The following is a 144,179-nucleotide window of genomic DNA, read 5'->3' on the forward strand; positions in this document are numbered from 1 at the left end:
AGCAATAACAGCCCATAAGCCAACGCTGTCATCTGCAATCGAGATAAACTCTCCTAACTACGCCGTGGATATATACCAATCTTCGATCAGAACAGAGTTAGGATGGCCTGAAGTTGCTCCTGAGGCGCCACCGAAACCACCAGAGCCCAAAAAGTCTGATTATGTCACGGACTTGTCCTCATACGAAGGACTTAATCTACGATGTAAAGATGTGTTAGATAACATAAGATCATCTCCGTCTGATACTTTTTCGTTTATCAGCCGCGTTAATATGAATTGGAATTTCCAACTTTGGGAGGGGAATTTATGGATGCCATATGCTAAACTTACGGAGTGCCTCGATGAAATTCTTCAAGATCATAAAGATCACCGGGAATATCTAGGACAAGGTTTCCAAGAACATCTTTTTGATGTGACAAATTCACGCGACGAAATTATCAAACAAATAAAAATATTCAGTCAACTCGCAATCGATATGAGGGATCTAAACGATCGTGCAACTCTGGCAATATATAATACTCCGATTGAGCGACGACAGTTTTCAGCTGCATACGGAATAAAAGAAGATGATATACGGAAATATAAATTTATCGGGTATAACTCAGATGAACTCAAAAAATCAGTCAGTGATATCATTGATCAGTTCTTCGATGACATACTTGCGCAGTGGAGAAAAACACTACCACCGGCAAATATCCTCCGGCACCACAATGACCCAACGGGGCAAGGACGACATGTGTCTCCGGAAATGGTAAATATATCCTCGGTGGTCGCGATTAACCTCGTTTGTGATGTCTTTGATGGAAGCTACAACACAGACACAACAGTATCAAATCAGGCACAACAGGGGTATGTTTTATGCTCATTCACTCCGCAAGTTTCATCTTGGTCTTTAATCACGCAAGAACCGGTTAATCCGGTTTATCTGTGGTGTCATAATCCGTTATTGTCAAGAAAAAATTTCAAACTGAAGATCAATTAGGCCACTTATTGGATTTGAGGGTTGAAACGGTAAATATTAATTTACTTGTGCGATCGTAAATATCTCATCGTAAAACTGTTGACAGATTCAAGAAAACAGTAAAAAAAAAAAATAATTCTCCTGACAGTCAAGGTGGATATTTTTTTACTGACTGGCTGTCGCTTAGAATTATAAGAATTTATTTTTTACTGAAAATCTGTCAACGCTGTTAATTCAGAAAGTATTTGGGTAGTCAAAATCATACAAATCGTCGAATTTCTCAATTCGGAAAGTATTTAGCAAGTAAAAATCGTGCAAATCGTCGGATTTTCTAATTGTGATAGGGCATTTACTAGTCAAAATCGTACAAGTCGTCTGATTTCTAAATTCGGAAGGGTATTTAGGTAATCAAAATCGTGTAAATCGACTGAAATTCACAAGCAAGTATAATAATTTTATTTTTGTTCACGGGCAACAGGAAAAATATTTTATTTATATATATTTTGTGCACAGAGTGCAAAGCACTCCACTGATCGTCGGATTTGCTAATTCTAATAGGGTATTTAGGTAGTCAAAATCATGGAAATCGTCCGATTTGCTAATTCTGATAGGGTATTTACTAGCAAAAATCGTGTGCCTCGACTGATTTCACAAGCAAGTATAATAATTTTATTTTTTGTGCACGGGCAACAGAAAAATATTTTATTTATATATATTTTGTGCACATCGATCGAATTGATAATTCTGATAAGGTATTTACTAGTAAATATCATGGAAATCGGCCGATTTATTAATTCTGATAGTGTATTTACTAGTAAAAATCGTACACATCGACTGATTTCACAAGCAAGAATAATAATTTTATTTTTGTGCACGAGCAACAGTAAAAATATTTTATTTATATATATTTTGTGCACATCGACTGATTTGCTAATTTTGATAGGGTATTTACTAGTCAAAATCGTGCACATGGACTGATTTGCTAATTTTGATAGGGTATTTACTAGTCAAAATCGTGCACATCGACTGATTTGCTAATTTTGACAGGGTATTTACTAGTTAAAATCGTGTAAATCCAACAATTTTCAGTGAAAAACAAAAATAATAATAATATTGAAATCAGTTCTTTTACTTTCGATTTCATTTCCACGTACTAGATAAAATCAACTTTCGTTTTCGATCGCTTCACTGTCTGATATAGTTTTCCTTAATTGTCTCACACGAGAATTAATTATCTTTATTGATTCATATTCAAGAAATAATTACGACCTAATTTTTTCAATTGCACGAGACAACGAAACAAATTCATTTATTCGCGTTTCTTCTACTGTGGCTAGTGATTGACATATAGCCGTCTGAATTTTCTTTATGAATCTATATTGGGATGGCAGAATATACCACCCTTCATGTTTAGCCTCTTGCAGTGTTTCAAAGTCAGAAATGATTTTTTCAGGATTTAGTTCATCGGATATATTTATCTCATCATGTTCTAATTTTTTAATAGCAACAATTACATCATTGATATTTTCGTAATTCATTATACCAAATATTTTATATTTAAAAGAAAAATATTTCAGACCAAAAATAAACAGTAGCTATCATGAACGGTTTCCCTGCACTGGCGTGTGGGTCTTTCATGAGATCCTTGTTTGAGACTTTGTCTTTGTTTGAGGTTTTTTGTCTTTGTTTGAGACCTTTCTTCTCCCTTGTTTCAGGTCGAAAAAGAAGTAGTATGTTAACAGAATTTTCTGACCAAAAAAATTAGTGAATACTACATCTTAGCTTTCTCTTAATGATATTTGAAAATAATTTGTTGGTCATATTTCTTTGAGAATGCGGATTTGTATATATTTTCTGCGACTTTTCTTACTGAGGCTGTGCAGATATTAAAATATTTGCCAGCCGAATTCATTGATTTAAATATTATTTCTTCGCTGGTCTCTAAATTTATGGATTTAACCGCTCTCTTCCCATTGCTCTTAAACCGACCAGTCCCTCCTCGTGCAGCATTCTAACTGTGTGACAGCTTGTATATTTTGAAGAGAATTGTTATTATGGTTTCCGTCAATATCATCGATCACAAGACCGTCTTTGATCTCGCAAAAAAAAAAAAAAAACATTCGAATACAAAACGATCACAGTAATAATTTTTCTTCCCAGCGGTAAACGCTAGATAGCCATGATTATTAGCAACACCAACTGGTTCTTTCAAACTACAATTTCTAATCGCTCCATCACGAGACGCTTCATAACTTTTAATGATGGGACGTCTGACAAATTCTTGATTCATTTATACAATAATGTATTTGTCTAATTTATAATTTGTCTGAAAACTTATTTAAATAATCCTCTTCACATGCTATAACTCTGCCCCTGACTGAGTCTGGGTTTTTCTTATCATAATAACGTTTTAACTCTCTATACCGTTTACCATCGCAACTTGCACATAACTGTCTTGCCCCGGCCTAAGCTTCCATTACGAACACATTGTGAATGTTGTCCGCGGAATTCGTTTACGCAGGATTTGCCCCATGGAGTTACAGATCCTACCATAAGCCACTTACATTGATTTCTTGTTTGAGACATTGTATATATAATATTTTTATTTAAATGTTTGTCTTAATTATATATGGATGAGTTTGAGAGATTATCCAAAATCAAGCCCTGGAAAGCTTCTAGATTCGATCTGACAGACTAACCCCTGACTCGCGGAGGCGAGCCCTGACTGATTGATATTATCAGGGATGCCAAAAAAGAATTTCGTGATGATGGAGCATCTCACGTGTGGTCTACATTCAAAATTGTACGCGACGACTCTGTCATTGATGCTACAATGAACGATGCACGAGCGAAAGCGATTATCGATTAACCCAATCAGAAATATCTTTTCAGAATAAAGTTTATTGTGCAAGCAGATTCCGATACGTGGATTATCCGTGACAAACGTGATCCTGTCCTTGCTAAAGTAAAGATTTCAAACCAGGAATGTTAACTGGGATTGACAGACCATATTACGCTCGATCGTATCCTGTGACTGCGGTTTGTTTATGGAATTTATCAACTAAATGATAGACCTAACATTAATGATCTTGCCCCAATGAGATTTTCAAAGCTGAATTGTGTAGCCGAGCGAGTAATGGAATATTTTACAAATGCGAAGCGTGGAAATGGTTTAAATGATCTGCGAAGTGGGCTGAATCGGTTAAGGATACAGGAGCGTCACTAAACGATCTCGCTGAGTTATCAAGCAAATTAAAATTTCCAATAGTACTAAAAACATTAACGGGAGAGGTCTTATATGAATCAACCTGTAAGTCAAAGGGAGCACCAATTGAAATTATCGACCATAATGCTCATGCTTGGACCAGTGCAGTAACAATATTTCCACGAGATCGTGTTGTGAGATATTACTCGTCAGAGAACTCTGGGGGTGGAATGTTCAATGCTATCAACCGGATAAGTAAAAACGATCCCGTGTCAGTGTGGTTGTTTAAAAGTTCCGAAGATGGCGAGCATGATCAATTTGTAAGACCCAACGGCGATTTATATCGTAAAGAATCTCTACACGAAGAAATGAGAAAACTCGCACAAGATATTCAGAAAATACTGAGCAATTATTAACTAATTGTTTTATAGTTCCGTCAGTTGCTGACCACGCTGCGAGAGAGAGAAATTCATGGAGACCAACACGCGCTGAGTTTCTCGAAGATGTTCAATTAAGTTGTATTGAATATGGACATGGCGGTTTGTGGAATACCGAATATAACCACAAGGATGTCATTTCCGTGGACATGGTAGCATGTTATCCTGGGAGTTTTCTCGGGATGGGCGAGTGTAACGAATACTTTAAAAGATTTGGTCATCCTTGCCATGAGATGGTAAGAGTATCAATTAATGGTCCATTACCCGATTTTGATCTGACAGGATTTGCTCGTGTAGTATCGTTTGAATTCGCTGAAAATCTTCATCCGTGCTGTTATATTTGGTTTGGTAGACACTTCTCGGAGAAACGTTGTGCACCAATAGTGTTATTACGATATATGCTTGACAATCGCATAATAATATCGTTGACGGTCAGTGAAGCAATTATATCATATCGGCCGCAGACTTCGGTTTGGTTATCAACACCGGAGCGTATCAACGTAGATGAGGTCATCGAAGAATATTCGCGGGAATGTCCAAATACTCCTGTTGATGTCGTTGTTTATGATGCTCCTAATATTCTTTAGATTAAACTCAGCAACAGTGAAAGAAAAACAGCAAAGGATCTCGGTAGAAGAATAATCGGTAAATTTACTCAGGGTGGTGCATATGATCATAAACGGCATCACGCAAGATTGATTATGGATCCCACCGAATATAAATTTGTGGTCGCTGATGCAGCAGAGAAAGATATATTTTGTGATCGACAAGATGTTTGTTTATCGGACGAGAAAAAGTTACGCACAATTGTTAGTTACATTGATGGAGAATCGCCTCAGTACACACATCTAAGATCTTCAATGCTTGCTTACGTTTCTATAAATTTGCTATTGATGATAAATAGATTTCCTGACACTGCAGTTAGAGTTGCTACGGATTCATTTTATATCGATAAAAGATATTCAGAATTATTGGCTCGTTTTACAAACACTGATGAATTATGGGGTTCGTGGAGAATAAAACAAGAAATGTTACATTGTTATTGTGAATCCGCTGATGTTGCGGTTAAAGATAGTTATTGCAAATCAGAATTATCAGAATTGTCGTTGGCGCCGTCTGTGTATGATCCAGTATCCAGACACAAAACCGTTTATTTGAACCGGCCGGGTGGTACTGGTAAGACAACTCGAGTGATCGAATTATTTCGACAGAATTCAGATATGACTGTGCTAACACCAAACACACAGACTCGCCAGGGAGATTTTTCAGCTTTTTCAAATACAGCGGTGGTGTGTGGACTCCTGACCAAATGTGAGATAAATATATTCCAAAAATCATCATTTGGGATGAAGTGTGTACAGTGTCGTTGGAATTATTAAAAACATTTCTCGATTGGCTATTAACAAAACATACTGCAGTGGTTATGTGCGGCGATCACGGTCAGCCACCTCCGTTTGTTGGACCATCTCCGCACGATTGGTTGAAGAATTTTGTTGATTATTATTCGGAGATAACTGATGATCACAGATCACTCGATTCATAATTAAAGGAGTTTAAAAAATTAATCAGACTACAACCGAACAAAACTCAATGTGAAATAGCGCGTAAAATAACCGTAAAATAGCGCGTAAAATAGTTTCAGAAACTTCCATGAATGACTTTTGGAAAACGTGGAAACCAAACGAGCTGTAATTGTGTAATGTTGTGGCACTACTCGGGTAATAATCCAAGACAATTTACCGTATATAGAAAAGATAACAGTCGCGGTCATACACGAGAAAATGTGATGTTGACCTGTCTTGAATGTAATCGACGTCGGGGTGCTAGTTAAGTGATCTGGGCGGTAATTGTGTGTCTTCGGGAATTACTTGTAATTGTTCACGTGTAAATCCACGTTGAGGAACAGCTGAATCCAGTCTGTAGATTGCGGGTCCACCCGAGGATCTTGTTATACTAGATATTTTGTGTCGTGACGCTCCAGATAGGATCAGTCGCTCTCTTTTTTTCCACCTTCAAGTTCACCGGGTTCATATAAATATCTTACAGTGTCACTGCCCAGCACTGGTTGTGTTGAAAAATCACGTCGTTGTACGGGTATATTCTTTTTGGTAATTGCGTTAATAGGTTTCATGTTGGTTGTTCGAGTAATTTCATTATTTAATGCAGTTATCACGCTTGGTAATCTTGCAACCCATTCACGAGATCTCTTGTCCTGAATGAATTCCTTCGCGTATTGATAGCCAAATAACTGCTCAGCAAGTGTTCAATTAAATCGTTCAACAATTGCCTGATCACGGTGAATTTCAGTATGCCCTCGTCTGATGGTGACGTTATGTTGTTTCATAAGCGATGATACTGCACCTTGAAATTCTTTGCCAGGATCAACCTGTAACAGCTGTGGCCATCGTAGAGGTCCTCATTGATAAATTCATTTAAACGCATCGGCTACTTCAGTTGCTGTCTTTGCTGACAACGGTTCTGCTTCTTTATATCTACTTGCAACGTCAACGACAGTTAGCACATACTTGTATGTTATTTGACGTCTTTGGATTTTAACGGTATCATGTGGTAGAAATAATATATCAGCTTGATGAACTTCATTAGGAACACTAACATCAAAATGTGCAAAGTGAATTTGCTTAGGTGGTGGTGGATAATTTTGCCATGTTGCCTGTTTGGATAACCACTTTTTAGCAGTAACACGCGTAACTTTTGCTGCTTCAGCGAGTTTACTCATCGCTGCGGTACCTTCCAGTATCCTCTTGGGGAATAATAAATCGATTCCATTTATAAATTACCAGCAACTAGCGCTAATTTACCTTTCATTGCGGATTTTATTAACCAACTAGCTAACCTCTCCTTGAAAGATTTATCAGTGATGGAATTTAGTGCATGAATTAATTTCACATCAGCGAGATGTCGCTGCTGCAGATCCTTACTTTTATAAGCTACATCATGAGTATGACACGCTTTATCAATAGCGTTTATTGATTCCTCGCCTGGTTTTGGTTGGTCTTGGTTGTCAAGTCTGATATCAAGTCGAGTTCCAGGCCCGCAGTAATTATATCCTGGAAGATGTTTTTCTCCTGGGTATTTAGCCCACGGAGCCCCTGGTAACTTTGTTAATTTTGCTGCAATATCGCCTCCTCAGTTTATTTTTAAAACCCGACTGCACTGACTTGCCAGCGGGAATAAATTTAAATTTCTTTTTACAGTATCGTCCACACTTACCCGTAACGGCTGATCTTTTATTTTTTGTTGAATGGTTGTTAGATCACCTGTTTGGGTACGCGCCCAGCATTTCACACAATATAAATCCATATTCTTTATATATATATATATATATATATATATATATATATATATATATATATATATATATATATATATATATATATATATATATATATATATATATATATATATATCATGAATGTAATTGATTTTTCTGCAACACGAAAACAAGAACCGACATCACTACGGTTACCGCTTATTTCAGAAGCGCCTTTACTGTAGTCATGCACATCGATGAGGCTGAGTGGCTGGTCGCTGACGGCAAAAGTCGCACATCGGAAGCACATGCGCGAGGATCTGGATGGTACTTTGTAGGGTGTGTAGAGCTCAATCTCGGTGAGTCGCAGTACGTCCCGTGTTGAGGACTGATTTATATTTCATCGCCATAGGGTATTCCGCCGTAATCCGTTGCCAATGTGAAAAAAACATCTATTACTGCAGTTTGGAGAGTCGGTTTGTATCCAGCAGACAACGTTGACCGGCCAGGAAAGTACCGCCTGCACAAGGGAGAGCTAAATTTCGAGAGGATCGACTTTCCAGTCAAAATGAGCAGCGTTAGTATGTTCAGGCACTGATACTTGGAAATTCGCAGTTAGCTTTTTTGTCTGGGAAAATGGCCTTTACCTGATACACCTCAAAGAGAAAGTAATGCTGCACACAGGTGGCACGATTTAACCAAATATACACAAATACTACCCAAATACACTCATATACTTCCAAAATACTGTCCAAATACACTTCAGTACTGTAAAGATACAAGCATGTGATACAACGACAACCAAAGAGTTCTTTGTTTTTGTTGTTGTTTTTATAAAAACAATTATTGCAAAATTATGTTCTGGCTTAAAATGAAATACGTTAAATTACAAAAGCAAATAGAAATTCTTTGTACGAAACATAACGAACATACCATTTCCAATTACCATTTGCTCATGAATTATCTGCCGAGTCCGAAACGACTTATATGTCACTAATTTGCATAGTTAATTGCAGATATCATTATTCTAGACGACTGTTTTAGTATAGCTTGTTTAGCATTTGCTACACATTTTTATACCCGTGACTTGGGATGTGGACCCTGCTTTTTATGTCCAATAATTTTGACTTTAATACCTATCAGTTTTACATGCGTGAAATTACCTTTAATTTCCCAACGCATATTATTGAGCTATTAATACATGAATCCACGATTTAAGATGTGCAAGTGTAAAGAGATGACATTTTAATAAATTGATGCAGAATACCAAAACTCTTTTAATATTTACACATATAAATAAAAGGAAAAAACACAAGAGATTAAAATCTCTTAAATGTTGTTGTTGTTGTCATTTTTTGGGGTGTGTGTGTCTTTTTCTGGGGAGAATTTGCTGATGCTTCATTGCTTCATGTAGACACATATCTTCTGATAGCTAATACGTAATTAAGAGCACCTGGGATAATGTCAATACGTATTATGTAAGATTGCGACTATAGACCCGATTCTGGACACAAGAACCTGCCTCTATGTTGCTTAACAGTTACGCAACGACCCGTTCACGGTTAAATTCGAAGGGAATTCTACCACCGGGCTGTCCTGGTAGGGACTCATGTTTATTTTGCAATCAGTCTATGATATCACGGCCAGATTGGAAGCAATATTGGATTTTGGGGGATCGGAAACCCAAAAGTAACAAGAAATTTATAAAGTACCCCATGAGACCAGACCGTCCAGTCGGAAACTGAGATTTTAAAATCTAGGGCGGATTCTAACTATGCAATTTGTTTGGACTATAGCCATTTTCGCGTCAGTACATGTGCTAACGTCGCCAGATGTGGATCGTAGAGAAGTTGGGAGGCATTAGACTGTACTCCGACTTGTGCGCTTGGTATAAGGCTGAAAGGAATTCTATTGAAATTCTAAGTTTTGATTTGCGGACTAAGGCTTATTGAGGTAACATTTCTTTGCCCGAATGTGTTTCACACTTATAACTAGGTATCGTATTATTGATACAGTATTATGTACAGGTCCGACAAGGGGAGGGGCAACCAGGGGATATATCCTCGGGGTTCGGGTTCGTAAGGGGGCCTGGGCCGAACAACACTTTTTAATTTTATAAATGAAAATGTTTGTTTGAACAAGAACTAGGAGAGGCTTGGGTGTTTCTTATCCCAAGGCCAGTGATCGCTCTCTACGGCCCTGATTATGTGCATTTTATTTATTAGAACTGGAATCTTCCGTGTATAGCTGAATTATCAACATATCGTAACGTAGAGCTTAGCGAACTATTAACATGCAAGATTGTTGGATTATGTAATTTACTATGTTGCATTGTAATGCATGAATGTGTGTGTGATTTGGAATTTTAGCGTAGCTTTAATAATGTTTCATATCGCTACGATGTCTGCAGTGTGGCAGTTTATAGTGATGTCTAGCACTGGGACATCATGCCGCAGACATGTAGCATGATGTCCCACCCAGTCACATTATCCAAACACCAGGCCGACCAGTTCTAACTCTAACCTCTTAATGCTGAGCGCCAAGCGAGGCAGCTGTTAGTACCATTTTTGTAAGTCTTCGGTATGACTCGGCCGGAATCGAACTCACGACCTCGCGCATCCAAGGCAGAGGCTCTAACCACTAGGCCACCGGAGCGGTCTAATGCATGACTGAATTTATTAGTGACATGTGTTAGAACTTGTACTTTCTTTATTAGTATATGAATATAAAGATTGTGAATTAAGTAGAGTTAGTCTTTGTTTGGATTGTGCAAATATAATTATGTATTTGTATATTTTTACGTCTTTTATAATTCGTAGCGCAGGAAATGCATACGATTGTTGTTGATGATGATAGTGTACTATATGGAAGAGTTAACAATTAAGAAGAGGCAGGTATTTTTATATTTGTGTCTTTTATAATTAAAGGGGAGGAAATGCGTATGATTGTTGTTGATGATGATAGTTTACTATATGGAAGAGTTAACAATTACGGATGTGCATGCATGCATTAAAAGTCGTTGATACTATTGTTAATGTTATAGCACAATTATTATAGAACAAAGCATTTATGGAATATTTAGACGTGAGTGTTGATGAGTTGACCTGACAATTTATTCGCCATTATTTTGATGAAAGGTCTGTGAGCGTGTGGTTAATTCTCCTGAGATTAGAGCAAGGAGACAAGATTATACGTCCCTTCCAATTCCAAAGGAAGATTTCTGGGTGGGTGTGAGAGGCGACACCCGGTAATCGAAGAGAGGGAAACCACGTTGAGAGCAAGTGGCAGGTCTATTGTGACATCAGCACTTTGCGTGAAGGTTCAGTGACGGAAAGAAACGTGCAAGGGAGTATCGGAATTGTCGGAAGGACAAACCGGAAGTGCCAGGAGAGCACGTAGTCGGGGTGCTGGAAATACCAAAAGAGAAACAAGTGACGGACAGATGAGTAACAAACACAACACTGAAGGGAAACTCTCATTTAAGACCTAAAATTCATATGATGAAATAGTAATCACAACTGTTATTTAAATTGTATGCGATTGCATAAAATGGAACAGAACAAATTGCCGAACAAAATCAGCAGCGGAAAATACAACTTGAATTGATGCAAATAAAGAAATAATTATCAGGTCCATGGTAATATAGACTAAAATTGTGTCATAGAATAGAGCAATCTGAGTATATTTGGGTATATTTAAATACATTTTGGAGTATTTGGATAGTATTTGTGTGTATTTAATTATACTTAGATGTAGTCTGGGAGGTCTTGGGAAGTATTTGGTCAGTATTTGGGTATGTTTGGCAGTACTTAGTGTATTTGGGTAGTATTGTGTATATTTGAGTAAATCGTGCCCCTGGCTACACACTAGACCTGATGATGCTTGCTGGGGGCAAAAGTGTCATTGCCTTTGGAGAAAGAACACACACACACACACAACCAAACATATAAACAAAACAATTGCAACGGGGGAAAAAGCACTTCTACCGCCGATTTCTCCAAGTTTTCAGCCGAGGCGATCTTTTACGAAGCTCCAGTGCATGTCCTTGCTGGAAGCCAGGCAAGAAGATCCAATATAGTATTCGCTTACCATTGCGTTTGTTTGTACCAGCCTACCGATTTTAAAAAGAAAAGCATACATAATATAAAAAGTTCAGAAAACGTATTCATTTTATTCGTCAATTAATAAAAGTTTACAGTGGCGTACAAAGGGTAAATGGCGCCCGGGACGACGATGCTGACTCCACCAACAATTTTCCTGCAGTTCAATTTTTATTAGCTATTTAAGCGTCCCAAGACCTCTGGCGCCAGGTGCAACCGACCCTCCCCCGCCCCATTAGTACGCTACAATGCTTTCCTGACTGTCAGCAGGGGATCCCTGTCATCTTGTGAGCGTTTCCAGCACAAAGGAAGTTTTTTTTTTATTACTAAAACGGAGCCATATTTACGTGGACCAGACTATTTTACTTTTCAAAAAAAAATCGATAAGCACTGAATAATTCTTAATCTTTTCGTAAATTTGGGAGTTTGCTTCCACTGAACACTTGTAACAGTTAAATTTTTCAAAATTCTGTTCAATTCCTTTTAGAAATATTAAAACTAGCCAGTGCAGATAATGAATGCAGGTGACAGTTTTTCATGAAAATGGACCATTCTAGAAACAGGAAAAGGACAGCCGGTCTGGTTGTTTCAAACGCAGCGTCCGGTTGTTTTGAAACGCGGAATAAGATAACAATCTTAGGAACCAAGTTGGCGACAATCATGTTAGAAAGGATAAGCTGTTGAATGAAATGACTGCGTTTTGTCCCTTTTTTCATCATTGGCGCTTCTTGCTTTTTTAAAGGGTACAAACAAGCGGAATGGTAAGCGAATACTGTAGTCTTACAGAACCATTTTCGCCAAATGTTTAGATTGCATTTTATTTATTTGGGGGTGGGGGGAGAGGGAGAGAGAGAGAGAGAGAGAGAAAAGATATATGGCAGTGCTGACCTGTAATCAACAGTGAAGTGGAAAGGACCGGCAGCAAACAGGTTATGCTGACATGCTGCCAATTTGCTTTTAATCATTCACTCGATTATATGATGAAATTTGTTTCTTGGTTTGCATAAATTTTAAATTCTATTTCTAAGAGAAAGTTTATTATTCAAATATCATGTTCAGTTTCATTTTTTTATGTAATTGATTAAATTGTTATATTTTACATATGGGGACTTGTGTTGTTCAGTTCTATATCTTTGCTTCGATCTCCGTTATTCCATCCATTAATTTTTATTTTATTACTTGTTTGATCTGGGCAATAACATCAGGGTCAAACATCTAGATAAGAATAACCAAAAGCACCATAACAGGTGGGGGATGATATCACTCCTGCCCTCACACCCTACTACTAAAATAAACACTAAAAGACAAAGATATTGTCCTCAGTGTATTTCATGAATTTGAACATTGCCAATTCTATAAACGGTTTAATAGGTAGGGCTTTCTTTGGGCAATGAACCTTAGACCAAGCGAGGTCTTTTAGTAAAAGTTTAAATATGAAAGCTTCAGATTAGGGGATTCTATGTCTAGCATGAAATATAACAGTTTTACACTGGACATGTAATTTCTGATGGAATCAGATGACCGAAAGCTCAAAAGAAACAGCATAAAAGAACACAACTTTTAAAACAACACAAGAGTTCAAGCTTATTCTCAATGAAGTTGAGAAATACATGTCCAAAATAATTAAATATGGACTGCATAACACAAAGCATACAATTTTGCTGGCCAAAAGAAGAAAACAAAATAGTGTACTGAAAAGTCGAAGGTCACAAGATTATGAAAAGTTCCATTGGACATTCAAAACAAGTGGTGTTTTGACCATCAAAGCAACAAATGAACAAAGCCGTTGAAACAACAGCTTTCTATCTCGAGGCATAACCCCTAAAATTTTTGATCTAACAGGTCGACTTTGACATATACATGCCAAAACCAACCAACCATGACCAATGCTGCCAGTCAAAGTTGCCATAGGTACAAAGGCATCGATAAGAAAGCAGCCAGTGCACATTTTAGCTGATGAACATACTAAGGACTCTCTTAAATTGTTATTCTAATTATATACTGTCCCAACAATATTAATATTTGTTAACACATGTACTGTTCTTAATTCATGTGAACAGGCTGCTCTATAATAAGTAATGGTACTTAAGCATTAACATATTTATTTAATTTTTTGTCAATAGCCCATGCACCCACACTTAAGTTATTAAGGTGCACTGGCCATCCTCAGGACAGGATCAGCTTTGCAGGCTAAAATCATATTAGGAAATCAATTTGTACCATTAGCAATTTAATAATAAAAAAATAACAAGCTTCTACCCATACTTTATCAGTCTTGGCAGTATTTAAAAAGAATTGGTTAAGACTTTTAATTTATAATACTAAATAATAACCACATTTTATATGAACACACATACAGTTAGAAGTATTTATTATAATTAACGTTCTTGAACAAAGACTAATAACAGGATGTGATGTGAAATGGAAAACAAGCAAATAAAATCAATTTATCAATTGTGTTTCTGTTCAAAAACATGAACACTATAAACAGAATTACAATACATTAATTAACAAGTAGAAGAGTCATCTAAAGACAACATATCCATCCCCACCATCAAACTCAACCAGTGCCGGCTTACATAAAGACTCTTGGTCCACAACTCAATTTTTATGCTACTTATGCTAGTACCCTTATGTCCAGCACTCTCGATGTATGTAGTACTTATCTTATACTTTGTTCCCGTGGTAACAGGAAAAATACTAAATGCAGAAAATTCAAAGTATCAAAAGGCACCTCTATGTAACTTGGCTGAGGCCTCCAAAACATATTTTTCAAACTTATATTGATTTTACAGGGCCTTAAAAAATACAGGATTTTAAAAGTAAATTACAATAAAAAATGGGGATAATGATGTGCTAAACTAAATACAAACATTTTTAAGTACAGAGGCAAACAAATTAGCCATCATTTACATATAATGCATGGTAATCAGAATTTAAACATAACTTCCATTAACAAACAACCTTATTCTTTGCTGCATCGATGCAACCAATATTTATCCTTTTTCTGAACAAAAGCGTTTTGTGAAAAACAGCATGTGCTTTTCCACAAAGATATCAGGATGGTATAGGGAGTTTGAATAAATTATAGGGTTGGCTGGGAAACCCCAACTTTGGTCTTATTTTCCATCATATTTTTTGATGATGAAATGTATGTGTACCTCATCTAGTTCTCCAATAACAAGCCCAGACTTTGCAATAAGTGAGTCCCAAACTAGGACCAGTAATTCTATGTTGATAACCAAATGTTCATTCTCATAGTTTACATCATTAACATTTGGTGAATTTTAAAATTAAAGTCTTGTTGTTTCATTAGCCCTACCCAACTTTTCAACAAATGTGCCAGGCAAGCTTCCTTTGGCATTTCTTAGAGAGAAAAAATACAGCATAATTTATGGCAGTGATTTCATTTGTTATCATGCAGCTATCAAATTCAATAAGCAAGAGTTTTGAAAGACTAAAGTCTTTCAAGTAGCTCTAAAATATTGTTCAATTAAATACAACATGGACTAATGGAGAATAGTTTCTATCGGCAAATTGTAATATTTGCAAACTGCCCTGCCTTTATAATAGACATGAGCTTGGGTAACAACTTTGCAGTGGTTGTCTCATATCATCAACAAAACATTGACTTAAATAGAGTCCAGTGAATAAACTAATATTCTGGCTGATATAGATTTTCAGCAATCCATGACCATTTCTTATTTTCACCTGCTGAGTATTAAAACCATCTCTGATATTCTTGAGAAACTACAACATACCAATTCTGGTCACACAACTAATTTTGTATGTTTGAGCTGACATGTTCACAATATACACGTAAGTGCAGTACAAGATTTGTTATCAAGGTTTTTCCCCTTGAACCAGATATTAGCAATAAAAATTATTAAACTTCATCGCAGATTATATCAAGATATAACCACATGGTAAATTTTATTAAATCTTCAAAAGTATTATTTTCGGTTGGTGGGTGGCAAACAAAATTATTTAAATTTACAAGATATGCTTGAGAAAACCCAAGTAAAAACTGCTGACTGTAAAATCATGTCAGAGAGCTATCAATCATTGGAATACAACTATATACAGAGACAGGTTAAAATTCTCTTGTATCATTTGTATATGTATAAGGTCACGGTGTTCATAAGCTCAGAGAAGTATGTCTGCTTTTAAAAACTCCTTTACAAAAGTGTGCATATGCTGGTGGTCAGATCCCCACCATTTCATACAGAATTTCTTGAATATTGCAAGAAGTGTTTTAATGATGGCTTTATTCCCATGCTTGGAGGTCAGATGAGTATCATTTCCACCAGAACTAGCTATATATAACATAGGACTAACCTGACAGAATAAAAAGTCTTTCAGTGAAAGATCCATTTCAATACAATCATCTGTTTAGGTAAGGTAGCAATAACATAAACAATATTTTCAAGATGGCAGTCATTGTGGCAATATTGACTATTACACTGACGCCATTTTCATTTAGGGCCAACTAGACATTATATGAATTCATCAAGTGAAACCTCATGTCAATATGACCATCTGTTCAGAGGATGAGTAGTGATAAAAAAATTCAAGATGGCTACCATGGCAGCTACATTGGATGTCAAAGGATAAGTCCAACAGGCACCATTTTCATTTATGACCAACAAGATGTCATAAGAAGTCTTTTAGTGAAAACTCCATATTGATATCACTATCTGTTCAGGAGAAGTTATAATAAGGTTTTCAAGGATGACCATATTGGCTCTCTTAACACATGTTGCATGTGCACAAATTTCACAGGACCGCCAATGCAAAACACATGAGATTATAAGAGTCTTTCAGTGTCAATACAACTATCTGTTCACCAGAAGTAGTGATAACAAGATTGTCAAGCTGAATGTCATGGTGGTTATATTGGATGTCAAAAAGGAACACCATTTTCTTTTCAAATCAACTAGACACCATAAAAAGTCTTTTAGGTGGCGCTATACAGTTTCGCATTTTGCATAGGGTTAGGAATTTAAAGAAAAAGAATGTCCCCGGCTTTCCTCACTGGTTATACTGGCTATTTAAAAGAGACCTTGTATATCTTAGGTATAATGCAAAGAACCTTTAATTCCCTTTATTTTGGTGTATGATTGATGGGTGTACTATGGGTTATAGAGTGTACAGCTTGGCCTTACTTCAAATGTGCACCTTTCAAAAAAGTGCTAGCTCTACTTGGTCATTTTCACTTCCTGAACTTCAGAGGTCAATTGTATAAAAAAGAGCTGATAACTTTTTTTACATTTTATATATTTGGTAATTCATTCATTGCACTTTCAGAAGCTGGTTTTGTCTAGTCTGGCAAAATTCATTTTCCCTATTTTAATAGCTGCTATGTATAGTGTACTTTAGACTAATTCAGACTGATTTTTTAACACAAGGGAGCAGTCATTTTAGTTAGCAGTGTGCTTAAATCATGTAAAATTTCCAAAAGTACAATATCCAAAAGAAATATCATCCATATTACATTAATGTAGCATAGAGGTATGCAAACATTCTCTCCACTGTGCATGTTTTAAATGCGAACTACTTCACCTTACATACGTCACTCAAAAGTACATATTATCTGGTGAGTGCCACCTTACTGAAATCCCCACATTAATATGAACTCAGAAGATGTAGTGCTAATAAAGTTATCAAGATGGATCCTTGAGATGCATTTAGGACTGATGACATCCTAAGAAGTCTTTTAGTGAAAACCCATCCAGTCAAGAGGAGCAACAATTACAAAATTTTCAAGATGGTCAATGGCCATCTTGGATTTTAGTTCATTAGGACCAACTAAACATCCTATGATGTCTTTGACTGAAAACCACATGTCAATACAACAATCCACTCAACAGCATTACAAATAACAAAATTGAAGAAATGACCAGTGGATGTTAGATCAGTACAATTTTCATTTAGGACCAACTAGCCATCATAATAATAAGTCTTTTAGGGAAAACCCCATGTACATATGACCATCATTCAGAAATAGTAGTAATAAAAAAAAACTTGACATCTTAAGTTACGGAAAAACCCATGCAATTACAACCATCCATTCTGGAGATGTAGCGAAAATATCTTTAAGATGGATTCCATGGTGCCCATACCAAATTTTACAGAATCACCATTTTATATAGGATCATCTACGCATAAGAAGTCTTTCAGTAAATTCACCATGTAAATATGAACATACAATTAGGGAAGCAGTATTAAGATTTTCAACATGGCTGCCAATGTGGCCATACTGGATTTCTGAGAGGCCCTAATGCCATTTAGAATCAAACAGACATCATAAGAAGTCTTTTAGTGAAATACCATGTCAATGCAACCATCTGTTCAGGGTTAGTCACTAACAAAAATTTTCAAGATGGCTGTAATAATGGCCTCATTGATGAAATAGGGGCCCCATTTGCATTTAAAACCAACTAGACCTTGGGATGAACGTAAAGTTTCATGACAATTGTTATAGCAGTTTAGGTGAAGTAGCGATACAAATTTTGGTAATGGATTAAAGATGAAGGATACACACCAGACAAATACTAGACAAAGAACAAATGGTCATAGGATACACTCTTCTGGTCTATGACTGTTAAAACTAAAAATGATTTACAAAACTTTGTTCCAAATAAGCATGATTCCAAAAAAATATGTAATGGCAAGTAGAATTTTGTTCACTGCCAGAGATTAACTGGGAAACTATGCAATATAATTACAGTAGAGCTAACCCCAACTCTGCAAATGAACTGACTCTGCACTCGGGCAATATATTATAGTTTCCATATTATCATTCAAATATTACTAAAATGTCTATATGATAGTTACATCTATAATATATGAATATTATTTCCAACAGTATCTGCTTTGGAGATGTTTTAATTGTAACTTTCCTATTACAAATGTATACCTATTATGACTACCAAATAATAGGGCATTTGCTATTGCCTTTTGTTTTGTTAATTTACTGATCTTGAGGCTTTTCAAACCCAATTTGCCAGCGATTCAGCAATTAGTAAATGCCTTTTTCTTTTTTTTCTTTTTATTATTTAGGCATAATATTATATGAAAAATGAAATATGGAAAGTTAGAACATGTAGACCACATTCAAGATTTTAAAAATCAGCATTTCTATTCTGTCACATACAGGCTAACACAAATGTATGCATACTCTTCACGAAAATCGTTTTTTGTATGGTAAAAATGAAATAGCATCTCTCTTATGTTACATTGCATTAACTATTTTTAAGTTAACATGCCAATATCCAAATCTGTCTACTTGTAACATAATAATGATACATCAAAATATGACAAATGACATCATGTATGGCAACGGTGTAGTGACGGAGAACTCTGGATTATTTCAAAGTCTTGTCACTACACTATTCTATGATTTTGTCCACTAAAAACAGTGATTTTTCATCTTGTAACAACAAGTCTTTCAGCAGAGCTCATTTTAAATTAAATTCATAAAACTCATTAAATAATTTCAATTTCAATACAGAGCTGTATTAGCTTGTTTCTTAAATTTCATTTGAAATAAACACTCCTCTGAAATTCTGTAATTATGGGATATGTGCATTTCATTCTGTTCATTCTAATACACTCAGCCCCTCACAAATGTAACAGATCACCATCTGATGTTTCACTAACTGTACACTTATGACATCCAATTATACAGATCTAGTTATCTAAATGAAGTTGATGCTACCATCCAAGGCATAGAGAGGTGCATTTCCGATATGAAGTCATGGATAGTATGCAACAAGCTGCAGATAAATGAATAAAACTGAAGCCACACAAAGACTTTCTCATTCCTATCGTTAATCTCAAACAGTATCAGCAACACAACATTAAATTCATACTATCAGTAAGAAACCTTGGTCACAGTACTCTCATTACATCAACATGTCATAAACATATGCAATACTGCGTACATGGAGCTGAGATGCATCAATTCCATTCATAATTTTCTTTCTGTTGATTCCACTAAAACACTTGTGCATTCCTATACATTTTTTAGATTTGACTAGTGTAATTCAGGGGTCAAGCTAGACTTGAATTTAGGGAGAATTGACTTCTCATTTGGGACAGAACAGGGAGAAGTGAGAGCTGAACAATGAGAAGTGGGAGCAAGGCGAGACATGCAATATCTATATACATGTGTGTGTTGTTTTCATTCTCTTATTTGACTTATGCCCTATACTACCCAGTACGTATATTTGCATTTAACATTACTTTTAAGCACACAAAAATTTCAAGTAGAAAATTTTCTGAGTTCTATCTATATTATAAAGACATTTGGTGCATGTTTAAAAACTATCATACACATATTCAGTGTATTTTGGCAATGTGACTTAAAAAGGGAACTACAGAAGCTATACACTGTAATGAATTTTAACTGAGTACCGTATATACTCGAGTATAAGCCTGTTCGTGTATAAGCCGACCCCCACAAACTGAACAGGTATAAACACTAAAAAGTGCATGACCCGTGTATAAGCCGACCTACAGCTCTGAGACATCTCAAGATGCACAAGATAAGTTCTAAATGCATTTATTTAGGCCAAGTTATATTTTTTTTAAAATTGCATGTATACTTATCTAGGTTAGCCTGCATAATTATTATGGTATAAACTTGTTTGAAAAGTAATTTATTTAACTTTCTGTTTTCTTATTGTTTCTGCCTAATTTAGATTTGTGTATAATTTGATCAAACGATGACAAGAATTTAGCATTCGTGTGTTGCTGTAACACTACCTCTCATTTTTGACTCAATTATTGTTTGTTTAAGCATTATTGCATTGGAAATTATATATCAGTGCACTGGTAATTACGTTTTTACTTTGCCTTGAAATTGTAAATACCTAACTCATTAAAATGTAATCCCAGTATGACAACACAACGAACAAAAACAATGCGGTTTGATGCTAATACTGTAAAAGCTAAGTTGTAGTTTGCTTTTACGTAAGCGACCATACACCATACCTGTTAACTTTCATGCTGGAGGAAAAAAAACCTCGAGATTTTTGAGGTCGCTCCACACCTACCTTCTGATTACATAATATCTTCCAATTTTTGCTGAGAACTCCTGATTATTACATTATGTCTTTGATTTTCATTTCTTCTAAACAAGAAAAGTCCCACATGTTCTGTTGTATCACCTGTGAATTATTGTTGTGACAAAATAATTACTTTTCTATAAAAAAAATAGCTTCTTCACTAAATAGAATGTTAAGTTTAAACACTATTCACTTGAATTATTTTCTTTTACCTGTACAATAATAAAAAAATAAAAAAAATAAACCAGAACAAAAAAGTAAACCACAACAATAAAATCGTCCACAATTAATTTCAGTCCCAAGAATGATCACTACAAATGCTGTAACGTCATATCCTTTAGCGCCTTTCCCACGAAAGAAAATTAAACAAGTGAACACCTGGCATTTTTATACCGTATATACCAATGATAAAATTTACCATTGTTAAAATTATAAAAGAAGGAATGAAAATACATACCATGCAGCAAATGTGTCTTCAAAAAACGAATTCAGAATGCATGTTTTATAATAATCATTACTAAATGCTTTACGAGTTTACAATAAGGGAATATGGTTGGATATACAAAGACGGGAAAATAGTTGCCACATGTACGGTACCATGAGGCTGGCTATTTTGGTATGCCTTTGCCTATGTTTTACAAAACTACGGTAATCATGCTAATATTAAGGAAAAGAAGGCAACTACACATCAATCTACTTGTATAGTTACTGGTCAAAATTCCCTGTTATCACAAGCCAGTTTCAGGGTTTTAATGATTAACTGGCCTGAATTTCTGACACAAAACTTAAGAAATTTGCCAACTATCAACACAGGAGATGCCGAATCATCAAGCTTTCCATTGTGTGGAAAGTTATGATGTTTGTTCAGCTAAAACACAAAACTAAAATTGTTTGATGATGATCTTAGTTGAACTATATGAGAATTTTAGCCTTTATTATTACCACTCTTCGTGAACATGTAAATTATGATGGTTACGTGCCTTGTACAATTAATAGCAATTAGTAAATGCCTCATTTTGTAGGATCGCTTATATCATTGAAAATGAGTAACTCGTGAGCGCGTGATTCAATGTAAATGAAACAGCTATTAAGGACTAGCTAAAACGTTAGCTGGAAGATTGAAATTTGGTCGAAACAATGAATAAATCAAAATCTGCTTTAAATATGTTTGAGAATAAGTAAGGATTTAAGTGACACTATGCACGCTTTGCACTGTGTAAGTACTGTTCATTATAGTTCAGCATGGTCTCCCTGGTAAACTCAACCAGCCCACGAATTATGAAGTCTGTATTTACCTTTAATTAACTTCATGTTGGAGAAATCAGAAAATATGCACATGCAAAAAATAACAAAATCAATCATAGTACTATGTTACAGTTTAATAATTGTCGGGTCACCGAAAGTTAATGTTTTTTTACATGCCATGTCTTAGGACACGGACAAAATTATTGCTTCGTGTCCCAAGATTTACAGCCATTAAAGTAGTCAACAAAAAGACCTAGAAACTGTAAAGTTTATACATCAGCCTGCAGATAAGCCTACACCCGCTTCTTCCAGGCCTTTCTTTTTTCCTAAATTATTCGGCTTACATGCGAGTAATTACAGTAACTAGATTACAGTATTGTAATTGCAAGTTAGTACAAATGCTAATGAACTACCTTTAATCAAGAATTTGTTATTTTTACTTTCTGAAGGTTCATTATAAAATAACATTTGAAAAGATTTCTAAACTTGTTTGAAACAACCCATGTACCATGTACATGCCAGCAAATGCACACATCTTTCAGATCATACTGTTCATCCTATTTTCTTTGTTGCCAATAAACTTTACCATAACTGTTCATAGACAACACACTGAACAATTAAAAGTCAGTATATGAATGAACTAAACCCTTTTTTTCCAACCAAATCGACAGTCAACATGCAAATGCATCTTATTTTTATGACTTACATAATTACATTTTAAAGCTAAATCTTTAATAACGTAAAATTTAAATTCTGCTTTCTATAAATTGTATATTTCCTGACTACATCTGCCCAATGGTTTACAAAAAGAGACAATCTAACAGAACGGTACTTCCCAGAACAATCATGTCCACCATTATTTCCCCATGACATGTTCACTTACGGTTCCAAACTCATTTTTACCAAGAAAATAACGTACATGCCTCAGTTAAAATATTCATGTTACTGATTCTATTCTTAAAACTGAAATTGATAGTTACATAAGTTTATATTTTGAAACATAAGTTTGTATGTTTGGGCAGTTGCTAATGATTAATGGTCATTAAGCTATCAAAACACATGCCTGTGAATGTACGAGAGTTTGTTTGTTGGCGTAACTGATATGAAAACCAACTAGTTGATGGCTTGAAGCATACATTTTGCCTTAAGGTATATATAACATAACACTGGAACTAACCTGGCTATGGCGAGGGAGCATCTCATAAGGATGATCATTAAATGTTCCTCTAAATAATCACAGGGCAAGGTTGTTTTTGCTTTCTAAACAGAAGAAGGCAAAGTTTACATGTGAAGGCAACTGAGTCGACCACTTCAACTGGTAGTGAGACCCCAGTAATTTGTTTCTATCTGGTTCATCTAATTTTCTACTGCAGAAACTTCAGAAAGTTTCAAACACATCTGCTCATGTCATTTTAGATTTCCAAGAACTAAGCACTCCTCCACCTGCCTTGTACCTTCCACTAGCTACCTGTTCCCTCCAGTATCAAGCAAAAAATCTGTTCTCTCTGTTACATTTTGTTGACTGTCTCCAGTCCAAAACACCAATCTGATGCATCATATCTAAAGACTTGTGCTCCTCTTCAGACACTCATATTCTCAGTATTTCAACAATCAAATATAAGTCCTATGGAACAAACTGCCTCTTGAACTTGGACACAATGACAGTGAGATCATTAAAGAGTGCTCGAAAATTTACATAATTAGACTGCAAAAACTGACTTAAGACTGAATGTTTCCATACCCTTAATTATTTTCAGCATTGCTTTTGTTTGTAATTGCAGTGTTTGTTTTTCTGATCTTTTATATATATATATATATATATATATATATATATATATATATATATATATATATAATACTGTAAAGAGCTTACTGCTATTAAGATTAATCACTGATCACTGCACTAAATCATCATTAGCATAACTATTAGTATTATTACTATTATTGTTATTATTATCCAGAACATTATCTTGCTCTGCATCCAGATGCCATCATTTGACAGAATAAAACAATCCATTTCAAGTTTGAGTTAGTTTACCTCTACCATGTGTATACAGAACCTGAAGTGAGCAGTGAACTGAGTTCACTAAACAAATTATGATAACAAGAAGTAAAAACAGTGGGCTTGCATGTTGTAACCATGTTTAATGAAATGCTGGAAGCTTTACAGCCTTTCAGAAAGGTGAGGTAGTGGTTCACTGAGTGAACTGTCTTTGTTTTATGATGAGTCAATCCAAGTTTGAACAGAATCAATTAAGGGCTTCAGGAAATAGAAGCTTTGAAAAACTAGAACCGAAATAGTAAAACGATTCTTCTATTTTTTAAACTTTACCCTGCAATCAATAAGCAATAGAATTCATTGCAGAATGAACTGCCTGTCTTTCATTACAGATCATCTGAAGCATGTTATAATTCCTCATGAGCTGTGTGAGCATGCTCTGTCATTCCACAGTATCTGTCAAATTCACAACGATCAACATGATTAGACACCCTCTCTCTCACTTCATCATACCAACATGTATCCTGTTGACATCCTGGGAATTTTTTAACCTTCTCATTGACATACAATTTCAGAGCAAATCTATTATCTCCACCAGCATCACTGTTGCTATGGCAATCATAAAGAATTAATACAATATTTGCTGAAAATGGTAAAATGTGGCTGGCCTTGAACAACCTATTTCTCTGTTGTTCAAAGTTTTTTGCAAGAAGTGGAACCGTGTCATTAAACAGGCCCAAGGCAGCATATACTGGAGCCAAGGTTTCAACGTGTCCAAAGAAGAAACTTCCAACTGATGGATCTCTGTAAAGAATGAAAAGTTTATGGTTCATTAATAATAAGTATGGTTCTTTAAAAATATAGTCTTCAGGTTATCAGCAAAGAGCAAACATTTTCCTAAAATTAAATGGCAAAACAAAAAATAAATACATAAGCATTGCAAGACAAAAACAAAAAGAACATGTCAGCATAAGTGTATAATTAACTTGTACATTCTAAACCTCTCTTATTATAAAAGTGGCAGCACTTTATAATTACCTTTCCTCCTGCTTCTGGTTTTTAATAGCATTATCAAAGTGAGAAAATAACTTCTTCACCATTGGGCAAGCCATTTTTGGTATAACAGAATGTCCATACGCCTTCTTCCAGTATTGCTGTAGATAAAAAATAAACAAAATAAAACCAAAATCAAACATTGTAACTAAATTTTCTATTAAATTTAAAAGAAAAGAAAGATTTGAACCACCTCATTATAAACTTCACAAACTTTGCAATAACATAGTTAATTTGTGTTTAGTTTGTAAAACATATAGATTCTCATGTATAGCCCCCAAAACAGTCCAAGTCCAAAACAGCAGGACAACCAACATATAATTTCATTTGCACAAGTCCGGTAGTTTCTAAGTAATTTTTGCTAAGGGTTTTTCCAATCAAATCTTCACTCAGAAAGAAAAAATACACATAAATATTTCCATGGCGCAGGGGGTGGCTTTTGTCTGGATATTTTGCAATTGGTGGTACCTCCTGACTCCCACCAAAAAAAGTGGCACCACCCATGCTCTTTTCAGGTAGAGTTAGATAGAAATTAACCCAAACAATTTGAGAATGATAATGTTCAAGAATAAATTCTTAAAATGGCATCAAAATCTTACAATGTCATGTACAGGCTGACACACAAATTTGATACACAATGAGTGGCTTCTTAGTAACTGCAATAAAATAGTTTAAGTTCAAACTGCAAAAGTCTGATAAAAAAATGTTGGAAAAAAGCTATCAGAATCTAATCAGGTCAGGTACATTTGCACACAAGGTGGCCTGCTATATTTAATTTGCAATATCAAGATGTTTTAAGGTAATTCTTGACTAAAAAGGTCTAGCCAGAATACAGAAGATGTCAAAAGCTTCTCTCTCTCTCTCTCTCTCTCTCTCTCTCTCTCTCTATATATATATATATATATATATATATATATATATATATATATATATAAAAATATACTTATATATCTTAAATGACAGTAAAATCTAATCAGGTCAGATACATATTATATGTATTTGAACATGTAGCAGTCTAACTAAATTTGATCTGCTTACATCGCATAGGGTTATTTTTTGTTTAAAGAATGTTTTCACTGAAAAAGTCTGTGTCCAAAAATAAGGTGGAAACAAAAACTTCCATTATTTACTGAAATGCATTTAACTGGCATGAAAGTCTAATCAGGTCATCTATATATGCATTCATGTAGGTATACATAAAAAAGCGTGTTTCTGATGGTTTCTATAGTCATGCTAATAGGAATGTGTGAAGGACATACAGCCACAGGGACATATCAGATGACCACAACAGCAAAACAGCTACTGCAGAGAAAGCCAAAAAATATGAAAAATAATGGAATTAAACATGTTGCTTCTAGTATTTCTTTATGAAGGGTCTGCACCTTCTTCATGATGTTTACTTACTTTCAGTACTGGGCAGTGTTTCTGTGATCAGCAAAGAAAAAATATACCTCAAATACAATGCTTATTTTTTGTTTGTTATCAACAAAAATACTGCAGGAAGCAAAGAACAAGTGAACATTATATAGAAAATGTTTATATGTGGCACCTGTGCTGACTCTTAATGGACAAGAAAAACAATTTTGTTTTTGAATTTACTTTATCCTAGAAGCTGATAACCATCTGCACAATTAAATCTTAACAGGTTTTACTGTAAAAAACGTTGTGTTGTTTTTATCTTATATATTTAATTTTAAGATTCGGACCCTTATGCAATATTTTATTTATGAAAATTCATTCAAACTGTAGCAGCCATGTAATCTAATTTAGGTGCAGGTGATGACTATTTGTACTAGTGAATAACAGAAACCTTTAGATCATAATGGTATTCCATGATTTCCTTTTCTTCATCTGTCAAGATATGACACCAGTCTTCCTTGTTGGAGATGATAATTTCAAATGGACACAAAAAGTACAATAATTTGAGGTCTCCTGTAAAAGCAAGAAAACAACAGATAAATGGTTTGTCACAATGACAGAACAAATTCTTTTAAAGAAGCCTGTATATCACTGACAAACATCATGAAATGTTTATTCTTCTGTTTGAATGCCTCAGTGATAAAACAGACAAGAGATGAAACAGGCATAAATTAATTTAAATATTAAATGAAGTACATTTTTTCTATGCTAAAAAGGTGAAAATATTCAGAATAGTTATAAAATGTGATTGCTTATACTGGTAGGTCAAATAGAGATAAAATCTTCAGCAAGTAAATTGTTAGTGCTTTTTGTAGAAGATATGTAGACAAAATTAAGTCCCACCAAATTTTAGCACTAAAATCAATAAAGAGTTAAACTGTCAAAAATGACCTTACCCATCTTGATTTGGTTGCTTTGATGTGTGATACTGTTTCAAAATGAGCTGACCATACACAGAAGTGTGTAGATGGAATGACCAAGTGAACACGTTTTTGGGTACCACATGCTGACTCAGCTTAGAATCAAAAACAGAAAGAGGGCAATTGTTGTCTTTTATAATATCTTGTGGAGAAAACGTGTAATATATTGAGGGATTAAACTGTCCAACCAGAAGGTACATGTATCATTCTAAACCATGTTAGTATAACTGTTCATGATCATTTTTCTTCCAAAGATATTACAAAATAATCAATTCATCATGAAGCCAACAAAATGCAAAGAAAAGAATTTAGCCTTGGATCTATAGGTCAAGATGATATTTGGAAACAAGAGTCCATCAATTAGATTGGCACCCAACTGGCTGAACAAGAGCATATAAATGAGACCATCACCATACTGGCTAAATAAGAGTCCATAAATAAGATTGGCACCCACTTGGCTGAACAAGGGTCCATCAATGAGACTGACACCGTATTGGTCAAACAAGAGTCCATAAATGAGACTGACACCGTATTGGTTAAACAAGAGTCCATCAATGAGATCGGCATCCTACTGGCAGAAGAGAATTCACAGATATTTACTAAAGGTCAACTTCTTCTCTCCATTTAATCCTTTCAACTTCTGAGTATTGAACCCATCTTGGATATTTGAACTCAAACAATCCAATCTGACTGTCTGTCTGTCTGTATGTGTGTATGTATAGTGGCAATATGGTTCCAACTAATGGCAAAGTTAGAAAAATGTAAAATGAATCACACCTTACATTTAGGAAGATAAACCCTTCCAAATAAATATAAACATGAAATACAGGCAAGATAAAATAAAATGTAAAGATGTTATAATTTGGTAAAATGTCTATACAATAAAAGATAAAGGTAACACATGTAAAACCCTAAAAAATATGGTTATACAATTTTTTATATCAGCACATACAATCTTCCACTTGGAAATGGGTAACTGGATAGCAGTTTTGGTTGCTTTATCTACCCCTTCATTACCATTTACACAAAGGACAAACAATACATGAAAGGTTCCAATCTTTGCATTAAAAAGTATGAGACTAGACTCAAGAGGTCCAAGTACCTGTTTAGTTATTAAAGATGTGGGTCTGACCAAAATGTGGAATTCAAAGAGAAATTAAGAGTAATGGAGATGGGTGCTCTATGGTCTTTAACGGTAGATACTGAGCAATCCTTTTCCTCCATGAGAAAAAGAATTTCCAACTGCAGTTCAAGAGGGCAGATAGGATCAATGTATTTCCATTTCCATGAATTACAGTAAATTCTCTACTGTGTGTCAGTCCTTGGAAGTCAGATGCATTCTAGCCTAAGCTACACATTTGGCTACCTTGCTGAAATACAGATCTTTGTAAACAGATCATCTGGTATGAGCCAGACATGTGCAAGAGAGACCCTCTGTGCTGCAACAGCAGATCCCAAGTCAGTGATAATTCCCAGGGATCAACCAACTGGTCAAACAGATCATACAGGAGATATGAAGATGAATGATGACTTGGAGGTCATGTGTCTGTGAAAAACTTGAGGGGTTATTATGAAAGTAGGCAAGGTACAAGTGTACAGGAGAGGCCATCTCAGACTGAAGGCATCCAGTGCCACTTGCTGGAACTAGTGAGACATAATGAGGATGCTTGTTGTTCAATCTTATTGTGAACAAGTCTACCACTGACTTTTTCAACGGATGAAAAAGTGTTCTCTGCTACTGACAGGTGCAGAGACCATGCTGTGAGGACTGCTCATCCCTATTTAGGCAGGCTATCTGCCAGAACATTTCTTTTGTTTGGAATATGGCACACTCTGCGACTGATCACCGTGGAGACTGTCCAACAGAGTAGATTCCACACTTCCAAGCAGAGAGAAGGGGCACGAGTGCCTTTTTTACATCTGGGGTACACTATGACTATTGCATTTTCTACAGCAACCATGACACAGTGATGTCTTTTGCAGTTGGCACAGCTTTTAAGTGCTACAAAAAAGCCTGTACATTTAGACTGTTGATATGAAAATAAAGTTCTTCCATGGACTACAGGCACTGCAGGACTAGCTCTGCACACCAGCCTGTGAGCATCCCAGCATAAATCAGAGGCATTGGTGTAAAGGAGGGACATTTTCTACTAACTCCGATGGTGATGATGAAATATAGATCTAATTGGGATCCGAACTGAGATGCAGTCCTTGCAAAAACTCCATTTTTCTAGAAGCTTGAACCAGAAAGGCAGCATATGAAGTCTTTCTAGGTAAACTAAGTCTGCTTCAGCTTTCAGAGTTCCAAAAAGAGTGCAGTAGAGGCAAGCCGACAACAGGACTTCTAAATGAGTCATGCTATAAAGGAAAGCATTTGTGAGATTCTGTTGGAGGAATGTGGGCTGTCACTTTATTGGTGAGAAAATTCATCCACAAGTAATTGAAATTTTTGTGGACGGATTAGATCTGACTTCACCTGGATGGGGATTGGACCTAGATGAGTCACTGTCTCCAAACTCTGAGAGATTCCTCAGAAGAACACATCTGTGAACCTCATGGATCAATCAATCACTGAGCCAAGGTGGGTATGTGAGAAAGCTTTCCAGTAGCTTCCCGTGTGTCAGTAGGTATGTAAGAAAGCTTTCCAGTAGCTTCCTGCATGTCAGTGGTTCTTACTGGGATTTTCCCAGGTTCTTCCTCCACCAGCTATACCATGCATAATCTATAGCCTACCATGTGATGAAAAATGGCATTAAGCCCCCCCCCCCCCAACAAAACAACCAAAAAATCAGTCGCTGAAGTACTGCAGGGTTTGAATTCAAATAGACCTTAAATGAGCCACTATTACACGGTCACACAGTTGAAGCAAAGCCAAAATAAAATGCGTGAAATTAAAAAATTTCCTTTCCCTGATAAAGCCATGTGAATCTTGAAGATAGGCATCCTTTAGTTCTTTGGAGATCACCCAGTCATTCAACCTGATGGCACTCCTAACTGAAGCAGATATATCCACCTAGAAATGCTATTTCCATAAGATATTTGTTCACTGTGGAAAGACTGATAACAAGATGAAACTCTCGCTCTTTTTGAAACAATGAAGATCTGCAAATAAAATGCTATCACTCTCTAGTGAGTTTCTCCTTAGATGGGTGTACATCTGCAGAGATACCAGCCAGGACTGATAGATCCACACTGAGGTCCTTGAAAGAGGTGAAGTGCCCCAGAAGCAAAACTGGTTACCGTCTTTTATTGCGGAAAGGACCCATGCATCTTCCATGATATCCAACCAAGCCTTTGAAAAAATGTTCAGTCTAGCATCTACTGGAAAACTGAAATGAGGGTCTTGGCAAGACAGGGTGCAACTCTCTATGGATGAATCGCCTCCCTCATTAGGAAAGAATGAAGGGTTGTAGACTTCACCACCCAGTCCCTCCAGTCACCTCATCATGGTGACTGGTGGCAGACATTCAGGGACTGTCATTTGACACACTATATGATGACTAGCACAAGGTGCCCAGTGCTTGTTGCCTGGTGACCAATCACCTGTTAATGACCAGCCAGACAATGTAGACCTTACCGACAAGTCTCTGTTTGGGGAACTATGCTCTGATGAATTACAACCTCCCAATTTAATAAGTGATCAAGAAGAACACATCTTCCCTTGTATCAGAAAGTCAGGATTCACTTCAGGGTGCTCCCAACTTCACTCCATCAGGAAGTGCCACGGAACCCACCTAGAAGGGGAATGCCATCTTCCTTCCATGTGTTAGTGATCTCACCCTTGCATCAGTAGGCAAATTCCATACCCTGGGAAGAGCCACTAATCCCTCATGGGAATGGAGGAGGGGTCACCCAGTGCTGAAGAAGTATGTCCCTATAGATATGATACACTTTCCACTAAGTCCCATACCTCAACTGGCCAAAGGCATAAAGAAAAACTGTTCATATGTACACATGCAGTGCACACTAGGCAAGTTTGGGGTAGCACCAGTATCCTTATATGCATGCATTTACCCATACCTTTAGGCATAATAAACTGAAAGGAATTACAACTAATACACAATGATCCAGAACAAGAATTAGGTAGTTAATACTTCTTCTAACAGTGGCTACTAAAAGAAGGATGAAAATAAAGCAGTACTGCTTTGCTAGCCAGGTACTCAACCATTAAATTCAATTAAAAGGGATACAGATACATGAAAATTATGCTACGAGAAGGGAGAAAATATAAAGTACAACACAAAAAAGTTTACAATTCACAACAGAAAAGAGAAAAGAAGACTGAGATGATGTAGTGCCCAAGAGATGTGAGAACTACACAGAGTCCAAGTCAAAGAAGGAATATAATCTGGCTGCTCTAAAAAGAGACTTTACGGTACCATGGTATGAAAGCCCTGAGAGTCAGTCAGTACGCTTCCCTGGTCTGGGGACAATACTGTGTCACCTCCATCCTGGATTGATTATATTGAGAAGTTTCACTCTGATCACAACATTCAGGCATAAAAAATTATAATATAATGTAATAACATTAAAGACCAGAAAAGCACATATACATGAAAGTGCACTTAAAAGTTCCTCAAGTCATTGCTGTCCATCACAACAGTTTCAAGTCATGGAATTGTTGAATTCCATGAAGAATGAAAATGTCTCTAGATTTTTTTCTTCTTTTTCATCCTCAGACAGTTCAGGCTCTTCTGTTGCGTTATGTTTAACACAATAAAGTGAATGCAGAGTCGTAGCACAATTTAACTTTCACTTCCTAGTAAAGGCAAGAATGCTAACTCAGTTATGTATGAAATTAATGGAAGTAATTGATTACATGGAGCAGTGAAGTGTACAATTAGCAGTAAAGGATTCATAAGGAACATTAAATTATCATATATATTTGCCAACAAACATTTGCATTACACTGTGTAAAGTGCCATAAACTGCATTTTATAAGCCCAACCAGTGTTTAACAGTCTTCTATGTGGATAAGTGAAATTTCTGCACAGAAACCGTTTTTCTTCTTTCAGAGAGACCTTGACCTTTCGAGTCTGACTCTGACAGACTGCTTCCTTAACCTAAGTGCACACCATCTACAAAGATTGGGCTTGGTCTGGAATGTAGAACTAATGCTACAGTACGGACACCATGAATCTTCTTTCTTACTGCAGCTTTGACCCCAAGTTAGTAACCTTCTTCTTTACCCTAAGTGCAAGCCATCCATTAAGTTTGGCTGAGATATGTCATGTAGAACTAGTTTTTGTATCGAAACATTTCTTAAAATTCCATTAGTGACCTGGGCCTTTGACCATTTGATACTGAAATCAATATGGTTCTTTTTTTTAACATAAGTGCAAGCCATCTACAAAGTTTAATAACTGTAGACTGGAGAGCCGAGTTACTGTGCTGAAACCATTTTTCTTTTAGTCAGTTACTGTGACCTGCTACCTTTTGACCTTGAAATCAATAGGGTTCTTCCTTACCCCAAGTGCAAACTATCAAAAACTTAAATTATTATGCAGAAATCATTTTCACTCCAACATGACCTTAACCAATGTACCTGAAATTAATAGTGCAAGCCACTCACAAAGTTTGGTAAATTATGGACAACATCATAATATAATAAATCTTATAATGTATTATTATACATAACCATATCTAATTAAAAAATATGTTCTTATGTTGCAGAGAAGGGTAATTGATTTGATAATTAATGCACAGCAGATGGATAATAATGCCCAAAGAACACTGCCAAAATACTTAATAACTTTACTGAATAGACATAAAGCTCTACAATTTTATTTCTTTTATCAACTTTAATACATGTATGTCATCATCTTCAAGTGCTACTACACCAACGTACTTGTGATGTACTAAAGTGCTCTCCATTATGGATCACTGTCATTTCACCTCTGTCTGCATGGGTTCGAGTCTCGGATTCAGCCAATGTGGGTATGTGAGAAAGCTAGCCAGTAACTTCTCGTGGATTGGTAGTTCTTTCCTGGGTTCTTCCTCCACCATTGATACTGGCCGCCACGTATAGCCTATCATGTGCTGAAAAATGGTGCTAAACCCTACTACAACAACAACAACAGCATTATTGTAATAAATGTTTTATCAAGTAGTCACTTAACTCATTAAAACATTAAAATGAGCTACACTATGGAATTTCCCATTCAGGATGTTGTTCTCAGTAAACTTTGGTATTACAACATATCTTGAATCAACCAATCAACCCATATTTTAAAAGGCTCTATATTCAAATCCTCATTTTATATTGGCTGTGGACTGACAGGTAAAACAGAATGACACATTTGAGACATTCCGAACTGCTTTGCACTTAGGTCAGTCTAGAGTAGATGTTATGACAAAGCTTAAAAGTTTTACATAAACACAGAGGGTGAAGAAAAAGAAAACAGAAGGGTATATAATTTTCATGCTGTAAATAATATTATTTTGCTAAATGCTGTTTTTGTCATATACCTGTAGTTATATTCAGATCATCGACTTCAAGTCTCTTTGCAACTGCAGCAGCCAAGTTAACAGCATGGCTTTCAGACTTAAACTTCCTGTATTCTTTTATATGCGTTTTATTATTTTCTACAGATTCCAAAAACCTTTTGCATTTGGTATGAAATCGCAATATCTTATCATCAATATCATATTGTACATTACTGGCTTCATCTGCATTCCCATTAAATCCTTTGTGAAATGCTTGCAGGCTATTCTTTGTCCGTGAAGTGCTTGAAGATACAAATTTGATGTTTTCGAGATTATTTTCAAATAAACTGAACAGTTTCCTTCTTATTCTCAGCCCTAACTGATACTGCTCAACTTCGCCCAATTTCACCAATCCCTTTTCTTCTGCCTCTGGGTAGGGATTTTTCCAATTTGTAAGGAAATTTAGCTTTTTATCTACTTTGTATCTTAACAGTTTCATGTGCAGTTCCGACATGCTTCGTATGTCTTTTAAACTAGGATATCTGGCCCCATGTCGAATGAGCGCAGACGCGTATATAGCTTGGCACGATTGTCCCGAGATTTCAGTTTTCATATACTCATCTTGAGGGACATGCTGGTCCAAATCATATATCCAGTGATAAGAAGTTTTCGTTGAGAACAAGTCCTTTCTGAAGCAATGTACATAAATAAAACAAATTGCTAAAACCAGAATGCGCGATCGCGAAAAAGATATACCGGAAGCGGACATTTTGTTGTTAGCGTTTGGCGACCATTTGGAGTAACGCCACAATTTGGAAATCTGAGTTGTTATGCTCTTTCTCAAGAAATTGCAACACTATGCGAAGCGAGCTATAGACCGGAACACTCGAGTTGGTTCTGAGAGTATGTTGACAATGGAGAGCGCTTAAAAGATAAATGTTGCAGTGACAAATATATTGACAATAACACAACAAATAAATCTGTTAATCAGAGTTATTTAGCAAGGTATTTACTATAATTGATGGAAAACAGTTTTAATTGTGTGTCAATTTTCTAAATTACTATAATTAATGGAAAACAGTTTTACTTGTGTGTCAATTTTCATGCAAAGCTGAAGAAATTAAAACACCGTGTAATTGGCTTGATTTCTACTTTAACTAGTTTTACATTGTTGTTTTTTTTAATAGGTATTAAATTGTGTCAATAAAAATTACAGGTTGTAGATTTTAAACTATACTATATAACTATTGTAAAAAAAATTTGATATAATTATAAATTAAAGCATATACAATCCATTAAAAGAATAATTTCATGTATTAAAAAGAACACTAATAAATTGGTAAGATACACTTATGAATTATGGGAATGTCTTCTATTCCTCCCGTATATGAACATGATATAAATGCTGATATTTGCATCCTGAGTCCATATAAATGCCTTGTGAAGTAAGGCAATATAATACAAACTTGTGAAACTTTTGCATTAATTTTGAAATAATTTTTTTTCCAGATTTATTTTGATTAAGACAAATAAATAAATGTTTTTAAAATAATTGGGATTACTATTACAAATATGTAAGTAGTTATAAGTGTTGATATGAAATGTGAGCACATCATGTAGATCTATGGGAATTAATATTAAGGATGACCCTATGGTGATCAGTGGGAATTTAACATTAAGTATGACCCTATGGGAATCTATAGGAAATTAACATTAAATATGACCCTCATACCTTATGGGTGCTATGCAAACTGTAGTGTTAAAAATGGCTGTAGGTGAAGTTAGAATGGTGGAACTCAATGAGTCAAATTTACACTTATATCGACTGACCAAAACTTATCCTGGATCACCAAACCTACACCTACAAAACTACAAATGGATGTGTAATTGTGGCAGGGATGGGGATGGAAAGTAAGAGGTAGAATTGTGAATAGTATCACTTATTGAACATGCACACACACACCTACACTAACCAACACTCATCCTTTACAAACCAAACAGAGGAAAGTAGTTGTATGAGCCTATGGGGGTCAAATGGGAATTTACATGACCTCATAGGTTTATATTACTAAGTCACTTCGGTGAGACAAATGGGAATTTACATGACCTCATGGGTTTATATTACTAAGTCACTTCAGTGAGACAAATGGGAATTTACATGACCTCATAGGTTTATATTACTAAGTCACTTCAGTGAGACAAATGGGAATTTACATGACCTCATAGGTTTATATTACTAAGTCACTTCAGTGAGACAAATGGGAATTTACATGACCTCATAGGTTTATATTACTAAGTCACTTCAGTGAGTCAAATGGGAATTTACATGACCTCATAGGTTTATATTACTAAGTCACTTCAGTGAGACAAATGGGAATTTACATGACCTCATAGGTTTATATTACTAAGTCACTTCAGTGAGACAAATGGGAATTTACATGACCTCATGGGTTTATATTACTAAGTCACTTCAGTGAGACAAATGGGAATTTACATGACCTCATAGGTTTATATTACTAAGTCACTTCAGTGAGACAAATGGGAATTTACATGACCTCATGACCTTATATTACTAAGTCACTTCAGTGAGACAAATGGGAAATCCTATGTTAAGAGTGTTCATAGGTTTAAAATTGGGGTGGTATAATGAGGACACAAGTTTATGGGGACAAGTTTATTGGGTCAATGGGTAATATTTATCTTTTCTAGAAATCTAGAGTCCCTTGAAAAGGGATGTTTGGGTTAAGTTAGTTAGAGAGAGAGAGAGAGAGAGAGAGAGAGAGGCCTTTCTTTAGCATGAACACTGGATTAAAACTCAAATAGCAAATGCATAGACAAGAAACACCCACACAAAAGGGACAGCAAGATTATTGAAATACAACTCAAATGATGTTATTAGGGCAAAGGTCACAATCGATTCAAACTTGGAAATTTAAAATAGAAGAAAGGCAAGTAAGCAAGTCCATTTTGTTAGTATGCCTTAAAGGCATAAGCCAGTCCATTGAGTTAGTATGCCTGAAAGCCAGTCCATTGGGTTAGTATGCCTGTAAGTAAGCCAGTCCATTGGGTTAGTATGCCTGAAAGCCAGTCCATTGGGTTAGTATGCTTGCAAACCAGTCCAGTGGGTTAAGTATGCCTGTAAGTAAGCCAGTCCATTGGGTTAGTATACCTGAAAGCCAGTCCATTGGGTTAGTATGCCTGAAAGCCAGTCCATTGGGTTAGTATGCATGTAAGCCAGTCCGTTGGGTTAGTATGCCTGAAAGCCAGTCCATTGGGTTAGTATGCCTGTAAGCCAGTCCATTGGGTAGTATGCCTCTAAGAAGCCAGTCCATTGGGTTAGTATGCCTGTAAGTAAGCCAGTCCATTGGGTTAGTATGCCTGTAAACCAGTCCATTGGGTTAGTATACCTGAAAGCCAGTCCATTGGGTTAGTATGCCTGTAAGTTTAAGCCAGTCCATTGGGTTAGTAAGCCTGAAACCAGTCCATTGGGTTAGTATGCCTGTAAGTAAGCCAGTCCATTGGGTTAGTAAGCCTGAAAGCCAGTCCATTGGGTTAGTATGCCTGTAAGTAAGCCAGTCCATTGGGTTAGTATGCCTGTAAGTAAGCCAGTCCATTGGGTTAGTATGCCTGAAAGCCAGTCCACTGTGCTAGTATGCCTGTAAGTAAGCCAGTCCATTGGGTTAGTATGCCTGTAAGCCAGTCCATTGGGTTAGTATGCCTGTAAGTAAGCCAGTCCATTGGATTAGTATGCCTGTAAGTAGGCCAGTCCATTGGGTTAGTATGCCTGAAATCATTAGAGTACATATAGTACCTAGAAAGCTAAATTTGGGTATAAAAAAACATTAGATCAAAATTTGTTTTCAAAATTTTTTTTGTTGTTCTAGTGAAAATACCAACAAGAGGTATGACATGGGATATCTATAGAGCTCCAACCAGCTCTGTGTGCTGGAATTAAAATGCATATTGTCCACAAGTAAGAAAAAAGTACCTGCTGCAGGTACATTGTATATTGAAAGTGATAGTATGATAACCAAGACTACTCCTGCTGCTGTAGCTACTAATCTTCTTTGATTTTGGCTGATTCCCTGCAAGCATTTTTGCCTGTAATTCTTTATCATTACCATAGATGGATGCATTTCAGAAAGAAACAGAAGATTTTGATACATTTTGATAAAGAAATTGAGAGAGAGAGAGAGAGAAAAAGAGAGAGAGGGTACAGGCCAGGTCCATTTTCCTCTAACAATCAAAAGAGTGCCACCATTGTTTCTATGAGTCATATGCAGTGGTGCACACACACAACAACTATTCAAGGTAAGGCACAAACCAACAAAGTATGTGAGGGATGGAATACTAAGTTTTACACAAAGGTAGGCTCACTGCACCTAAGCATATCAACAGTATAAACTGGTTTCAGAGTAAAAATGCTAGTTATCACATGAGTGCAGCAGTAAAGAGAGTAACACAATGCCTAGCTCTTTTACAGAAGAGACTACAGAATTTGTGTACTTGTTCTATGTCAGAAAGGAAGACCCTTCAAGGGTTTCTTTGTATCATTGCTATGAACATTCAGCTGACAACAAATACAGTGGACAAAAAATGATCAGAATAAATCTGTATTAAATTAAATCATTTATGAACTTTTTGCATTAGTCGTGACAGTTATAACAATGTCATTATTTTGTTAGTATTGCATGCTTTTATATTCTTACAAACTGCTACAAAATATCTTGAAAATAAACAAATCATACTTTTGATAAAGTTGTGTCATTCATATAAAAACCATTAAAAAAATTCAAACCATGGCTTTATGTCCTGCTACCTACTCTGATAATAGTGAAAATTCAAATTTTGACTTTTTGTCCTTTAACTCTCCTGCAACTATTTTGTGTGATTCATACGAAATGGTAATTCACAAAATGAGCAGTCTATTGAATTTGAATTTTGATGCTTAAAACAGACCCAAACCTTGCAGATATAATGGTGTTTTATAGCTTGCATTCCTTTATTACATATCTGTACAACTTACAGGTCTATAATTTATTGCAGTTTTTCTGTCACCAATACTATGCAAATTATTCCCCTATCCAGCCACTTTCACGGGTTTATACACGTGCACTCGACAGAACTTATTCTTATTATTATTTTTGTTAGTGGTGGTGGTGGTGGTGTTAATGATGTTAGTGGTGGCTGTGAGGATGGTAATGTTGCTAGTAGTTGTATTCCGCAAATGGCTGTATATGCTGTACATAATTATATCTCGGATTCTGCTGTGGTTCGTTAATTTTGGCTCGTACATTTTTCATCCTCCTTGACAGAAAAGCGCATTGATGGCGGGAAGATGTACAGTCAGATGTTGTTGGCGTGAATAATCTCCGTAAATCTTTAAATAATAGCAACATGTACTGCTCAGATAAACCTAAAACTGATAAAGTAGAGGGACTTTTGACAGAACCAAGCTCAGAGGGAGTTATATATGACAGGACGCATTGCAAATTCGAAAGTTATTCAGACAGATTTCGACTGGTGAAGGACAGGAATTTTTCACGGCAGTATGCTCACATTTATGCTGAAAGGCTTCTTTCAATGAGGCCCAAACTAGCCGAGGCAGCGAAACACAAATGGGGTAATGGATAGTTTGAGATGGTGTTTTTAAGAGAGCAAGAAAGCGCGCAACTACGGTATTATAGTTCTATGTTAATCTTACAATGTAAGACTCCTACCTAGTCCTACAGTGTAAGACACAGCACATGTTGTTTTTGTTTTAGTGTTATGTCTTACTTCCCAAATAACGGCCTATAGCGTGTTCCGATTTCGGTTGACGTTGGAATGAGTTGTCAAAGTTTCGGTATGCGGAGTACTCGCCCCATGGAGAACTCGCCTTGGATCAAAATGTCTTGATAGTGTTTTACAACCTTTAATGAAATCTCTTTCTTCATACATTAAAGATACATCTACTTTCATTAAAAAGTTGAAGTCTATTCCACAGCTATCTGATAATTTCAATCCTGGTATCATTAGATGTGACATCACTATATACCAACATTCTGCAGGCAGATGGTATTGAAGTGTGTAAATATTTTCTTGATAACAATCCTAATAATAGCACACTGTCTAGTGAAGACATCTGTAAAATAATAAAACTTAACTTGGAAAATAATTATTTTCAATTTAATAATACGAATTACATGCAAATAATGGGTATGTCAGTGGGTATTAATATGGCTCCTTCATACTCTTATCTCTTTTGTTCAGATTTTTAGATGACATATTTATGATCTGGAAGCATTCAACTGAAGAACTGAAAAAATGTATTGATTGTCTAAATGATTTTCACCCGATTAAATTTACTTGTACTGCATCTAGTACGCATGTTTCATTTTTAGATGTAAACATAATAAAAAAAATATTGATAACACTATCTCTGCAAATATTCATATCAACGAAACTAATATCCACTAATATGTGCATGTGATCATGGTGTTTTTATATATAAAATAAAATAATGTAATCTTGTTTATTTTGTATCAGTAATTTAGTAGTGAAATATTTTTTAAACTTCTTGTTCAACTTGAAATAGTTTGTTATTATTGAGAAATAATAAAATTATGAACACTGATAAAAAAGAAGAAATTAACTAAATGATGGGCATAGTACAAGTGATCTTTCAGAAACCGTCCAAATTCTGCACATTAGCCATGATGATGAACTCTGTAGCGACCTCATTTCCTGAGTAGGCGTCAGTGATGCTTTTTATTGAGTTCAAGTATCATTCGTCAGTGGTTAGCAAATCTCAATGAACAATCAGATTAAATTGTTCAGTTAGAGAGATGATACTATAACCCTTTGGTTTATTGACGGTCAACACCAATTCAGTCGATTTCGGGTTATAGAGGTCCATGCCATAAAGTCATCTCAGGATGACTTAGGTTATTAGGTTGGAACCCTTACATATGTAAAACTGCAGACATCACATCATGCTTACATCCTCTCTATTTTTCCAAATAAAATGCATATAATGATTTGAAGAGCAGAGCAAAAGGGACAGATAACACTTCTTTTTTGTCAAGTACAGAAGCGGATTTGATCAAATGGAAAAGTTGAAAAATTGCAAATTTGATAGATTTAGAAAGTTATTAAGGTGAAGAAAAACAACAATAAATAAAGCCTTAACAACCATGTGGCGACATCTCAGAATTACGATATATGATCCTTGGGGCGACTTCTCCAGGCGAAGTGGGGCGACTTTTCCGACCACCATGAGGCGACTTCTCCTGACACCTGGGATGAGTTCTCCCAGGGCAAGTTCTCCATGAGGCGAGTTCTCCACTATTCCAAAGTTTCAGGAATATCTCGCGCTTGGCAGCCTATATCGACACTCTTCCACTAATTTATGTGTAATTAATACACTTACTGTGCTGTCTTTATCCTGGTGGAATGAAAACGTGACACTAGCAAATGGATGCATTTTCATGTTCCGTACATTTGGATGAAGCTGTACCAATTAATCGGCCATACTCATAATCAGGCTGATTATTGGAACAAACGGTATAACTGGTATCGGCAGAAATAATTGGTACTGATGTAAACAAATTTCCAAATTATAAATTCAGTCATAACATTCATCTTGACATGGCTTGAATTTTAGATCAGAATTAAATAGTGGAAATTAAGGAATCAAAATTTGATTTGGGGGTTAATTGAAAGACAATATATTCTTAAAAGTGAATGCTTTATAACACACTTGCTGTAAACGACTGCTGATTGTCTGCACACAACAAATTATCAATACCATTCATGCACTCATTTGAATCACAGCAGTCAACCAGCCAATGAGTCCTTGTGTGGCTGTTGAACTTCCAGCATACTCATTAGCAGATAGCTAGGCAGATTAGATAGCTAGCAATATTTCCAACTACTACAAAACTATGACTCACTATAGTTAATCTGTTCTTTAGCCAGTCCTGCAATGCTGCTAATCAACGAATAGCAGTCGCACGCTGAAGCAGCAGAACGCTGACATACAAATATTATGCAGCATTGATATTGGTATGCCAGTGCCAGCAGTGTTACCCGAGCTGCTTCAGCGCATGACTTGCAGCGTGGTTAGTGCATCCAACCAGCCATGTGGATAACTTAGTTGTAACTTGCTTGATTTATAACATTATTTCAAGAGCGTGAATCCTTTGGATTATTAATATTGACTAGCGCTTGTACACTATTAAATATACTACCAAGCCTATGCATAATGTCGAACTTGAAACACTAAAGTTTAGTCTGGAATTACTTCAAAGTAAATGCAGTCAACGAGTCCAAAGCAAATTGCACACTTTACAAAGCATGCATTTCCAGAGGTGGAAAGGATTCTGAAAAACTATGCGACATCAAATCTTGTCCAATACTTGCACTGCAGGCACATCATCGAACATGGCCTGTTTCTGGCAGATAAAAAAGAAAAGCATGCTGAGCAGGTAACCTTGTATTCAGAATATTGATGCCATGCTGGACCGGAAGCAGCCATTTGCATCAGACAACCCAAGAACTATTAGTTGGCACCAAACTATTGCAGAGTTCATGGGAGTAGATGTGCAACCATTTTCCATTGTCGAAGACATAGGATTTCAGTGTCTGATGGCCAAAACAGGACTGCACTATAAATTCCAAGTTGGAAGTACTTTTCCACAGCTTTGATACCTGGCATGCATGTGATACAAAGCAAGGTGCATGGTTTAGTTTCTGCCCTGTCTGACCTTAGTTTGACCTCTGATGCATGGTCAGACCCGTCCTTTGGCATAGCCTTGTCGAGCCTTAAGGCACACTGGTTGACTGAAGACTTTCATTGGAAACAGGTGATTTTAGCAGCAACGTCTCTTGATGAATCACACACAGGAGAATATTTGGCGAGCGAACTGGACAAGTTATACGAGGAATACAACATTCCCAAAACATGGTTAAAGCAGTGCGTCTGGCTGAACTCGACAGCATCAGCCATTTTGCGCACATTGTAGCTTGTTGTATGTGATGACATTCTGTTGCAATGTGCTGTCAAAGATGTTTTGGTGATCCCGTGAGCCATAGTAAGCATGTTCTGGCACTCCAACCTGGCACAACAGCAGCTTGAAGAGCAGCAGAAAAAATTTGGTGTTGCCCATAAGAAACTTGTCCAGGATATCCAGATATGCTGAAATTCTACATGCAATATGTTGGTTTCGTTATGTGAACAAAAACTAGTCTCAAGGGCTTACGTTACTCTCTATGACCTGCCTAGCCTTACAGCCCAACAGTGGGTTTTAATTAACAATATTGTGGACATGTTAGGCCCATTCGCGGACATTATCAAGGAAGTAAGCGATAGCCAAACATCAGTATCCATCATTCTTCCTATGCTGAAAATGCTCTGAATGTTGCTGGCTCGAGGGCATGAAGGGAGTAAAGATATTCAGACAAAGCGTTGTGATATGTTGACATCACTGAACACATGCTTTGCTGACGTTGCCAGCAACAAGAGGCTTGTCTTGGCCACCATCTTAGATCCACGATTCAAACATCGCTTATTCAGCGAAGAATTACTTGTGACCAGGTCCAAAGAATGGCTTAGAGAAGAATGCATCGTAGTTGCATCAATTGACATGCAGGAGAAACCCCAAACCAAAGAAAGAAAAACTGAAACAAACGCCACTGGACCATCAACATCACATACCTGGGATTTGTTTTCTGTGGACTGTGATGAACCTGTCTGTACCGTCAACGAATCAACCCACGTGGATGACATCATTAACATGATGCTTGAATTGTATCTGGCCAGCCCTCTGTTTCCACAAGAAGAAGACATGTACGGCTGGTAGAATGCTCACAGGTTTCAGTTCCTCTACTTGGCCAAATTTGCTAGATGCTATTTGTCAGCACCATTTTTAAGCATTCCAAGCGAGCAGCTGTTTAGTGCCGCAGGCCAGATTTTTTTGGATCGATGTATATCATTACTTGGCTAGAAGGGAGAAATGTTACTGTTGCTTAAATACAACCTACCCCAACTAGCCTTTCAGTATTAGCTACAGCCAGCATACAGTGACGTCTAACTTTAGTCTTAAAGCATCCGTATTAAAAATTTTAATTATTATTGGGCTATTGTTAATAACATTTTTTAGTCATTTATTGAAATCTAGTAATGGCGACCTGCATCACTGAATGTAAGTTAAAAGACTAGCTAGTACATTTTCATTCATTTATATCTTTATTTTGCAAACCATAAGTTTTATCAATGTTAGTTTTAAAGTTTTTCAAGTTTTGTGCTTGTGCGATCGTTGTTTTCTATAAACAGCAATGTACTTATCCGGTTTCTATTTGGTGTTGTATAGAAGTTCAAATTCACTTGCTGCATAAACAACTGTGTTATAACTCACATGGCAAAATGCCTGCTTGCATAACAATAATAGGCTTATGCTTCTCAACCAGTCATTGTTATAAAACAAATAATGAAATAATTGGTCTCATTGGTATCGGCAATTTTAATAATCTGCGGTATCGGCATAATCATTACAGCTTTACTGAAAAGGCAAATAAAATTTGCAACACAGTGATATATGTTTTGTTATCATTTACCAATGTACATGCTCACAAATGTATTTGAAATATGACTTGAAAGAAAAGAAAACAAATTAGAAAACTTGCTATGATGTTCATTGAATCTTTTGTTCATGAAGATGAATGAAATGCTCCTAATAGTATGTGAATAAAATAAAGATAATTCAGTTTCTAGTATTTTGGTCCAAGATTTGATGTTTCAGTCACTGTTAGTTCAAAAGTTACAATAATTTTACCAAAATTGAACAACAAAACACCTGGAACAATTCGTTTACTTCACATTCTAGAACATGTACTTCAGCGTGCAGTTTCTCATGAAAACTTGTCACAAATTAATCCTAGAAATCTTTCAAGAAGATAAAGGTAATTAATCAGTAAAAAATTTGACCAAATTAAGAAGTCCATATCATTAGTATGTCATTAATAACAATATTACTTTAATGGGTAATAAAAATGTCCACATCACATTGTAGTACACTCCACAATGTGTTTAATATACAGGCATTATGAAAAATCATGAATTTGAGTATTTGATGAAATGTTAGAAACTTTGTATATCAGTCAAATCCCTTTAGAAAACACAGCTAAAACGTATATATAAAAAATGGTAGTACTTGTTTGATCTATATCTCATTGTCAACAAACGCTTTTCCCGAAACAGTTTACTCTGATAGTTATTATCCTAGTAGCACGTCGATGTATATTTGCTTTTATATGCTTCATGTATATGTACTTAAAATGGCCTAGATTTGGTCAGTCAGAGACAACTACCATGATGCTGAGGCCACCAAGGTGATGAATCTATTCATAGGGAAATGAAAATATGTGAACAAATTAAAAAGTTGAACATTCTTGTAAGAAGTCCCACCTTCATTTAACTAACGGACAGATGTCTATTGTTTTAAAATATTGGAACTTTAATTTGGGGTTTTACACCGCCATTGGTAGCGATCATAAGCTTAAACATTTTGTTGCAAACAGGAAACTTTCATGGCACAATAAATATGTTAAAATCACCATGAAAAATGAAACAATGCTTATATTAAAGTTTTTTTACTGACTTTCTTTGATCAAAGGTCTTTGGCTAGCTTTGATGAAGGTTCATGTGTTGTTCAAGGCACCGCTAAAGGTATTCTTTGACGGACCAAACAAATGCCCATTTGTTACTGCTGTGGCAAAATAAAATAAATGTAAAACATTGACGGAGACAGCTTTTGTTTTCATTTGCTTAGTATATGTATGGAATGATCAATGCTTCAAAGGTAATCAATTTTTTTTTTAGTTTCGGCAGAACTGTTTCTTCTGGTACATTTTTAAAAAAGGGAAAAAATTGCCATCATCTGGTAGATTGTGATCATTCCTGTTCCCGATTTCAGAGGTGGTCAATTGTAGCTAGTCTGGTAGCATGACTATTTGGGTTATTTTACAGCAAAGAATACTAAGGCCAGACATCAGCATAAACGGGTTATGATATAACAATGCTATGTTAGGGTGGTTTTTCAATAGGAACAAAGGATTTATGTAAGATTTCAGTGCAGTTTTATATCCAAGTTTGCGGCTTCCTGTCATGGTACCTTTGAATTTCTCAACTCCAAACCCAAGACTGTATATGCAGTTTTTAACAGCCCAAAATGTTGTCACGAAAAAGATCGCCAGATAATATATTTTTTGGCCAGTAAGAAGAAAAAAATCACAATTTGCGACATTGGCAAAGCCCAGCGCGATTTCTGGATATGGGTGACTCAAGGGCATTTTTGGCTGAGTATCAGCTCTTTCGTTATGATTTATACCAGTGTGATATGGTTAGCCAACATTACAGAATACTCTTCCTGGATTGTATGAACACTTCATGTTTCTGTAAGGCCCACCAAAAACTGTGTTTCTGGTGGGTTAACTGCCCCTGTTTTTCATTGCACTTTTTTCCTCCATAGTAAAAAAGCAGTATTCCTGAAATTGATTTGTTCATATAATTCAGCCTGATCTGCCCAGTACTTGAAGTGCTTAGTACATTGTATATACTGATTATTATAATATATATATAATGTCTATAAAAAAATAATAACAAAAAAATAACTGCCTGGCTACCCTAATTTTAAAACTGCTGCAACAGGAAACATTGTTTTGGACTTGATTTCAGGGATATTAACAGGCTGTCAGATTTAAGATTCTGTAATGCTTTCATTGTGGAAGGAGAGGCCAAAAAGTGAGAGGCTTTGATATAGTTCAAAGATCTGAGCATGGAACCAATTTCTGCCATTTATAATTTAGGCTTAATTGGTAACTGTTTATTACATTGCTCTTTTGATTTCATTCTGAATTGCTGATGCTTCTATCAGATGTAACAAATTTTATTTTTTTGTCATTTTTTGTAACAATAAATATTAGCACACAGAATGAAATATTCCAACCAGCAGCTATCCACAAACGAATGCAAAATAGATGAACAAGATTTTATTTAATAAAGTACAAAAATTAAAACTTCACATAAATCAGAAAGAATGTCATACATGATACAGTGATACTTACATATAGTATATGCATACATAATTCAGGAATCTTTATTCTGTGAAACATGGTGGGTAATATAATACTGTATAGGCTTCCAAATTTGTCTTCAATTATTTCCCAGAGAAATAATTTAAACAATGCATTCCATTAATCATTAACATTTGATCATTTGCTACAAGTCAAACCTGTCTTAACAGTCACCTTTACTCAGAAGTCACCCACTGTATTCAGTGGCCAGTCTTATTCCCGACCCCCCCCCCCTTCCCGGCAGAGTTCCAAATGTGATGTATGTAAGGGTCACATGTCATCCACAGTCAGATGTCAGGTGTTTTCAAACCTAAGACTTATTTCCCCCAGCATTAAGTGGGCACTGAATCCTATCTACATTGACTGCACAGTCTATGCAAACGTAACTTTCTGCATCATGAAGATAAAATTAAATAATGTGAATTGATGAGCAAACATTTCTCATCTCACCTGTACTCATAAATCCATTCATGTTGATAAACCACACAATTCAAAGGTGTCACTATGTCAAATTAATTATGAGGCAGGTTTTATCATTAGGGTAGAGGATCAGAACAATTTATTTGCTGGATGGTGGGAAAAGTAGTCATGCTGTTGCAGCAGAGAGGCCCCGCTTGGCTGAGTGGTCTAAAGCGCTCTCCGTTACGGATCACTGCCATCTCACCTCTGTCTACGTGGGTTTGAGTCTCGGATTCGTCTAATGTGGGTATGTGAGAAAGCTTGCCAGTAGCTTCTTGTGGGTCAGTGGTTCTTTTTGGGGTTTTCCCGGGTTCTTCCTCCACCATTAATATTGGCCGCCATGTATAGCCCATCATGTGCTGAAAAATGGCGTTAAACACTACAGCTACAACAACAACTGCTGCAGCAGAAAAGAAAGTCACCTTTTGTGCCAGTGTGACAGGTAGAATTCAATTATCTTCATCAATTTGCCTGTGAAATTAATGCTATCTTTGAAGATTAAAGTTTGTGTGACAGATAGAATTCAATATCTTTATTTGCATGTGAGATAAAGCTATCTCTGTAGAAAACATTCAGTTGAGAAGAGATGTGAGTTGCACTGCTTTTCATTGAGTCAAGGGTCATTCAATATTTTATAAACTGGTCTGCAAAGTCAGGCAATGTTTTGGTTCATGGGTCACAAAGAATAGCCATTCCATACTACTACGAATGTAATGACTAAGTCTTGGGACACTATAAGTTTTGGGACTTATATTCAAAAGTAACTTTTTATGACTTATAAATGTAGGGAAACAAATGTATTGCAATTTTTTCATGTACTTTAAGTCTTTGGACACCTTCAACATTTTTTTAATACTAATTAATCATAATATTTTTCTCGATAGTGAAGACATATTAAAAAAAAGTAAAAATGACCCTGGTTGTCAAGGGACTATTGTCAGTAATTATTACATTAGAATGTTTTAAATTGATATAATTTGTTTGAAACATCAATAAATATATTTAATTTTCCTGTTTCCATAATATTTCCTTCCAATTCAGATGTGTAATTTGATTGATGACAAGCATCCTGTAAGCAATTAGAACAGTAACCTATCCTTTTATCTTTAAGTTCAGGGCCCCAAGTGGCCAAGTGGTCTAAAGCGCTCTCCGTTACGTATCACTGCCATCTCACCTGTGTCTGCGTAGGTTCGAGTCTTGGATTTGGCTAATGTGGGTATGTGAGAAAGCTTGCCAGTAGCTTCTCGTGGGTCGGTGGTTCTTTCCGGGGTTTTCCTGGGTTCTTCCTCCACCATTAATACTAGCCGCCATGTATAGCCTATTGTGTGCTGAAAAATGGCATTAAACCCTACAACAACAACAATTCGGGGCCCCCGAGTGGCCGAGTGGTCTAAAGCGCTCACCGTTCTGGATCACTACCATCTCACCTCTGTCTGCGTGGGTTCGAGTCCAAGGCTTGGCTAGCATGGGTACGTGGGAAAGCCTGCCAGTAGCTTCTCATGGGTCTGTGGTTCTTCACTGGGTTTTCCAGGGTTCTTCCTCCACCAGTTATACTGGCCGCCATGTATAGCCTATCTTGTGCTGATAAATGGCGTTAAACCCTAGAACAACAACAACAATAACAATTATCTTTAAGTTCATTATTGTTTGTTTAAGCATTATCACATAATAATATTGTATCAATGCACCAGTGGTCATGTTCTTATTTTGCCTTGAAAATGTAAATACCTAACTCATTAAAAATGTGCTTCCATTATGACAAGAGCAAATAACAATAGTGTTTTGTTCAGTGGTCAAATTTAGTGAGCAATAATAATAATAATAACAATAATGCTATTTGATCAGAAACACATTTTAAAAGGTAAACTGTTGTACAGAGATAACCTTTGTAAAATGGACAATTATACCTTTTCTCATGAGCGGTTGTTGTTGACCGATTTGACTGTACTGTATAAAGTAGCTGTTCAGACCTTTATGTCCATCATTGTATATTAAAGCCTGATATGGTCCATTCGCTTGTGACAGCTTACTTACAGTTTTCATTTTACTTGCAGGAAAAGATGTGAAGATTAGAAAATTGCATGAATTAGAGAGTGATATGAAGTGTGTACTTATTGGCACACTTTTCAAACACATGGAACTGCAGCCCAGCATTCTGAAAGAAATCAGTGATGAGGTAAAAGGCTGAATCATTACCTATAAGTTGAGGTCATTTGTGCAGTTTGCGTTCTTGTGTAGTTCATTTTTATTCTTTGAAGTTCTTTGCAGAGTAAAAATTAATTTGTACACATACAATTAATATTTCAGTAGGAATAATACATTATCAACTGTTATTGTGATACTATATCTTTTCATGGCATTAGTTCCCAGTCCAAGAAGATTATTTCCAATCAGTAGTATGCTTGGTCGTGTATAACATAACTTGTGCTGAAAAAATGGCGATAAACCCTACAACAACTACAACTCACCAACTCACTTGTAACACGGGGTCAGGTCTGGATCCTACTCTTTCTTTACTGGAAAATACCCCAGAATTGGCCCCAATTTGTCCAACATGAAGAAAATTGCAATCAATATTGGTAAATGATGTTTTAATAGATTGCTAGTTTTATTATAAGAAATGAAGGTTAGTACCCAAATTTTTTAATCAACATCATGAAATTCTCAACTTTTAATAAAAAGTCGTATGTTTTGTTCAATTTTCTTTCCAAACAATATTCACAGTCATTGTTAAAATAAAACAATATTCAATGAAATTTTTATCAATGGAAATGTCACAGGTGCCTTCAGGTAGCAACAGTTTAAAAAATAAACACCAATTTAATAAGTTTTGTCAAGTGAAATTTGTGTTTTAATTCTATCATTAAGTGTCTCATAATAAATTCAATATGCCCTCTTGTATCCAAACATGAAAAATGTAATTTTACTGTCAAGGGGATGACCACTGGTGTTTATGTGGAAAGCTAATTAAGTCAAAGCAGACCTGCTTTGTATTATGACATTAATTATGTCTTTTGTATCAAATCAAATAAAGGGGGTGGAATCAAAGAAAAGAAACAGATTACCTTTGAAGCACCGATTGTTATGAAATTGTACTCAGCTAAATGAAGAGAAAAAAATCAGTCTCAATCATGCAGTACAATTATTTGATGTTGCCGCTGCAATAAGATACGGGCATTTGTTTGGTTCTCCAAAGCTGTCCTTAGCGGTGACTTCAGTAATACATGCACCCTTCATCAAAGAAAGCCAACTTCAATCTTTCAATAAAAACAAAGAAGTTTTCATCAAAGGAAGTTAGTGCCGAACTTAAATGAAAGTGATGGAATCTGATGGATTTTTGCATTTTCCAAAGTGACTGGAACACGCTAACTCTGCTGTGAAAGTTTTCTTTCTGTAGTGAAAGAGTTTATGCTTACAAACGCTACCAACGCAAACTTTTACCGACTTGGGACATACTGAAAAGTAAATGTGCTTTGTCATTCGTTATGTGATTGTGCTATGTTTTTACACTGAATTCAGACCAACATGACCTGTGACAAAATTATTGAATATTTTAAATCTGTGTGTGCATATTTCGATGGGATCACTTGTCTTGTGGAGTCAGTATATATGATGAGATTCGTGGATGAGTACATGTTGTTGATACTATTCATGCTATACATTAGACATGTATATATAAACAGTATTCTCATACATGTACCAATTTGTGGTTCTCTAAATAAAGTAAACAATTTTATATGTCTTCACAGTTTTCACTGCAGGTGTATTTCTCATTAATATGCATCGATTTAAGATGGTAACTATGTCGATGAAGCACGTATTTTACCGCCTGCATTTATTACCTGCACCCCCTCCCAGCAATTTTCTTTGGGTACATGAATAATTTTCTTCAGCTAACTGACCTGGTTGCTTATAACACAGTTTGGTCTATAACATGGTATGGTACTATGGCTCCCAACTGCCGTGTCACACTGTATTAGTATTTTACTAATAGACTAATAAAAAAATTCCATTTTTAATATTGATGGTTGTTTAATGAAATAAATATCCTTGACTTCTTAAATAAAGGTTTCTTGCTTTGTGAATCAATAGTAGTAAAAAGCGGTTTTCATTTACACGTGATGCTTGTTGAAATGTGTTGTAATGTTGTTAACAATCTTTCAAGGTTGGGTATCGTGAAAATAAAGTTAATTTACACAGAAAAATGAATGACTTTATTAGAAAATATTGACAATTAGTTCAAATGCAATTATAAATTGAGTATTCACACAATGAACAGCAGGTTCCACCCCCACCCACCATTTTCTCTTTGTCCTAAGGGGATGTTATCCCCTTATTAATTTTGTTTTGAGGTTCTTTGGTAACTCGCACCCCCATTTATAATGCGTTCTGTGTTTGTGGACCCATTTTGAATGGGTTTTCAATAGAGAGGTGAACAGTTGGTACTTGATTTATGCAAAATGAATTTATGTGCTTTCATTTTAATGCCATTTGTAATTGAGAAATAAAATTCAGTTTGCATCACTGTTCATTTTTACACTATCGCTGGTGCCATGGTCTGTGACTTGACCGCAGCTCACCAGTGTGCATTTGCATTGAAATTGCCCAGTATATACATTCAGGGCTGAGCAAATCCCATAGCCCGATGTCCCGGACTAGTCATTTTTGAAGTCGGGCAAGAAAAATTTTCCAAGTCTCTAGTCCGGGACAAGTGCTTTTTAAAAAAGTCGGGCTAGTCCTTGTCATGCTTTAATCACTATATCTACCTTTATTTGGCCAATCATTCCCTCTGGGCGTACTGAATTCTTGATTCTACCCCTCTTCGTGTATACATTTACATCCTGTTACGGCTTGACTGCATATTGGGCTAAGTGACCAAATTATCGGCAAATCAAAACACGTCAAACAGAAAGCCAGTATAATCAATTAGCAGTGATGTAAGCGGTTTTGTTGCAATGAGTTTACTCAATCTAGATCATAACGAGCGGCTCACTATGATTTTAATCCAGCGAGTCAGTGTAATTAAATTAATGAAAGGTACTTTACCGACATCAGTGTTGGTTTCCTTTATGAACTGATTAAACGACAGTAATGATTCTTTAATTTATAATTGATTATACAGATGATTAACTTCCATGTGCGATATTGTGTTTGAAGCGAAACAATTACGCTAATAAATGGGCTGTTTCAGTTCGTATTTAAAAGAGAAAATTGATGTCATGATCACTTTAGAAGTAGTTGTCAAGCAAGCTGATAGTTACTCTGGGGATAAAATGAGTTTGCTAAATTATTTTCGCAAGGAAGTTAATAACGGCGATTCGGAGAAGGTAAATTTGTTTGAAAATGGAGGGATAAAACGTACATGGACATATTTTCAAATCCATCAGCTAAAACATGTATACATGAACCTGAAGAAACCAAATGTATAACAACCAATGTTTTTGAAAAATTAAATTCTTTTAAAAAATAATTATGTTGTATATTATTTTTTTTTTTTTTCAATGTATTAAGTACATATGTCTCATCAAATCTCGCCAAGTGATTACCATTTTGGGACCACTGAAAAGTAAGGTGGGACTAGTGAAGAGAAAGGTGGGACTAATGAATTTTCTGAAACCACTTGTCCTGGACTAGTGGTTGAAAAAAAATTTGCTCAGCCCTGACATTGTTTGAGTAAGTCCTAATTGAAGAACAACTTTTATCTGTAATTTGCTATTTCTGAACAAAAATTTTTTCTTACCTTTTTAGCATAGTTTAATTCCACAGCCTGTGTTGTCAAAGTATACAAGTGAAAATGATAAATTGATCTTGGAAGATGAACTTCAGAGGATAATTCTGGTTGGAGAACTCAAAGTTACAACTTCCATCACAGGTACAAAAATTATCATTCTTGATCCATGATTATTTGTCTCTTGTGCATTATCATGGCTGAGACATAAATATCATTTACTGGCAGCAGCAGAGTACCATAACCATTAGTTGAAATTATCATCAGGTCATTGATGCAGTGCAATGTATTTGTCACAGGACCCAAGTATTTGCCAGAACATCCAAAAGCAAATCCCTGTAATCTGCACAGTGCCATGCACAGCATGTGCTAGAATCTATTTATATTTGCAGACAGCTGTGATTTATGGATATCCAGGTAAGTTTTTTGAAATTGAATGACTCCTGACCAGAATGAAAATGGATGTAGCTCCTTTATTCTCAGTGAGAAACATTTCTTTCAGAAATACCTTGAAATCATGGGCAAATAGATATTGAACTTAAGCTGTCACTCTGGCACTAAAGGTGACTTCCATTTTGGCTGCAATAGCACAGCTACCTTTCCCACCATCCAGCAAATGAATTGCTTTGACCCTCAACCCTAACGATAAAAAGTGCCTCAATTTCGAATTAGACATATTGACATCTTTGAGTTACACTGTCATTGTGACTGGGTTATTAGTACAAGTGAGATAAGAAAAGTTTTCACATAGATTCAAATGATATTCCTTTATAAAATAATACCTCCCTCATGAAGCAGAAAGTTCAGTTTGAATGTATTAAGTAATAACTTTAGATACTAAGTATTTTTCATTTTCATTTGTTTTTTAGGTTTTTTTTAAATAATTTTTTTACTTCATTATATGCTAATGACAATGAAAAATTATATTGTGGACTTGACTTTGTCGAAAATCAAGTACATTTTCTACTTGAATTCAAACACTGATATTTCATATTATTCTGTAAACAACTAATACATAGCTAATTAGTTTATCTATGAGTATTGTTTAACTATTAGGATTATTATTTTTGCCAAAGTCAAGGACATTCTGTTTATCATATTTTTTATTCTAAGTATAAGTATCTTGTAACTATTAGGAATCTATTGAAGGTTCTTTTCCATTATGTAATAGTTTTTTTTAGAAATGTTAATTGTGACCTGAGGTCAAGTAGAGGACTATAAAATCTTGTGTTTCTAGAAATTATTCATTCATCTTGAACAGAATCAGTTGTATTATTGTTGTGTCCAATAGTTCTTTTATGTTGGAATTTTATTTATTCAGATAAATCTTTTACTGTAAATACAAAGCGCTCATTAAAAATAACATTCTTGGAAATAGAGACTTGATTTTATACTGAAATTTCAAATAAGGATATATTCTTGGATTGTATTATTGCAATTCAATAAAAGACTGTTAGTACATCACCACTGCAGGAGCCACCACAGGCACATCAACACTTCCAGCATTGGATTTAAATTGGATTTCCACTAAAGGTTATTAAAAATTCAATCATTAGGACGTGTCTATGTAATTCTAGGATTATTTAGGATTTAAGTTGCAATACTGTAAGCTCCATTTTTTACATTTTCACTTTGTATTTTAAGGAAATAAATTATTTTTTGAATTTTACAAAGCTTGTTACTTCTCACTTTTTTCTAATACTTATTTTAAGACCATTGAGTCATAACAATATGCTCAGGGAAAGCTTAATGCAGGGAGAAATAATTGTTGTGATAGGAAACACCTGGCTGCTGACCAGAGGTGAAGGCAGAGGACTATTACATAGAGGATATATATACAGTGTGACCCTGCTATAACACAAATTCAGATATAACACGGTTGTGGTGTGGTTCCCAAAATTCCACATGTATTTTTTTGTTCACAAAAACAAAAATCTTTCTTAGAAGTACGAAAAAAATTGTAAAAAGTTTATTATCATTTTGGGGAAGATATTGCATATGAATAATACAAGATGAAAAATTACTTTTATAAAATCTTAGATTTTGCCAAAATTTCTTCATGTTTTTGCTGCTCTACCAAGTCCTTCACCCCATATAGAAAATTAATTGAATACATTATTTTTCAGGTTTTTTGGGATGGCAAAAGTGAGAGGGTAAAATGAGGTACTCAAAGCTCCCTTTAAAGAAGGTGGATTAAAAAGTATTTGCTTCCACTCATTTATGTGTTATATAAAACTATCCTGGGTTAGACTCCTTTTACTAGTTAAAGATGCTTATGGCGAAAAACCTGTTTTTGAACAAGTATCTGGAAAATTCGGAGGTATACAGTTATTAAAATTATGAAAAACTAAATTGAAAGAAATCTCTCAAACAATTTCAAATGTCTTTTGGTGCGATGTCATCTATGCTTTATCTCGATGGAAAAATGAACCATTGACTGTTCAAGAATACTTGTCTCAAGATATTCTTAATTTAGTAAGTATTGACAATTTTAGATCATACACAAGGTGGAGAACCAACAGTGTTGTGCTTATTAAAGACCTTTTTGATGCACAAGGATCTCTATTCAGTTTTGATGAAATAACACAACACAAACTAATAATTTTATAAAGTACTTTGCTCTTATCTCTAAGATATCAGTGAAGTGGAAAAAGAAAATGAAAAGGTTTTTGGAAGTGGAAATACTTGCCATATAATACTTGACAAAACCTTGCTTCTTAGGGTAAAACTTTGTTTTGGTTAAACTTTGTACAAATGACACAAAACTGATTAGCTTTAAGTTTAGATTTATACTTGGAACTATTGCCAGTTTTTGGAAATTATTTGAGGAGTGCATCCAAACTTGCAACCTAAATTTTAAAATTACAGGAAAAGATGCCTTTATGGGAAATACAAAATTTGATGATCTAGAAACAAACAGGCAATGTAAAACACCTTGGGATTGTGTAAATGAGTGGTTCTTTTGTAAAATATTTTGAGAGTGTACTTGTTTGTGTGTGAATGTGTGTGTGTGTGTTGTGTCTAAGTGAACGAACATGAGTACAGCTCAGGATGGGGAATAATCTCAAGGTAATGCCCCATAAACCTGGCCAGGTGGTGATGTAGGGGAACATGTAAAATCCTGACAACTTATGTTCAATAAATTTTAACATTTTTTTTATTGTTACTCCATCTGAAGTCCACTTGGTACTTAATGAGTATGGTTCCAGTCTTACACCAGATGTGTTTGCCATATTAAAATCTTCTTGCCCAAGAATATCAGAGATGGTTTCAACACTTGGTTGTTTAAATAAAAATACCAAAATGTTTAGTTTTTCATAGAGTTTTGTCCCTCTCTTACCAGGTATAATAGTAGCTGTCTATGGCGTGGAACCTGAGGATGATAAGGGGAAATTCCATGTAGAGGAATACTGTTTCCAGGAGTTGCCAGCCCAGCCAAAGCTGCCTAAACTGGAGAATGATAGGTATAGTTGTGCCTGAAATAAACACTATCCAGTTCAATTTAATATGTCATGATAATTAAATGTTTGTTTCTGTGATGTGCTTTAGCCTATTTTCTGGTATATAACATGATCCGGATGCAAAACAGAAGAAAACGATAATGCAACAACAAATCAGAGACTATGCTTTTCGTCTACTTTCCATTTTAGAGGGCACCTTGGAGCCAGATCTGTTTGTGCATAATGTGATGGCAGAAATGCCAACCATTCTGATTTTGGTGGAATTATTAATTTTTGTCGACCAAATTTTTCCAGTACAATCATTTTTTTAGATTCCAAATTTCTACTCAGATAATATTTTGTAAATGTGTACTTTAATTAGAACTCTGGTATAACTAGATCTCTGAAATGCTTGTAATGTCTGATTATAATACTTTTATGAGAGCATACCTAAGCATTTGCATCATGAAAAGAATTAAATATTGACCAGTCAGAAAATTAAGTTGGCTTTGTGTCCTTAAGAAAGATGTCAAAACAAATTGTCGATGAGGATGCAGCCTTGACTAAAACATGACATGCTAACAAAATTACAAACAGGATATACAAGGCATGATGACTGCATGGATACTATACCTTGGTATTCTTGACAGAGTTAAGTATTTCACATAGTGGGAAATATGATTGTTGGAAGCAAGTTTTAGCCAAAAAAAGTGCATCGAATCAGTGATATTTAATGATTTAATACTTGAAACATGTTGTTCGATAAAAGTTTAAAATATGCTCAGATTCCAGTCTTTTAATGCTGTCATTTCTTATTTTACATTAGTTAAGGTTCTCATCTCTGTGTCTGGGTATGTGCTGTTTTAAGTTGCGTTTAGCATTATATACTTATCTGTTTGATCAACACTATAGTACAAGTCACATGGGTCAAGTAGGCATTCAACACCGATTATTTCAGTAATGGGTGGCATTTTTAGAATTTGATTCTACATACCTTTAAGTGGAAAGTATTCACTTCATTTGGATTCATAAACATTCATATTCCATATTATCATTATTTATACTCCCTGAGAGGTGCATATGGCAAAATTATGGTTAATATATATAGACATTTTTGAACAAAATTAACCTAAAAGTGTGATCCAGAATAATCCGGATTGAATGTTGTGCACTGCCATCGCAAAATGAAAGTTAAGCGTATTGATAAACAAATTCGTACTACCCTCAATTGTGATGATTCCACTTGTCGTGCTCTTATTTTGACCCAAGTTTAGTACATGTCCACCATTGTAAAAGACTGTAGAGATCGATAATTTTTGTCGCGAAGTTTCTTGATGACAGTTAAAGTGCAGATCATTAAAAAATCAGGATTGAGTAGACTTTGGTTAAAGAACGGTAGTGTTAGATTTACAAAAAAACTATTTATATTTAATTTAAAATGAGTAAAAGCACATGCATGACCCATGTGACTTGTACTATAGTCTCTGGTGGAACATGAGTGTATCAGTAAGATGCCAACAATTTACAACAGTGTGTTTACATACTGTGTTTCCCATTTAGAAGATGTTTACACATGGCATTGTGGGTTCTGCCTTGGAGGTCAAGGTCATGGATTAGAATTTTCATTTTTTCATCATTTCTTTTACTTTAACATAGCTCTAAGATTAAGAGATGAATTTTGATGTACTTATCCATCATCATTGAAATGTGTGTAGCATACCACAATGGACACCTATCATCAGGGTCAAGGTCATCACTCAGTAGTCACAATTTTCATCACACTTTACTTTCTGCTCCATAACTTTAAAGCTGCTTGATGTTAAGGAATAAACTTGTACATATATATAATCATTAGAAGGTGTACTGTACACCACTCATTGGGGGTCCTAGCTTCAGTTTTAAGGTTGTGTTTCAGTATTTTGCACTGTCATCACTGTTTCCATTCTGACCATAATTTGAAAGCTGTTTGAGATTAAGGAATGGAACTTGGTATACTTGTGTATGATGAGGAGACGGATTGTTCTTTTTATTCAAATTCAAGGTATCTTCAAATTCAAGGTAACAGCAGTATATTTTATATTTTCCATCACCCTTTCACTTCTCTTTAATTTTAAACCTGTTTAAGATTAGGGGATTAAATTTGTTATACTTATACATGATCGCTAGAAGGTCTGTTGCATACCACATTAGAGGTCCTATCGTTAAGTTCAAGGTCATGGCTAAAATTTTAAGTTTTGCATCATTCTTTCCCTTCAGCCTTATAACTGTCAAGTTGTTTGAGTTTTAGGTATGAAACTTGTATATCATCACAGAAGATGTGTCACATTCAACATTGGGTCCTGAAATTAACGTTATGGTCAAGGATCATTATTGTCACTTTTCCATCAACCTTTCCCTTCTGCTTTATAACTTTAGAGATATTTGAGGTTAAGCACTGAAGCTCAGTACACTGTCCCTTTCACTCTAGAACTTGAAGGCTATTGGAGATAATGGGGTGAAACTTGGTTGACTTGTACATCATTACTAAAAGGTGTGTCTTGTAAGGGAACATTAGGGGGTACTATCTTCAAGGTCATGATTATGGCTCAGTATTTTCAGTTTTCTGTCTTACTTTGAGATTAAGGGATGATGACCTCAACATGGTAGGTGAGAGACGAACATTTACTGAATTGTTACATCAGAATTAATAATCATTAAGAATTACCATACTTGTATTTATAATAAAGATCTTTTATTCCTGGAGTTATGCATCATACATGTATTACTGATCTAGCTAATCTTAATTTATTGTTCCATCATGTATGAATGTTTGTCCTCAGTTTTGAGGGTTGATGCCATATATCTAGTAAGTAAAAGTCATAATATTAAATAGGTGTGTGACTTCCAAATATTTATTTCTTCTTTCCCTTCAGAATTACTCATGCTGAAATGTTTTACCAACATTGTTAAATTTAGATTCATTATTTTAGGTCCATGACTCAGAAACCAAGAAGTCTGTTTATCTGGTGTTGAAAATTTTTATGATAAGGTGATAGACCAGGGGACTTCTGGGAGAAAAAGTAAAGTAGCCAAGCTTAAATTGAATAGCTTACAAGAAGCACGCTGATGAAAAGGAAAAACACTTTTCCGCTTGAGTTTAGTTCCACATTAGCATCTCTTTTTATTGGGTGGAGCATACTGTAAATTAATTTATTTTCATCATTTTGTGAAAAAATGAAAGTTCACACTTAATTTCATAGATTACGAAAGCAGACCTGCTAACCCTTATGATTTTGCCATAAGTCTTATGGAAATGACCCCTAAAATAAGCACTTGCAGTATACAAGTAAAAACTATGGAAATATGATTGTTTTTGTAGAAATTGGAATATTGGCTTGTCTGAGTTTGATTATGGTCTAGGTTTCGTGTTAGATTCAGTGGAATTGGTCAGGAAACTAGACTAAATTTACACAAGTACCTCTTATGCTTCAATCTGGACATTTTTTCAGGCTGCATGATCCAGCTGTTTCTTATAAAGTTTTCTAAATAATTATCCAACAAACTCAGGATGAAAGGGACAATATGCCTCTTCAGATGTTTTACAGAAGAATAAAAAATATTATTCCTGTTCTTGGGGAAGAAAAAGCTGGAATGGCAACAGTTAAGTTTATTGGATGTTGTGTGTTGATTTGAGCATGTCACATGGCAGGGGAGATGATTGTCAGTGCTACATGAAATTGGAGAAAAAAAAGGTCAAGGATTACGTCCATTTGAGAGATAGTAAGAAGATATTTAGATACTGTCACTGCATTGGTTTCCAATCTGAACTTTCTAAATGCATGTTTTCGAACTTTACTATAGCATAACGTTTTTTTTTTGTTACACATTACTGAAAATGTATCTAACTCATAGAAAAATAGTTCATTCTTACTGAGAAGGTCTTGTAATACTTTTCAGGACAATAATCTCTCCTGATTGGGTCTTTAAATTCATGGTTGGTAGCAACTACAAAATCCTTTAAAAATGGTACTGAACAAAATGCAGTGATCTGATTATCTTTTATTATGTCCATCTATCTGTCAGTTTCTCCATGTTTCTCATCCCTTTATATTTATGCACAATAACTCAGGTTCTTTACATGTATAGTTAGCAAACTTTCTGGATGGCTTGCACTTGGGTTAAGGAAGAAGCCCATTAATTTTTGGGGTCAAAAGGTCATGGGTCACAGGTGCTATGTTTTTAAAGAAGAAACATCAGTTATACATCACAGCCTTGGACTAACTTTGTTCATGACTTGCACTTGAGGTAAGGATGAAGTCTATTGCTGATGGGTTCAAAGGGTTAAAGGTCAAGATCATTGTGTCTGAAATAGGTTTTCAAAGGGTTAAAGGTCAAGATCATTGTGACTGAAATAGGTTTTCAAAGGGTTAAAGGTCAAGATCATTGTGTCTGAAATAGGTTTTCAAAGGGTTAAAGGTCAAGATCATTGTGTCTGAAATAGGTTTTCAAGGGTTAAAGGTCAAGATCATTGTGTCTGAAATAGGTTTTCAAAGGGTTAAAGGTCAAGATCATTGTGTCTGAAATAGGTTTTCAAGGGTTAAAGGTCAAGATCATTGTGTCTGAAATAGGTTTTCAAAGGGTTAAAGGTCAAGATCATGTGTCTGAAATAGGTTTTCAAGGGTTAAAGGTCAAGATCATTGTGTCTGAAATAGGTTTTCAAAGGGTTAAAGGTCAAGATCATTGTGACTGAAATAGGTTTTCAAAGGGTTAAAGGTCAAGATCATTGTGACTGAAATAGGTTTTCAAAGGTTAAAGGTCAAGATCATTGTGTCTGAAATAGGTTTTCAAGGGTTAAAGGTCAAGATCATTGTGACTGAAATAGGTTTTCAAAGGGTTAAAGGTCAAGATCATGGTGTCTGAAATAGGTTTTCAAGGGTTAAAGGTCAAGATCATTGTGTCTGAAATGGGTTTTCAAAGGGTTAAAGGTCAAGATCATTGTGACTGAAATAGGTTTTCAAGGGTTAAAGGTCAAGATCATTGTGTCTGAAATAGGTTTTCAAGGGTTAAAGGTCAAGATCATTGTGTCTGAAATAGGTTTTCAAAGGGTTAAAGGTCAAGATCATTGTGACTGAAATAGGTTTTCAAGGGTTAAAGGTCAAGATCATTGTGTCTGAAATAGGTTTTCAAAGGGTTAAAGGTCAAGATCATTGTGTCTGAAATAGGTTTTCAAGGGTTAAAGGTCAAGATCATTGTGTCTGAAATAGGTTTTCAAAGGGTTAAAGGTCAAGATCATTGTGACTGAAATAGGTTTTCAAAGGGTTAAAGGTCAAGATCATTGTGTCTGAAATAGGTTTTCAAAGGGTTAAAGGTCAAGATCATTGTGTCTGAAATAGGTTTTCAAAGGGTTAAAGGTCAAGATCATTGTGTCTGAAATAGGTTTTCAAGGGTTAAAGGTCAAGATCATTGTGTCTGAAATAGGTTTTCAAGGGTTAAAGGTCAAGGTCATTGTGTCTGAAATAGGTTTTCAAGGGGTTAAAGGTCAAGATCATTGTGACTGAAATAGGTTTTCAAAGGGTTAAAGGTCAAGATCATTGTGTCTGAAATAGGTTTATGCACAATAACATTAGCTTTACTTAACAGACCTTGGAAAGGAAACCTTTGTGAATAGATTGCACATGGAGTATGGAAGAAGCTTGTCAAGTTTGAGGTCAAAGAGTCACTGTGACTGAAAGAAGAAATAACATCAGTTATACTGCACAGACATGAATGTAACTGAGGATGGCTTACACATAGGGTAAGACCAAGGTCACTGATTCAGGGATGGTCCTGGCTGTTAAAAAGCTGTTGCCAAAAAAATCGCCGACCTCAATATTTTGTCGCCAATTTTCAAAAAGAGTCGCCAGAACAAGTAGTGTACATTTTTCCAAGTGTTAATTTAATCTATTAATGTAACAGGCAATGAAAATTACAAAAGATGAGTTAGTTAATACTTTAATTACAACAAGCATTAACAAAATGTTACAAAGTGTTACATGAAGGTCCGTCGTGATTTTAGGGCTGCCCACTTGTTGAAACCAGTCTAATTTTTCACATCTGTACATGCTGATTCTCATGAAATTCTCAAGAGATGAGATGCAGAGTTTATTTCTGATGTCAGTTTTTATGAAGTTCATCTTACTGAATCCACGTTCACAGTCTACAGTGCTGACAGGTGACACCAGTAGTCTCTCAGCAGCTGCAGATGCACAATTGTACGTTGCCCTGGATCTCACTGCCAACTGAATCAAGTCCTTAACACCTCTATACACCTTACCATTCCTGAGAACTTGAACCCTAGCATAAGCCACAAAGCCAGCCAACTCCTGACTAACCAATGCATTATCAACTTTAGTTGACATTTTAATAATAATAAAACCCTATGATCGTACATTGCAATGTAAGATAAGCTTGTAATTGCTTTTTAAATCCCAAGAATGATCACTGAAAGCTGTATAAATTTTCTGGATAAGCAAAATAGGATCTCCATTCCCACGAATGAAACTTACACGAGTCAACACCTGGCAATATTGGACCGTATATATAAGCATAAATTCACACCCAATTTAGGGATTCTTTCACTCCTGTATTTTGAGAAATAAATAATTATTTTTGTATTTATACACAGTAGTCGGTACTTCAAAGGTTATCAGTTTTCTATGATGGTTCAGCAAAACTATTGTATTGGTATATGTAAAAAAAACAAAAAAAAAACAGAAGGATTAGCCATTCAATTAATTGTATCTGTTCTATTTGTGTCTTCAGAAGTCAGTCAGTTGTAGGTATAGTTCGGTAGCATGATGGACTGTATCACAGCATACAGTATTCAGCCCAGATGTCAGCATAAGCAGATTATGATGTAACAATGCACTGTAAAGATGGGGTTGTCAATACGAACAAAGGATCGTTTGTTTAACAGATAGATTCCAATGCATTGCTTAGTCAAGTTTGTGGCTTCCTTTCGTTCTCCCTTTTAATTTATCGAGTCCAAATCTATGATTGTATGTTCAAATTAAATAACCAAAAAGTCTGTCGCCAAAAAAATCGCCAGATGGGATATTTTTGTTGCCAATAAGGAAAAAAAATCTCAATTTGCGACATTGGCGAAGCCCAGGACTATCCCTGCTGATTGAAAGAAGAAAAATGGTTTCAGCATAAAAATTTGTTTACGAACATTTACCTTCTTCATTGTTTGTGGATGACTTGCACATTGGGTTTTGCAGATTAATATTTGCTTTAGATTAAGTTCTTTGACCAAGCAGTGTGGCTGGGTTTACCTTTATGGTAATAAGAAACCTATAGTTTATTGGCTATGTAAGTTCAAGGTCACATTCATTGGAAATCTTGTAATAAAATGAAGGTGTCTGTGTCGATTTAAAAAAAGTTTAAAAAAAAACTGCAACCTTGACTAAAGGTCCATATCATTGAAACTTGCTGGTGAATAATCCAGAGACAACCATGCCACTCTTGCCTACCTAGAGAACTATTAAACACGGGGCAAGCATATAATATGCCTTTTATGCTTGTCCACTGACAGTTCTGTTTTGAAATTAATGTAGACCAAGTTGTGGTATTGTGGTATTCACGTGAGCTATCTGATTCCATTGTATGGTATTATGTGATAACCCACTGGGCTATCTGATTTCATTGTATTATGTGATAACCCACTGGCATATCTGAATCCATTGTATGGTATTATGTGATAACCCACTGGGCTGTCTGATTTGATTGTATGGTATTATGTGAAAACCCACTGGGCTGTCTGATTTGATTGTATGGTATGATGTGATAACCCACTGGGCTATCTGATTTCATTGTATGGTTGCACAGACCCCAAATTTTGTTAGCACTGATTGTCCAATCACATGCTTTGATGTTTTTTTTTAATTGCCAAATTCATATGTCCAATTTTTGACATTATAATTTTTTGTCAGATATGTAGCCCTTGTTTCTGGGCTTGGAATTGGCAGTAAGAATGAGAAACTATTCCAGCTACAAATGATGATTGATGTGCTGACTGGTTGTCTAGGAGATGAGGGACATCAGGAAGCTACATCCAAAATAGCAGGCATTATTGTGGCTGGAAATTCGCTCAGTCCAGACACCCAAGACAAGGATGGTCTCAATAAGGTATATCTTAAATGAGCACAGACATAAAACCCCAAAATACAGAATTGGAGATTTTAGCTTTAAAGAATTGTCTAGTCATGGGAGACCCTTATTTGAGGACTATGTTAACATTTTTCAAAACTAAGAATGTTCATAAATTTTAATACAGTAAAAACTGCTAAGAGCGACCACCTGTCATTTCCGACCACAATCGTAATGCATGGATTGATTTTATTATATAAATGTTATGAGCGACCACCTGCTGAACATGACCAGCGACTGCCATGTCTTGGCAAAATATGCATTTCAACAGTGCTATGAACGACCATATCGCAAAAATGAGGATAAACTCCACCAGCCTTTATTTAATTCTTGTAAGAAAGACTGCTAATACCATTCTAAATTTAAAAAAATAGGCTGGCTACTGCTGTCTGAATTATTTTAGCTATGCTTATAGTGTTTTATAGTTTCTCTTGTAAACCAGACTAAAGTATATGTAGATTATTTCCTAGTCTGGTTCCCTGCTTTGTATGCTCCCTGCTTTGTTCTCCACTATTCGTATAGGGCTGAGCAGCGTAGGGAGCATACAAAGCAGGGAACCAGACTAATTATTCCTGCTCTTAGTCTGCTTCCCCGCCTTATCATAGGACCCAGCATCCCTGTGTACGACCATGTTGCGAGAACAGACACCACTGATCTATATGTAATCGTTACAATGACCGCATGATTAGTAACAATTGTTCTGATCAAAAACAAACTTAAAAGGAATATTTTTAAAAAAAGAATTGTTGATACCGGTGATAGATGCTACAGTCTGTAAACCAGGCTAATGTACATGTCACATTGCCGTTTTAGTGCCAAAGTTGATGTAGTGGTCGCGTATATTGTCTTTAGAGTTAATCCGTATTGCGGGAAGGGGAATAAGGTCATTGTCTATTAAACCAGCAAGAGAGAATCATTTGTGGGATTCGGTTGATAGTGTTCAAGACTTGTGATTTTGTTACATCACCAGTCTGTCATCTATTAAAGTTGGTGTGATTGGTTACACATTTTGCTTATAGAGTTGATCCAGTGGCTGGACAAATTGGTATTGACAAAATGTTAAGTGGACATAATGGTATTGGACAAATTGGTATGGATAAAATGGTACTAGGATAAAATGGTATGGATAAAATGTTGCAGACAAAATGGTATGGGACAAAACAGAATAAAATAGTACATATATTAGAATTTTGCTTGCTAATGAAAATAATAATTACCTAAAATCATAATAAAATTTAATTTTTATACACATACAGTAGTCCCCCTCTTATAAGGCCACCCCTAATGCAGCAGGGAAGTGGCCTTATAATGAGGGTGGCCTTTCTAGAGGGGGATGACAAATGCGAATAGTAAATACCTATGAAGAAAGTCACAAGTACATTTAACTCTAAAACATTTAATATTTTCATTAAAATATCACATGCATGTTGTGAAATAAATGAAAAACAAACTGTTTCATCATTTTCAAAAGAATGTTATAAATAACCATTGATATAGTTTTAAAACTGTCTTTATAATTATGTTACAGATCACATCATCTGTCACTCTGTTTGTTGGCAACAGTCTAAAAAACAAACCAGTCTCGTCACAATTAAAAATATCCTTGCTGTCATATCCCCTGCATATATCATTTAGTCATTTGTTCCAGTCTTCGACACTTCATTATTAACATCAGCTGATTCTCCACTAAGGACAGAACACTTAATATTGTGTCGCACTTGAAATCTGTGCAACCATCAGTTACTTGCGGTAAAGTCGTCATATCCCAATTCAACTGACAAAATCGTTGCTTTTTCTTATCATTCAAATCAGGATACAAACATCTCCTGGCTCAAACAATCTTCCTTTTGTCGTCCTTTTCACCTTCCCACTTCTGCAGAATTGTTTCCTTGTCTTTTACGATATTGTTTATCTGAGACTATCCGACATTAGTTTTCTGCAAGGATCCTCAACCCCTCCCCCCCACCTCTCAGTCAGTTGAATTACTTTCACTTTTTCTTCTAAACTGATAATTTTTCTTTTCCTCGATGACATGTTGATCTTTTTTGCAAAAGTTATTCATGTTACCAACTACATTACTGATAAAACAATTTTTTATGCATTTAAACAAATTGCCATGTTTTTAAAGGGAGTGATCGTCACGTGATTCGTTAGTTGCAGTCTGGTACCCTATTGTTTTTGTACATTTCTTTACACAAGTGAGTGAAGCCAAAACGATTTCGATATGTACCATTTAACATCACGCAGATTCAACTTCGCGGCCATTAGGATTTGTAATTTTGATAATTATTGTCAGTAGTATTAGCCACTAATTATCAAAGTGAACATTTTACTAAGGGAAGCCATAAAGACTATCAAACCATTTTCCTGCTGACTTGGGTATTGTACATTGATACTGCCACTTCTCAGCTGTTACTACTGTTCGATAATTGTAATCTCAACAATTATCAGAGTGACTAAACCAGACATCTTATGATAACACAGCAGTCAGGTTAATTGGATTACATGTACTTACCCTTTTGTATGGATTAAAATTTGAGTCTTTCTCGGTTTTTATGGAATAAATTTGGCTTCTCATGAGGCGTAAATGATATAATATTAACCTTAGTGGTACGTGTACTTTACTCAAAACTTCTTTCAGTAATGAAAACCTGACATCGGGAAACAGAAATCGGATTACTTAACATATGTTATGAATAAAATACTGGTTCTGGATACATATTCAAATAAAATGCGGCCGCTTGTGAGGGGTAAATTTTATATTATTGCACTAATATGCTGGTCGCGTTAGCCGGGTGGCCTTTTGCGAGGGGTACTTTTAAACACAAACTCGTCGGTGCCAATGGATTCTGGCCATAAGGAGTGGGTGGCCGCTGGTCAAGGGGGCCGTTCAAGAGGGGGACTACTGTATTAAAATATTCACGCATCCATAAACTAACTGAAAAAGATACCAATACAAATGATTTTTATTAAATTTGTGTAACTTTGGAAATGTTAATTGTATTTTATATTAAACAAATCAAGTGAAACTGCAAATAACTTATGCCGAATCTACAAAATGCAACGATACCAAATAGTAATTCAATGCAATTTTAATGACTGAAAAAATTCGCAACAATTAAAAAAGCAATTTATGTCAATATACCTGTGCATTCAATCCAGACATAAACTAATGGACACAGTTATTCATATCATCTGAGATAGAGTTTATGTTGGTCTCATTATTAAATCAGACAACTAAAAATAACTTTATGATGATCTTCAGCATCCTGGCTTTCTGGAATTGAAATTAAGCATTTACCATGAAGCATAGGAATAACTCGATCTAGTGTATGTGTCACGCTTTCATGCTCTTCCTTGCCTTTAAAAGTTCTTCTAACTACATTTAATTTTTGGTGTCCCGTCGTTTGCGCGCATGTCAGAAATGCGCCAACAATATATTGCAACAATTGTGACATTTGCGATTAGCGGAAAAGTGACACCCTAGAAAGCCTGGTAAGACTTAAGAGACCTGTGTACTGTCTGAGACTAGATTAAATAAAGTTTGACCTCATATGATACATTTTATTTGAGTATGCCTTGGATGTGTGACATTTTTTAGTTTATTTTTTCTATTTCTAAAATATTTTATAGTAGTCAGAGGTTTTGTACTTGTCTTTTGTCATGTAGCTTTAGAGTTTGCACTTTATTTTTCTTGACTTACTTTTCTATTTTAAAATGTAAAAGAAATTGTATAGGTAATTATTATAAATCATCCATGGTCAGTTCACAATAGCAGTCTATTAAAGTTATTTAGTAAATACTTGTCTGTTTTTTTTACATTTCATATTAATAAAATTGTCGTACCATTTTGTCCGTAGTATTTTGTCTGCACCATTTTATCCATACCATTTTGTCCGTAGTATTTTGTCCGCACCATTTTATCCATACCATTTTGTCCAATACCATTATGTCCACTTAACATTTTGTCCATATCATTTTGTCCATACCAATTTGTCCTAGTACCGTTAATCCCTCTATGTCACCTTTGAATGAAGCTGTTGACCTTTGTCTCTGAGCAAATGGTTCTATTTCTGGATGAGATAATTGTTTCTTTTTATTCATCAACTGTTAGATATGCAATGCACATGTATATTTTTCATATTTTCTCACAGTCCTGTAAATATTGTCTTTAGTTTCGATATTACAACTGAGCACTAATAATTTTAACACCTACAACCTTAATAACAATGGGTGAACCTAAAAACTAAAAAGAGACAAATTTTAAGGCTGGAGAAAATAATTATTGTTACTGAAAGAAGTGAAAAAGAGCAGACTACTCACAAAAAAGCGGTTTAAATGTTGGTAAAACAAATTTAGGTTGTTATAAAGGAAAAGGAGTAGTTCAGAAATGATTTCATATGCTAAACTGTGATCTTCAAATGTAAATGTGATTTCATGTTTAATGACAGAAGTATATCTTTATTGCTATATAATTTTGTTTCTAGATGAATTCTTACAATATTTTGGCAAGAACTATTAATAAAGAATAGAATTAATGTACAGTGATTGTGGTTATTTTTCTTGAAATTGGTCTGAAACTGGACCTTGGAAACTGGTCTTCACCACTGAAGCAGTTTATTTAATTTGTATAATTTTTATCATTTGAACAGTTGCTCAAGTATTGATTGATTGATACTAGCTCTTGAAAAACAAATCTTGTTGAACATCTGATCTTTTTCACTTGCATCCTTGAACTATCATGATTTAGCTTCAGTTGTCAGGTATGGGATTAAATGGACATTTCTTTTTCCTTTTCATTTCTGCTGAGAGTTACAGAAATTTGTCTTTTATACTTGCATAGGCAGAATAGCTTTAGAGATGGTCTGTTGTCCACTGTCAGATGCCTAGCCATCCGTCCATCAGCATAAGTTTGTAATCGCTACTTCTCTGAAACTATTTGGATGGTTGCCATGAAACTTTATCTCACACATGTACAAAATGTGACAGTCATGTTATCACTACTAAATGGATGGTCACAGCAACATGGGATTTTCTCTAAAATGTTTTTTATTATCTTCAGCTGGCACAAGAAAACAAATGGTGCTATCTGATGTCCAATATGGCTGCCACTGTAACCCTCGTGAAAATCTTGTTTTCCTCTTGAATGGAAAGTCAAATTGACCTTGGGTTCTCACCAGAAGACTTCCTGTGATGTCTAGTTGGTCATAAATATAAATGGTTTAACGACAGTGGCAATTTGGAAAATCAAGTTATTACCACACCTGAATGGATGATCGTATCAACATGGGGTTTCATTAAAAGACTTTTTGTGGTGTCTAGTTGGTTCTAAATGAAAATGGTGCCAATCTGACATTCAGTAAGTTGACCACAATGACCATCTTGAAATCTTGTTATTGCTGTTTCTCCAGATTCAACAGTTCTATCAGTATGGAGTTTTCACAGAAAGGTCTCATTGGTCCTAAATGAAAATTATGCCAATCTGATGTCCAGTGCAGGTGTCAGTCATTATATGCCAATTCAAATTACATGCTTTCATTTTAATGCCATTTGTAATGAAGAAATAAAATTAGATTTGCATTGCTGTGCTCATTTTTGTGCCATTGCTGGCACCATATGCTGTGACGTGTTTGGATAACATATTATATGTATTAATTTGTTTTGAAAATTATGCATAAATAATCATCACTTGAAAACTTTGGGGTATAATTTGCTCAAAAACTTTCTTAATTTACAAGTATCAAATGGAAAAATTACATTGATTTACTCTAAAAGCTCAGTAATGTATTTTGGCATAAATTGAGCATCACCTGTATGGCCATCATGGTAAAAAAAAAAAACTTGTTATCACAATTAGATCTGATCAAATAGTCCTATCAGCATGTTTGTTTTCAATGAAAGACATCTTATAATGTCTGATTGGTTGTAAATGAAATGGTGCCAACTGGACTTCTAATATGGCCATAGTGGCCATCTTGAAAATCTTGTCACTGCTACTAAAAACTTCTTATGATGTCTAGTTGGTACTAAATGAAAATAGTGCCAATCTGGCATTGGTATTATGTGATGATTTGAAAATATTGTTATTGCTGAGAAATATTAGTTTAAACACTCAGCACCTAAAAGGAAGTAATCTTATCTTGAATTCCTGGGAAGTCTTTTCAGCCAGAAGAATGTCAGTCCCTTCGTGGGACTCTTGTTAATATCATGTATAATTTCACTTCCTCTGAAAGATATTTAAAGGAGATCTTATGATTTAAGTCAGCTCATTTTTCATATTCCAGGCAAAATATTTAATGAAGAAGACAGCTGCAAGCAGTGTAGAAGCTATGAAAAGCTTGGATGATATAATAGCTCAGTTGGCAGTGAGTATTCCCTACATATAAGTCATGTCTTTGCTACACAAAATGTCCTATGTGAAAGTTGCATAATATTTTGATTGTATAGAAAGTCTTTTGTATTATAAAGTGAATTCTCACCTATTTGTGGATATTGATTTTTAGCATACCAGAATGTACTGCCATATGAGCATATGATAAGCTCTGTTGTGCATCATCTGTCCTGTGTCACATCTGTGCTTTATAACTTCTCAAGAGCTGCTTGACCAGTTCGTACATAGCTTTACAGGGAGTATTCAGGAATTAGGGCTTATGAATGTCAGTCTAATATAATAATTACCATTGCTAACAATAAAAAAGGCTCAAGGCCCTTCTCAAAAGCAGCTCAATGGAATTTGACTAAATTTCACTAAAAGCATATTGGCATAAATGGCTTTAAAAGTTATGAATGATGCCAATCCAAGATCAAAGCCACTGTTGCTAAAACTAGGAGGAGTTGCTGTGGCTTAGTGGTTAGTATGCCAGACTTATGACTAAATGGGTGAGTGTCTGAATCCGATCAAACCAGTGTGTGTCAGCTACAGTGGGTAAAGCACTTTACTCTGATTGCCCTGGCACTAAATAACCTACCTGTGTTGCAGTGCATCAAACCAATGTAAACCACTTGACAGAATTTTACAAAATTTTTCAGAAGCATCTTGGTGTGGATTACTTCAAAATTAAGCCAATCTGCAATCAAATAAGGCTACCATTACTAAAAACAGATAAATATTTAAATGACTTCTGTATAGACATTTAGCATTTGACAGTATGCCCAGGCATGGAGGGCTTTTAATTTTATGAAAGTGGTGCTGATGCACAATTGGATATGGCTGTGTTTACTAGAAATGGAAGAATCTTAAATGACTTGTCAACAACACTAAACACATTTTTATCAACTTTGACATAAATCATCCTGGCTTTAAAGGCCTTTCACCTTTATTTTAACAAATGATGTGAATTTGCCATAAAATATGGCAACAAATTTGAAAAACCTTTGATGGCTTCTTTTCAGAATCTTTTCAAATTTGACGGAAAACATTTTAATGTTATGGGCTTTCAGAATTTTGAAAAGATGCTAGTTTGTCATAAACTGTGGCTACCAGTATAAAAAAAACAGAAAATCATTGAATTACTTCTTCTCAAAACCAACAAACAGATTTTGACCAAATTTACAGCTTCTTGGCAACAAAGTCTTTTAAATTAGGACAGAAGATACCAATCTACATAGTTGCCAATCATTACAAATTCTACATAGTGATTCTTTATTTTTGGATGTCACTACAGAGATATAGCGATTGCAACACTGCTACACATTCCATGTTCATCTAAGCTGAGTTCTGATTTTTTCTGAGATGGCAGATGATTCTGTGTTTGAAAGGTACACATTTTTGATAGGACAAACAGGCTGGAATTTTCCCGGGAAATCTAGTAAATTTATCCGTAAATAGTACAACTACTATATCATGCAGACCAGTCAAGAATCATGTGGTATGTATCTGTGTTTAACCAACTACATTTGCAAAATAACCATTAATAATGTCGTCATCCTCATCCAAGTCACATCAGAAATGTTGTTTGGAGTGTAAAGTGAGTATTTGTACTGGATTACTCTAGAAATAGCAATTCTGCAATTTTCTGCACATTGTATATTAAAATATTGAGTGTCAGGCATGGAGGTAGGGACGATTACAGAAGTCATGTAACTGGTTGAAGATACATGCATCAGGTCAAGCTGGTGGAAATAAATGCCAAGATATCCTTTTGTTTCATCAAGTCTCGAACAGCAGCATAATAAAGTGACTCATGCAAATACACTGTTCATGGAATTTTTGACTGAGCACAATAGTCCCATACTTTTATCAGAATGTTTTAAAATAAAAGTAGAATACTACATTGGTCCTTTGTTCAAACTGATGTTTCCTGATTCCAAAGTTGCAGAAAATATGAATGCGCAAGAACAAAATCATCTAATATTGTTAGGTGTTTAGCAGAAGATACTTCACTTAAAATTGCAGAAGCCATGAAAATTGGGCCGTTTAGTATCGCAACAGACAGGAGTAGTGATTATGATGACAAAAGTTGTGCCCAGTCTGTATAAGAGACTTTGATAACGAAAAGGGCAAATTTAGAGTGCTCTTCTTTCATTACCAGGATTAACAGTAAATTCCACTGGTAAAACAATTTTTTATTTGCTTGATAATGCTTTGAATAAATATAAGGTGTATGGGGTTTTCAGCTGCAGCAGTGGTGACTGGAATTCATAAAGGGGTTGCATACTGTAATTTGAAAAATGTCTCCATCATTGTTCATATCAGGTTGTCTCTGTCATATGATGCACCATGCTGCAGGAAAGGCTGTTGATAGATTAGAAGGAGAACTCCTGAAGTATCAAGTTGGCACTCTACCTGACAATGTACTTCATGGGGACAGAGTTGATTTTTTTCATCTTATTTCCCAGCTAAAAGACACAATAACTGGAAGATATAAATTTCCTCTTCTTTGTCAGGTTATGAAAGGAATGTTGGTTCTTTACCATTCTAATGCTGACTGTGAGAGATTGTTCAGCATTGTTAACAAAAGTAAAACTGAATTTAGATCCAGGCTGTGTAATAACCCAGCACTTGGTTCTCTACTGGTGTGCAAAACATTTATAGTCTCAGCTGGTACAAGGTGTTTTGAAATGCAGTACATGAGACTTTGCTTTTTAACACTCAAAGTGTTATATACAAAAACTTGAAGCAATAATTGATGTTAAAAGTCCAGAGGGAAAAATAAATCATTTAGTACATATGCTCATTGAATTTGTATCATGTTATATGTGGATTACTCTTTTTCTTCTCGGGTTACTCTTTTTGTCCACTTGGATTACACTTTTTCCTCGCCAGGGGTCGTCATGTATGGAAATGGTCATAACTTTGAATTTCTTTTCAGCCAGTGGCACATAATCATTTGAGGAACGTTTGCTCTTTTTCTATTACAGGTGTAAATGACATTTTTTTTGTTTGTCATGTAAACATGTACAAAATCAGTATCTTATTTAAATGAATAAAGCACACGAGTTATGCCAGTTAAAGTTTGGAATATTGGTAGAATGAAACTGAGAAATGAAAACGTGTGATATGAAGTTTGCAGATATTTCACAGAAGTTGAAAATAGTGGACAACATGAACTGAAATCCATCCCGTGTACAGTGGAGTTGGCTCACGCAGATAGTAAAGTACAAATTGAAACCCCTTCACTGAACCTGGTTGTATAAAGATCCTGACTCAGCAACCATTGCAACTTTTGTACTTCCTTCAGTGTTGCAAGTAAAATGGCAAAAGTGCACTGAAAATGTGTGCGTGACTTGATACCTCTGCATAATGGAGTATTTTTTTTTGTTGTTGAAATATTTGCTCTGAGCTAAATCTCTTGCATGGTTTTCTGTTTAAATACTTATTTTGAATATTGATGATGATACCTGGTAAATTGCAGCAGTTCTACTTTCAGCTGTTCATTCAAGTTAATACACATTTTCTGATTGGTGGATTTGCTATCATGTGCATTAGAATGATTGATTCCATAACAGAATGTTATGGCAGAAACATTAAAAATCAATAAAATTTTAATTGTTAATTAGTTATAGACAGGTTTCGTTGTAATTGTTAATCAGTTATAAATAGGTTCCAGTGTACAAGTATTATCAACTCCCATTTTCATGTTACTTTTCAGGCGTGTATGGATGTGATATTAATGCCTGGAGAGTACGACCCTTCCAACTTCACTCTACCTCAGCAGCCCCTCCATAGATGTATGTTTCCTAAGGGCAGCAGGTACCCTACTCTAAACTGTGTTGCCAATCCCCTGGATTGCAGCCTGGATGGTGTTAGGTAGGTAAATCTTTTGCTGGATTTTTTGTAAAACCAGAAGCCAGGACTAGTAAGTCCGAATTTTGCACTTGATGCTTGAAAATACAATAAGGACTAATGCCCTTTTGATCATGTGTGAGATTGCAGTAAGTAGAGATGGCATAAATTGTGGAAAGATTAAAATAATTTTTTCAGCAGTCATTGTCATTTTAGATTGTGTTTTGCCTGTTTGCAAATCAGATAACCTTTGTTTCAATATTTACATTTTCATCAAAAAGAGATTTCAAAGATCACAGTTGTTAGCTCTGATATTAATAAACAAGATGAGCTTAGGGATGGTCTGTTGTCCATCATCCATCCATCTGTTAGCACAAGATTGTCATCACTACTTGATTCCTAGATGGATTCTAACCGTCTCATGCTGTATTCTGTGTTGACTGGGTTCACTAGTACTAGTCCTAGATGGATTCTAACCATCTCATGCTGTATTCTGTGTTGACTGGGTTCATTAGTACTAGTCCTAGATGGATTCTAACCATCTCATGCTGTATTCTGTGTTGACTGGGTTCACTATAGTCTGATAACACAAACCTGTTTGTTTGTACCCCCCACCGATTTCAAAAAGGAGAACGTTTAATGTGATAAAAAGTGCATAGAACTAGGTCAGTTGAATCATTGATTTATAATTTCTAACCTGACTGTGACCAGAATGGCACTAATGTGGCATTCCCTGCACCATTTCATGCTTAACAGACTCTCCATACTAACACGGCACCATATTGCGTACACTATAGGCTAGTTTATTTCCATCGGACAACATAATGACAGAGTTCATCCTGTTTGGCAAATGCTGAATAATTGCGTAAATTACATAACGTTGAGAGTTTGGAATTATATCCCTCTGCATACATGAACATAGAAATTAAATCGCTTGCTAAATCCACATGAAAAGCATAGTTGTCATTTTCCTTTGCTTGATTCGACATTGTAAATATTGGAAGCAGACGACTTATGTATGTACATATGTAGTCATGATACATCCCTTTGCTGAAAATGGACTTGTCCAGAAACTGGAAATGGATCCGAGCATGTCCGTATATTGCACTGAAAACTTCCGTTAACCATGAAACGCGCATAAGATGACGGTGTTAGGGCCACTCTACTCAGAGTCAGCTTAGAAACTATAAATCAATGAATGAATTGACTAAGTTCCTTGCACTTTTTATTACATTAAAGGTTTCCATTATTTAAATCGGTAGGGGGGTACAAACATACGGGTTTGTATTATCAGACTATAATACTAGTCCTAGATGGATTCTAACTATCTCATGCTGTATTCTGTGTTGACTGGGTTCATTAGTACTAGTTCTAGATGGATTCTAACCATCTCATGCTGTATTCTGTGTTGACTGTGGTCATTAGTACTAGTCCTAGATGGATTCTAACCATCTTATGCTGTATTCTGTGTTGACTGGGTTCATTAGTACTAGTCCTAGATGGATTCTGACCATCTCATAGTGTATTCTGTGTTGACTGGGTTCATTAGTACTAGTCCTAGATGGATTCTAACTATCTCATAGTGTATTCTGTGTTGACTGGGTTCATTAGTACTAGTCATACATGGATTCTAAGCAGCATGATGTTCACTAGTACTTGTCCTAGATGAATTCTAACCATCTTATGCTGTATTCTGTGTTGACTGGGTTCATTAATACTAGGCCTAGATGGATTCTAACCATCTCATAGTGTATTCTGTGTTGACTGGGTTCATTAGTACTAGTCCTAGATGGATTCTAACCAGCATGATGTTCACTAGTACTTGTCCTAGATGGATTCTAACTATCTCATGCTGTATTCTTTGTTGAATGGGTTCATTAGTACTAGTCCTAGATGGATTCTAACCATCTCATGCTGTATTCTGTGTTGACTGGGTTCATTAGTACTAGTCCTAGATGGATTCTAACCATCTTGTGCTGTATTCTGTGTTGACTGGGTTCATTAGTACTCAGCAGAGTTTGTGATTGTAACCATGTCATGATTTATTACCAGTGCTAAAAAAATCCAGTAGCCTGACACCCAGGGCTCCTCTGATTATAGATCAGGCCTGTCCTGTATTGTAAGTGATGCGCCCATCAGGCTTGTAATAAAAATTTATAATTTGCCTGAGGAAATTTTGATCATGCTGATTAAATGTTTAAATGTATTTTCAAGATGTTGACATACCTGTCACAACACCATGCAATATAAATCAAATCAGCGCTGTCCTACTTGAAATTGAGATCTGATTTTATTTAAATTGAAACAGGGCATGTCACCCTAAAAATACAATTTTGTACTCTCAAACCTTTGAAATGGTTGTGTTTTGAGAAAATACAATTTTCAGTAAACTTCAGAAATAGAGGGGAAAAAAAGAAACAAAACCACACCACTTTTTCAGTATGCCTTTTACATGTTGCATGTATTGTTGTTGTTGTAGGGTTTAGCACCATTTTTCAGCACACGATAGGCTATACATGGCGGCCAGTATTAATGGTGGAGGAAGAACCCGGGAAAACCCCGTAAAGAACCACTGACCCACGAGAAGCTACTGGCAAGCTTTCTCACATACTCACATTGGCATTACTCACATTACTGCATATATAGCATGCAGAGCATGATCATTTCACTTGGATTAGTGTTCAAGTGTAATTCATTTTTGAAGCCGATTTAGGAAGCAATTAACTATCAGCAAAGTCCAACAAAAATAAATATAAGAACTCTTGAATGACTAGGTTTTAGTTTGTGAATCAAGCTAGCAAAAAAATAAAAAACAAACATAAAACGGGGATGGGCCATTCTTTGCACATACTGCAAACAACACATCGACATACATCAACTCAGTTTAGAACAGGATTCGCACAGAGAATCCAGCAGAGAAGTTTGAACACCAGGACTATCCAGTCCCTAGTGAGTGTAGTGATGAACACTAATGACACTTGCATTACATTCAGACCTCTTTGAAATCTGTTGAAGTTATATTTGAATTGTAGCCATTGCAACATTGTGTGACAATATTAAAAATTTAAATTTTGGGCATGTGGAAATTGGAACCCAGGCTTGTGAGTTTATTTCAGTCTCTAACCCTTGGCCTGTGTCAATTTTTTTCTTTCTTCAAGCACTAATTACATACCCGTTTAATCTTACATGGATGATCTGGATGTTCAGTCTGCAATTCTGTATCAAAACCTAAAATTTCCATATCTTACACCCAGCTTGAAACTAATTTCCAAGTTGAAATATTAAATAATTCAGTAATCCACTTTTCAGGAATGATTTATTGCAATTAAATGTATTCAGAAATACCAGTACTATTTGTAATTGTAAGAAATGCAGTTATATTTGGTGTAAATGGCCACATTTGAGATAAAGGGAGAATACTGTAGATAGTGAAAGGCTATTTAGGTGCATTTTACTGTATCTAGGCAGAGAAAGTAGAGTTTGTTGAGGTGGACAACAATATTGTGGACAATGAGATCTCAGAAAAAGCTGGTATGCAAAGTGATATTAAACATGAGAGGCAACATCTATGTTCTAGGTCAACACCTAGTTGGATAAAGGAAGATAATCTAGAAGAGTTGCATCCCTTTGGCTACATCTTGTTTATAGAGGGAGAGAGAGAGAGCAGGTACTTTCTTGCTGAAATCTTGTATTTGGATATTAAAAGTAAATAGACCAAGTAAGAAAGACTTGTGGAGTCGTGTCAAGATTCAAGGCATGTTTAGAAATGCTCCATATCTTGACAACACTTTACCATAAGTTTAATTCCCATGTTGACATTCCACAATGTAAATCATCTAGAGTTAACAACCATAGCTAAAATCCATTTTTCACAAATATGGTCCACTAAATTATATCTTTTTAAGAGCAAGTTTAAGTGGAGGGACTTAAAATTAGTCCATTAAAATTACAGAGGAATAAAATTTGTTAGTAATAATTTGAGGATAAAACTGTTGAAACATTTGGAACATAAAGATAAACGTCTTACGCAGAGCAGCAGCAGTTTCGAGTGTGACCCAGATTAGAAATATTACATTCGTTGTGTACAGTATTGGCGAGTTCATTGGGAGACAGTGGGTTAAATCTGTTTACATTTTAAATTCTTGCAACTGTTCAAGCAGAAAACAAAGAAAAGAAAACAGATCAATATTGCAATATTGTTTAGAATTTTCTTTTTAAAATATATCCAGATGAATATTAAAAATCAAGTCTTCCTGTTAGAAAGGGTCAAAATCTCTGATTTCTAAATTCTACACTTAAAATATCACCATAAGTTCAATTCATCAATAATTTCTTGTATTAATTGAAAACATAAAATTAGAAAGTTTGAATGTACTGCAAAGGAATGAGCTTTCTGTATAAACTTCAATATATCTAATTACTGTTAGTCTGTAAAATTTGCTTTCAGATTTTTCTTAGAAGTAGATTGCAGTAAGTAGAGTGTAAGAGAAGTTGCCACTTACTGGTCCAAAACTTCAGTTCCATTTGAGAAGTAAGGAAAAAATTCACTTGCCTGTGACTGTAGATTAAGTCCGTTCATATGTCCCATACAACATTTTAAAAAATTCAAAGCTTAAGAGTAAATCCATATGTATATACAAACAGACCGATGATACAACTGCACAGTTACGGGCTTTGCCATGGTTAAATATGTATTTATGTTGAGGGTTGTACACTATCTTTAATAAAATGCCATATGTCTATTTTATTTTTTAAAGTATACATTAAAATTTTTTAAAAGAATGTGTGAATAAAAAGGGGATATGTAATAAATACAAAAACCACTTGAGTGTTTTGTTCTGAGTTGGGCTGAAAGAACTCGTTTGATATGACATAGGAACATAGTCTTGGGCCTGTTGGCCTTGACATTACTACATCATATCAAACTTGTTCTTTCCACCCACTTGGAGCAAAACTCAAGTAGTTTTATTTGTGTACACTGTGTTGACTGGGTTTGCTAGCACTCAGCCTTGTTGGATTGCAACCATCTCATGACCTATACTGTGTTCACTGTCTTTATTCTTACTTAAGCCAGGTTTGTAATTGCAACCATTACATATTTTATAATAATAATAATAATGAGGACTTTGTATAGCGCCTAATCTTTAGAAGCTCTAAGCGCTTTACAACATTATATAACACCTATAAGATAAAAAACATATAATGATATGATTACAAAAACAAACACCATGAAATCAGAAAACATTATTAAAAAAAACATGCTGAGAATATTTAAGGTAGGAAACATTATTAGGTCTTTAAGTTTGTTCTTGCAGTCGAAATAAGTGAGTTTTGAGAGCCCTCTTGAATGTGATCACTGTGTCTTTGTGTCTAAGTTCAGTGGACAATTCATTCAACGTTGCTGGGCCCTGGTATGCAAAAGAATGCTGTCCATATGACTTTGTTTTCATAGTGGGAATAATGAGTATACGATTGTCAGATGAGGAGCGTAAGTATCTTGCTGGTGTGTACACATGGGTGAGGTCGGATAAGTATGTTGGACTAGAGTCCGACAGTGAAACTTAGCACAGAGAACAAATTTTGTGTTTGATTCTGGATTGAATGGATAGCCAGTGTAGGGTACAGAGCAGCGGGGAGGTGTGCTCTGATTGTGGTACTCTAAGTATGATCCGAGCAGCTGTGTTTTGAACTTTTTGAAGTTTCTTGAGCAGATATTGAGATGAACCAGACAGAATTGAGTTACAATAGGCCAGTCTTGAAAGTACGAATGAACACGCAAGTGTTTTAGTGGCATCAACTGAAAGATATTTGGGAATTGAGCTGATGCATCTCAGCTCAAGATATGCAGCCTTTCCATATGTTCATGACATGTTGGTGCAATGTGAGAGTACTGTCCAGAGTAACACCTAGGTTTCATACTGATTGTGTGAATTTAATGTTGGTGTTGCTGATATTTATTGTTTGAGGTAAAGGATGTGAATGAGAAAGTCTTTGTGTTGTGATCAGAATGGCCTCAGTTTTATCATCATTCATCTGCAGCTTGTTTCATGTCATCCGTGATTTCACATCAGAAATGCACCTCTCTACACCTTGGATGGTAGCATCAACTTCAGTTGGGTGGCTAGATTTGTATATTTGGGTGTCATCAGCGTACAATTGGTGAGACACTGGATAATGATCTATGACACTTGAGAGCGACTGAGTGTACATAATGAAGAGAACAGGTCCAAGAACAGACCCCTGAGAAACACCACAACATAGATCAATTGGGCTGGAGTGTATTCCATTTGCAGATACAATTTGTGTCCTGTTGACCAAGTAGGACTTGAACCACAGTAAGACTGTATCATGAATGCCAAATACATGCTGGAGACGGTGAAGTAATATATCATGGTCTGTTGCTATCCAACGCAGAGAGAATGTCATTAAGTACTTTTAGAAGAGTAGTTTCAGTACTGTGGCAAGGGCGATATGCAGATTGTACATTGCTAAAAAGACTGTTTGAATTTAGATGAGATACAAGCTGGGATAGAACAACCTTTTCTAAGATTTTTGATATGAATGGGAGATTAGAAACTAGGCAGTAGTTCTTTAAATCGTTATGGTCTAGTGTTGGTTTCTTCAGCAGAGGCTTTACAATGGCAGTTTTGAAAAATGATGGGAATTCCCCTGATGAGAGAGAGGTATTAATAACATCAGTTAGTGAAGGCAATACTGGATCTAAGCACTCAAGCAGCATTGATGTTGGAATTGGATCAAGTTCACATGACTTTGGTGCACTCTTCATCAGGATTGTACATACGAAATCCATAGAGACAGGTTCAAATGCTGCTAATGGTTGCCGCTCAAATTCTGTATCCCAACTGTATGGTGACAATGAGTCAATTGAAATTGTGGTGTCAAGCTTATCTCTAATGGTTTGTACTTTGTCACGGAAGAAATTTGCAAACATGTCCAGAAGGTCGACTGGAGAGAAGGTAGTTGGAAGTGGTGTATTGACTGTGCAGTTAAAACAGATTAAAATAGTTGGTCAAGTACTGTGCAATTGAAAGCATATTTCAAACAAGATTGATATAATTTATATCCATGCTGATTAAGGCCAGTGCCTAAATAAAGAGTTATGGGTCATTATTTGTTAAAAGACATTGGATTGATGGCAGGTAAGATCAACTTAAGTAATATTCATAGTGGAAATACTACCATCGACTTGTATACTAATCATGGTAATCAGAAATAAAAAGTCTTATAATGCTACAAGTTTTGGACCTGTTATACCTAAAATTATAATATAATACTTAATGAGGACATGCTATAGAACTAGAGCTAAGTGCAAAATCACCGGCATCTTGCAAGTCTGCTGAAAATTTATATTCATTTGATCTTAGCTCTGAAATCCCCACCATATATATGTGACACAACCAGAATTTCAAACCAGTACTTTCTTTAATTGCTTATAAGTCAAGCCCAACTGCAAACTGCACAGACACTTAACATGCCAACCATTACACTTTTGGCACAGACCCCTAACATGCCAACCATTACACTTTTGGCATAGACCCCAAACATGCCAACCATTACACTTTCGGCATAGACCCCAAACATGCTAACCATTACACTTTTGGCACAGACCCCTAACATGCCAACCATTACACTTTTGGCATAGACCCCAAACATGCCAACCATTACACTTTTGGCATAGTCCCCAAACATGCCAACCATTACACATTTGGCACAGACCCCAAACATGCCAACCATTACACATTTGGCACAGACCCCTAACATGCCAACCATTACACTTTTGGCATAGACCCCAAACATGCCAACCATTACACTTTTGGCATAGTCCCCAAACATGCCAACCATTACACATTTGGCACAGACCCCTAACATGCCAACCATTACACATTTGGCACAGACCCCAAACGTACACTTTGGGCATAATCATTAAGCTTTTTTTCCCACCAAATTATGTAGACTGTATATTAAAATTTAAATTAAAATAAAGCAATAAAAAGTTGTCTTGTCATTTGTATCATCTCGTTCATTCCACTCTTAAGAAGGTGACTGCTGGGTAAGAATAGCCTACAAGTACTTTTTTATTTGCTATTTATAGCAAGTATATGACCCATTTCCAAGAAAACAGATAGGTTTCTTCAAATGTGAACTGTGCCTCACAGATTCATTTTATTGATAAGCTAGTTAAGTTGTGAACCAGTTTGTACTTTTAAAGAAAATGGCACCAGATGTTAAGTGAAATGCTTTACGGTTTGCGTTGTGGATGTTATATGACAGAAATGTTAGAGCAGATGGACCTTTTCAAACTTCAAAACATGTCAGATCAGAAAAAAAGGACAAATCAACAACTCTTTACAAGCTTTAAAAGAAGTATACGAGAGTAATGTAATATAGCACTCTGAGCACCTGACAATGATCATTGCAGATTTCCAGTTTACGATCATTCAGTGAAATTTTACACCTGTAGAATAATTAATGAGTGCTGAATATAAATAATTTTTCAGTATATGTTGTGTTTGTATTCTGGTTCTAATCCATATTGATTTTGCCCTTTGTGACCAGTTACAGAACCAGGTTAGTAGTAAAATGAATCTTATTCATACATGCTGTGATTCAGGCGTGTAATAAAGAGATTACACTTTTTACACCCAAATTACGCTTTTTTGCCACTTATAATAGCAATAATTATGCTTGTACCTCTCAAGGGATTCGTATGTATGGGACCCAGATCTGCAGTTGCATAATGCGCTGGCACATTTGGGTCTCTGCTGTTTATTAGGAGTAATCAGCAGGACAAACAACATAGACCCTGATCTGCAGGTGCATTATAATACAGCATATCGGGCTTTTTTTTGTTTGCAGTTTGGCTCGACTTATAAGTGAGTATATAAGGTGGATTTATAAATTCTGATCAGTATATTGGCTTCTAAAACAGTAGATTCTTTATCGTCATAAATTTTATATTCTTCAAAGGGATTGAAAGCATTTTTGCCATAAAATGTTTTTTCTTGATAGTGTAATAAAACATCTTCATAGTATAAGAAATCAAAGTTTTGAACATAAATTGGATTCAGATGTTAAATTAAAAGATGGTACAAAAGAGCTGCATATTGTCGTTTAATTAAAGAGTAAGAGTTGTGTGTCTTATAGTTGACTGCAAAGATTTTTAATAACATCCAATAGCATTTTTAATTTCCTTCACAAGATTACTGTCTGGTGACTGTTATGACATTCACTGTGATTATTAAGCTTCCACTTAACAGGCTATCAGTAGTTCTCTGGTCAAGATTGCCCCCTGAATCACTTTGTATTTTGTGAAGAATGGAGAATGTCCTCTGTATCATCAGCATTAGAATGTTGTAATGACAGGACAACTGTGTTCAGCCTACAAAGAACTTCTAGTTTCAGTTTCCTCTTGCTTGGTTTGTTAAGGTTGGTGACTGCTATACAATAATCCTCCAAGTTATGTTCACTACACAGAGGAAATTACATACTTGGTCTTAAGATGTATTCCCAGGTCTCATCCTTAAGAACTGCTTTCTCTTCATGGCACAGATCCAATAATATGCTTCACCACTGTAAATTAAAAAAATATTGATTACGACTTTAAGTAGACAGTGAAAAGTAGATGTTGTATTTATGCATTTTTCAATAATGTATCCCTACTTTAAAAGTAATTTTCTTGTAAATATTAGGGGTGAAAAGATACATCTCTGCCATGTATCAATAAGATTAACGATACACAGCATTCTATGTGATACATATCAATACACACGTGAACTTACGGTGTTTCCATCTTTGGAAGGTAGAGGGTGCCCTTTTATATATGGTGACATACTGGTTGTATTCCCATTATGCAGATTGCAGGTAGACATACAGTGGTCCCCCCTCATGAACAGCTCCACTGACAAGCGGCCACCCACTCTTTACAACCAGAATCAATTGGCACCAACAAGTTTGTTCAAAAGTACCCCTCAAAAAAGGCCACCCCTCTAACATGACCAGTGGTCAACATATTAGTGCACAAACGTAAAATTTACAAGCAGCCACATTTTATTATTAATATGTATCCAGAACCAATATTGAATTACGGTAAGGTCAAAAATGGTACTAACAGCTGCCTTGCTTGGTGCTCAGCATTAAGAGGATAGTGTTAAGACTGGTCGGTCTGGTGTCAGGATAATGTGACTGGGTGGGACATCATGCTACATGTCTTCGGCATGATGCCCCAGTGCCAGACATCACTATAAACTGTCACATTGCAGACATCGTAACGATGACTGAAAAGTTGTTAAAGCTACGTTACAAATCCAAATCACACATACTCATTAAAGTAAGTTAAGTAATCCGATTATCTTTCCCAATGTCTGTTTCCGGACGTCAGGTTTTTGTTACTGAAAGAAGTGTTGGCTAAAGTGCATGTACCACTAAGGTTATTACTATATCATTAACAGACGTTTGCAGGAAATCAGGTCAGCAATGTTTTGATAAAGCTTTGGGATTCACACAGTGGATTTTTTTTAAATTGATGATTATGACCGGATGTAATTGTCGAGGTCAGAACATGGCTAGATAGAAATGGAATCAGCAGTGTTTTGATAGAGTTTTGGGTTTTACACAGCAGATTTATTTTTAATTGACGATTATGACCAACGTAATTGTCAAGATCATAACATGGTCAGATAGGCTAAAAAATAGATTTTATGAATGAACACATGCACACAGAAACAATCAACTTTGAACAAAATGGGGTACAAGACAATGACCGAAAAATCATGTAACTCTTCTTTTATAACGAGGTTTTTCGTTTACAAAAGTGTCATCTGCAAAATTAAATTGCAGTACTATACAATTAGCAAAATAGGAATAAATCATTATGAAATTTTAATATGTCATCACATAAACAAAGAAATAATACTTTAGAAGAAAAAGTCAAAATTTGTCTTGACGATAATTGGGAGAGTTCACTTGCTGAAAGATTTTATGTTAGGAAATAAACAAGATCGTTAAAGATAAGGAGAATATTCTGTTGCAGTGGGAGAATGGAGTAAATGGAAAGATAATTATTTTAATTATGAAAGAATGTATGTACTAAGATTTAAATAACATTTTTGAATGGTTTTGTAATGTGCATGCCAACAATATACCACTCACATTTCACGCCTAAGAATAAGAACTATTAATTTATGTTATCTTGACATAACTCTGTTTTTAAGACAAGAACATTTAAATGAAGATATTAACTGCTTTAAGGTATATGTAACTTTCCTACTACATACACATCTCAAATATAGCCCGGTGGCCTAGTGGTTAGAGCGTCCACCTCCAATGGGGTCGATCATGGGTTCAATCCCCGGCTGAGTCATACCAAAGACTTTTAAAAATGGTTCTAACAGCTTCCTCGCTTGGCGTTCAGCATTACAAGATTAGTGTTAGGACTGGTCGGCCTGGTGTCAGGATAATGTGACTGGGTGGGACATCACGCTACATGTCTGCGACGTGATGCCCCAGTGCTAGACATCACTATAAACTGCCGTATAAGAGGAGGACCACTGTATAGTTATCATATATTTATCTGCAATTGTTATCGATGACAAGATAATAAAAAATACTTTCGATTAGACTACCCGTAGGTTGTCAGTCAGATTTATTCAACAGTTAAGGTCATTTAATGGTGGCTCCATTTAACACACTTTAACCACCAAGCCCTTTGTTTTGCATGGCATGAATGATTTGAAAACATCTTATTACCAATTTCATGGCTCACTCAAACTTGGAATACATCATGATGTTATCTTCAAAACAGAAGAATAATGCAGTTTTCTCTTGCAAAGAAAATCTCATCTAGAACAGATTTGAGACATTTTAACGAGGGTGAATACCAACAAAATCTATCACATTATACTTCCTGCAGGTGCAGAAGACTGCTGTGGCCAATGGTACTTGTATTTATTAGTGAAGAAGGAGAACTATTTACAAAATCCAGACCCATTCTATAATTTTTAAGCGCTTTTAAATCGCTGATTCCTTGCTAAATTTATTTATTCTGTCGCACTACATTCACAGGTTAAATATCTCTGCATAAAAAGATAAATTCCAAATTTGTTCCCTATGTATAATTTAAGGAGAGATGGTGCCAGGATTTTATCTTAAAGGGGAGTTCACCCTTTGTCACTGAAATAAGGGGGGAGTAGAAAAGAAGGAAGGGGAGGAGGAAATGGCTATAGTTCATTATTTACCTAACACTTCAATAACTGTTTCTCTTCCTGCTCCACTTCCTGAGAGCTCCCTTCAAATTAAAATCTTTAAAAGGTGTCACCTGTAGTTGTATAAGCATTAATCTGTTAATTATTTTTGAGCATACTCTGTTCCCAATCTGTATATGAATATTGTAATGTGCATCCTTCTGAAATGGCATATGCATAGTTAGCTTTTTTGTTATGGACAGTCACATTGTTATTAGGGACAGTCGCTTTGTTATCAGGAACAGTCACTTTGTTTTTAAGGACAGTCACTTTATTGTGAGGGTCTTCCAGTTTTGGGAGGCAGCCACTTTATTGTTAGGGATGGCCTTTTTGTTGCTAGGTGACAGGAAGTTGTTGCTAGCGACAGCACTTTGTTATTAGGAAAAGTCATTTTTTTGTTAGGGACAGCCACATTGTTGCTACAGACAGCACTTTGCTGCTCAGGACAGCACACTGTTGTTAAGGGACTTTTTATTTTAGGGATATCCACTTGGTTATTAGAGACACCCAATTTGTTTTTTAGAGACAGTCACTTGGTTATTGGAGAGAGCCACTTTGTTTATTTAGAGACAGTCCCTTGATTATTGCAGACAGCCACTTTGTTATTAGGGACAGCCATTTAAAAATATGTTCTTAGAGCAGGTCATCTGAGAGGCCATAGTAACACATATTACTAGGTGAAGACAATATTACAGAATATTTGTTTTCTCCTGATTTGTGAATAAGTCATTGGGTGCCAAAGAAATACTCTGCTTCCCCTTAAAAATGTGATTTTAGGACTATTGATCATGTGATGATTAGGACTATTAGTTCTGTGATGAGTGATTATAGGAGTAATGGTCCTGTGATGAGTGATTATAGGACTAATGGTCCTGTGATGAGTGATTATAGGACTAATGGTCCTTGAGTGGTTATAGGACTAATGGTCCTGTGATGAGTGATTATAGGACTAATGGTCCTTGAGTGATTATAGGACTAATGGTCCTTGAGTGATTATGGGACTAATGGTCCTGTGATAAGTGATTATAAGACTATCGATCCTTTAATGATTGATTGCAGGACGTTGATCCTGTGATGATTGATTATAGGACTGTTCATCCTGTGATGATTGATTATAGGACTATTCATCCTGTGGTGATTGATTATAAGACTATCAGACCTGTGATGGTTGATTATAGGACTGTTGATCCTGTGATTATTGATTATAGGACTGCTCATCCTATGATGATTGATTATAGGACTGTTCATCCTGTGATGATTGATTATAAGACTATTAGTCCTTTTATGATTGATTATAGGACTATTGATCCTGTGGTGATTGATTATAGGACTATTGATCCTGTGATGATTGATTATAGGACTAATGGTCCTGTGATAAGTGATTATAAGACTATTGATCCTTCAATGATTGATTGTAGGATGTTTTTCCTTTGATGATTGATTATATGACTGTTCAGCCTGTGATGATTGATTATAGGACTGTTCATCCTGTGATGATTGATTATAGGACTGTTCATCTTTTGATGATTGATTGCAGGATGTTGATCCTGTGATGATTGATTATAGGACTGTTCGTCCTGTGATGATTGATTGCAGGATGTTGATCCTGTGATGATTGATTATAGGAAAGTATTTTTATGTTTTATATTTGAATTGAGATGTTCACGTTTCAAGAAATACAAGATGCGTGTTTTAGATATGTCCAATGACCAATATATTGTGTGTTAAGTACATGTTGATCAAATCTTTTATGAAATGCATACATGTATTAAATATGTATAATTATTTAATTGAGGTATCAGAAAAGAGTTGAGAATCATAATTTTATTGCAGCTGTTGATATTTCAGCTCGGATTACCAAGTCACTACACCTATCATAACTACAAGTTAATTTATAATTTATAATAATAATTCTGTCTTTACCTTCTGGTAGCATAGGAGACTGTCCCAAGATGACATATATTTATCTGTAAAAAGATACATACAGTCACAAAACATAATGATTCTAGGATTAACACACTGACTCTGACTTTTATAGATTATTCTGGATAAATAGAATTTTATAACTTGATGCTAATAATAACTTCATGCCAGTAATAAATAATACAATTAATATCCTCCATAATGTATGATATTAAAATTATTATTTTTTCTCTGCATAAAGTTATAAAACTTACATGATTTGCATTACAAAGACCGTACAAAGGTAAATAGGCATTTCTCTAAATTATCATACATGGAATATTTAAAAGCGGTATGAAGCTCATCTGTATATGTACAAAAAGGGCACAGTCATCTTTCAGCATAGGGGATATTTGAAACGTCTTTATTTACCATTATACGATTTTTTCCATGTCTGTACATGCATAGTAAGCGAACACTGTTCAAAGAGTTTAAAAAATCTATATAGTATTGCCAACTCAGATAATTTCTTATTATAGATTTGTTGCCTATCTGTTGAATATAATCCTTCATTTTGTTCTTATAGAAAAATGTCAGCACAACATTGTTTGAATATAACAAAAATGAGCTCATCAGTCACACTTTGATTAACAAGAACTTCTCCCATTCTATATGAAAACAGTTGATTCCAAACTTTATTTACCTAACAATCAGTGTTTGATCCATGTCAGTTGTAGGTTATAGCATTGTTTTGGGAGTCTACCATCAATCATCTTTAAGAATTTAAGCCAGTACTTAAGAATTTTTCTGTATTTTGCTACTTGCATTAGCCTTCTACCTGTGTAGATAAAAATAGTGTAGGTTTAGCGATATTTCTGGCTGCTTATGGAGAAAAAATTCATAGACAAAGTCATCAATACCACCTAGTTTTCCTGACTTTAAGCTTTTTATAACATTGCACTTCATTTTAAGTTAATTTAGGAACCAGATTTTCTTGGAAAATGTTGTTTCATTTAAATTTGACATTTTGGTCAATTGGATAATGTGTATTAAATATGAAAAAGTCTGGTACCATCCATTACAGTTTATTTTTCCATTTAAATTATTATGTGGATGTTTTAAAGGCTTCAGTTTCAACTCTTTCTTTGAAATGTATTGTCAAGACCTGCCTTTCCCTGTGTTCAGTATTGATTGCATTTATTGTCTTGATATTTCAGCTCAGATATCCAGGTCAGTAAATCTATAAATGGTAACTGCATGAAAATAAATGAGTGTTGATATCTTGGCTCAGATAACCAGATGATTATATAATTATATCTATGACAACTACATGTTAGTGATAATAATTGAGTGTTGATATTCCAGTTCATACTACTATATATATATATATATATATATATATATATATATATATATATATATATATATATATATATATATATATATACATATATATATATACATATATATATACATATATATATATATATATATATATATATATATATATATATATATATATATATATATATATATATACACATATTATAGCTAGATATAAAAAATAATTGAGTGGTGATGATATTTCAGATTCCTGGGAACTTCAGGGCAGCCTGTTACTGATATTGACCAGTATAGTGAGATAAATGACTGCCTTGAGATACTGAACAAAACTCTGATTTGGGGTCATCTGGCCCCTACAGCGCCAGATACACTCGGTAAGGGTCCCATCTCATGAATTATCTTCATTTTGGGAAGAAGGAAAGAAACAGTTCACACATGAAAATAATCTTTATTAATCTGGGAAAGAGGATTTGCAAATCATGGTTTGTAAGAATTACTACCTATTCCATTCTGCTGGTTATATTATTACATTACAGTGGCATACAGTTCTGACTCGAGACTGTTTCCTGGTAGAGTAAGTGAAAATTAAAGCTAGGTATTGGTCTGACACATGTGTTTAGTTTCTGAAAAATATTCCAGATTTGGCATTCTGCAATAGTCTCAACTTTCTAATCAGATATCTTGGTTTTGCTTCTAATTATCGATTGTTTATTGACATAGTTATCATCTTTGTGGCAACGACAGGAGTAACATCATTATGATTGACCTCATTAAAGTGTCGACTTTTTAAAAATAAATGTTTACAGTTTATCTGATCATTACATTATGACATCTGTATCAGTATCATTGTATTATGACATCTATATCATAATTATTACATTATGACATCTATATCAATATCATTACATTATGTCATCTATATCAATATCATTACATTATGACATCTATATCAATATCTTTACATTATGTCATCTATATCAATATCTTTACATTATGACATCTATATCAATATCTTTACATTATGACATCTATATCAAAATCCTTACATTATGACATCTGTATCATAAGCATTACATTATGACATCTATATCAATGTCATTACATTATGACATCTATATCATAATCATTACATTATGACATCTGTATCAATATTATTACATTATGACATCTATATCATAATCATTACATTATGACATCTATATCATAATCATTACATTATGACATCTATATCATAATCATTACATTATGACATCTATATCATAATCATTACATTATGGCATCTATATCATAATCATTACATTATGACATCTGTATCAATATTATTACATTATGACATCTGTATCAATATTATTACATTATGACATCTGTATCAATATTATTACATTATGACATCTATATCATAATCATTACATTATGACATCTATATCATAATCATTACATTATGACATCTATATCATAATCATTACATTATGACATCTATATCATAATCATTACATTATGACATCTATATCAAAATCATTACATTATGACATCTATATCAATATTATTACATTATGACATCTGTATCAATATTATTACATTATGACATCTGTATCAATATTATTACATTATGACATCTGTATCAATATTATTACATTATGACATCTGTATCAATATCATTACATTATGACATCTATATCAATATCATTACATTATGACATCTATATCATAATCATTACATTATGACATCTATATCATAATCATTACATTATGACATCTACATCATAATCATTACATTATGACATCTATATCAATATTATTACATTATGACATCTATATCAATATTATTACATTATGACATCTGTATCAAAATCATTACATTATGACATCTATATTATAATCATTACATTATGACATCTATATCAATATCATTACATTATGATATCTATATCATAAGCATTACATTATGACATCTATATCGGTACCCCAAGTGGCCTAGTCGTCTAAAGCGCTCTCGATTACGGATCACTGCCATCTCATCTCTGTCTGAGTGGGTTTCAGTTTTCGGATTTGGCTAATGTGGGTATGTGAGAACGCTTGCCAGTAGCTTCTTATGGGTCGGAGGTTCTTTCCGGGGTTTTCCCAGGTTCTTCCTCCACCATTAATACTGGCTGCTTTGTATAGCCTATCGTGTGCTGAAAATTGGCGTTAAACCCTACAACAACATGACATCTATATCAATATCATTACATTATGACATCTGCATCAATATCATTACATTATGACATCTATATCATAATCATTACATTATGATATCTATATCAATATCATTACATTATGACATCTAAATCAATATTATTACGTTATGACATCTATATCAATATCATTACATTATGACATCTATATCAGTATCATTACATTATGACATCTGCAGGGATCGTCCTGGGCTTCGCCAATGTCGCAAATTGCGATTTTTTTCCTCATTGGCGACAAAAATAACCCATCTGGCGATTTTTTTGGCGACAGACTTTTTGGTTATTTAATTTGTACATAAAATCATGGATTTGGACTGGATAAATTAAAAGGGAGAATGAAAGGAAGCCACAAACTTGACTAAGCAATGCATTGGAATCAATCTGTTACACAAACGATCCTTTGTTCGTATTGACAACCCCATCATTAGAGTGCAATGTTACATCATAATCTGCTTATGCTGACATCTGGGCTGAGTAGTGTATGCTGTGATACGGTCAATCATGCTACCGAACTATACCTACTACTGACCGACTTCTGAAGACGCGAATAGAACAGATAAAATTAATTGAATGGCTAATCCTTCTGTTGTTGTTTTTTTTTTTTTTTACATATACCAATACAATAGTTTTGCTGAACCTTCATAGAAAACTGATAACCTTTGAAGTACCGACTACTGCGTATAAATACAAAGCAAATGGAAAAAATCTCAATCACAATTATATCTGTCGCCAGTGCAGCAATTTACTCATTGATCATTTCCTTTTGCCATCAATCCATGTTACGGCTGCAGAGACTTAAACTCCGCAACAAGAAAAAGCACAAAAAAAAAGTTTTGCATAATTAATAATAATTATTTATTTCTCAAAATACAGGGGTGAAAGAATCCCTAAATTGGGTGTGAATTTATGCTTATATATACGGTCCAATATTGCCAGGTGTTGACTCGTGTAAGTTTCATTCATGGGAATGGAGATCCGATTTTGCTTGTCGAGAAAATTTATACAGCATTCAATGATCATTCTTGGGATTTAGGAAGCAATTCACTACAAGCTTTGTGAAGCTAGCCATGGGGAGGGGGGTGGGCTGCCGAGAGACGACTGGTGTCACCTGTCAGCACTGTAGACTGTGAACGTGGATTCAGTAAGATGAACCTCATAAAAACTGACGTCAGAAATAAACTCTGCATCTCATTTCTCGAGAATTTAATGAGAATCAGCATGTACAGATGTAAAAAATTAGACTTTGAAACTGCATTCAACAAGTGGGCAGCCCTAAAATCGCGACGGATCTTCATATAACACTTTGTAACATTTTGTTAATGCTTATTGTAATTAGAGTATTAACTAACCCATCTTTTGTAATTTTCATTGCCTGTTACATTACTAGACTAAATTAACACTTGAAAAAATTTACACTACTTGTTCTGGACCGCTCCGGTGGCCTAGTGGTTAGAGCGTCTGCCTCGGATGCGGGAGGTCGTGGGTTCGATCCCCGGCCGAGTCATACCAGAGACTTTAAAAAAATGGTACTAACAGCTGCCTCGCTTGGCGTTCAGCATTAAGAGGTTAGTGTTAGGACTGGTCGGCCTGGTGTTAGGATAATGTGACTGGGTGGGACATCATACTACATGTCTGCGGCATGATGCCCCAGTGCTAGACATCACTATAAACTGCCACATTGCAGACATCGTAGCGATATGACTGAAAAATGTTAAATCTAAGTTAAAAATCAAAAATCACATCACATCACTACTTGTTCTGGCGACACTGTTTGAAAATTGGCGACAAAATATTGAGGTTGGCGATATTTTTGGCGACAGCTTTTTAAAAGCCAGGACCATCCCTGCATCTGTATCAATATCATTACATTATGACATCTATATCAATATCATTACATTATGACATCTATATCAGTATCATTACATTATGACATCTGTATCAATATCATTACATTATGACATCTATATCAATATCATTACATTATGACATCTATATCAGTATCATTACATTATGACATCTGTATCAATATCATTACATTATGACATCTATATCAATATCATTACATTATGACATCTATATCAATATCATTACATTATGACCTCTGTATCAATATCATAACATTATGACATCTATATCAATATCATTACATTATGACATCTATATCAATGTCATTACATTATGACATCTATATCAATATCATTACATTATGACATCTGTATCAATATCAATACACTGGGACATCTATATCAATATCATAACATTATGACATCTATATCAATATCATTACATTATGACATCTATATCAATATCATTACATTATGACATCTATATCAATATCATTACATTATGACATCTGTATCAATATCATAACATTATGACATCTATATCAATATCATTACATTATGACATCTATATCAATGTCATTACATTATGACATCTATATCAATATCATTACATTATGACATCTGTATCAATATCAATACACTGGGACATCTATATCAATATCATAACATTATGACATCTATATCAATATCATTACATTATGACATCTATATCAATATCATTACATTATGACATCTATATCAATATCATTACATTATGACATCTGTATCAATATCAATACACTGGGACATCTATATCAATATCATTACATTATGACATCTGTATCAATATCATAACATTATGACATCTATATCAATATCATTACATTATGACATCTATATCAGTATCATTACATTATGACATCTATATCAATATCATAACATTATGACATCTATATCAATGTCATTACATTATGACATCTATATCAATACTTTGGCTCAAGTATACCATTGTGCTCCTTGGTCTGAGTGAAATTAGATTTAACCTTCCTTGTGTATTGAATATGACTCTTTTATTTTCCTTGTGTATTGAATAGGAGTATTTGTTTCCTTGTGTATTGAATAGGAGGAGTCTTTTCCTTCTGGATTGAATTGCAGGAATCTTTTCCTTGTCTATTGAATAGGAGTCTTTTTGTTCCTTGTCTATTGAATAGGAGTCTTTTTTCCCTTGTGTATTGAATATGACTCTCTCTTTCCTTGTGTATTGAATAGGACTTTCTTTTTCCTTGTGTATTGAATAGGACTGTCTTTTTCCTTGTGTATTGAATAGGACTCACTTTTTCCTTGTGTATTAATAGGAATCTTTTTCCTTGTGTATTGAATAGGATGACTCTTTTTTTTTTACTCGCATATGCAGCAGACATGATTTTTTTCCATTTTAAAGTGGAATTCCACTTTTCTACTGACGAATCTGATTTTTCTCGATATAATCCGGTTGTTTTTTTAATCATCTTCGATCTGGTTTTTTAAAAATGGTCTGTTTGGACACATTCTGCAATGGCCCTTGTAACGTATTAGTTAGCCCATGACTCTCGTAAAGAGTATTCTGATTGGTCAAAAGTTTAAATTCATCCAATGAATCTTTATGAAATGGAAACTGATGGCAATAGAAAGAAGAAGCATGCTTGCAGGACACACGGTACTAATGATTTGGAAAAATTGGAACCAGTCTGGAAATGGGTGAACATAAAATAGAGTATATATGGGTTTGGCTGACTCTTTGGTGCGGAATTGAAAGCACATGTTTCAAACACATGTAGGTCCAGAAAATGCTGTGGCTCATATCCTTTCCCCAATACAGAAGCTGACATACAGTTATTGAATATTTAATATCATGGTGTTTGCATATGTTTACTATGGGAACTGAATTAGTTCCGTGAGTCCTATAGACAGCCACAGCAATACACAGTGACTCCACATATGCAAGTGCAATCAGCTTTACTATAAATGCAATCATATGGTTCTGTTTGTGGATAACAAGCAGAATTAATACCTTTTGTAAACCACAGAGTGACTTTCAGTGGGATGTTAAACGCATATTCAGATATATCAACTGTTGCCAAGAAGGGTGAAGGGGTCAACAGTGTGTCGATTTGACTATGTTAGGTGGAGTGTTTAGCACTTTGGTTTATATGTAAGCGATACATATATAAAATGTATACAATTTACCATTTATAGAGTAATTACAGTAAGCAATATGATATATTTCCATGTTGTGTTTTCAAACATAATGCTTCAGATATGATCACTTAGGTCTCTTCCACCATACTTAATGGTGATGACCTCTCCTGACTTAGCATCCCACCAATTTCATATTTTGCATTTTAATGGACTTATGTCTACTTTACTTTTGTTTTAAATTATATGTCTTCTGGGGAGAATTTTAGGTAATTTTTGTCATTGAAATCTCTTTTTCTATAATAATACATGTACATATAGATGGTCACCTTGACCTTTACTCATTAATTACATGATATGACAAGTCTGGCAATATATTTCAGCAATAAATTGAAGAGCAATAAATGGTGATATTACAAAAATGATTCTTATTAGACAGCTTTATTTTAATATTTTTTCTGATTTTCTTAAATAAAGCTCAAATATTTAAATGTTGCCTGAAATGCACCATTGGTCTTTAGGTGATGATGAACTTGTAATATAATGTAATATTTGCTAATGTAATCTTTGACAAGCAGGACTATGCACATTGCTTACTTATGTATTGAGCTATTATTCCTAGGGCTGTCAAGAAAATCATGGGTGAATATAGGGCACACGGTACAAATGATATGGAAAAATGGGATTCAGCCTGGAAATGGGTGAACATAAAATAGAGTATAAATGGGTTTGGCTGACCAGGATTGGTTAATAATGTAAGTTATGTTTTAAGAAAAAGAATCTTTTGAGAGCTTATCCTAGTTGTAAGTGAAAAACAATAGAGACATTGTTTTATTGATGGAATTTCAGTCCTTTAACAGTCTTGAGTCTGGAACACTCATTACTAAAATTAGCACGTGACTCTTTGGTGCGGAATTGAAAGCACATGTTTCAAACACATGTAGTCCAGAAAATGCTGCGGCTCATATCCTTTCCTCAACACAGAAGCTGACATCCAGGTTTCATCTATACTGATAAATATAGGTTTGATCATGAGCACTCAAGATATTGAAGTTATTTTTTAAAACCATGGTGTTTGCATAGGTTTAATATGGGAACTGAATTAGTACCGTGAGTCCTGCAAAAAATGTCGTCCCGAGTTGTTGAGAGAGACCATGTCACAAGAAGTTTAGATAAAATTTAAAAAAAAACGTATGGAAATGGGAACGGCTGGAGCAAAATGTCAATGGAAATTTAGTTGGTCAGTTTATAAGAAAACTGAATGCTAGAGGACTGGCATTTTGTGACCTCTGCTCTACGATAATCACAGTTGGAAGAGTTTGGAACAGCACCCACAAAAGAAGCTGCATACGGAATAATTGAAGCTCAGAAGGCCTTTGGAAAAAGTGCAATTAATTACTATAAGAAGAAAGATTTCTTGCATGAAAGAACAGATATTGCTCTCGGTCAGAATACGTACATGTCGCCAATACAAGCACCAGCTGGAAAGGAAAAAGGCTGTCATTGAGAAGGAAAAGAAACAATTGTACAATGAGCCAAAAAGGTCAGTCAAAAAGGAAGGCTAAAGAAATGTTTGCCAAAGCCACAAAAAGAGCTTGACTGGCATATCAACAGGTCCATTGGAAAAAAAGACCAGTGAATGTATGGGATTATTTGTATATAGTTGATGTACTTGGGTGTTTATTTTACAGATTTGTTATGAAAAGAGAGAAGTATAATATATTTGCTGCAAAAATTGAGAAATTTTTGTGACTTAATTACACTGTGAACACTGACGTGCACATGAAATAACTTGAGCACCAATAGTATTGGAGAACAAATTCATGAAACAATAAATATTGTCAAATTGAATTTTTTTGGTAAGTTTGTTAGTTTTTCAAATGATCATTTTGTTATATATTATGATCATAAATTGCACATGCAGCAGTTTTTTGTGATTGTAAAATGCGCTGCCCCTCAAGACCACGTTGGGGGAGGACCCCCAAACCCCACTTAACAGTTTTCAGCTTTTTTGGGTGGAATACCAAAATCATGTCTGGCATTGAATAGAAGTCTTTTTTTGCTTGTGTATTTAATAGGAGTCTTTTTTTTCTTGTGTCTTGAATAAAAGTCTTTTTTCCCTTGTGTATTGAATAGGAGTCTTTTTCCTTGTGTATTGAATCGGTGGAGTCTTTTCCTTGTGTATTGAATGGGAATATTTTTTCCTTGTGTATCGAATAGGAGTATTTGTTTCCCACTGTATTGAATAGGATGAGTCTTTTCCTTGTGTACTGAATGGGAATATTTTTTTCCTTGTGTATTGAATAGGAGTATTTGTTTCCTTGTGTATTGAATAGGAGTATTTGTTTCCTTGTGTATTGAATAGGTTGAGTCTTTTCCTTGTGTGTTGAATGGGAGTAGTTTTTGCCTTGTGTATTGAATAGGAGGAACCAGATCTTTAGCCTTAGAGGAATTGTTGAATTTTTAAAATACTAAATTATTTTAAGTTTCAGGATACTTTTTACAGTACTTTTTTGTTTAAACATACTTCATTTCCAAAAATGTTGACAGACGGGGATGGGATACAAATTCTAACAACTTCAAAAAAGCCCTTCCTATTTTTACTGTATTTGTCTTTACTTCAGGATAGGAACTCTGCTAAGAGTAGTGCCTGAAAGTACACACCAAAACATAGAATGGGATTTTGTATTGCTTTGACCCTTTCTTGTGTAATAATATACATTTTTCTTATATTTTAATACTCTGAACATTTCACAAGTGATTCCGTGAGAACATATTACTTATAATCTCTATCTTTTTTTAAATTTATTGGCAGAGAAATATTTGAAATTCTTAAATATTTATTGGAAGCAAATTTCATATGTTTGATAGTTACTACCATATCCGTATTTGTATAGTTGAATTCTAAGTTTAATTTAAAAAAATAATTATCCAGTAAGCATTTCTTCTGAAAACTTCCAAAGTTTTAATTACACCAAGAGTAAAATAAAACATGGCCTAAAAAAATAAAACTTGAATTATAATTTTAATTAATGTGGAAGATGTTTGACACTTTACACCACCACCCAAAGCTTCATCTGTAAACCTAACTTCTGAGCAAGAGACTAAGCATATTAAAATAGCCTTTACTTTTGGGAAAAAATTTGTATCTGACTAGTAAAGTAGGTAAAATCAACATGATATAAGTTTGAGAGAAGTTGCATAGATGGTGTTCTTATTCTAATGAATAAACCTGTTTAGTGAAAAATGATTACCTATTAAGTTATGTAATCCAGGTGAGCATATATCCAGACCATTATGCTTTTTTTTCACTTAAATATAACTTATGCTCCCCTGTATATGACCACTCCTATGGTGTAGTGGTTAGAGCATCTGCCTCAGATGTGGGAGGTCTTGGGTTCAGTCCTGGGTTGAGTCTAACCAAATACTTACAAAAATGGTACTAACAGCTGCCTCACTTGGCACTCGGCATTAAGAGGTTAGTGTTAGAACTGGTCAGCCTGGTATCAGGATAATGTGACTGGGTGGGACATCATGCTACATGTCTGGGGCATGATGCCTCAGTGCTAGACATCACTATAAACTGTTACACTGCAGACATTGTAGCGATATGAATGATTTTTTTTTAAAGCTACGTTAAAAATCCAAATCACACATACACTCCCCTGTATATGGATTACACTTTTTGGGTACTTAAAAAAAAGCAATAAAAGTTGTGTTTGTCATTTATATTATCATCTCATTATTCCCACACATGATACAAAATTTGAGAATATTCTATCACAGGAGACTGCTTTATAAAAATAGTGTAAGAATAAATGTGTTAATTGCAGGTATAAATGTACATCCCTCATTTCCTGTATTTAGCAGCTGAATATGACACATTTCCAAGAAAACATGGTTTTCTTCAAGTTAAAATCTTGTCATACAGATTTGTTATATGTTTTTTGATAACATATTTTGGTAGCTGACAATTCTATACTATAAAAAGATGGTGCCAGATATCGAGCAAAATTGGCTGTAATTGATGTGATTCATGGATGTTACATGACCAAATGTGGCTGTAATTGATGTGATTCATGGATGTTACATGACCAAATGATGGAGGAAAGGGATCTTTTTAAACTTTAAAACATGTATGATCAGAAGAAGGACAAATATGAAAAGAAGAATATGAGAGTGATGCAATACAGCCTTCTGGCTTAGCATATCATTTTGCTCATTGCAGAATGTGTGGACTTTACAATTATTCAGCGAAAGTTAAATATGTAGAATAGTTACAGTTAATGATGTATTTAAATAATTTGTCCATAGGTTTTGGTTTCTGCGCTTCCACATGGATTTTGCCCATTTGTGACAAGAATTAAAACTAGTTGCAGATTCAGACTAGTCTGAAAACTAAATGAATATTTGTAATACAGTTTTATTCTAAATATGGCATGTAATATATAGATTACACTTTTATGCTAATATTATGATTTTTTTTGCCACTTATGTTATTAATAAATATGCTTATACTTTAAGATAGATAGTATTTTTTTAAAATATGCACTTTAATTAATATGCATAATTAGTAATAAGGAACTGTTCTTGCTCATGCAGTACATGGCCGTAAACATTTGTTCCGTTTGGCTCCCAGCCAAAAATGATATGACACCCCTGTATTAGCTCCACATGGGCCTCTTGTTCAACTTTGAAGCTTGGATATTCTTGCCACATGTGATAACATTGGGTTGCATTAGAAGCTAACAAGATTGTTACTTAATAGCCCAGAAGGATCATTAATTAGATGTAGTCATTAATAGCCCAGAAGGATCATTAATTAGATGCAGTCATTAATAATCATTAATAAGCCACCAGGATCATTAATTAGATGCAATACTTAATAATCATTAAGAAGCCTACAGGATCATTAATTAGATGCAATACTTAATCATCATTAATAAGCCACCAGTATCATTTATTACATGTAATACTTAATAGTCCAAAGGGAATACTTAATAAGATGTAATACGTCATGTCATGTTTACTAGGAATACTGAATAGGATGTAATACTTAATAGTCCAAAGGGAATACTTAATAAGATGTAATATGTCATGTTTACTAGGAATACTGAATAGGATGTAATACTTAATAGTCCAAAGGAAATACTTAATAAGATGTAATATGTCATGTTTACCAGGAATACTGAATAGGATGTAATAGTTAATAGTCCAAAGGGAATACCTAATAAGATGTAATACATCATGTTTACCATGAATACTGAATAGGATGTAATACTTAATAGTCCAAAGGGAATACCTAATAAGATGTAATACATCATGTTTACCATGAATACTGAATAGAATGTAATACTTAATAGTCCAAAGGGAATACCTAATAAGATGTAATACATCATGTTTACCATGAATACTGAATAGGGTGTAATACTTAATAGTCCAAAGGGAATACCTAATAAGATGTAATACATCATGTTTACCAGGAATACTGAATAGGGTGTAATACTTAATAGTCCAAAGGGAATACCTAATAAGATGTAATACATCATGTTTACCATGAATACTGAATAGGGTGTAATACTTAATAGTCCAAAGGGAATACCTAATAAGATGTAATACATCATGTTTACCAGGAATACTGAATAGGATGTAATACTTAATAGTCCAAAGGGAATACCTAATAAGATGTAATACATCATGTTGACCATGAATACTGAATAGGATGTAATACTTAATAGTCCAAAGGGAATACCTAATAAGATGTAATACATCATGTTTACCATGAATACTGAATAGGATGTAATACTTAATAGTCCAAAGGGAATACCTAATAAGATGTAATACATCATGTTTACCAGGAATACTGAATAGGATGTAATACTTAATAGTCCAAAGGGAATACCTAATAAGATGTAATACATCATGTTGACCATGAATACTGAATAGGATGTAATACTTAATAGTCCAAAGGGAATACCTAATAAGATGTAATACATCATGTTTACCATGAATACTGAATAGGATGTAATACTTAATAGTCCAAAGGGAATACCTAATAAGATGTAATACATCATGTTTACCATGAATACTGAATAGGATGTAATACTTAATAGTCCAAAGGGAATACCTAATAAGATGTAATACATCATGTTTACCATGAATACTGAATAGGATGTAATACTTAATAGTCCAAAGGGAATACCTAATAAGATGTAATACATCATGTTTACCATGAATACTGAATAGGATGTAATACTTAATAGTCCAAAGGGAATACCTAATAAGATGTAATACATCATGTTTACCATGAATACTGAATAGAATGTAATACTTAATAGTCCAAAGGGAATACCTAATAAGATGTAATACATCATGTTTACCATGAATACTGAATAGGGTGTAATACTTAATAGTCCAAAGGGAATACCTAATAAGATGTAATACATCATGTTTACCAGGAATACTGAATAGGGTGTAATACTTAATAGTCCACTGGGATCATTAATTAGATGTATGTTGTAAGTAATTTAAGACTTATCAGTGGGGGTTTTTGTCCACTTTGTTTCTAGTTCATACTTATTATGCTCTTGATTAGAAAATTATATCAGTGTGTGTATTGTATATTACATGCTTATAAGTTGATTTCAACTGCCAACTGCACAGACCCAAATCTACCATTGCATAATGTGTCATTAGGTCTGGGTCTGTGCAGTTTGTTAGATGTTATTAGTAGAACAAACAACGTAGATGTTCATCTGCTGGAATATTATGTGACAGCAGATCAGGATCTATTTTAAGTTGGATTTCACTTGTACATGAGTTGTGGCAGTAATATGATTTAAATAGTTGATGAAAAAATAAAGGTTGTTACATCTATAATTATATACATCTTTAATTATATAATTAATCATATATTATAGGTTGCTACCCATTTTACAGTGAAGATCCATTTATCCTCAAGCATTGCCCACATATCCTCTTTGCTGGAAACCAGCCTGAATTGAAGTATCGTATCCATAAAGGTTTGTATTTTTTTGTCAAACCCACTTTGATAGGAGCTCAACAAAGTGGTTACTGATGTTCAGGTGCATGACTATCCACATGTACCTCTGTCCATATGTATGACAACACTCTAAAATGAGGTTAGCATGAAATTTCATTGTTTCTTGTTGTTTTTGTGTAAGCGTGAAGTTCAATGTCACAGATTTTTAATAGGTCAGTAAAATGTCAGGTTTGACACGAATGGAGTCTCTTGCTTTAAAAATGTGACATGTAACTGTAAAATTTTAAATACCAACACTTTTGGACCCATCAGAAGATATACATTTTGTTTGGATCATGAATTGTAAAGATAGGTGAAGAATTTATATTAAATAATTTCTGTCTTAGGAGAATACACATTTGGATGGTGTAATGAAAAATCGGCAGAATCAATATTTTACTGCACATGCATTTATTTGATGAACTTGGTGCATGCAATATGTGTTTAGTTTTATTTACTTTTATCAGTGTGACATAATCATAACTTGATTATTTTTTAAATTAATAATTCTTGAAATGTACATCGTCTTGTATTATAGTCTTTTTTTAAAATCACAATTGATACAATTTTATGCTGGTGAAAGTTTTGTGATTTTCATCACAATTCTCAGTAGTAAAATTTATGGAGTTTACTACATTGCCTTTTATTTGCAAAAGCCTGGATGCCATACTTAACTCCCTTTTAATTGATTGCATAATGACTTATTAAATATAAATACATGTCTTTAAACATGGTTGATGCAATCCTGACAGTCCTTGAATTTGAGGAGTCGTCTTGAAAACTTGTATGTTTGATGTTTCCTCATATCCATAACCATGGTAGTTGTTTTTATACTGATTTTATAATCGCAGGTGTTGACCTCTTCATGTGTTATATGGAATTGATTAGAACACACATCCCCTTGTCCTGATGGCATTAGTGTGGAAGGATCTCCATTGTTGTATACATATAGATACAAAGTAAATGCAATCTTTAAACTCTGAAGTGAGAAAGGTTTCTGATATTCCAGTTTGAGAATTATTAAGTGGTAATGTCAACAAGCAGCATAAAATCGAAAGAAAGAAATAACTTGTATGTTTGCTCAAATCCATGCTTTGCATGCAATCTACTGATAATATTAACACCATAATAAAATCAAACTTGCATAGTGTAAGCTAAAAACGTATACGATAATGATGACAGTTACAACTATAGTATTATAAAAGAAAAAGACTCATTATGATATAGTTGTAACTATCACCGTTATCATCAAGAACAACTATCACAACTGTTAAAACTATCATTATCATCATCAACATCAAGAACAACTGTCATGACACAGTTATAACTATCATCGTCATCAAGAACAACTGTCATGACACAGTTATAACTATCATCATCATCAAGTACAACTGTCATGATATAGTTTTAACTATCACCATCATCATCAAGAAAACTATCATGACAGTTATATCTATCATCGTCAGCAGCAGCATCAGCATCATCAAGAACAGCTATCATGATAGTTATAACTGTCACCACCATCATCAAGAACAGCTATCATGATAGTTATAACTGTCACCACCATCATCAAGAACAGCTATCATGATAGTTATAACTGTCACCACCATCATCAAGAACAGCTATCATGATAGTTATAACTGTCACCACCATCATCAAGAACAGCTATCATGATAGTTATAACTGTCACCACCATCATCAAGAACAGCTATCATGATAGTTATAACTGTCACCACCATCATCAAGAACAGCTATCATGATAGTTATAACTGTCACCACCATCGTCAAGAACAGCTATCATGATAGTTATAATTGTCACCACCATCATCAAAAACAATATATAGTTGTAACTATTACTACCACCATCATCAAGAACAACTATCATGATACAGATATGTCACCACCACTATCAAAATCAACTGTCATATAGTGGTAACTATCACCACCATCATGAACAGCTATCATGATATGGTTATAACTAACACCGTCAAGAAATACTATCATGGTATTTAGTTACAACCGTTCTGGTTGTAGCTATTTATCATCATCATTATTATCTATACTGTGAAACCCCTAAAGCTGAAACATTTAACCTCAATTTTTTTACTGCAGTTTTGAGAGAATTTTGGTTTATTGGGGATTTTTTTTGCAGATATAAAAATTGTGTTTTCTAAGCACTTGTGTGATGAGAGACGGGATTGTATATTATAGGGCCTTAAATAGGAATGTTTTTTCTTTATAGCTTGGCAGAACTATTGTCACACAAAATCATATTCAGATTTGAAGGCTTCATTGAAATGATGCTTGCTTACATCACTTGTTTTCAAAGTCATTCTTGTAGATTTCCATTTTCTTTAGAATATCCCAAACAACACGTGTACCTATGCCAAATTTTCGCTCTTTTTTTCTTCCATGTGGATTTTGCTTAGGATGGATTGGTACCCAGAACAGGCACCTGGAAAAATTTCTCTGCCTGCCCATACTTAGTTTGGGCACAGATTCATACTCATTGATCAGACAAATTTTATCCTGTAAGGCTAAAATTTCATCCTACAATACTTAGTTGGTTCTGACATCTTGACATGTGAGTGAGGACAAATGATTGTCATGACTACATAAATACATGTATATAATGATTTTTCTCCATTGGAAATGAATTCAATACTATTTTGTCTTTGTAGGCAAAGCGTCAAAAGCTAGGCTACATGCCTGGTTAATGAAGCCTTAAAATTTAATTAAATAATGCAAAAAAAATGTTTTATTCATGCAGATGAATGTGTCAAGTATTGTTGTAACCTTGTTTGCCCTTCAAACATTTTCTGCACATTGGTCTCACAGATAAGCCTACTATGGTACTTACCAAATGTAATTAATCTGTTTCAGTGTGGACCATTAATTTAGCAGCTAATATATAGTTGAAGTGAGTTTTGGTTTTAGGGGTGGATGGGCTGACATAAGCCTCGAGAATTCAGTGTCAAAATTTGGGTTATATGTGTTTTGCAGGAATCTGTCTGCAGTAATTGTATTGTTTTATGAATAGGTGTGATCAGTCCCAAAACAACATTCATACATTGGAGCTTTAGAGACGGATTTATCAAATTATGTCAAACACAAAGCTAACTCTTAAAATATACAAATGATGTGAATTCTGCTCAAGATGCTGTTGTTGTGTACATTTTACATTGAGCTTTTGCTTCATGATATTCATCCAAGATCATAATGTTTTTAACACACGGTGGAGGTATTGCATAGAATATGGTATGTCAAGTATCAACCACTTGCATTTAAGGTATCACTCCAGTGCCTTTTTTCAGTCCCAACATAATGCTTTTTCTGTCTGCAACCTGGAAAAATTGAAGTGACTAAAAACTCAAAATAAAATTTCAGTAGACCACAGCATTTCAAGTTTTCAAAATTCTACAGCAGATGGTACTTCTGCAAAGATCAGAAACAATTTCTGTGGTAAGTTACCAGTAACAAGTTGATAAGCACCAAAGATTGTTTTTGTTCTACTAATATTACATGTATTTAAATACCTACTGAAGGGAGGAAAGCATCAAAATAAACAATAAATAAGTAGACTCGCTAGAGTTTCTCTTTCTTTAAAAAGAAATAATAAAATGAAAAGAATGAGCGTCACCTCCATTCAGCTTGACTAGCCTGTTAAAATGGACACAAAATTTGATTTAAACTAAAAATTGTATCAATATGATACAGATACCCCCGTTCATGTGATTCAAAATATTTATGATTCTGACATGGACTTGACCATAAAAGGAAGATTAGAGAAAGTTAAATAAAATGAATATCTGTGTACAGTGTATTTAGTGTTTGAATTGAAATGGTGGTGTTGTAAGTACTAAGAAGAGGAATTGGAATCAGTGTTTCTGTTTTATATAAATGTACTTTTTTTGTTTCATTCTTTGCAAGACCACTCCGGTGGCCTAGTGGTTAGTGCATCTGCCTCAAATGTAGGAGGTCGTGGGTTTGAACCCTAGCCGAGTCATACCAAATGCTTATAAAAATGGTACTAAGAGCTGCCTTGCTAGGTACTCAGCATTAGGAGTGGTTGGCCTGGTGTCAGGATAATGTGACTGGGTGGGACATGATGCAGCATGTTTGCAGCATGATGCCTCACTGCAGGACATCATTTTAAACTGTCACACTGCAGACATTGTAGCAGTATGACTGAAATATTGTTAAAGCTATGTTAAAAATCCAAATCACACACACACACACACACACACACACTCATTATTTGCATGAATACATATTGGTGTTCTGTGTTCAGGCAGCCACACTATAGCTACAGCTTGGAAGCATTAAATAGACCAGTGGTTGGGAAAAGCATTTTCATTGGTTTACAGCAATTTAAAATCAATAGCTGATGCAGCCATTAAATCATTCAGACATGTACAGACACTTAGTTCATAGTTTTGGATGAAAGTTACTACAACTAATTAGTGTAATGGGGGTCCCAGGTGGCTGAGTAGTTTAAAACACCTCGCCTATACCAGTTACCATCACTGTCCACGTAGGTTTGAGTCTTGGGCTAAGCCAGTGCGAGTATATAAGAAAGCTTGCCAGTAGCTTCCGATTGATCAGTGGTTCTTGGATTCTTCCTCCACCACTTATACTGGCCACTATGAAAAAGGTGTTAAACCCAAAACTACATCAACAATAACAATTATGTAATAAGAAATAAAAATCCAGTTTTCTGATGTGATTTTAATCAGACTTGTATGTATCATCAAATAATTGCAGTGTTTTTGGAATAGGTGAGACAACATGCACATTCAAGTTCAGCAGCTTATTACTGGACAACATTGGAACTTTTTTAGACTAATTTAATGGACAAATATATGTAATAACAGTACATTTGAAGTTTCTGAGAAAATTGTGATGTTCTCTGGATTTTATATGGCACCTCTCTCCCACAAGGCATGCTATGAATGAGTCATATGCTTACAAGTGGCTATTTTTTTATACAAGTTTTGACAAAGAGGGTTGTGCAGTTATTTAGGTATGTGTGGATATTAGAAGTATGGTATCAACGTTTTTACTGTATTAATTGTGAAATTATAGAAATTTTTTATTGCATTAACTAATTTTTAAATTTTCAGAGTAAGATCTTTCCAGGTTATTAGCAATGATTATTATGAATTTATGTTTCTTTTAAAGCAACCTAACCAAAACCTTATGATTGCAAGTAAACTAGTCTATGTCATTATAAATTCTTAAACTTTGACTTAAATACAGATTAAATCAGTCATGACAGAAATTCTACTCAGTTATATGTGCCAACAAATTCTCCATCTTGTCCTTGAAAGACTAGCATGCAAGATTGATTTGCCAAAACCAATCGTTGCTCTAATGGTTCTGCATTGGACATTTGTGTTTTGCCTCTTTAAGGGCTAATTTGCAAAAGCAAATTAGATAACCATTCCTTCTAATTCGCATAGGTTTACTTTTGAGTCAAAGATACCAGTTTTTACTGCCTTTGCACACAGAAACTTTTATCCACTTTCCAACAGGCGGAATGCATTATGTAATGTTGTTTTTATGTCCTCATGCAGTGCTCTATTGTTTTTCTGCACAATAATTTGAGTTCTTTGCCATCACCATTACCGAATTTATTATAAGTAGTTTGCATTTGGGTCAAGGAAGAAACTTGTAGATTGTGGGTTCAAAAAGGTCAAAGGTCATGATCACAAGGACTGAAAGAAGAAAATAATCCTGCCACACAGTAATTTGGCTTGGATACCAAATACCTTGACCTCTTTATAAATGGTTTGCATAAGAGATAAGAAAGACACCTATTTAGTTTGGTGTGGAAAAGGTCAGAGATAAAGCTCACATTGGTTCTAAAGGGAAAAATGTTTTCTGTACTAAAATTTGTTAGTTATCACCTACATTGACCTAGCATTATGGACAGCTTATATTTGAGACAAATGATATGATTATTCAGTAGGTGTGTGTGAAAAGGTCAAGGGTCAGAGTTACATAAACTAAAAGAATAAAAATAATTTCCACAAAAGTATATTAAGAAACATATGTCTTGACTGAACAAGGGTGGGTGGAGAGCTTTTTGATTGGTAAGATACATATTGATTTTGGGGTTTACAAAAATCAAATGTTAGAATCAGAAGGGCTCCAAGAAGGAAAATAAATCCACAAAGCAACTCAAATCTTATGCTGTAGACCATGACCAAACATTGTGTATGGCTTGCATTTGACACTTGATAGGTCCGAGATCCAGGCCACGTAGACAAAGAAAAATATGATTTCTGCAAAATTGGTTTATTTTTACCATCACCAAATATTTCAGAAGGCTTGCATTTGAGACGAGGAAGATTTGTTGATGTTGTTGTTGTAGGGTTTAATGCCATTTTTCAGCACACAATAGGCTATACAGGGCGGCCAGTATTAATGATGGAGGAAGAATCCAGGAAAACACCGGATAGAACCACTGAACCACAAGAAGCTACTGGCAAATTTTCTCACATACCCACATTGGCCGAATCCAAGACTCGAACCCATGCAGACAGAGGTGAGATGGCAGTGATCCATAACGGAGAGTGCTTTAGACCACAGGCCACTTTAGGTCCCCAACAAGTAAGATACTTATTGTTAAATTCAAAAAGGTTAAAGGTCAAGGTCACCGACTGAATCAAGAGTCCTGTCTATGCTATTTACTTTGTCTAAATTCATTAGTAGACTGCAATTTGTGCATCCATTTTGGCTGACTTGCATATAGGGCAAAGCAGAAACCTAGTGATTTTGGGGTCACATAGTTAAAGGTCAAGATCCCAGCAACAGTGGTATAATAGTCAAGTCAAACAGTGGTATAATAGTCAAGTCAAACAGTGGTATAATAGTCAAGTTAAACAGTGGTATAATAGTCAAGTCAAACAGTGGTATAATAGTCAAGTTAAACAGTGGTATAATAGTCAAGTCAAACAGTGGTATAATAGTCAAGTCAAACAGTGGTATAATAGACAAGTCAAACAGTGGTATAATAGTCAAGTCAAACAGTGGTATAATAGTCAAGTCAAACAGTGGTATAATAGTCAAGTCAAACAGTGGTATAATAGTCAAGTTAAACAGTGGTATAATAGTCAAGTTAAACAGTGGTATAATAGTCAAGTCAAACAGTGGTATAATAGACAAGTCAAACAGTGGTATAATAGTCAAGTCAAACAGTGGTATAATAGTCAAGTTAAACAGTGGTATAATAGTCAAGTCAAACAGTGGTATAATAGACAAGTCAAACAGTGGTATAATAGTCAAGTCAAACAGTGGTATAATAGTCAAGTCAAACAGTGGTATAATAGTCAAGTTAAACAGTGGTATAATAGTCAAGTCAAACAGTGGTATAATAGTCAAGTCAAACAGTGGTATAATAGTCAAGTTAAACAGATATTATGTATTTTAGTACCCAATTATTTGACAAATGAATATGGGTTTTATATATTAGAAGTATAAAAAGTAGTACATGTATTTCCCACATGTTGGATATATTATATACTGTTCATCCTACACTTGTTGCTTCATAGTGAACATTTTCTGAAAACTTACTGTAAGATAGTTCTGTTTTAACATTTGGAATTGGTACTTATTATACAGTAAACAATGCTGTGTTGCTCCCCTGACATTATTGCATAAAAGATCACACATAACCCAGTTTGAGAGTGGACAGTTACAGAATTTCGAATAGGCAATACATGACTGAAAGCTGGCGGTAGGTAGGTGGATCCTGGAGATTTGCCAATTAGGTCTGAAAATAGCAGTATTTATTTTTACAGTTATTGATTCATTCATTTGGATTTAAGTCTGTCATTGCAAGTTGAGTAATTATTGTTGTTCTTGGTTTTGACATTGCTTTTGTTGTATAGATATTTTAACATAGTATTTTTTATTTGTTATTGTAGTAAATTCAACTTGATTGAAAAGAAACTACAATTAATTGATTGCCAATATTGTACCCTAAACATTTTTAGAATATTAAACTTGTGAATTCATTTTTTTTTGCATAATTCACAAATGTTTTGTACTCATGAAAATTGTGTGATTTACAGTATCTTGCTGTAAATATTTGCCACAGGAAAGATTTCCAGCTGGACCAGGGATTCAACTTGGAATTGACCAAACTAGTGATAGGCACACTATCATGTCAGATACCAGAGCCAATGCATCTGACTTGTTTCTGCGACATTTTCTTAGTTTTTTTAAGAGACGTAATTAGTTTGTCTTTGTTATTGGAAAACACAGACCATCATCTCTAGACTGAAAATGATGCACTTATCAGTGCAACACAGATCATTGTCCATTGACTGAAAGACAAGCTTTTATCGGAAAACACAGATCATCATCAATAAACTGAAAGTCAAGCTCTTATCAGTACAATACAGACCATCATCCATTGACTGAAATTCAACACAGACCCATTGTCCTTAGACTGAAATTCAAGCTCTTATTAGTACAACACAGACCATATAGACTGAAAGACAAGCTCTTATCAGTACAACACAGACCCATTATCCATAGACTGAAAGACAAGCTCTTATCAGTACAACACAGACCCATTATCCATAGACTGAAAGACAAGCTCTTATCAGTACAACACAGATCCATTATCCATAGACTGAAAGACAAGCTCTTATCAGTACAACACAGACCCATCATCCATGGACTGAAAGTCAAGCTCTTATCGGTACAACACAGACCATATAGACTGAAAGACAAGCTCTTATCAGTACAACACAGACAATATAGACTGAAAGACAAGCTCTTATCAGTACAACACAGACCCATCATCCATGGACTGAAAGTCAAGCTCTTATCGGTACAACACAGACCATATAGACTGAAAGACAAGCTCTTATCAGTACAACACAGACAATATAGACTGAAAGACAAGCTCTTATCAGTACAACACAGACCTGTCATCCATGGAATGAAAGACAAGCTCTTATCAGTACAACACAGACCCATCATCCATAGACTGAAAGTCAAGCTCTTATCAGTACAACACAGACCCATCATCCATAGACTGAAAGTCAAGCTCTTATCAGTACAACACAGGCCCATCATCCATAGACTGAAAGTCAAGCTCTTATCAGTACAACACAGACCCATCATCCATAGACTGAAAGTCAAGCTCTTATCAGTACAACACAGACCCATCATCCATAGACTGAAAGTCAAGCTCTTATCAGTACAACACAGGCCCATCATCCATAGACTGAAAGTCAAGCTCTTATCAGTACAACACAGACCCATCATCCATAGACTGAAAGTCAAGCTCTTATCAGTACAACACAGACCCATCATCCATAGACTGAAAGTCAAGCTCTTATCAGTACAACACAGGCCCATCATCCATAGACTGAAAGTCAAGCTCTTATCAGTACAACACAGACCCATCATCCATAGACTGAAAGTCAAGCTCTTATCAGTACAACACAGGCCCATCATCCATAGACTGAAAGTCAAGCTCTTATCAGTACAACACAGGCCCATCATCCATAGACTGAAAGTCAAGCTCTTATCAGTACAACACAGACCCATCATCCATAGACTGAAAGTCAAGCTCTTATCAGTACAACACAGACCCATCATCCATAGACTGAAAGTCAAGCTCTTATCAGTACAACACAGGCCCATCATCCATAGACTGAAAGTCAAGCTCTTATCAGTACAACACAGGCCCATCATCCATAGACTGAAAGTCAAGCTCTTATCAGTACAACACAGACCCATCATCCATAGACTGAAAGTCAAGCTCTTATCAGTACAACACAGACCCATCATCCATAGACTGAAAGTCAAGCTCTTATCAGTACAACACAGGCCCATCATCCATAGACTGAAAGTCAATCTCTTATCAGTACAACACAGACCCATCATCCATAGACTGAAAGTCAATCTCTTATCAGTACAACACAGACCCATCATCTATAGACTGAAAGTCAAGCTCTTATCAGTACAACACAGACCATATAGACTGAAAGTCAGGCTCTTATTGGTACAACACAGACCATCATTCATGGACTGAAAGTCAAGCTCTTATCAGTGCAACAGACCCATCGTCTATAGACTGAAGGTCAAGCTGTTATCAATACAACACACACCATTGCCCATAGACTGAAAGTCAGGTTGTTATTGGTACAACACAAACCATTGTCCATGGACTGAAAATCAAGCACTAATTGGTGCAACACTGACCATCGTCCATAGACTGAAAGTCAAACTTATCAATACAACACACATCATCGTCCATACACTGAAAGTCAAGCTCTTATCAATACAACACAGACCACTGTCCACTGACTAAGAGACAAGCTTTTATCTGTTAAACACAGACTATCATCTATAGACTAAAAGACAAGTTCTTATTGGTACAACACATACCATCATCCATAGACTGAAAGTCAAGCTCTTGACTTGTTTGAAAAGTGTTTAGGTGCACCATCACAACAGGTTTCTAAATGCAATGGTAGCTGTGACTAGATGTTTGAACCAAATCATATTGGGCAAAATCTGGATTATATCTGTGACTCTACTGTGTCTGGATTATAGGATATTCCATAACCCAGTAGGGATTAGGAATCTGGGTATTTTTCTGGGTTATGGTCCTTTGCCAAGTGTGGATTAGGATTGTGGTTATGTTTGGATTATAGTCCATTGCACAGATTGGATTATAAGTGTGACTTTATTGCATTTATGATCAGCAGCTTAGTAGTGGAAGTATTGTTGGTGGTCTTATCTGGGTCATTTTAACTTAAAGAGAAACGGATACAGGCTATTGAGATGAGATGTTATCGAAGGATCCTCGGCGTCACATACAAAGACCATATCATCAATGAAGAAATACGGCAAAAGATAAGACAAGCATTGGGCCTCACGATGACCAACTGATCATAGTGAAAAATGGAAATTGCAGTGGTAAGGGCATGTCTCACGATCATCAGGACTTGCCAAGACAATCCTACAAGGCACTGTACAAGGAAGAAGAGAGACGGGCAGAGAAAGAGGTGGGAAGATAACATTCAAGAGTGGACAGGCTTGACGCTGAGTGACTCACTGAGAAAGACAGAAAATCAAGAGGAATGGAGGAAGCTGGTTGTTAGGTCTTGTGCAGTGCCCCAGTGGTCTTCCAGACTACGGGACTGATGATGATGACTTTAGAGTGAATTTTCTCTGTTGATTTGCTAATACTTCCTGTCTGTCATGCAGGGAATAAGCTACACGGATTGCTGATTGTTAGTTATTATTTAATCTCAACTGAAACAAGTAACCACCAATAAGATTTGAATGTAACATATTCCACATTATGACACACCGGTAGTGTACTCTTCAAATCAACCAAAGTAGACAAGATCAAATTCAGTGTAGAAACTTCACGTAAAATTGGTTAGAAAATGATGAGTAAAGTACTTCATTATGTTCATTATGCACATGGAACACATTTGGAATGTATCCTTTATGCTGAACATGCTGCTGGGTTAGATAATTAGCATGGATTTGGGGGTGGGGGCAGATTACGGACCATGTCACTTTGTTTGAATTTGCAGATGGTGAGCGAGTATTCTCAATAGTCTCTTGTTTTTACTAATAAAAATGAGTGCTTAGGACTTTAACTGCTGTTTCAGATAAATTATAATTTTAAATAATAAGAAGACGAACTAATAATAATTATTCATAACTGCTGAAGACTAAAATAACTTGTATATGATAAGTATCGTTTTGTATCGATTCTCCTCTTGTATTGGTATATGTATAGTTCCAGCAAAAGTATCAATATATGAATGAATCATTTCACCTCTAGTGGAGGTTTTGGTAGGAAACTAAGAGACTCAGAGCCAATAATCCAAGATGATGAAAAAGTATTATTTCTGCTGGGTTGATGGAGTGTCACATAACAGCTGCTTTTCAGTTTTCCTTGTATATCTGTTTTGATACAATGTTAGGCTAGTGGTACATTGCATGATAAAGGTCATAGCTGGGGCCCCTCCAACAGCGAGATGCAAGTGACAGGGCATAATGATGTTTTCTTTAGCTGGTAATAAAAATGATAATAAATATACTTACATTTATGCATCTTGAATTTTCTCACATTGTACTTTCTTAGTTCTTCAGATCTGACAGACACGTCCTGTACAACCTGATTCAAACAGAAGCTGTACTGGAATTTTGAGTAGCCTCCATTTCCAGCTACAATCCATTAATCTTATTTTATTGAATTGACCCAATAATCCAGCTCCTCATAATATGAAAATCAGAAATGAGTTCGTTCATCATAGAAACAAAATCTATGTGCATTCATTCACACTATGACTCTAAATTTCAATTTTAAGTGGACCTAAACAATTCTTTTTTAAACTGATTTAGAGCGCACAACTAATTTAAACGGTCGTTAGATGGAGCTATGTGCACATGAATACTGTTATTGTGTATTGATGAATCTATGGTTGTGAATTTATTTTGGAATCGAGAATAAATTCAGTTTCATTGTTTCTTGTAATGTCTTCTATTGTTGTCTTAGGTAGTTAAATAAAATAAGCAAAGTTGTGCAATATTTTGTTGAAAAACTTGCTCATATTTTCCCATACAAATGCAGTAACCTATAACTGTTGCATTGTTTCTGCTTTTTAATTTTTCTTTTATCATCTGATTCATGTCTGCATCAAAATTCTATTTTCTTCTTCTTCCATCTTTTGCACCAAACCCCCCTCCCTTCTTCTTACTTCTGAGCTTACATGAAATGTTATAAATAAATGTGTTCTCTCTCTATGCTTTTCAGGACCTCAAGGCCAGCGGGTGTTAGTATTGACTGTTCCCAAGTTCTCCGAAAGCAGTACATGTGCATTAATTAACCTGAGAACTCTGGACGTACAGCCCTTAGTTTTTGAAAGTAAACTTGATGATATAGCTATGGAGAGTCCTGTAGCAGAAAAATAATCCCAAAAATTCCATTTAGATCCGTGTTGTGTTTATGAAGGTTCAGTAAGATGCGTCTGTACAGCACTCTCTAGAAGCCGAATGATTGTTTAAGCCTTTATAGAAATATATGAGCCTTGTTATACAAGTTGTCTAGAAAGTCATGTGAGATATACCTATCCAACAGAGGGCAATCAGTGACACTGTAGGGTATGTCATTATACGTGTAATTTCCCAAAACATCAGCAGTGTTTCTAGCATTCTGAATATTGCCAAGACATTTTGCTGTTGTTAATAAACATAAATTCTTGTTTTACAGCGACTGTGAACAAAGCTTGAATGCACCATCAGATGATGTAAAAAGTTCCAAAAATAATCAGTCCTTCTGTAGCTACATCTGTACCTGTGATCCACCATCTTTTCTCTGCTATTATTTTCCAATTAGAATTGAGAAAAATATTATTTATCATATGTGTTCGTATGAGATAGGGAAATCATATCTGGATCAGAGCTCATAAATTCTGATCCTTATGTTGGATTCTCAGAGAGCTCCACATCTATACATATCATGAATAATCTTGGTCATACCTATATACATATATGTTTGCTGCTTTCCTGACTTCAAGAATTTATCATCCTGTGTAATGATTTACTATCCTTAATGACAGCAATGTTTGTGTCATGTCACTGTGGCAGAACACTCCTTTCTCACATGTTTTTGTCATGTCACTGATGCAGAACACTTATTTTCTCATTTTTGAATGTGTGCAGACATTCATTTTTTGGCTTGAGAAACCAGCATCGATGATTGTTGTGATGGCTTGTGTACTATTACTTTTATTTAAAAAATGCACTTAAAGAAGTATGCCCAAAAAATATTTCAGCAGCAAAACCAAAATGCAAGCTATTATTGTATCACTTATTTACTGATACATTCATTCACTTTGAAATGCACTGTAGTTGCCAAACTTGTTGCTGAGATGTTGCCAGACTGTGATCATTCACTATGAAATGCACTGTAGTCAACAAATCACCAAACGTGCTGCTGAGATGTTACCAGGCTGTGGAACCATGGGATTCACAATTGAGAGCCACAACGTCTTTAAAACGCAATAAGGAACATATGCAACTTGTAACTACTACTCCTCAGACCAAGTGTACAAATTTTTTCTTGTTTTGTATGGATTAACTGCATATCAAATTATCATGTTTATGACAATTTGTCATGATTTCTATTGATTTACATTTTGGCAGGCACTATGTTGTCATGCAAGTGTTTATGATCAAGATTTGGTGTGGTTTATGTAGATGCAGTTGAGGGCGTATGATTGAATTGTCTCTGAGTTACAGCAAATTGAGCGCATCATGACTTGGAAGAGAATTTATAGAGCATAAAAGGTTATCACGTTGAAACATACACAGAATTATCTTCTGCTTGGGATGACACATGGGAAGAGGGTAGGTTGACACTGGCTGGAAAAGCACAGAAAGTGGTGATGCAGAATTTTGGCTGGCACTTAAGCATTGCATGCAGAACAGAATGCTAGTTGCTTAAAGAGCTTCATGACCCCCATGCCAGCCTCTTTATATATAGATGGTGACATCCCCGTGATAAGAAAATTTGGCTGCATTCATGTGACAGCTATCAGGAGTAGTATATTTCACATTTAACAGGCACAACCAATACTGTGCTCAATATGAATTGATAGTAGTGGTCTAGAGATAGGAATTATGAACTTATTTAATTCAAGCCGTACTTGGAAATTTTATTAATGAAAAATGAACTTGTTTGAAATATAATTTTCACGCGTGAATATTTTGATTGCTCATGGACCTCAACATTTTGATGTTACACATTTTTAAACAGTCACCAAATTTAAGTTTTCAGAGACTTTAAAATAGTACACATTTGTATCTTTGATCTTCCACTGTAATTGTTAAACAGGAAATTACGGTAAATGATGCAGCAGCTTATACATAACTGGTGCATTAAAAGTGCAGCAGCCCTGAAAGCAGTCGGGAATGCTTCCACAGTGTGAAGTACTGATTACAAATCAACATGACAGTAGCAAGACCCGAGGCCGTATTTATAGGTTAACTCCATCATTGACAATGTTCCTAGATTAGTATTTACCATTAATGGGGTATACTCCTGGATGAACTAGATTTGCCATAACTGACTAGTGTAAAATAAATTAATTTCAAAACATTTGTTCCTTGTTACTGAATTTCTAGAAGGGATCAAAAGCTGATTCATTGTGTTGTAGTCTACAGAATGTATTTTCATACGCTGCCATAAGGCAGTGTATTATGATGTCATCTGTCATCCATCTCTCTGTTACCAACTTGTCTACTTCTGCAGCTACTAAACTTTGTGGATGGCTTGCACTTACGGGGTAAAGAAGAAGCCCATTGATTTTGTTCTAACAAGTGGAAAGGTCAAGGTCACTGAGTGAAAGAAACAAAATAGTTTTTGGACAATAACTCCAGATTTCCATGCATTACGACTCAATGGTCTTAAACTGTGTAACAGAAAGGAAAAAAATGAAACGAACAGGTTTATTAAAAACAACAGATAATTTATTTCTCTAAGTTAGAAGTGAAAATTTTAGAGGAACTTATTGTATTATGAATCAAATCCCAAATAATCTTAAAAGTTTTATCATAATTCCAAAAGTTTAGACCATTCTTTATGAATTCCAATAATCTTGAATGTGTTGATGTATCAGTAGCCTTGAATGAGCTAATGTATCGATGGTCTTGATAAATCACACTGATATAATGCCTTTAATGAATTCATAATAATTCAAAGTAATGATTAGCCCAAAAGTCAATGGGCACTTTATAATTCCAGTGAATAATTAAAGTAATGATACCTCTCAAATTATATCTGTCCACAACAGCAAATGATTAAGACTGAACTTAAAACATGAATGAGTAACTGTTTACCTCCTATATGTGTTGATTTCACTTGACCCAAGACATGATAGAATGCTCAGGATGTGGGTCATTTCAAATGGAAAATTTTCACTAAATAGTAAAGGCTTGTGGCCTTGAACTTAAATTCAAGTAAACAGTTTTTTGATAATAACAAGAGTCAGTTTGACATCTCTCGGCCGATACATTAGTCAGGTTGGCCAAAACTCTACCCTCAATCGTGGATAAAGGTCAAGCATGTAATATAAATTAAATATACATAACACATGATCTACAGTTACCAAACTTTGTGGATAGCTTGCACAGTGGCCCTGTGCATTAGTTTTTATAAATATATCTATAGAGAGAAAGTGATTTTAAAGCGATAGAAGAAAATTTTCAATATATAAAGTTCAATATATAAAACTTGTTTGGGGGCCCCGAGTGGCTGAGTGGTCTAAAGCGCTCTTCGTTACGGATCACTGCCATCTCACCTCTGTCTGCGACGGTTCGAGTCTAAGATTCAGCCAATGTGGGCATGTGAGAAAGCTTGCCAGTAGCTTCTCGTGGGTCGGTGGATCTTTCCGGGGTTTTCCGGGTTCTTCCTCCACCATTAATACTGGCTGCCATGTATAGCCTATTGTGCTGAAAAATGGCGTTAAACCCCACAACAACAACAACAATAAAACTTGTTTGAAAGTTTATTTACAAATGCTGGGCTTAAAGGGGACTCCACCAAAATGATCCAAATCCATCCCCACATTTGCTAAGGCTGTTCCTGGCTTGCACTTTGAATAAGGAAGACCTCATTAAATTTCGGGCATAGGAAGCAAAGATCAAGGTTGAAAGAATAAAGATGGTTTCAACACAATCACACATTTTTAATGTAGCAATAAATAGCTACTGACAAACCACCCTCTTGTAACGCAGAATGCGGTTACGAAACCAAAGTACATTTTCGTTCATATATAGTGCATACACAGTAAGTACCAGTACACACAATTCTGTGATTGATTCAAGGCCTACATATTGAAATCTTTTAATCACTTAGGAAAATTAGAGATGGTTTCACTAATCAGTAGTTTAAAAGAAGAAACCATCTTTGCCTAGATTCCTGTAATTATTTCGGCCAGTAGATGGTTCGTCATTTCGACTGACTCCTGTTTCTATGATTTTTCATGGAGTTTGGCCAAGCAGTGAAAAATGTTATTTGCCTCCTGGCTTTTGCACAGAATGCATACATGCCAACCATTACACTTTTTTCACTAAATTACACTTTGCACGTAAATGTATTCAGATTATGCGTTTTCGGTATAAATAATTTATCCACAGACTCTATTCTAGGAAAGACAGCTTCTATATAACTACGACATAAGAGTACGCTTTTCCATAGACTTGCATGCATTTTCCTAACAGTATTATGTTCTATTTATAGCAGCTGCCCTATTTCCAAGAAACATGCTTGTTCTACGTTTGAACTTTTGACCTTGGTTTCTATTTATAGCAGCTGTATGGCTTAGTTAGGAGAGAACAGACTGATTTTCTGACTTGTAATCTTTGCTTGCAGATTCTTTGTTCAAATTCATATCTGGTACAGAACCGGTCTGTAGGTATTTGGTGCTAAAAGTCAAGTCAGATTTATACTAGTCATTGCGCATGTAAGAGCAAAAATGTTTTTCAAATAATTTCACAGATGGATTAGGAAAAGACATAAAATCGATTCAGAGATGAATACATGAATTACACAATACAACATTCCATTCTAGGGCAGCATCACACCCCTTGCAGTCTGTGTGGAAAGGATTTTAATCTTGGTCATGGTGGTAAAACAAAGAAACCTTGAATTAGCTCATTTTACTAACTCCAATACTAAGGTAACTTCTTTTTTTTCACAGCAGAACCAAATTGTGGACATGAATTTTACAATGCAGAGGCGTTATGTACTGAGTTCTTAATAGAAAACGGACTACCCCAGCAGTAGAATACTACATTGGTCCTTTGTTCAAACAGATGTTTCCTGACTCCAAAATTGCAGAAAATATGCATGTTCAAGAACAAAATCATCTAATATTATTTCGTGTTTAGCAGAAGATACTTCACTTAAAATTGCAGAAGCCATGAAAATTGCGCCGTTTGGTATTGCAACAGAGAGGAGTAGTGGTTATGATGACAAAAAGTTGTACCCAGTCTAAGAGACTTTGACAATGAAAAGGGTAAAGTCAGAGTGTTCTTCTTTCATTACCAGAATTAACAATAGATTCCATGGAAGAAAACATTTTTTGATTTGCTTGATAATGCTTTGAATAAATTTAAGTTGGCAGAACTGATACTGCATCAGTGATGACCGGAATTCATAAAGGAGTTGCATACCATATTTGGAAAAATGTCTCCGTCATTGTTCATATAAAGTTGTCTCTGTCATATGATGCACCATACTTCAGGAAAGGCTGCTGATAAATTAGAAGAACTCCTGAAGTATCAAGTTGGCACTCAACCTGACAATGTACTTCATGTGAACAGAGTTGATTTTTCTCATCTTATTTCGCAGCTAAAAGTTGCAATCACTGGAAGATAAAAATGTCCTCTTCTTTGTCAAGTTATGAAAAGAATATTGGTTCTTTACCATTCTAATGCTGACTGTTAAAGATGATCCAGGCTCTGTAACCCTGCACCTAGAGCTCTACTGGTGTGCAAAAACATTCATATCTCAGCTGGTACAAAGTGTTTTGGTGATGCAGTGTGAGAGTCTGTTGCTTTTTAAAGCTCAGTGTTATATACGAAAACTTTAAGCAATAATTGATGTTAAAAGTCCAGAGGGATAAATAAATCATTATATACATATGTGCATTTTTATTATGTTATATGTGGAGTACTATATTTCTGCTCAGATTACTCTTTTTGTCCACTTGGATTATACTTTTTCCTCACCAGGATTTGGCATGTATGGGAATGACTAAAGGAATCACGATACTAATTCAGTTCCCATAGCAAACCTATGCAAACACCTGATATAAAAAATTGAGTATTACTTTAAACTTCTGAGTGCTTATGATCAAACTTTATATTTATCAGTATAGACGCATCCTTTACAGCTTTGTAGAGAAAACCATGAGCTGTGTCATTTTCTTCTTATGGCACTTGTTTAGGCTTGAATAAACATTAACACAAGAAAGAGTGAGAACAACAAGCTTTGAAAAATATACAATAATTTATTTCCCTGGAAAAATTCTGTAACAATGAAAAAATATGAAGTTATGGTTTTGTTAGAAGTGGACTAACCACAACCTTGTCTCCAACTAGGTTGTTGCCTAGTAATAAATGAATGCCCTCAACGGGTAAAACAGAGAACATTCTGATTGTCACGGGTCCTGAAACTAAGTCTGATGACAGATTTACACACTGGAGAGGAGCATTAGCAAAGCTGCACTCTACTCCCTGAAAAAGAACATTCTCATTAAAAGAAGACTTCTCAGAAAAAGGCAAAGTACCTGACAATAAAAGTCTACAGTTCCTTGTAGAGACAAGAATTATCACTCCGGTTTCTGATAGCTGAATACATGTTTATAAAAAACTCTCCTTATTCCACAGTATTACATGAGCACATGTATTTTCCAGAAAAATAACATAATTAATCCTTTTGAATCCAAGGAATTTGAAATAACTACAAAACAATTAATTTGAAATAACTCCAAACAGCACAGCATACAACAGTTTAACAGCTCAGCTTCTACTGAAATTAATTCTCCAAAACATGGGTTATATGGTCTTTCAAAAATGTAAACAAAGGTCATGTGATCATCTTCTGGAAGGTTATAGAAGCAAGTACTTGTTACAGATCACGTTTCCCCAGTGTGACCCTGTGAAAACCAATAATTTTTACTCCAAGAAATAAAAAGATAAAAAAGTTGTTTACATCTTAAAGACAAAGTCCCATCATGTCCTTGGAAGCAACCTATCATTTAAAATAAAATAGAACTTGTTTATGAAGGTTGCTACAAATTCTGAAACAAGGTCAGGATTTAGATCAACACCTGGTGTTTATAAACTAACAGTCAAGGTCAAACTATTTTCCCAAAAAAGTAGCGAAGTGAATAAATTTACAATACAATATGTAATGAAAAATTTAAAAAAAAATAAAACTGACAAATCAATATTTTAATAGTATATAGTAAATCAGATATAATTAAACATACATAACATTGTGGGGCTTTCAGTACCGTGACAGAGAGGTGCTGATTTAAGCAATGAGTGTTTCAAACACGTCTGTAAAGAAACTACTATTCTTTCAATAAAAATATGTCTATATTCTTTGTCAGTTACAACTAGGATAAGCTCTCAAGATTCTTTTTCCTAAAATTTCACTTCAATTAAACGACTGAAAATGACATAAGTTTTGCCTTGATGCCACCTTTTTGTAGATCGGTAGATGGGTGCAAAGAAACAGGATAGTGTGAGAATACTTGTAGTCTGACTATACATTCATGTTTGTTTGTACCCTCCCCCCTACCGATTTCAATAATAAAAACGTTGAATGTGATAAAAAGTGCACAGAACTAAGTCAATTGAATCATTGATTTATAATTCCTATCCTGACTGACCAGAATGGCACTAATACGGGCAGCCCTTACACCTATCATGCTTAATGGACCTTACATACCAACATGGCGCCATATTGCGTACACTATGGACTAGTTCATTTCCATCTGACAACTTATTGACGTAGTATATCCTATTTGCTAACTGCCGGATAATTCCGTAAATTACCAAAATGTTGAGAGTTTATAATTATATTCGTTTGAACATAGAAATTAAACGGCTTGTTAAATCCGCGTGAAAGGCAAATTTGTTGTTGTCATTCTTTTCCTTTGCTTGATTCGACATTGTAAATATCGGAAACAGATGACATATGTATGTAGTTGTGCATACACCCCTTTGCTGAAAATGGACTTGTCGAGGAACTGGAAATGGATCTTGAGCATGTCCGTCTATTATATTGAAAACTTGCGTTAAATATGAAACGTACAGAGGATGATGGTGTTAGGGCCACTCTACTCACAGTCAGGTTAGAAATTATAAATCAGTGAATGAATTGATTAAGTTCGTTGCACATTTTATCATATTAAATGTTTCCATTATTGAAATCAGTGGGGGTGGGGTTTACTCATCGATTTATAATTTCTAACCTGTCTATCGCCATGGAGTCCCTTAACCACTGTTGACGTATTGTGTTTTAAAGCAAATGGAAGTTTCGATGTAAACAAGTAGACTGCTCACTGTCCTTTTCTGGTTTTGTCCATTTTAGTAAAAATTGTCATCAGTGTCCATTATTTGTAATTTCTGGTTTTAATAAGTATAAAACAAATTGAACAAATAAAAAGGAGAAACTCTTTGATGCATTCATTGAAACATACCTAACAACCAAATTTACGGAATTACTGAGATATTCAAAGGTGGTGAACCAAATCTAGTGACAACAATGTAACTAGGGGCGCTTCAGTTTGGCCGGGTATCACCGTCTTACCATTTTGTACACGGAGGGTACCTCTCGTTACGGGGCTCCCATTCTTTTAACTTTGGATAATTTCATGAATAACAGGGAAATATATCATAACTAACGCAAAGGAAACGGCTTTTGTTGAAACTATACTTTATTGGTATGAATTTGATACAGCTCTGATAATTTTTTGCAGAAAACCCACATAATGTGGATCAGGGAGGCTTTCAATCGGGAGAGGTATTATTTAGATATCTAATTGTGGAATGATTCAAGAACTTTATATGTTCTTATCTTCGTTTCGTGTGAATACAACTGAAATATACCCCTCCCCACGTCTCATCTTTAACCGGAAAAATGCGTGTCAGTTCTCTCCCTTGAGCAGCAGATAGAGGTAGCAACCACGTAAGTCTGATGTTTTATCAATAAAGTACAACGAATTCTGTGACAAAACCAGATCACTTTCTCAATACAATAAACACACACATATTTATAGTACATATACGGTGATTTATTGTAAGCTACTTTACTGACAAAACGTCAGACTCCTTCGGTAGCAACTATATACTCCCTGAATATAAATACTTTTGCTACCGCTACCTGTAACCAGCAGTTTGATTTTATTATTACTGCTGCAAATTAGTATAAAACCTGCTTGATACCTTTGGATATGAAATTAATGTAGTAGTAAAGGTTAATACATATTTATGCTTTGTGTCTTCACGGATGAGATGTGATTGTTTTCTGTTTGAAGAATAATACCCCTCCCCCGTAATTTAAAAATAAAAGTTTTTAAGGCTACTCATAGCTCATATTGCTGTAGCATACATGCCCTCTGCATAAACATCTTCATTTGTGATTTTATCATTACTTTATACTGTTTAAGAAATAAGTTCACATTGTTATGACAAAAAATACCTGCACAATCCAACTGTGCAATAAAGCAACAAAATAAAAAAGTAAAATAAAAATAAAAAGTATATGCAGTACTGTATTTAACTTTTCATAGGAAATATTAGAGAAAAAAGTATTTAATGTAAACCTGCATTCAGAAAAACGATATTTTTTAGATGAATTGGTCTAAAAAATTCTCATACAGGTAGGCATTTATGAGGAATAAATACCTGGATTGACTTGTTTACATTGTCGTTATAGACTTTTTTGAAAAGTACGGAGGTGGATATTGCCAATCCCTTTTGTTTCGCTTTCACATGAATAAAACATGAATAAAGATAAGTTTTTCACATAATTTGGCTTTTGGATTGGACATACACTCATCATTGTAATTTCTGGGGAATTAAAGCTGCAAATTCTGTATTAGCCGAGACACATTTCCCCCAAAATTTCCTTTTATATACCACATACATTTGTAAATTATACTTCAAGAACAGTCTGGTTATATTCTTTAGTGATTATTTCATTAATTAACCGAAAAAAGCATTCCTTTACTGGTTTTATATTCAATATATACACTACAAAAAAAGCTCACTTTGTGGATAATTTTTTTGGCAGGTAGTTATATTGTTGTTTGTACTTGCTATGAGCAAAAACCATGAAAAGGATTATATTTTATTTGCTAATTTGTTATTTGTAATGCTCTGTCCATTTCAAAAATATCACATTTATTAACTTGAGATGAAATTTTAAATTTGGCCTGTTATCCTACCAGTCACATTTTCTGCTTGAAAACTTAGACGCGCCTGTGCATATATGGCAAACCGTGTAACGAATCTCCCGTTTGATTCGAAACGCCAACAAGTTCAGTGTTTGAGACCCCTGGCGACAATCAGGTTAGAAATTTACAATGAATGAATGAAATAACTAAAGTATTTTTTGCATTTCTTTTTTCCTTGAAGCCTTTTGGTTTTAAACTCGGCATGGGAGAGGGGGTTTACAAACAAACGAATACTGCGCGAATACTTAAATTTACAGCATTTATGAAAAGGGTGTTGGGGTGGTGGTGAAGGAAATATACAAACACAGTGGTACCTTTAATAAAGTTAACTGCAATATTAATCGAATCGCATATGTCTACTTTAACAGTTATTCTTTATGCGTGGATTTGACACGCAGGAAATGGACTTCACTAATAGCATTCAAAACACTTTCAGACGACTATATTACAGGTAGTTTTCCTGGTAATTGGCTTTCACTAGAGAAAACAACAATGGTAATTAATTTCTCGAGGTTGCTACTGCAGTCTTTCCTTCGCACGCGATAATTTCCGGAATTAAAGGCAATTTTAATGTCTCCACAAAGCTGTCTAGCGACGTGAAATCGCCTCTCGTGGCTGTTAATGGTTTTCATTAGACAAGGGTTTCAAATGAAGGAACTTAATCTTTAATGGGTTTTCTTTTCTTTTCTTTTTTCTGTGTTTGTTTTTCTTCTTTTTCGGTGAAGTATTTGCTAGAACATATAGTTTAGTTTTAGGGAGACCACAATGAAGTCGACAAGAAGTCGCAAAATCGATGCTATTCAAGTCTGGTAAGTACGTTAGCTGTCGGAGATCTATCCGGTTCATTTCCTTTCAAATCTTATTATTTCATGTATTCTTGGATTTTGAATAGCATGGTTTGCGGTTAATTAGTTGTAACAAATCGTATAGCGACGAAGTAAAATATGGTACAATATGACGGACATTTCGTTTAACCGAACTGGTTTTCCTGAGAAAGCATCAATTTTAGGGTTTCCTGGAAATTGTTTATCTCAAAAATAGTTATATTCGGAAGTCCTGTGGCTCCAGCAAAAATCCTGTTTTATGATTTTCTTTGTCTTCGGTGTTTGTTTCATAGTCTTCACCTTGATGTTTGAGACATCTTCAAAAGCCCCCAGCCAATGTGACCGTCTGCGTGTTATAAGAACCTACAAATAGAAGCAGAAGCAAGAGAATAATTGACTTAGAGTTTATTGTTATGTTGAAAAGTAGATAATTTCAAATGTTAACGTTTTACCTACAGATGCCGTGTCCTATTGTTTTAAAGATAATGACTTTTATGTATGTAAACCCAGTCCTTTCCATTTGTTGGTGTAATAGGTCATGCTGTTTTCATAAAAAAGGAACGAAAAGTTGCGCCAGAAATGTAGAACACAAAGATTTTAAGGTATGGAAATAAAGTGACCATGAGCTCTCGGAAATTCAGTTTATTTGAAACTTTTTGATAAATTTTGTGTAATTTGGAACTAAGCTGCAAAACATAACACAAGCATTCCACAGTGAGAAAGAGCAATTGTTTTTCATTCTTTACACTCCTTGGTAAATAAGGTCTGAAATAGTGATGAAGCAGGTGGTAAGATGCTGGCGCAGGTTGCAACAACAGGGAAAAAGCCATCAATAATACCACTGACTAAAATGATTATCAGGTCGAATTGCCAGATGTGAGAAGATTACATGCTATCTTTCAAATAAAAACAAAGAGAAGGGGAAAAAAGATAACATCAGAACAATATTTTCTCTAAGATTTCTATTGTATTTTAAAAGTATCGTGAAATGAATTACATGAATTTAATTTTCCCCACGTTCCACCTATGTTTATGTGCAGACGCTCTCCCACTTACTATTTATGAAATGTCTTTTCACGATGCCCCATTTTACTGGTTGAAAAGCTCTCACATTGAGAGAGGATGGGGGAGGGAAATAAAGTTTCTGGTCTACCTTAACGTATGTGTCACTCGTTGCGATGCACGATCGTTATATCGTTGGGGTGCGAGAAGGTACCAGTTTCGAATTCTAACAGATAAGGCAGGACTTCAAGATGAAGTCTAGGTAGCGCATTTGTATTAAAGCAAACACCATTCTATACAACAAAAACATTACACGTGTGATGTGGTTCATTTTAAATACAGAATTACACATAGAATTATTATAAATAAAATTAATATATTTATTCAAAGATTATCAACTTCATACAGTTCTGGAGCTTCTGTCTTGAAGAATATGATGTAAATAAATAATTAAATATTGTATTTGCTAAAGATAGCCAAAATGCTTAAATTTTTGAAAGACTTCTGTATTTCAAATTAGTGCTAAAATCATTTGTAGGAAAAGGAATTATTGAATGTTTGAACTTAAATACCAACATATCTTGTTTTTGTAACTTGTAAAGGTATTATATTTCTGAGTTGATTAGTATGGAGCATGAAGCTGATACCGTTTTAAAAGTAAGCCAGTATTACGATTACAACTACATATAATTTCTTCATAAAGTTTAGACGATCCCCAAAAATGTATTTCATAATTAATTTTATATGATAAAAGGTATTACGAATCTATGGTCTTAAACCAAGCAACGGAAAGAGGCGAAAACCAGGATGGTTTGTAAAATTCAACAAATAATTTATTTCCCTAGAACACAAAGTGAAAATATAAAAAGAACTTACAGTAATGCGAATTAAATCCAAAATAGTCACAAAAGTTCTCGAACCAGTCCTAATGAATATAGTTTTAATTAACTTTTAGTAGCGAAATAAGATCCAGTGTCCTGAAGTGTGGTGATGTGATAACAGTCTTGCAATTAATCAAAATATTTAAATTCAAGATGTCATTGTCTGAATTCACAATAATTCCAATTAATGTTTCTGTCCAAGAATATTATTGATCACTTACTAATAATTATTAGCGTAGAATAAATGAGGAAACGCTGTAATATACCTGTGCAATGCGACAAGTAATGCGACATTTAACCAGCAAAACTCTGCCTTTATTAAAATTACAAAATATGTGAATTATAACAATAAAATTTGATCTGTGTGAAAAATCTTGGAATCGTAACAGAAGCGCAAAACTGTTTATCGAGAAAACATTAGTTTCCTCTCAATTGTTTTTATCCTCATCTTTAAATCTTTAGGAGACTTCCCTGACTTTAAAGCACCATTTGTTTTTCTTTAAAAGATAATAAAGCACTATACAATAAGGAATACATTAAGGAAATACTCGGCACTCTTCATTACTCAGTGAACCCCCATGGGGTGCATCATTGAGAGTTAAGCAAACCTTGGTGTCAGAACTGGGGGTCAGACTGAGTAAAAAAACCCAACATCTTTGGTATAAAAACTGGAAGTCAGATTAAAAATGTAGAAGTCTCTGAAACATAAGTGAGAGTAAAGGGAAACATTGATACTATTATATATGTGTTACGGCTATAGAGCTTAAACTATGCCACAGAAGAGAATTCGTTTCCCTCAGTTACAAAGTGAGAATTTGAGAGACATTTGTTGTGTTTTCAATTAAATCCCAAATAATCCTATCTGTCCTATCTCAAATCCCAAATTATAGAATGTTCCGAATGAATTTCAATAGTCTTGAATGACCTGATGTACCAAGAGTCTTGAATGAACGGATGAACCAAAAGTCTAGAATGAACGGATGTACAAAATGTTACAATCGTGTACATATCTCCATAAACCCAAAGTAGTATTTAAGAGAAAAAGTCAATGGGCACTTTGTAATTTTAATGAATAATTCAAATAATTCCTCTCAAATTATATCTGAATACATCTAAGAGTTATTGTGATCTTAAAGCAAGAATGAATAGTTGTTTACCAAAGTCTCTCTCTCTCTATCTCTCTCTCTCTCTCTCTCTCTCTCTCTCTCTCTTTCATCGCCGAGACGTGAATCCAAATTTTAGTAAACATCTTGCTTACTTCTTAGAATCTTGAAAATAAAATGAGTTAGGAGCAACCCTCTACCACGACAAAAGCCATGTACATGGTACAAAAATTAAATATACATAACTCTCCCCTCCTCGAGATCAAGAAAGATTTATACAATGAAGCTTTCTTTTACATATCATTCGAATAAAATACGATACTATGATAATTAAAATTACATAGGAAGATGTCTTATAGCAATATAGTGCTTCTATGCACGTGAGAGTGCATCTGCGATAAGATTATTTTTTTCCTAGACCTGCCAAATGTCAATATTGTATTTTGGCATCATCAAACCATCAAACTCCATCTCAACAATAAAGGAGGGACTCGTCAGTCTTCTATGCTATTGTATAAGCACATATTACAGAGGTAATTGGTAGTCCTCTGTACTATTCTACAAGCAATACATTAGATAGATAATACTTGGCAGTAAAATGTTAAGATTTTCCCATGTAATTTTATGTGGTGTGTGGGTGTGAGTGGGGGTTGGGGTGGGTGAAGTCTCTTTCGAGCCGTTATATTTTTCCTTCTCTTCTCCCCTTCTCCACCCCACCCCCACCCCCCAAAATGATTGGTCCCCAATAACATGATGATAAACTAGTGATCACACCTTCTCTATTCGCCATCTCACTTAAAACAGGCCTATGGAGAATAAAGGAAAACAAATATATAGTGCCAGTATATTAGTTTGATGGCGCTCCCAAAAATGCAAATTGATGACATTTTGTTTATTTTTTTCCAAATGATTTTCTAGCTCAAAGACGTGCAGACGATGTTAAATTATGACTGGTTTATTTGTTCAACAATGCCATATTATCACCATAAGGCTTCTGATATATATATATATATATATATATAGCATTATTAGAATTACGAAACGATTCCGGACACAACACAGACAAGAAACATAAATTAGCCTGATATGGCTTGTTAATATAATGAAACACGTACTGAACATTCGCATTTGCTAGCGCATCTAATTTGCTCTTAAGAAGAGATACATTAAACACCTTATAGAATTTTAAGCAGAATGTTTAGGGAGTGTCTGGTCTCAAGATTAATGCAATACATGTTTGTATTTGATGTTATAAGTAATTGTCGCATGTACACATAATGACTGAAACATGCGTCGCGCACCATATTCAGGTTCGCAATTCCAATGTCAAGGCCGCCTCAAACACGAAAGCGACAAGTGAGTGGCGTGAATTCCAGGCCGTAAGTTTGAATACCGAGGAAACTTCGCTGTAACTTTAGCTAGATACATATTATAGCTAGATGGTTACGCGCCGCTCCTTAAAGTCAAGATCAGGGGCTGGGAAAATGACCAGCGTCTTTATTCAAGGTATAAACTTTGAATCACTACAATACTGTAACGAAATTTCAGCCATTTATATATCATGCCAAGATGTAGTGTCTCAGTTTTGACAATATAATGTCCAGTGTGTCCAGTTTGTTAGAAGTTTTTTTGTTGCTATATTTTTTGTGCAACTCATTTTATATTTTTCGAAATTTACCTTCCGTTGACGCAATATAGTCACTTTTGTATTAAACGCTACAACATACGCACACATATTGGTCTTGCTCCCAGTCTGAATATGATGTTCACCTCGAGGTCAGGGTTATATAATCTTAAATACCTTGATTTGATCTTTTTCATGTGTGTATTTAAACTTTGGCAACTTGTATCATGGGAAGAAATGTTGCGTACTATTTGCTTGCTCTGGATGTTTAATTGACAAGATTTTCAGGTTGTGAGTAATATGTTTCTCATCTTGACAATATATTTGTTTAAATACATCATTGTATGTTATCCTATTTTTTTAAGTGTCAAGGATTCATGAGTAACATATTTTGCACCAACCGAACATACATGTACTTTTCTTATCATTTCTGTAAATCTTCTGAATATATGCTGTGTTTAGTTCATATAAGTACAAGTTTGTTATCACTACTTCTTCTAAACTACTGGGAAGATTGCCACGAAACTTAAACACATTTCTTAAAATGGTCTAGTTGGTCTCCATTTGACGCATGTTTTATGTATCTGTCTGGTGCCTGGTGCTGCAGGATGAAGAAGTCATCTGAGTTCAGTTGTTGCACAGTAGACTTGATCACACTCATGAAATGATGCATCATCACAATATAATGTGCGCATTCTAGAAACAAATGTATGAGGGCATCTTTTGTATGGTCTGTTAATTGTGGCTGCAATGAAGCAAGATATGCTGCCCATGAGAGATGTTGTAGCCATTCCTTTGCTAGTCCATAGCTGTACTTCTGCTTTGAATCGCAGGTCCTATTGTATGACATAGGCTGTCTTTTTCCTCTTTTGCACACTTCCATCAATCACTCAGACGCCACTTGTTCCTTGATTTTCCACTGATGGGTACTGCATCAGATACATGCTAGTTCAATGAAATAAATATGTTGCTGTTGTGGTGCCGGGATTATGGTCTATATAATCTACAGCAACTGTTGTTGTGCTAGCATTATGGTTGACAACAGCTTTTGTGAAGGACAGTTTGAAAAGCTTTGGTGGACAGACCAACCTGTCATTTCTTCATACATGGCACAAACTTTGTTGGTTATATTGGTAAAAATGACAAGCTAACGATTGTAAGAAATGCACAGCTCCATGTTGTAGAGAACATCAACTGGGCCTCACTTTATTGTTTCTCTGTATATATTTAAGGCAAGATAGATCAGTACTGGCACATATGTGTCTTGCTATGTCGATGGCTTGTGCTAAAGATAGCTTGGCTGTTATGAGATTTCACGCTCCTGAACACAAGGAGTTGTGGGATGGTTAGGAATGCAAGAGAGTAAGACTGCTTTGCAAAGGCCTGATGTGATTCAGGAGTATAAATCCATGTCCTTGCCAAGGCCTGATGGGATTCAGGAGTATAAATCCATGTCTTTACACTATCTCTAGAGTATGCAACTGGCTTTTAAGACTTCAGCTGTAGGCAGAGAGTCATGGTTTATTCAATGAATTTTCGAGTTGGTTAAAAAAAACGAAACAGTACGCATGTCTTGGTTCTGCTTTTATTTATTAAATCACACGACAAGGGCAAATGTTGTACTTCATTTTTTCCAGTATTTCTTCATTAGTTTAAGACAAAGAAGTTAAATTTAGTTATATATTGTACACAATATAATAAGAATCTCGCACAGTTCTTACGAATGAATGTTTGAATGTATTACGAAGTCATTTCATATGCACGCATGCGTAATACGTACTTGAGCTAATTTTTAGACGTGTCTCTTTTATTACTCGGCTTTATTTGTGTAACTTTTATCTGTTGCAAGGAATCGTTCAAGTCCGCGGGGCTGTTTAGTAGTCGTTGTAGTTTGGCAGCGTCGTTGACGTTGGATAGACGGGTAATACTGGTCTGCTCCGTGTGATGGACCAAAGGTTCTGGACTAACGGGCCTGAGGAGTAGGAATGTTCCTGGAGAGTCCCTCAGCAGACCGAGAGGAGTGGATTGCACGTGATCATTCTTGAGCCTTTGGTCGAGAGCGGTTGAATGGGAATATTCTTTTCCTTGGTGCGGATGTTATGAGTTAGCAATATCTTATTGATTCATTGAATATATATTAGGTTTTCCACGTTAAATTCAGTGTCATTGTACGCATGACAATCTAAAAGACGCAAGGCACATGACGTTTCATTTTGTTTTGTCGTGATTGCTTCAGAAAAAAATTAATTCGCTAGTTCGTGGCTGCTGATTTTCGTTTCTTTTATAGAAGTTGTATAATTTTTTTTTCATTTATTTTAATTTTGTTTTTTGTTGTATTCTTACGTTTTTATTTGTTAAAATATTTTCTTACATTATATTCTTCTTTTAGTTTTTGAATTGTATTATACTCTTCCTTTGTTTTATTTGTATTTTGTCTTTTATTATATTCTCCCTTAGTGTTTGTCCTGTGTTATAATATTTCTATATATATATTTTAGTTTGTATTTTAATTTCTTTTATTATAGAAGACACTGAACTTAACTGCATTTAGAGTTCATATTTGTCATATAATGGCTACATGGAAAGCACACCCTACCTACGACTATTACGAAGCAAGTGGACTTGGTAATATCGGACATGTCAGATACAAAAAAAATATTACCGATCAGCCAGGTAAGACAGGCCACATTTATGACAGTACATCAGGCACTGGCACTGGGCCAAAGGAAATAAAAGCACATGGGTTTGTGTTCAAAACTTTTCATGGAATCATGCCAGAAAAATTACAGATTGATCATTGAAATGGTAGCAGAGCAGAGAATAGAATCGAAAATCACGATGGTGACACGCAGCAGGAAAATTGCAAAGAGGTCGCACAGGCAAACATAAGATGGTGGGACGCAACTAGTGGTTGCAACTAATTGGGAAAATCAGGAAAAAAAAAAAGAAAGAATTTCATCATTCAATCAAGCTGGAAAAGCACAAAGTGATAACAGTCGAAAAGTACAATTTTGGTTCACGGGAACACATACCACTATTTCTCCAAATAGCGCTGCCATCGCATGTAACAGCAATCTTTACAAGATTTTCCATGATGCCCTTATTTTTTTTCTGACGCGGCAAGTGGCTTTAGCAAATACATCTTAGATCTTAGCGCAATTAATTCTTCTATGGCAGCAATGTTCTCCACCTGAACTTTTCCCAGGATTTTTTTTAATTTTTTAATTTTTTATTTCCTGCATCAACAATCAAACGCATCTTTCATTGCAAAAATATCTTGCAAACCTTTTCCGTTGTGATTCCATATCAATTATCAGCAGTTTGGCGCAGTCGACATATTTTTCTTTGAGAACATTATTGTGGAAGTCATACATAAGATACTTTGAAAGCTCGAGAACAGCAAATTCAATACTGATTGGCTTATTTAGTTTCATTTATTTCTTCTATGGACTGCGTTTAAGGTTTCATCAAAAACTTTTATTGAGACGGAACCAAAATCTGCAACCAGTTTGTCTCGCGTAGCACTACATCATTTATATTTTCTGTATTGACTCTCTTCCTGTTCCCATCGTTTTGCTAATGCAACAATTCATTAGCTTGAAAATATGAATTCAGAAATATTTGTTGCTTCCACTCTCTTCTGCATATTGAAATCAATGCAATACTTCAGCTAAGCTTCTTGCATGAATTTTACAATGCGGTTAACTCTATCAAGCCGCGATCCCAAGTCCAGACACCGTCTTAGATATTTGTAGTGGATCGCTCGTTTATTTCAAACAGATTTAGAATCTACTTTGGAAATTTAAAATTGCCAACACCATTTTTTTTCTTAAGTTCTGCAGAATACTCAATATGCATCTTATCATCAAAAAGCATATTTTCTGGTGCCAAATTAGGTCGCTGTGCGCGTCGTGAATTTCGTTTGGATACTCGAGATTAACTTCCAAAACGTAGCCCGTGTCATCCTCAAATATTAATGTTTATATAAAATATTCTGGCTTGATTCAGGGGCAACCTTATACAGGAAGCTTTTGCGACATGGTATGGACCAACCATAAAGACTATGTTTGTCGAGATACGTCATATATTTTGTTTGCTGCGTCTTATCATATACAAGCAGATATGTATTATTTTGCTACATCATGCCGCTTTGTAATGATATAAAATCCACCACGAATCCTTTCTCAACATAATTATATATGCTGATGTCATTGAACAACTCAAACTGAAATTTTGTTAGCTTGAGAACGGCATGGTCCAGGGCACGAATAATACCAAGCAGGATTTAAGCTTTAGTATGACATGCAGAGATTATGCAACAGCTAACTTACGCCAGTAAACAGCAGCACATCCCATCTCAAATACAGATCTCGATACTCTCCAAGATTTCTGATATCAAATTTATTCCAATTATTGACTGCATGTTCTTAGCCTGCATTAGACACATTTTGCCCATCTAACTTGTTGTAAAAAAAATTTTGGTAGCAGCGATGTCTTATCAAATTTTTCCAAAAGTGTCATGTAGTCATTTGGAGAAATTCCTTTGTTAAGTTAGCAAACTAATTTTGAGTAGCTGAAAATGCTAGCATTCTGGACAAGTTATTCAAGAGATTTGCAAGCTGTCAATGAAATGCAATTCACCTGAAGAAAATAAGTATTTTTCTAAGCAAGTTGTTCCGTATACGAGTTACGTTCTGTTCAAACTTGCCCACATTAGGTACGACGATATGTCAGTCGTATCCTCTGAGATTATGAAATGCAAGTAGAATGAATTCTGGCAGCCACAATTTCAGACTGTATTTGTCTTGCGCTGCTTCACTATATCGGCCAGTGAAGTAGTAGTGATCTCGAAAATATTGGCTGTTGTTAAATCCAACTTGGTCTAGAAGTAATACAATTTTCATCTATGTCACAAATTATTTTAGATAGAATCCAATTTATGTAGCTGACTTATCAAAGGAAACACTGTATGAAATTCTGGCCGCAATTAGCATCGCAATAAAATTGCATCGACTTGCTTAGCTCATTGTTTATGCAGACGACTTTGTAAGCGTAGTCGCAAGGGACAACCTCCTATATTTTCTCGTATAAGATTTATTTGGATCACCATGTTCTTCAGAAAAATTTACAATTAGCGACTCAAAATCAGCATTGATTACAAAAGGAACCCTAGTTATATGAGAAAAGTGTTCAAATTTTGACACATGATTGTTATCTGGCATTATAGTACATTCACTGCCATTGTCAGTAAGTAGGTCTTGCAAGAATAAACAGCTTGCAGGCACTTTGTGCAGTAATATTGTTTGTTGTATTGTCTATTCATCAAACCGGATACAATCTTTATCTAAATGTAGTGGCCGTCTTTGGTTTCATTATGCACAAAGATGCCACAAAAGACATATGCAATGGATAAAAGCTTGCGTTATCACTAACACCAAAAACGTATACAGACTTATTTTCGATCTCTCAAACTTTGGCATGTTATTTGTTTCCACTGGAAAAGCTATCCCAGTAAATTGTAACATATATTGAAACGGAGCTTACTTGCTTACTCATTTAGAATAGTTTGCTACATGCTACGAAGTAATAAACACCGGCCATAGGAAACAGTTTGTCTCATTATATCACGTATACGCATTTGAGCTAATTTTTAGACGTGTCCCTTTTATTACTCGGCTTTATTTGTTTATCTTTTATCTGTTACAGGGCGTCGTTTAAGTCCGTGGGGCTGTTTAGTAGTCGTTGTAGTTTGGCAGCTTCGTTGACTTTGGATAGACAGCTAATACTGGTCTGCTCCGTGTGATGGGTCAAAGGTTCTGGACTAACGGGCCTGAGGAGTAAGAATGTTCCTGGAGAGTCCTTCAGCAGACCGAGAGGAGTGGATTGCACGTGATCATTCTTGAGCCTTTCGTAGATAGCGGGTGAATGCAAATATTCATGTTGTTGGTGCGGATGTTAGAGTTAATAATATATTATTGGTTCATTGAATGTATATTAGGTTTCCCACGTTAAATTCAGTGTCATTGTACGTATGACAATCTAATTCACAATGAAACTTATTGATGAAATATACAGTAAATCGTATATGTTGATAAACAAGTATATTAACTACATTTGTTGATAAATCCATTCAATAATGTTAATATGCTGATAGCGCCATGCATTGAAGATAGCCGTTGAAGAGTTATGTCATATCCGCTGATGATCTTTTGTATGCATGTGTATATTAGATTTTTCAGTATTTTTAGTTCCCACCCGGTTTCGTTCTGTTACACTTGTGTTGATCATAACTCATCATTAGCATCTCTTCTCTCTTATATGTTGGGTTTTGGTATTGTTCCACATAAATGCCTGAAAACTGATGCTTGATAAAAGACCCTCATGAAATATTTACCTCTGCCATGCACAAGTTACTGCAGATAAAGTCATCGATATTGGCTGAGACTAATGTACTCTAAGAGTTTGAGTGCTGTTGTTTGGGTTAAAAGATAGTGACACCATTGCTATTAGGCAAACTTGTGTCTCATTTTCCTCATGCAGATGCAGAAACTGAGGTACCAACTTTGACAGATTAATGACTTTTATATAAAAATGCCCGAAAGTCGTAAGGAAATAGTATGTGAGTATTAGGAGAAAATGGGAATATGGACTCATCCGTGTCTTTATTATAATGACCCATCTATCTATTAACTTTGCGACAAGGATATTTATTTAGCATGTCTCGGAAAGAACATCTTGTCTTCGATGTGTATGAAGCAAACGAGAATGGTGATATCAGGCACATCCTGTGTGATAAAATTCTTCATAAGAGTCCAAAGAACAGGGCTACATTCTGATCGTTTCTAGCAGCATGATGCTATGATAGATTCTTAACGCACACATATTTGTATTCGAATGCCATCATGGTCTAATCCCAAAAGATATCATAAATCATATCAAAGGAAAGAAATCGAACAGATGAAGAAACATTTAAAAGCGGTGACAAGATAAATAGTTTACGCCTTGAAGTTCGCGAACACAAACACATAGCTAGACCAACAATGAGACGGGTGAGCAAGATTTTTTAAAATAAAATTTAATGTTCAAAGCGAAAAACACGCAAGGTACATGACGTTTCATTTTGTTTTGTTGTGATGGCATAAGAAAGAAATAAATTCGCTAGTTCGTGGCTGCTGATTTTCGTTTCTTTTATAGAAGTTGCATACTTTTTTGTTTATTTTAATTTTGTTTTGTGTTGTATTATATTCTTACTTTTTATTTGCTAAACTAATTTCTTACATTATTTTCTTCTTTTAGTTTTTGAATTGTATTATACTCTTCCTTTGTTTTATTTGTATTTTGTCTTTTATTATATTTTTCCTTAGTTTTTGTCCTGTATTATAATATTTCCATATATATTTATGTTTGTATTTTAATTTTTTTATTATTATATAAGACACAGAACTCAACTGCATTTAGAGGTAATATTTGTCATATAATGGCTACATGGAAAGCACGCCCTACCTACGACTATTACGAAGCCAGTGAACTTGGCAATATCGGACGTGTCAGATACAAAATAAATTATTGCCAATCAGCCAGGTAAGACAGGCTAAATTTATGTCAGTGTCTCAGGCACTGGCACTAGGCCAAAGGAAATAAAAGCACATGGGTTTGTGTTCAAACGCTTTCATGGAATCATGCCAGAAAAATTAAAGATTGATCATTTAAATGGTAACAGAGATGAGAATAGAATCGAAAATCTCGATGGTGACATGCAGCAGGAAAATTGCAAACGTGGTCGCACGGGCAAACATAAGATGGTGGGACGCAATTAATTGGGAAAATCAGGAGAGGAAAAAGATTTTCATCGTTCAATCAAGCTGGAAAAGCGCGAAGTGATAACAGTAGAGAAGTACAATTTTGGTTCACGGGAATACAGACCACAACGCTTTCCAAAGCAAACAATGCGCCTTGCACATTTAACGTTGCCTAAGTAGTCATTGGAAGTTTTTGTAATATAGTTTTATACATAATATATTCATATAAGATTTAATTCTGCAAGAACAATTGATTCTATCAAATCTGCTTCTTTACTCTTGAAATACCATGAGCACGCACAATTATTGCATCTTCTAAGATGAATCTTTTGTCGTCTTAGGATGATAGTCCAATTTGATTTGGCATATTCGTACATGCTTACTGGAACGAAACGTATACAGTTTGACGTATCGTTTTTCTCCAAATAGCGCTGCCATCGCATGTAACAGCAATCTTTACAAGATTTTCCATGATGCCTTTATTTGTTTCTGACGCGGCAAGTGGCTTTAGCAAATACATCTTAGATCTTAGCGCAATTAATTCTTCTATGGCAGCAATGTTCTCCACCTGAACTTTTCCCAGGATTTTTTTTAATTTTTTAATTTTTTATTTCCTGCATCAACAATCAAACGCATCTTTCATTGCAAAAATATCTTGCAAACCTTTTCCGTTGTGATTCCATATCAATTATCAGCAGTTTGGCGCAGTCGACATATTTTTCTTTGAGAACATTATTGTGGAAGTCATACATAAGATACTTTGAAAGCTCGAGAACAGCAAATTCAATACTGATTGGCTTATTTAGTTTCATTTATTTCTTCTATGGACTGCGTTTAAGGTTTCATCAAAAACTTTTATTGAGACGGAACCAAAATCTGCAACCAGTTTGTCTCGCGTAGCACTACATCATTTATATTTTCTGTATTGACTCTCTTCCTGTTCCCATCGTTTTGCTAATGCAGAATTATTCATTAGCTTGAAAATATGAATTCAGAAATATTTGTTGCGGCCACTCTCTTCTGCATATTGAAATCAATGCAATACTTCAGCTAAGCTTCTTGCATGAATTTTACAATGCGATTAACTCTATCAAGCCGCGATCCCAAGTCCAGACACCGTCTTAGATATTTGTAGTGGATCGCTCGTTTATTTCAAACAGATTTAGAATCTACTTTGGAAATTTAAAATTGCCAACACCATTTTTTTTCTTAAGTTCTGCAGAATACTCAATATGCATCTTATCATCAAAAAGCATATTTTCTGGTGCCAAATTAGGTCGCTGTACGCGTCGTGAATCTCGTTTGGATACTCGAGATTAACTTCCAAAACGTAGCCCGTGTCATCCTCAAATATTAATGTTTATATAAAATATTCTGGCTTGATTCAGGGGCAACCTTATACAGGAAGCTTTTGCGACATGGTATGGACCAACCATAAAGACTATGTTTGTCGAGATACGTCATATATTTTGTTTGCTGCGCCTTATCATATACAAGCAGATATGTATTATTTTGCTACATCATGCCGCTTTGCAATGATATAAATTCCACCACGAATCCTTTCTCAATATAATTATGTATGCTGATGTCATTGAACAACTCAAACTGAAATTTTGTTAGCTTGAGAACAGCATGGTCCAGGGCACGAATAATACCAAGCAGGATTTAAGCTTTAGTATGACATGCAGAGATTATGCAACAGTTAACTTACGCCAGTAAACAGCAGCACATCCGGTCTCAAATACAGATCTCGATACTCTCCAAGATTTCTGATATCAAATTTATTCCAATTATTGACTGCATGTTCTTAGCCTGCATTAGACACATTTTGCCCATCTAACTTGTTGTAAAAAAAATTTTGGTAGCAGCGATGTCTTATCAAATTTTTCCAAAAGTGTCATGTAGTCATTTGGAGAAATTCCTTTGTTAAGTTAGCAAACTAATTTTGAGTAGCTGAAAATGCTAGCATTCTGGACAAGTTATTCAAGAGATTTGCAAGCTGTCAATGAAATGCAATTCACCTGAAGAAAATAAGTATTTTTCTAAGCAAGTTGTTCCGTATACGAGTTACGTTCTGTTCAAACTTGCCCACATTAGGTACGACGATATGTCAGTCGTATCCTCTGAGATTATGAAATGCAAGTGGAATGAATTCTGGCAGCCACAATTTCAGACTGTATTTGTCTTGCACTGCTTCACTATATCGGCCAGTGAAGTAGTAGTGATCTCGAAAATATTGGCTGTTGTTAAATCCAACTTGATCTAGAAGTAATACAATTTTCATCTATGTCACAAATTATTTTAGATAGAATCCAATTTATGTAGCTGACTTATCAAAGGAAACACTGTATGAAATTCTGGCCGCAATTAGCATTGCAATAAAATTGCATCGACTTGCTTAGCTCATTGTTTATGCAGACGACTTTGTAAGCGTAGTCGCAAGGGACAACCTCCTATATTTTCTCGTATAAGATTTATTTGGATCACTATGTTCTTCAGAAAAATTTACAATTAGCGACTCAAAATCAGCATAGATTACAAAAGGAACCCTAGTTATATGAGAAAAGTGTTCAAATTTTGACACATGATTGTTATCTGGCATTATAGTACATTCACTGCCATTGTCAGTAAGTAGGTCTTGCAAGAATAAACAGCTTGCAGGCACTTTGTGCAGTAATATTGTTTGTTGTATTGTCTATTCATCAAACCGGATACAATCTTTATCTAAATGTAGTGGCCGTCTTTGGTTTCATTATGCACAAAGATGCCACAAAAGACATATGCAATGGATAAAAGCTTGCGTTATCACTAACACCAAAAACGTATACAGACTTATTTTCGATCTCTCAAACTTTGGCATGTTATTTGTTTCCACTGGAAAAGCTATCCCAGTAAATTGTAACATATATTGAAACGGAGCTTACTTGCTTACTCATTTAGAATAGTTTGCTACATGCTACGAAGTAATAAACACCGGCCATAGGAAACAGTTTGTCTCATTATATCACGTATACGCATTTGAGCTAATTTTTAGACGTGTCCCTTTTATTACTCGGCTTTATTTGTTTATCTTTTATCTGTTACAGGGAGTCGTTCAAGTCCGTGGGGCTGTTTAGTAGTCGTTGTAGTTTGGCAGCTTCGTTGACTTTGGATAGACGGCTAATACTGGTCTGCTCCGTGTGATGGGTCAAAGGTTCTGGACTAACGGGCCTGAGGAGTAGGAATGTTCCTGGAGAGTCCTTCAGCAGACCGAGAGGTGTGGATTGCACGTGATCATTCTTGAGCCTTTCGTAGATAGCGGGTGAATGCAAATATTCATGTTGTTGGTGCGGATGTTAGAGTTAATAATATATTATTGGTTCATTGAATGTATATTAGGTTTCCCACGTTAAATTCAGTGTCATTGTACGTATGACAATCTAATTCACAATGAAACTTATTGATGAAATATACAGTAAATCGTATATGTTGATAAACAAGTATATTAACTACATTTGTTGATAAATCCATTCAATAATGTTAATATGCTGATAGCGCCATGCATTGAAGATAGCCGTTGAAGAGTTATGTCATATCCGCTGATGATCTTTTGTATGCATGTGTATATTAGATTTTTCAGTATTTTTAGTTCCCACCCGGTTTCGTTCTGTTACACTTGTGTTGATCATAACTCATCATTAGCATCTCTTCTCTCTTATATGTTGGGTTTTGGTATTGTTCCACATAAATGCCTGAAAACTGATGCTTGATAAAAGACCCTCATGAAATATTTACCTCTGCCATGCACAAGTTACTGCAGATAAAGTCATCGATATTGGCTGAGACTAATGTACTCTAAGAGTTTGAGTGCTGTTGTTTGGGTTAAAAGATAGTGACACCATTGCTATTAGGCAAACTTGTG

The 144,179-nt window shown here is 35.1% G+C and overlaps 2 protein-coding genes and 1 long non-coding RNA gene across 3 annotated transcripts; 2 read left to right on the plus strand and 1 right to left on the minus strand.

The window, feature by feature from the left end:
- Positions 1-14,328: 14,328 nt before the first annotated feature.
- On the minus strand, positions 14,329-34,915 carry LOC149806216 (multiple inositol polyphosphate phosphatase 1-like). The gene is made up of 4 exons (XM_089951157.1): positions 34,150-34,915; positions 27,153-27,274; positions 25,328-25,443; positions 14,329-25,093 (listed from the first exon to the last, which is right to left on the minus strand). The coding sequence occupies exons 1-4, from the start codon at positions 34,874-34,876 to the stop codon at positions 24,697-24,699; spliced, it is 1,362 nt and encodes a 453-aa protein (XP_089807283.1). The 5' UTR covers positions 34,877-34,915; the 3' UTR covers positions 14,329-24,696.
- Positions 34,916-39,425: 4,510 nt separating this feature from the next.
- Positions 39,426-119,169, plus strand: LOC149806217 (DNA polymerase delta subunit 2-like). Its single transcript, XM_089951168.1, has 10 exons — positions 39,426-39,730; positions 49,734-49,855; positions 53,428-53,551; positions 56,751-56,871; positions 64,797-64,992; positions 71,298-71,378; positions 75,105-75,262; positions 90,991-91,118; positions 103,897-103,998; positions 116,824-119,169. Exons 1-10 carry the CDS (start codon positions 39,505-39,507, stop codon positions 116,979-116,981), a joined length of 1,416 nt encoding a protein of 471 aa, XP_089807294.1. The 5' UTR covers positions 39,426-39,504; the 3' UTR covers positions 116,982-119,169.
- Positions 119,170-132,193: 13,024 nt separating this feature from the next.
- LOC149806218 (uncharacterized) lies at positions 132,194-134,902 on the plus strand. Its single transcript, XR_016419873.1, has 2 exons — positions 132,194-132,361; positions 134,329-134,902. It is a non-coding gene; the product is annotated as an uncharacterized LOC149806218 (long non-coding RNA).
- The last annotated feature ends 9,277 nt before the right edge of the window (positions 134,903-144,179 follow it).

This window comes from Sinohyriopsis cumingii, chromosome 2 (assembly GCF_028554795.1).
Source record: "Sinohyriopsis cumingii isolate HCF-2022 chromosome 2, ASM2855479v2, whole genome shotgun sequence".
Classification (NCBI taxonomy): Eukaryota; Metazoa; Mollusca; class Bivalvia; order Unionida; family Unionidae; genus Sinohyriopsis; species Sinohyriopsis cumingii.

What these genes read in the sequence shown, in the direction of transcription:
- LOC149806217 (XM_089951168.1), top strand. Translation starts at nt 39,505, where the DNA reads ATGTACTGCTCAGATAAACCTAAAACTGATAAAGTAGAGGGACTTTTG. An exon ending in CCTAAACTGGAGAATGATAG is followed by an intron (nt 56,872 to 64,796) that starts GTATAGTTGTGC and finishes ATTTTTTGTCAG; the next exon opens with ATATGTAGCCCTTGTTTCTG. An exon ending in ATATAATAGCTCAGTTGGCA is followed by an intron (nt 71,379 to 75,104) that starts GTGAGTATTCCC and finishes GTTACTTTTCAG; the next exon opens with GCGTGTATGGATGTGATATT.
- LOC149806216 (XM_089951157.1), bottom strand. Translation starts at nt 34,876, where the DNA reads ATGTCCGCTTCCGGTATATCTTTTTCGCGATCGCGCATTCTGGTTTTA. An exon ending in AATACCATTATGATCTAAAG is followed by an intron (nt 25,444 to 27,152) that starts GTTTCTGTTATT and finishes TTTTATCTACAG; the next exon opens with CAATACTGGAAGAAGGCGTA. An exon ending in AACCAGAAGCAGGAGGAAAG is followed by an intron (nt 25,094 to 25,327) that starts GTAATTATAAAG and finishes CATTCTTTACAG; the next exon opens with AGATCCATCAGTTGGAAGTT.